Source organism: Perognathus longimembris, chromosome 19, assembly GCF_023159225.1.
Source record: "Perognathus longimembris pacificus isolate PPM17 chromosome 19, ASM2315922v1, whole genome shotgun sequence".
Classification (NCBI taxonomy): domain Eukaryota; kingdom Metazoa; phylum Chordata; class Mammalia; order Rodentia; family Heteromyidae; genus Perognathus; species Perognathus longimembris.
Genome location: NC_063179.1, coordinates 43,351,070 through 43,458,883, shown reverse-complemented (window position 1 = coordinate 43,458,883; position 107,814 = coordinate 43,351,070). Strand labels below are relative to the sequence as shown.

Sequence of the window (107,814 nt, the reverse complement as noted above, 5' to 3'; positions counted from 1 at the left end):
GTGTAGATGTAGAAGACTGGGTTTCTTGAACAAATATGGGAAAATAAATAAAGGGAAGGAACAAACAGATTTTAACCTAGTCTGCCACACAGCTGGGTGGGCCTGTAATACGCAGCCCTGGGCTGCAAAGTTTGGGCCTGGGGCTACATCTTAGCTCACCGATAGTGGTGATGGGGAAGATGGGCATGGGGGGGCTCCATCTCCCAAGCCACAGAGGCAGGGGTGGAGGCTTCCCCCTCACCAGCCATGTGCCGCACCCTGCTTGTACTCACACCTCTGACTGGCACTGGCTTCCAGAACACACACGAGTTCCTGAGTCTTTCTCACTGCAGAGCTCTTTGCGCCTTTGCCGTGGTTACTTCCCCAGAGGTCCTGATACAGCTGCAGCAGAAAGGCAAGGCAGAACGCTGGCTTGTCCTCCGTGGACACGGTCAGCGAAGCGCGCACACTGGAAAGCTTGGCTCTTTTCACTAACAGCCCAGTGGCTTTCTTCGGGGTATTTTCGAGGCCTTTGGCTGCTTATTAGATCACACATCCTCCGCACATGCGTCCTACACCAGCTAGAGGGCAAGGAACGCCAGGCAGGCCGGCGACAAGGCAGGGGCCTCGGGGGACGCGTGGACCTTTGCACCGTTGCTGGTCCCTTTTCAGTCTTTTCTCACCAAAGCGAGTGTGAAGTGTACAGGTTTAACCTGAATTGTTTTTAGTTCAATTTAAAATGTTTTTCAGTTGAAGAATTGATTGGGGAAGAGAGCTATGTCCACTCAGGGCAGCTTTAGATACTAAAGTACAACGCAGAAGCTGGTTCCCAGGGATTGGTGCTCTGTGATCTCGCAGTCCACAGAGCTCTTGCGTTGAACTCTGCTAACCCCTCCCTCTTTTGCCTGTCTCTTTGGCATCGCTGAACTGTTGACAGGCCCAGATAGGCCAGCCTCCTCTTCAGTGGACCTGAGGTTGTGTGAGGGTAGAACTTGTGTTATTCATCTGCCAACTCCACGGTGCTTTGTATGACAACTTGAGAGTTACATCAGGTGATCACGAGCGCACACAAGCAGTGCTGCTCACTCCTGCGTCCTGCAGACCCCTAGCTCGTCAGGCCAGTGGAGCCAAATGGGAGAGAGTAGGCCAGAAAGGAAGGCGCCATTGCCACAATCGCCTGATTGTGCAGCAGAGGCAAAGCTGAAAGCCCGATTCTCGAGACGTAAGGAGCCTCCATTCAGTCAGTGGACAAACCCCTCGCGGGAGTTCAGTGACTCGGGAGGAGCTTGCCCGGTGGTAGGATGAAGGAGAACATCTTGAGACACGCCGAGGACTTGGTCCCCAGGAAGCATGGAGGCGTGGCGTATGATCACTAATGAGGTCTCATTTTGGCGAGGAGGAAGAGGAGAGCGGGAACTAAGCAGGATGGTGGAAACGGCAAGGACAGCATTGTGAGGGAGAAAGGGACGCGAAGACCACGCGAGGTGGCTCACATGCTCTTGATGAAAGGTGAAGGAAATCCCACTCATTGTTCCAAGGCCAGGGTCTTAGGCTCAAGGAAAGCTGCGCAAGTAAAACAATTATGGGTAAATGGAATGACCACTGGCTTGAAGAGGAAATTATGATTTTGTAGAGGAATTTAATCAGCATGATAGGACTATTTAAACACCTAGGAGCCACAAACAAAGGAAACAAAAATGTGCCCCAAACTTGGGAGACTTAACACAACAGCTCACAACAACGAACAATCCGGTCAGCAGGGCCATCCGTGTCTTTCTGAAGAGAGCATCCCCCCTTGCCTCTCCAGGCTCCCCGTCTTGTCCTAACAGTTCAGCATCGCTAAACGTGCACGTCTGCTCTGGTCCCATGGTGTCTTTGCATTGTCTTCCTCCTATGCAGGTCTGTCTCTGCACCCACTCCCCCCTTTCAGGGACACCCACCACACTGCCTAGGACTCAGCCTAATAATCTCATTTAAATGTGACAAAAGGAACTAAGATAATATTCTAAGGTTCACCTTACTAAGTGGGCCTGGCTAAATGGAGAGGAAATGCAAGAAGCTGCGCGTATCAGTGGGATGGCTGCCACAGGCTCGCAGGGAGACAAGTGGGAGCTGAGGCCTTGAACTGAAGTTTGAATGGCTGGTAGTGGCGAAGGGTTTACACATAGGGATGAAGAGGGACAAGCAGGGCTCCTGGCACGACAGCAGACTAGAGAATGGGACTTCTGGGTGCAAGGCCCTGTGCTAGTGCTAGCAAGCAGAGCTCTGGCTGTGATTGACAGGTTGGCCAGAGGAAAGGAATTGCCATAGGCCAGGGTACTGAAGTACTTCATCCACTGCCCAGATCACAGGTAGCCAGGAGACAGGATAGTCAGACACAAATCACAGTCTTCAAGAAGGGGGTGAGGGTGGGGGCAGTATTCTACAACTCCAGAGACAGGACTGTAGGAATGGGTAACCGAGTTGGAAAGGGAAACAGGCTCATTTCCTTCTTTCTAACGTGGGGCTCAATGCCTCCTAGGGCCGTCTGAGTTGTCGGCACATACCAAGTCCTTCTTAAACCTGACTGATGGTTATTTAAAATACCACAGTGTAATGGTTGAAAACATGTCTAAAGATATAACAGGCCAGATGTGGTGGTATATATACCTAAAATCTCAGTTACTTGGGAGAGAAAGGTAGGATCTGGGCAAAACCTTGAGAGCATATCTAATAACAAATTGAAATGAAAAGGTAGTAGAGTGCCTGCCTAGCAAGTTCAAGTCCAATACCTGCGTCCCAAGCCCCCTCTCAAAAACTCCCTAAAAAACACAGTAACAATAATGATAACTATTGGGGGCTTTAGCCCCCACCCCCCACCCCGCGGGAGACGGGGAAGGTATTCCCTGACTGGACAAGCCAAGAAAGGGTCGGCAGGCCGCCCACACCCAGCCCTCCCTCACCGGAGGACAATCAGACGGCTTGGGAGTCAAGTCCGCGAAAGATCTTGTTTATTGGGGAAGTGCGTGCCACTAATATAAGGCACAGGAGCCAATCAGGTCTAAGATCGGCAGGAAGGGTGGAAGAGCCAGGGCGTCACAGCCCACAGAACCGCCTCCGGGTTATCACCAAAGACACTTGTAGCAGCTGCGGGTTGTTGTTAGGTGCCGCCATCTTAGCCACACGTGGCCCCAAGACTGAGAAACAGGCGGGGCCAGCTAGTTGACTTCCAGGTGTGCCCCACAGATCACAAGACCAACTCCCATCTCCCTAAAGATAAATGTTCTGGAATTAGTGTGGCATATTCTTTATTTCCACAGGTTCTGGATAAGAGTACAATCCTGAGTAAAACTACCTCAAGCAAAAGTTGTCTGTAATCTTTTCATGAAGGAGAAAATTCAAGAAGGAATTTTCTGCCTTCTGACACTTTCACAATGATTCGTATCAGTTCTGCACAGCAAGCACCATCCCATTCTCTCATTTCCTCCAACTTCTAGAACTGTGTTTCCGAGTTGTGTGTGTACGTACGTGTGTGCGTATGAACACAATGGTCCACCCACCTGCTTGACAAAGGAGCTGAAAGAGTGCTTGGGAGAATATAACAAGAAAAGCCAAGCCACAGAATCATTACAGCCAGGGCTACGTTTCTTCTTGGAGGTCCCTGTATTGTAGAAATGTCACGGGGAGCCCAACATCTGGAGTCCAGTCGTGCTGTGGTCTTGAGGTCACTGCTGCCCCCAGCTCTGCCCAGAGCGGAGCATGGTGGGAAGGAGGGGGAGGAATGTGGGCTGGCTCGCGGGGAGGGAGTCCTGGACACGAGGCCCGGGACCTGTACGCTTCACCTTGGTGTGGTGTGCCCGGGCCAAGGACAGGGTAACCACGGAAACGTCCGTGTAGGAGACCTGACTTCAGCTCCAGCTCCTTCCTCCCGCCACCCTCACAAAGGACCAGGGACTTCCCATGCCCTCAGCTGATCTGAGCCCAGGACTCCGCCGCGTGCCTCAAGAGCCTCTTCAAGGGGTTTAGCCGATGGCTCGACGCCATCCTACTTGGCAGCAGGGCTGGCATTCAGTGTCATGACGTGGGGCACACTGTGGCTTTTGAGAGGAGGACAGACGAGGCTGCGTGTGAGTCTGCAGCCTGTGCTGAATGCTAGCGGTCTCTCAGGCCGCCGTCTGTGCCGCCACCCAGGCCTGGTGCTTCTGCTTGGCTTTCTCCCGCTCCTCCTGCTCCCTCTGTGTCAGCTGCACCAGTTCCAGGTGCCACTGCTGCAGTTTCTGCTCGTGGGCGGCGAGGTCCTTGGCCTCACAGGCGGGGAGCTTGGCCTTCACAAGCTGGGTGGTCAGAGTCAAAAGGCTTTCAGCCTCAATTCTGCCCAGAGCCTGCAGCTGAGACCGCGAGGCCTGTTGGAAACAAAGGGGGAGGGAGAGAGAGGGGAGGGGGAGTGATTAGGCCCCTTGCACACCGCCACACACTGCTTGCAGGAGGCTCTCTGTTGGAACAATGCCGGCGGCACTGCTTCTGCCCTTTCTCTCAGCTCGGCAGTTTCGCTGAACTGCCTACACCGGGAAGCTGTGTCGCTTTCCTTTCTTGCTTCAGACCATGAAACTAGCACGGGTGGAATATGTGTTGCCACCTGGCCAAGCTGCAGGTGCCCGGACGGGAGGAGACAAGCACAGGGGCCCGGCAGCGGCGGACCAGACCAAGCGCACTCGATCCCTTCCTTCAGGCGAGTGCAGCGAGCGTCTGCCTGGTGTGCTCCCTTCCAGAGGGACATGCCTCCCGGGTCCCTCCCTAGCGGCATGCTGGACAGTTCCCTGCGAGCCCGCACCATCCCGGTGCCCCTGCTGGGCAGCCCCGCAGACGGCAGCTCCATGGTTAGTGCGGCGCTCCAGGATTAGTAAAGTATGAAAACCATTGATCTACCTCAGTGTTCTCCAGGCAGAGCACCAGGGAGCACCACGGTCCCCACTGTAGCTGATACCACGGCAATACAGAAATGGACCCTAAGTCAACTTCCTCACACTAACGCAATTCAGGCAACAGGAAGAAAAGGAAACGTAAAAGGAAAAGGATTCCTTTCTGCTGTTACTCTCCAGGTGGTTCGAGGCCAAGGAGACAGCCCAGGATAGCAGAATGGGGACTCAACTCTTCAGTCACCAAATCTGCTCAGATCCAAACCCAGTCATTCCTAGGCCAGACTCTGTGTCACGCCCGCACACGCCCCCACCGGGACCTTGAGGAAGGAGTGCGTGGGGCTGGCGTGGCTAGCAGACAACCCAGGGCTGCCTCTGGCTCTTCTTGACGCTTATAAAAGGCGTCTGTGGAAGCGTGGGAGGAGGTAATGCACGCAAGGGCTCTAGGCGTGGAGATGCCGCTCACACCACACACGAGGCAAAGTGTGCTTTAGGAGTGCTATGTCAACTCAAGCCATGGGAACGGGCTGAATGCAAATCTAGAGAGCTAAGTAGGTTTTCTTTTCTTTCTTTAATATTTCTAAACCTTGAATTAGGTGAAGAGGAAAGGTCAGGTACAAATAATCTCCATTTAGCTGTACTGCCCACTGTCTATGACCTAAGGAACATAAATTAACCTCTGTCTCAAATTATGAAAGAGAAAGGAAGCAATGACCTTTCAGAAATACTGGGAGAAATGACTGCCTAAAATACAATGGTCTGTCTCCCTTAAAACATGGGGAAGAGGTTCCCCATAACTGGTGTAGTATGATTACTACCGAGACTTAAGTATAATAACCTAGCAGAGCTTCTAGCTTTGGCATTCTGGCAGGTCAGCTGGCCAGATGGAAACATTTCCTACTCAGGCAGCGTGTTGGTCCCTCTCTGCCTTCATAGATAAGAAACAAAGAAGGAGGCCATGGGCTTAGGCACTGAACATGGCTCTGCTTCTGACACTGATTGCAGAGTATTCTGGGGTGCAGCACTGAAAGCTACCAAAGATGGCTTAGCTGCACAGGGCCGTTCTGGAAACCTGTATACACACTACCTTCAGTCTAAGACGGTACTTCTAATGGATGCAGTGAACAGAATAAGCTGCCCACAGCGACCGACAAAGCATGCCTGCATCTTACCTGTCCCTGCTGCACTGCGGCTCTGTCATGTCTGCTGGGTTTCTGATCAAGTATACTAGGGAGAAATGACAGAAACTGCACCCAGAGTGTGGGGTAGGGGATTGTTGGAGGAGGCAAGCTGTTGCCCCCAGGAGGCACCCTCCGCCATGAGTTCCTGTGACTGATGAGCTCAAGTGCACACAAGAAGCATAAAAATTCCATTGGTTCCTTTCAAGACCACTTCCTATGTGAAGGAATAAAAGGTGTTTTCTTTATGTCGCTTTTGAATGCTTTTGTGCGTGCTGGTGATGCACGAAAAGACTGCCTGTCGGTCACCACAGGAGAGGAGTCTGTTTTATGCACAGCTGACTAAGAGTCACCTTAAATCGATCCAGGTACTGGGGAAGCTTGGACTCTTCGCGCTCCTCCACGTCCAGCTGCTCCTCCACGTCCAGCTGCTCCTGCAGGCTTCCGGCGCCCTGCTGGTCCTCACCTTCTTGGGGCTGTGTCTCCGAGGCCTGGGCGGCTGGAGATGTCAGTGTTCTCAGCACTCCACCCAGCACATCCACCTGTGGGGCAGGAGGGGGTGGGGAGGACTGACACATCACGTGACATCACAGCACGTCGTGAAGAGAGGCAGAGAAAGTGAAACAAGGGGGGGGGCGCGGTGGAGGGCACCTAAAAAAACCATGGGAATTTTTTCTCTGATTGTAGGAAATAGCTGGAAGTGTAGCTCAGTAGTAGAACCAACACTTGTCAAGCATGGATGAGACCCTGGGTTCAATCCCTAATATGGCCAGGAAAAAAAATTAGCAACTATAAAGATCTTGTTTTTGCACATTAGATGGTGTGGAAAACTTAGTATAAAACAAAGGGCATATAAAAGCAAGCTGAGGATTATGTGAATGAAAGAACCAGCCCAGTGGTATATTTTGCTTAGTTACCCAGGTAGACGCTCTTCATGGAATTAAAGTGCCTTCTTCGGAGTCATCTGGAATTGGGACAAAGGGGAAGACCAGCAGAGGCCTCAGAGCAGCAAAGGGCACTGTGAAGGCATGGAAAGTCCATGGCTCCTTCAGAGACGGAGCTGGGCTCGGAGGCTCTATCACACAAGCTGAGGCCTACAGGCACTCGTGAAATTCACTGTAGCGGGCTGATTTCTGAGACTTGCCCAATAAGCAAATTAAAATACTAAGTGTTTCTTTCCCGCCTCACCTGCTGCAGGCGTTACACTCCAGAGACCCCCAGATAGGTGAAAATCTGCGAAGTAGCAGCATTAGACAATCTTCCCTTGCTATATCGAGGTTCACTTATTGCTACTTGGGCGGACTTTCCATTCTGTTCCAGAGCCCTCACTGTGATAGGTGAGAGCTCACTCCGTATTTTTTGTTTAAACCCATGATACCGTGAAGCCGCAATAAGTGAAGCACAATCTAGAGAGGGAGGACAATACATCTCCCTCAACCCATGGAGCGCCTATGGGCAGAGACAGACAGAAATACCCGCAAGGCCAGCATAAGCAGCTGCTGGGATATCAACTTTATCTTGTTCATATCACGTCAAGACAAACTTCTCAAAGCTACTCCAAGGCCTCATGCTACTTCTAGAACATTCTACCCAGATTGGATGCAGAGCACATTCTTGCTGAGATGTAAGTTAGAGTAAGGAAAATGCAAATGTGGCTCAGATTGGAAAGACTATTTCTCTGGCAAAGGGTTCATGTGTAACGTGTCTTCAATCACCAGCCTCAACACACATTTATTTAGAAATGTCTGTTTCTACCAGAAGTGTTTATTCCTTCGTTACAAGTCTGGCTAAGAATGTAAGGACTCACTAGCCATTGGTAGAAGGAGCCAGTGTACGGCTGGACCTGGGTCTCATGACAAATGAAATCAAAGGTGAGCCTCAGTTATCAGGGTCGAGACTAAACAAGTGGCTCCAGAGGGACCTTTTGCCCTGGCAATCCGTCAACCGTCATGGTTCTAGATGGTTTAGATAGAAAGGCTACTTGGACCGGTGTCCGGCCTAAACTAAGTCCTAGCTCCCTGAGGGCGCGGAGCTGTGGTGCTGGGGGGGAGGGGCGGGGACAGGCTGGGGTTAACTTGAACACCTTAGAACTGTGCAAGGAACAGACGTCTGATCTGGATGGAAGGAAGGAAGACCATGTCACCTCTAGCCCCCAGCTTCATTTTGGGGGGCTTTCATAAGGAAAGAAAATTGTTGCATAGCCTCTTCTCTTACCCTCTCTTATTCTCCTTCTTACTATTTTTTTTTGTCTTTCTTTTGAGTGGGGAGAAAATGAGAAGTCAGTATCTTCACTGAATTTACTTTCAATTTCAGGAGAGGGGAATGGTTTTCCTTCTAGACAAAGAGCTATACATCAACATTACAGTAGTCTTATTTTCTAGTGCTTTCCCCCCAGTATTATTGAAAATGTGCTATACTAGTCATCCCTTTTCAAATGGAGTAAGTACCTATCCTATGTAAATATAGAAATTAAGGACGGGAAAGACAAGGAGCAAATTCAAAGGTCAACTTATGAAGAGGAGCCCAGCTATGCGACTGTCGGAGCTCGGCTGGGGGACGCACCGCTTCTGCACTCAGCTTCGGGTGCTCCGGGGACGCGGCCGCCTTCTCCATCACTCCAAGGGCCCTGTCGAGGTAGCCTGGCTTCCACAGGAGAGGCATGTCATGGTACACACTGCGGAGCCCACGCTGCAACTCCACCTTCCCTGGGCCAGAAAGAACAAGGAAGAAGGTTCAGCCACGCCTTCCTGCTACGGCTGAGAGCAAGGACTTGCTGGTGTAAGTGGATATTAGCTCAACAGCTCCAGACCGGAGCAGGATCATTTTAGACCTGCACCAAGAGCCTCATCTCGTCCAGTGGCCCAATGACAGTGAGACGGAGGAGGAGGAATGTACAGGAAATCATCCTGTACACATCTTTAAAGTGAGACATTGTGTAAACTTTATCTTTCTCATGAGTGTATGAATAATCAGGCGGAGGGAAGTTTCCAGAGGCTGACATATCTGCCTCTAAGGAGGTACCCTTAGAACACAAATCAACGGAAATACTATTTTCAGGCCCTAAATCTTCTCCAGGAAAAGAAATCCTACAACTTTCCTATAGTAAGAACTTCATCAACTTCTGGTAAATTTCCCTTGCCAGGAAATGTTTTTTGAAAAGTGCTAAAACACCCAGTCTACTGTCTTAACGGGGAAAGAATGTGTCCTTTTCCTTTTCCTCTGTGTGTGCTTCATGGGCCTTTATTGACTTATGGCCTTCTGGGGCTCCTCTGGCTGTCAGGACAGGAGCTCTTCCCTGGGGTCCCGTGAATTATCCACCGAGCTCCAGCTCCGGGCTCCCGCAGGGATGGGAACCTGCCCTGCGGTGGAGCAGGTCACCTTCAGCTGCCAGGTCTTAAAGCTGCCTCCACCTATCTTTCCCGGGAAGGAGGATTTGAGAAAGCTATAGCAGGAGACAAACAGACAAAGCTTATCAGGCGACAGCTAATTTTAGATCTTTAAGATGCTTCAGGCTAGACAAAGTCTCATTCTGGCCACTGCTTATGGGCTGAATAAGGCTGTATAGCATAACACAGAGAGCAAAGTGCTTATCATCTGATGGGGACCGATTTCTGCCCAGAAATAACCAGAAAACACACTTCCCTAGACTTGCCAACTTCCTGAACACTCATGCAAATCTAACTGCAACACATTGAACTCAATATCAAAAGTAGGTAGCAAAAAAGTAAAAAGTGATTCTTAAGAGTCATCAGGACAGGTACGGTAGAGTACATCTAGAATCCCAGCACTAGGGAGGTAGAGGCGGGGGACCAGAAGGGGCTACATACAGGAACTCTGAAAGAGCCAGAAAAACTTCTTGTGTTAGTTTAACAGCCTATCTAATCAGCACTAAAATATCTGTTACTTTATTTCAAAAGCAGAATTCAAAAATGCCACACTATATTTATGTGTTGGCAAAGGTCAACTTTAAAAGCATTTAACATCAGGTGCTGGTCGCTCACTCCTGTATCATAGCTGCCGAAGAGGCTGAGATCTGAGGATTGCAGTTTGAAGCCGGCCTGAGTGGAAAATTACCTTCAGTTAACCACTCAAAGACTGGAAGGGGTGCTGTGGCTCAAATGGTAGAAGGCTAGATTTAAGCACAAAGAGGCTCAGGTACAGTGCCCAGGCCCTGAGTTTAAGCCCCACAACTGACAGGAAAAAAAGGAAAAGGCTTTTTAATGGTTATGCCATTGAGGATTTTTCATAGAGCAAAGTAAGGTATGCAGAAACATTGAATAGTCAAGAGGGTGATTTCCCCCAGAGGCCCAATAACTATAAGAATAACAAAATAGCATACATTTAATAAAACTCTAATTTGGGACACATTTCCTGCACATTTAGGTCAGACTCTACAAAACCCAGGTGCCAAGGCCTCTGCTCTGGACCTGTCTGGTTTTCAGGGCAATCAGACACTAAATTTAAGCCGCCATCACAACACCCTACAGTCCGTACAGTCACGCTGGATCAGTGGGTTGCTCGGACTTCTCTCAAATTGGTGCTCTCTGCCTTTCTCTTCCCTCGCCTGAGAATAAAATCAAAGACAGGTTCAGCCCAACTCTTCATTTCTTACCTCCTGGACTTTGGGTAGAAAAAGAAAGGGCTCTATTCTAGACAAGACTCTACTCCTGGGGCTGGGAATATGGCCTAGTGGCAAGAGTGCTTGCCTCCTACACATGAAGCTCTAGGTTCGATTCCCCAGTACCACATATATGGAAAACGGCCAGAAGTGGCGCTGTGGCTCAGGTGGCAGGGGGCTAGCCTTGAGTGGGAAGAAGCCAGGGACGGTGCTCAGGCCCTGAGTCCAAGGCCCAGGACTGGCAAAAAAAAAAAAAAAAAAAGACTACTCCTTCCTCTTGGTAGTTAAACCAAATCTTATCTCCAGCCACCTGTACCAGTTCTTACCTTCTTAGTGGAGAGGTAGGATGTTATGCCATAGTTTTAAGGCCACTTAAATTTTTTATGTCTAAAATCAAAAGATGTAATAGGAACTTCATAAATCGTAATTTTACCACGAACTAAGACAATAGCAAGTCTATCCATGGAGAGTCACATTTATAAGCATCGCTTAACTTACCAAGAAGTGCATAGCCATACAACTGGGAACTTAACCCCACGGGGTTCTCTTGTTTTAGGCCAGGAAGTAACAAGGAGGCACCAAAGTTCCTCTCCTCTTCCCACTGTAACAGAACACGCCGGACATGAAAGAAAAGAACCTGTTATAGCATTAAGTACCAAAGCATATTTATATATAGACAGAGATAGAAAGAAAAGGAAAGAGAGAGAGTGCTTGCTGCAATTTTGTCAATAAAAGGCATTTATGAGATGGGCACCCGTGGCTCACGCCTGTAATCCTAGCTACTTAGGAGGCTGAGATTTGAGGAACATGGTTCAAAGTCAACTGGGGCAGAAAGTCCCAGTGAGTCTTTTATCTCCAATTAACCACTCAAAATCCAGAAGCAAATTGTGGCTCAAAGTGGTAGAGTGCTAGCCCTAAGCAAAAGAGCTCCAAACAGAGCCCGGGCCCTGAGTTCAAGCCGCACAACCACCCCCACCACCAACAAAATGGCAATTATGCTTCAAGAAAAACATATAACAGAAATACTGGACATCTGTAATGGATTTCTAGAGAGTAAAACGAGTATTTTAAAATTTTCTTCTTTGTACTTTATTTTCTTAACTCCAGCAATGATTAAGTAGTTTCCTTTTCAATCCAAAAAGGAAAACAAAATCAACACCAAGATTGCCCTCTGGATCCGCACTGTCTTGGGGGACTCGAGGAGGATTCCACGTCGTCAGCTGTCTATGCACTCACACTGCAATGCAGCAAGCAAGCTTTTGAATTTTCACGACTCAGTCATGGTAGGACTTTTCCTTCACAATGTTAAAAATAAATACCACTATTAAATTGCTTTTAGATAGATTAAGAGGTATACTCTTAAAAACAAATTAGGCACCAGAAACGCTTAGTGATCATTTTTTTCAACCCAGGGTGCCAAATTACACTTCAATAAAATCAAAGCCTTTGAGCCATGAAAAAGGGTGGTGGGGGAAAGTAACAGCAAGAGAACCCGCGCCCAGGAGACAGCGCTGCCAAGCCCCCGACAATGGGAGCCGTGCTTTCCCAGTGCCGGTGAGCTCATGCTGGCCGGAGCCCAGCCCTCGGTCTGGCTTCTACACTCAACACAGAGCCCCAACAGCTCTGTCTCCATCCTCAGGCCAGGGAGGAGAAGAAAAAGGGGAATATAACTACAACTGCAGCCAGGTCTGAGTGAGGCACCCAGATGTGTACCAGCACCCCAACCTCCTGACTATCAACCAAACTGGGTAAAACAAGGGCAACCTCTTGAGGTCTTCCTAAACCTCTGAAAAAAAGCAGACACCTTGAGAACTCCTACAGCAAAGAAGTAAACGCACTACGAATTAAGGATCAAGTAATTTCACGCTCAAAAGTACACTGCTTTAGTCTAGGAGAGTTTTGATTTCCCCCACAGAAAACCTAAGTGACTCAGTGAATAACACAAGAGGAAGCCTGAGGGGGTTGTTGTTGTTTGTTTCCAATAGGGAAAATACAAGCTAAGTATTTGCATACACTAGACCTAAGCAAGCAGCAGAACACATAAGCAACAGCCATCCTTGACATGCTTGCAATCAGACTGGGGTAGTGATGGTAACTGAAACAATAGGGTCGAGTTAGCCATAATCGAAAAGTCTGTAATGCTCGGAAATCCAAAACTGTTGGAGCACATGATGCCACAGGTAGAAAATTCTACATCATGAAAACATTGGTTCTTGCACAAAATTTAAAAAAAAATAACCCTTGTATAAAATTATGGTTAGACTATGTGAATAAGGTGTATAAAAACCCTTAGCATGTGCTTAGACTTGGGCTCTATGATGACGACGAAGTATCTCATTACATATGTGCAAAAAAAATCTAACATCTAAAACATTTCTGGTCCTGCCCTGTTTCTCTATGGTGTACAACACGTTTATAACCTGCATCTGTGTCACAAAATTCAGTGAACTTTCTTACTCTACCCTCTCAGATCATTTTTTCCCGTGGACTGTGGGATCCAATGCATTCCTGCTTTTGCTTCTTCTTACTTACTGAATTTTCAGTTAACACAATATTTGTACAGATGAATGGGGTACAGTATAATAATTTAATGTGTTGTATAAATAATCTCCAAAATCATATCCCTAATTCACATCTTTCCATTAAGTCCCCACTTCCCCCTTGAAATTTTTTTCTTTTTAATCTCTTGGCTGTTTCGAAAGTATCTCAAATTACAACATGTTCAGAGGCAAATGAATGATTCTCTCCACCAAATCCAGTCTTTTCCCGGAGTTCCCTGTGGACACATGGCGCCCCCTTCAGTTCAGACGAGTCAGGAACTGGGGATTTGATGTTTGATTCCTGCCTCCCCGTCCTGCTTCTCATCCCATGACTTACCTCCCGAAATGTCCGGTGGGCCACTGCTGGCCAGACTTCAGAGGAATCTCTAAACTGGTCTGACTATCGTTGGCCTTGTGCTCTGATCTCTTATCAACATTATATCCTGGGGGTAGGAGGTCTTTTAAAAACAACTATGATCATGATACTCTGGTTTCAAATTTTCCAATGGCTCCTCATATTTTGAAGATGAGGCGAAATGGCCTAGCATGGTCTCTGTTCTGCAACCTCCATCATCAAAGGCCTCCTATGTGATTCTATCTGCTGTGGACACGATCATCACACACACACACACACACACACACACACACACACACACACACACACACGTTTGTTTGAGACAGTCTCACTAGGCTGCACAGGCTGGCCCTGAACTCCTGGATTCAAATGATTTTCCTGCCACTAATGGGGAGGCACACACCACTGTGCCTGGCTTCCTTCAGCCCCTTTGTGTGCTTCTTTCTGCTACAGGAAGTTGGAATATCTTATATGTTCTTTTTGGACTGCTCCTCCCTTCTTCAACTCATTGATTAGCACTCATCTTTCAAATATTAACCCAAGACTTACGTCTTTAGAAAACTCTTCCTAACCAATTCAAGTTTAAAATACAAATACCAACTTCCTATAGTACACCTGTCATAGACTTCTTCCCAGGACTGCTCATTATGGTCATCATTTTATAGCTTAATGTTTGTTTTCAAATCTTAAGACTGTAAGCAGGAATTGCTTGCTCAGAATGCTTTGTATAACTAGTACTTGGCAGTGTGTGGAATGGATAAGTGCTCAGTATTTATTGTAAGGCTTAAAAACCTGGAATATATCACAAGCTATGACATTTATCTAAGTAAGATATAACATTATCACTTCTTTTCAGTTCCTATCCAAACTGAGATTTTTCTGATGTTACATTTGAGGATAAGAGAAGACTGTAGAACCAGACTGCTTGCATCTCCTACCTGCTGGTGGTTATTCTGTAATCCTAGCTACTCAGGAGGCTGAGATATGAGGATCGAGTTCAAAGCCAGCCCAGGAAAGAAAGTCCATGAGACTCTTATCTCCAATTCACCACCAGAAAACCAGAAGTGGTGCTGGGGCTCAAGTGGTAGCGCACTAGACTTGAGCTGAAAAGCTCAGGGACAGCACCCAGGCCCAGAGTTCAAGCCCCAGGACTAACAAAAAAAAGTTAAAACCAAAACTTGGCAGTCTGGATCTTCCAGTAACCTGGACTAGAGCAATGTTGGGAAAATAGTGACACCCAAAAAAATTGTATTTACTACCTAGATCACAGACAAAGTTAACTGCCCACAACTTGACTCTTTGATAGACATGTCCCTGTCATGTGAGTGCTCACTTGTTAGCATCCATAGGTTTCTGAACGTCTGAGGTCACTCAGACTAGTGCCAAGTTTCAAAGTATACACACAAACTGGGAGTATAGTTTAGTGGTAGAGCATTTACCTAGCATCAATTAAATAAGCCCTAGATCCAAGTCCAGGTCCAAAAAACCAAAACAAAACCAAGCAAAAGCTGGGTGCTGGTGGCTCACATCTGGAACTTTAGCTACGCAGGAGTGAGCTGAGGATCACTGTTCAAAGCCAGTCCAGGCAAGAAAGTCAGTGAGACTCTCATCTCCAGTTAATCACCCACCAAGAGCCAAAGTGGCGCTGTCTTGTGGTAGAACACTAGCCTTGAGCAGGAACAGTGTCCAGGCCCTGAGTTCAAGACCCAGAACCGGTACAAAAAACAACACCAAACAAACCACTCTAAAGAAAACATGCACAGGACTTTCAATTGAGATTTTTTCAAACGGAGAAAGATCCAGTTCTACTTTGCTAAAAACCAAAAACTAAAATGTACAAAGTGAGCGCTCATTCCTGGTTGTTCAGGGCCGCAGAGCTCTATGTTAGTATTTTTTTCCAGATTCTGAGAGCAGAGCTATCCCCTCACCCACTGAGCAACCACTGCTTGCTCTCCGCTCAAGCTCTCAGTACTACTTATGTCAGATCACTTACACTGAGGTCTGTCTTCTTTGCCAGGCAATGGTATAAAACGTAGAGGGAGAGCAGCTGAGTGGAAGGCACTTCGAAGGCTTCTTGCCTCATGACCTCAAAAACCACAGATAAAGCATCTGGCAAGAAGATGAAAGTAAAAACAGAGGAAATTAGTTGTAGGTAACATTACCACATTTCTTTCTTTTTCTTCTTTTTTTTTTTTTTGCCAGTCCTGGGTCTTGAACTCAGGTCCTGAGCACTGTCCCTGGCTTCATTCTACTCAAGGCTAACTAACACTCTGCCACTTGAGCCACAGCGCCACTTGTGGCTTTTTCTATGTATGTGGTGCTGAGGAATCGAACCCAGGGTTTCATGTATATGAGGCAAGCACTTTACCACGAGGCTACATTCCCAGCCCTTAAACAGGTTTAAAAATGCATTTTTTTAGAGTGGTCTTGGTTCCTAGTTCTTCTACAATGTAGGCCTTTCCCAAGCCTCTATTGTCTACTGGACACACACACAGTAATGCATTCAATCAGGTGCTACTTCATTGATGCACTGCTCATGGATACTAAAAAAAAAGGAAACAAACAAAACATCATTTGTCTTGGCTCCCAGTATGTTTTTCTTAATGATAATACACTGTTTGCCTCAAGAGAATTTTAAACAATCCAACAAGATAATAGATACAAAAATGCCTCACACATCATGAAGCTCACTGAAGGCACTGTGGCCACCAACTGTGCTAAGGCATACAGAAAGGAGGCTTATCATTTCCACGGCCAGCTTGGCCATCATCTCCTCGTTCTCTGCTCCAGTGCCTTTTCACCGATGAAGCACAAGAGGAAAAAGGCCAAAGGACAGTCAAATCCCAGGTATTCTTTCAAAGACAGAAAACGAATGAGTATAACAGGGACAGCCAGCTCAGTTCAAAAGACTTGAAAGAAGGAAAAGGAAAATGTTTATTCATAAACCCTAAGCTCCGATCACAGCATACAATGTAGGATATTTGTCGCTACACGAAGGTGGGGAGAGCAGGACTTGAGCAAGTTTTATTTTCCCTTGATACTCTACGACCTAGATGAAAGTTTTTTTTGTAAAAAAGTTCAAATAATCTCCTGTTCTTAGTTGTTTGCTGTGAAAGCAGATGTTAATTATCAGTTTGAAATATAATGCCTGCACATAGGACAAACATAAGAAATGCCTTCAACTGAGTTTTCTGTTCACTTTGCATATATATATATATATAATTGCATATATATATAATTGTAAAAGAGTTATAGCATGATTTGTAGCTGTTCCTATCCAGCTGGTTCCTAACTATGTGTTCTTGGGGTTCTGAAGGAGGCCAGGCGCATCACTTTTGATGTTCTTCCTACAAATAGGGAAACTGAGATAGATAGGCCAACAGGAAGTTATCAAGGAAGTGGAGCAAAACAAAAACCTGGGAGAGATTTTCTTTTAAATAAACAAACCAATATTTTAAAAGAACACAAGACTAAAAATCAGGTTAAAAAACAACAAAGTTCTGCCAACTGTTCACTACAGAATCCAAAAATGACATGTGAAAAAATTTTAATTTACTTAATCCTTTATTTATATCTTGCATTTCAATCAGTTTAGGAAGTGAAATGAGATTAGTCTATATAATTAACTTTTCCTCTATAAAGTTCACATACTTAGATATTTTTCTATCCTAAGAAGAAAAAGGATGACATTAAAAATTTTCTGCATAGATGGTAATAATCTTCATGAAAGCATTTCTGACTAAGAGATGTAAAAGGTAAATACAAATGGGAAAAGTGGCTGTATTTATATACTCCCCTTTGGGGGCTGAAGACACTATAATAAATAGCCAAATCTGGGTTTTGTTTTCTTACCTTTGTAATTTTCTTTTTTTATGAAAGAATCTATCAGTAAATTGAATGTAAAGTTATCTGGAAAAATTCCATACTGAACCTGTAATAAAAATGAAAATAGAAGGAAAAACAGAAAAAACCACACCACTTTGATTCAGTCTGTAACCCATACCTTCTATGTATTATTCAGGATAAAACGCACCAGCAGCAGCTTTAATCTATATGACTATCATTTTACAGCATCTGTGACAGTGAAATAGAAGCTGTGACTCATGAGGGTTGGTAACTGGAACTGCTGGTCAAGGTGAGAAAGTTGTGAGTGGGTGTCTCATATACGACAACTGATATGTGAAAAATAAAGCTCAATTCTAACACCTCATCATAGTTAAAAACAAGATTAAAAAAAACCCACAATACCAAGAACACCAACAAACCAAATAATGTCCCCACTGGTTCATGATTCTTTTTATAAGATGTGACTGACGAGGTAAAAATGGGTCCTCAAGAGAAAGCCCACACTGAGCAGCATTTTCTCATCCTGGTTTGTCAGGACTCCAGAAATAGAAGGGCAGCTATGTGTTTCTAGCCACACTCCCAGGAGTCTTGCCCACAGAATCAGAATCTAAAACTGGGTCTGGACATGAGTTTCTTCTTATGTGATTTTCATGTACACACATTTCTCAAAGCAGTCATTCAAAGCAGAAAGAATCCCTTGGTGAGGGGTAAAAACAAGGCCTATTGGGATAATAAATCATTAAAGCTGGAAGGGACCTTAGAAATCAACTGGTCTTTGATTCCCATCCCTCACCAAAAACTAAAATCAAGTGGGCATTTCAATAATAATAATGAGAGGCAGAGTGTAGTAGATTTTTTTAGGGCAAAATTCATACATGTACAACATCGAGAATGAATTCTAATGTAAGGCATCGACTTTGGATTATAACGAATAAGTTAGTGCAAGTTCAGCAATTCTAAGAGACATGTCATTCCGGTGGTGGGGTGTTTGTTATGGGACAGGCTATGTGTGTGCTGGGCAGGAAATATTTGGGAAATCTCTGTACTTTCCACTCAGCTCTTTGGTAAACCTGAAATGGACCTAATGTGTTAGAATTTATTAAAAAAAAAAAAAAAAAGAAAACCCACAAAGAACAATTAAATTAGAATCTGAGGGGTAGAGACAAGCACCTGTAACTGTGAAACCTTCAAGTGACTAAAGGGCAGCCAGAGTTGAAAACCACTGATTCAAGACAAGCCTCTTAAGTTGGAGCTGGAAAAAGGAACAACTAGGAGAAAATTATTCACTGAAGTCTTGCCATTGTGTCAACTAACCCGTGCCTGAGGCCTTTGCTCAGTTTCTTACATCCTTTACACAGTTCCCCTTAACATACCATGTATTTACTCAACATACCACACACAAGGGAAACATGCTACTGTTCAGGCATGCATCTTTTGGTAACCAGCTTAAAAGGTACCTCATATATTTTCTAGTTCTTTCTTCCCAATTGGACTTCCTCATCTCAATTTTCTCTGGACAGGTATTCCTGTGTGGTACTTATACTTGCCTGATATTAGACTTCTCACTGAATCTGCTTATCAGCCCTATTTAACTTTATCAGCTTCTTGAGGGCAAGAACAGGCTATTACTCACTTTTTTGTATCTATTGCCATAGCCAATTCAATATTTCACACATAAATTGGGTAAAATGTATTCTACAGTCAAGTGGACCCAAATCATGGGAATGACAATCACTCTTCATAGAGGGGACCCAAAAGTAAAATCAATACTCTGTTTGAGCTCTAACTATCAAGGTCCAGACACATTACTGCACATTTTCATAAAAATATTGTTAAAATATGTTTGCCATAGTGTTTCATTTGCCAAGTGTTTAGTCTGAGATTGAGCCAACAATCCTTCACACTTTTATTTTTGATCCTGATTCTAGGGGTATAAGTCAGAACTTTATTAACAGAATGAATTACCTAGGGGTACTGTCTTTAAAAATTGGCCACATTTTCCCCTCCTAAACGTCATCAAAGGAAACCAGGAAAAAGATCCCAGGCTTGGGGATAAAGAATGAATAATCACCAGTTCCGAATTCTTCTGATTGAACTACCTTTTCACTTTTACTTCACCTTTCCTGGGTTATTACTCTGCTTGGAAAATAAACAGCTACAGACTCACACTCAGCTTGATCTGAGGACAAATAATTTAAAAAGTGATTTCCAGTCCTTTCTTTTTTTTAAAGCTGTACTGTAATATGTACAAACAGCACATTGTCTAAATTTGGGAAACATGCCCAGAAACCACTCACCTTATTGACAAGGGTATATAAGGCTTTGTCTTGTGCACCATACTTCAAACACTGCCTAATCCAAGTGTGGACAGTCCAGTCTTTTAGGTACCAGCAGTTGGGACTGTGTCGAAATCTGAATAAAGCACAAAAAGAGAGAAAACTGCTGTTATGATTTACATGTTAATGTCAAACACGTCTTCCCGATGGAAGGTCCTCATCTCAGAAAGTCAACAACCAATAAAACCATGAAAGTTGAAATTCATTAGCTTTAAGTTTGAAATGTGAAAGAGAAGGCAAAACATAAGGAAAAATTTTTTTACAAAACTGCTTACTCAATTCCCCTTGCTTCAATATCCTATTGTAATATGAGGTTTAAACAAATAATCTGGAGAAAATACTAACCATGGCATTACGTAAATATGTATTAGAAGGGAATATGAAGTTGAACTACCACTGCCGAAATAAAATGAAACATGAAGATAGAAAAGCAGAACAGTATAGAAACTCTAGAAGGATTCAGCTCTGAGTAACACTAACATTGTGCCACTTAAAGACTGGGACACTCTTCAGTGACTCAAAAAGGAAAAAAAAAAAGTAGAACAAATTTCACATTCACCTGCTCCAAACCCAAAATCCTGCTCAGTCCCTACAATGTTCCTCACAGCTCTACTTTAACCCTTTAGTCCATTTCTTCTTGCTCCCCACAGCACCCCATACGGCACTTAGAGGTCCCGCCTACAGGAGCCTACAGAACGAGTAGGCCCACATAAAGGAATGGCACTTGGAAAGGAATCTAAGCCCGCGTTGCTAACACCCGGGTGGAAGCTGCTGCCCTGCCCTCCATGACCAAAGAGGAAGCGGAAGTGGAGACAGGGCTGACTGGAGCGCTTACAAAGGCCTCTGAGGGCCCTCTTGTTTATTGGCACTGACTAGAAGGGATCCTGAGAGATCTCAGCTGAATCTCCTCATTTTCTTTAATTTTGGAGGAAGTAGGCCACTTTCTCAGCCCCACAAAAAAATAAAGCTGAAAAACAGGTAAAGCAAAAAATGTGGAGCTAAAGAATTCTAGGCTATATTTAAGAGTTGAAGACAGGCTAGTACTAGCATTTTTGTTTTTTTTTTGAGGCTGATTATTCAATCTGCCACCTGCTATTTCCTGCCATCTGCTATTGGGACAGTTTCTTTCAGAATAAATGCCAAAGTAAATCTGAGGAAAGGAGAGAATAGCATTTAATGTAGCTACTGGTGCTCGGATGGGGTATTTGCTGAAAATAATATCTGAAGATGTTTGAGAGACTCAGGGTGATCTCGCTCTTCACTGTACTCTTTTTCCTTTTTGAGACAGGGTCTCGCTAAGCAGCCCGGGCTGGCCTCCAGCTTTTGCTCCTCCTGACTCAACTTCCTCAGTGCTGGGACACTGGGCCCGTGCCATCCTGATGGGCTTCCTTATACTGATTGTTTTACTATCTTAGGTTTGGCTGGAACGTGTCTCTTTCACTCTAATTTCCTCCATAGAATCGATCTGTTAAATCAGAAAGATAAAAATGTGACGTTGAGTTCCGGATGAGAAGAAGGAGACGTACAGGAGGCTCTCCAGACACTTATCTGCTGATAGTCTCTGCATAAATCAAATAATATATACCGTTTAGTGTACCGTGTGTCCTTTCACATTTTAAAATAAACAACGGAATTATTTACTATTTGAGCCCTTTTCTTTGTTACTCTGCAAGTTTTGAGATTTAAAGCATGAAGGACCATTAGAAGGTCCTCTCATTAAGTCATTAATTTATTTTTGTGGTGCTGAAGATTGCACCCAGGGTCTTTCGCATGCTATGCTAACACTGTGCCCTTGTGTGACACCACTGTCTACTGTCTGTTGTTGTTTTTTAACTGCCAAATGGAACGCCAGGCATTGTCGTCAAGATGGCCTTACTTCCAAGCTGCAAACTCACTGTCAGTGTGGCAACTACAGGGTTCCGTACTGCTGACACAATTCAGGGCCCATACAGGTTTCAGCAAATCAAAATAGCGCTTCAATCAATATTAACTGCACATGTAATATCATTAACATTTATGGTAAAAATGGTACATACCATTAGAAAAACAACACACATACGTTTAACAATATGGGGTGGGCCACGATTTTCTAAGAGGACTGCTAGACACTAAAGGACTTTTGGGTTGTAGTGATGATTAGGTTTAGTCCTTTTTAATTTTTTTTTTTTTTTTTTTGGCCAGTCCTAGGCTGTGAACTCAGGGCCTGAGCACTGTCCCTGGCTTCTTTTTGCTCAAGGCTAGCACTCTGCCACTTGAGCCACAGCGCCACTTCTGGCCATTTTCTGTATATGTGGTGCTGAGGAATCGAACCCAGGGCCTCATGTATACGAGGCAAGCACTCTTGCCTCTAGGCCATATTCCCAGCCCCTTTTTAAATTTTAAAACAAAATAAAATTGCCAATTTTCACCTTTACCTAAGCCTGCTTTAAATCTAACTACATTTCTTTCTGTATTACTAATTTATTTGTGGTGCTGTGATTGGAACCACACAACCCACTCTAATCTTCATTTTAAACTGAATGTTTTGCCTTAGAATGATGTCTCCACTGACCACTGAAGTTTTACTTTCTAAAAAATAGTCTTTAAATCGGGCTGGGAATCTGGCTTAGTGGTAGAGTGCTTGTCTTGCATGCAAGAAGCCCTGGGTTCGATTCCTCAGTACCAACACAGAAAAAGCCGGAAGTGGTGCTGTGGTTTAAGCGGTAGAGTGCTAGCCTTGAGCAAGAAAAGAAGCCAAGGTCAGTGCTCAGTCCCTTCGTTCAAACTCCAGGACTGACCAAAAACAAAAACAAAAAACAGAATAACATATCTATGACAAGTTCTCTTCCTCCAGAGGAAGTGAAAAAAATACTTGGATGTGTACAGTCATAAATGTGATTTTTCTCACATTTGTTATATGAAGAATAACTAAGAATGGCAGTGACAACCTGCCTATAAACTTTTGAAACTCATTTGAAAGCATTCAATAATATTCTAAGACTAACCTAAACCCATGGAAGAACAGAAAAGTATGTTCCTCTCAACCATCTTCACTTCTCATTCTTTATTTCTTAGAAGCCTGAAAGGATATTACTCAAGACCTCTCATCTCTAACATTCAATATAACCATTTCTTTTTCTTTCTTTCTTTCTTTCCCCCCGAGTCCTGGGGCTTGAATTCAGGGCCTGGGCACTATCTCTGAGCTTCTCGGTGCTGAGCCACAGAACCATTTCTGGCTTTTTCTGTGTTTGTGGTGCTGAGGAATGGAACCCAGGGCTTCATGTGTGCTAGGCAAGCACTCTGCCACTAAGTCACCTTCCGAGCCTAACATAGCTATATCTGTCCAGCATCCCTGAGAGGTTGGTCAGGAGACTTGCAGGTCTTCCGTCAGTCCACTCCCTGACCTGGGTGGCGGGGGGGGGAGGGGGTCAGATGTGGCTACATGGTACGACCTCTGCTCTCTTTGTCCTAACTGTTAGAGGCCTGAAAAATGTCTGGGGCATTTTCAACGAACTGTCAATATGCTTAGGAATATGCAAAGCACACATACATTACAAAATATGCTGCCCAAAGAGGATTCCCTCCATTTTCCAGCCAGATAGCCAGTTACCTCCTCTTTAAGCTCCCATCAATGTTATAAAGAGAAACTAGTACCAATTTATATGCCAAACTATACGCAACATGCAACAAGTCAAAACACTGGGCCAGTAAGGGTACAATTTTGGATGGCAAGTATAATAAAAATCTCTTAGTCAATGATTAAGGGATAAAGCAGTTGGCACAGATAAACATGGGCCCTCCTCAGAACTCCACTACTAACGTGAGAGGCAGGTTCTGGAATGGGACCTTGCCTGGATCATTCTGTGGACTGTTGGCCAGCAGAGCACTCTCCCTTTGAGCAAAGAAGAAGGCGAGGAGAGAAGAACACAAGCAACACATTGATTCTCCAATCTGCTTGCAAATAGACTGGCTTTTGTTCTCGCCTGCTCTGACCACCAGCCTGGCAGATTACAGACGGCCGCTGTAGGAGTCCATTCTGTGTCCCAGGCCATCAGCTGTTTGCTTTCTTACTGCCTAGGTCAGCAGGCTACCAAGACAGGCAGGCCCTTTGAATACGGGAAAGACAAACAAATACATTCCAAACAACCCAACAATACTGTGTTCACGAAGGCAAGAGACACTGAATTCGCAACTGTGGGTAAATTCACAATTCTAAGGACCTCTGTGTTTCTTGGAGGAAACAAAGATACAAGGGAGAGAGAAAGAAGAAACTTACTTGCTCTCTAGCTCTATCACTGGTTCTAAAAGTTGATACTCCTGATAGAAGACCAAATCACACCAACAAATGGAAGACACTAAGAAGCTTCCTTTCTTCCCAAATCAAGCCACACTCAGAAATGTTTGGAGCACTGGCCCATACTGCTTCTTGCCGAACACTGATGCCAGTAAGAAAGCAGGAGAGCAGAGTTGCAGGCTACAAAACAGACTTAGGAGCAAAAACCCTAGATACTTTAAAGATGTCTTAGGAAGAGAGGGCATAAAAAAAAGGCATCAAGAGTAATGATGCGATAGAAAGGACCAACTGTATGTAAACATCACTTGTGATTGATTCCTCACTTGTGACCGACCATTTTATCACTTAATTTTCAAAAATGTAAATTATTGTTATTATTATCATTTTTTTTTTTGTCAGTCCTGGGCCTTGGACTCAGGGCCTGAGCACTGTCCCTGGCTTCTTTTTGCTCAAGGCTAGCACTCTGCCACTTGAGCCACAGCACCACTTCTGGCCGTTTTCTATATATGTGGTGCTGAGGAATCAAACCCAGGGCTTCATGTATACGAGGCAAGCTCTCTTGCCACTAGGCCACATTCCCAGCCCCTATTGTTATTATTAATGTGTTGTATGGGGGGGGTGGGGTTACAGCTTCCTAAGTCGGGTAATGAGCACAATTCTTTTTGGACAATGTCACCCCCCCTTACTTAATTAAAAAATATAGGAAGTAGCTCTCTTCTGTGGGATTAAAATTAACGTTTTGTTACTGCTTAATGGCTCAACTGGCAATGCTTATCAGTTTTTAGGATCACAAATTAAAAAAAAAAAAAAGCTCCAGGTTGAGCGGGTCTTGTGTACAAATACCAACGCCTGAAGCCTGGAGCTCCTCCATTTAGCTGCAACACTGGTTCTTGCACATGAATGAGCAAGCTTTCCACACTATTACCTGATTATGAGAGCCACCAAGCTTCCCACATGCACACGGCTTTCCCTCCTCCCTAGTGGTTCTGCAGCCTGTGGCAACAGGCTTTCCAGATGGTCCTCAGCCGCTGAGCTGGGTAGATATGGAGAAGGGAGAGGGGGAAGAAAGAAGCAAGGAAAGGCTGAGAGTGGAGAAAGAAGAGAACGGGCACCAGGAAGAAACTGCAGCGCGTATCCACGAGGCAGACTGCCACTATTAAAAAGGGCTAGGCGCCTCCCGGAGCCAAGGAGCAAGAGCGCTCAAATGACAGAATGTGATTCGACTGCTGCTATCGCTTTCTCACTCTAAACAGACAATCACAAAGAGAATTACTACCACTTTCATCCTTCTGGAATTTTCCTTTCAGAAATTATTAGTGTCAGAACTCACAATTACTAGTTACCTCCAAGTACCACAAATAAACGCATTACCATTATAAATTAAAATCTCTTTGATGTATGAGATCCTAGATTCTTCTTTCTTTTTTTTTCTTTTGCCAGTGCCGGGGCTTGAACTCAGGGCCTGAGCACTGTCCCTGGCTTCTTTTTGCTCAAGGCTAGCACTCTGCCACTTGAGCCACAGCACCACTTCCGACCTTTTCTATGTATGTGGTGCTGAGGAATCGAACCCAGGGCTTCATGTACACAAGGCAAGCATTCCACCACTAGGCCACATTCCCAGCCCTACTCTTGTTTTTAACAGTGTATAAAATTGTGAAACCAGGCTTAGTTTGGACAGAGATAAGGGCAATATTTTGGGATATGAGTAGGAAACCTATGAGCAATGAATTAACTTGTTTTAAAATGATATAAACATTTGTCAATGCCTTCTAAAACTCTGGCTAAGAACTCTAGGCAAAACTGAAAATCATGAGTAATATGTCTAAGACAAAAACGTCAAACATGTTAAGTAATCACTGCTATGTCTGAATAAGTCCAAAGAAGAGGAAAAGATACTGAAGAAGGAAACTGAAGGAATAGAATTTTCATCGCACTGAAGAAAAAAAGATGAGTATTTCTGGAGTAGTCTAGGCTTAGTGAGGTTGTCAGGATTAGGTTTGCCACAAAAGAAATGAGCAGGCAAAGAGCCTGGCCAGGAGATGAAGGACACCAGTGTAAAAGCAGAGAATTAAGCCATTGGAAAGAAGATTTACATGTGTTTGGTGTGAGATTATGGATTTCTTTAAGGGCATTTCTGAAGCAAGAGAAGCTCAGCACTAATCTGCTTTCTTAAGAATCAGGTTTTCTTTTTTTTTTTTTCATGTAAAGCAGAAAAGCATTTCAGTGTACTCAACATTTGGATTCTTTAAAGTCATGACACAGCTGAGCCCCTAGGATTCTTCTTTGAGAGCAAAAGTAAGACTGGACTTAGTTTCGGTTACACAAACCCAGGTTTATAGCTAGTTTCTATTTCTGTAACGCTTCGGACTCCCCTCATTAATCTTTTAAGCTGCTAAAAGGCAGGGAGTATGTTATCTATCATTTTGGCAAGAGTAGCGAGGCCCACCAAAATTTACAAATGCCAATAATGTATACTGAAATTAATGAGTGTTATTTGTACTTGACACTGTAAGCTACTTCGGATTTTGAAGTATTACCCTGTCTATTAATAGAGCTGAAGCCAGAGAAGAAATGCTGCCTTCTTTTGTACAAGGCAGGCAGAGATCAAAGCTGACGGTGGAGGAAGTGGACTTCCTATGTGGTCCCGGTGGAAAGCCACCTACTGTCTCCTCCCCACGGTGCACAGGAGGGTGAGTGACACATGGACTCTGCCAGGCAAGAAGTTCAAGGAGCAGACAAGCTTCCGGGGAGAGTGAAGTCAACAAAACCAGGGCTGAAGATGGAGGACATGGACTCAAAGGGTTCCCTTAAGTTCTGAGGCAAAAGTCTTTGGCGTGTCAACACTGAATGATACTGCTTGCTGATGTGCTTGTCTGAGAAAGGGTCTCGCTAGAACCCAAGCTAGCCTGGGGGCTTCCAGTGCAGCCCCGTTTGGCTTCTACTCGTCTCTACCTCCTCAATGCTGAGATTCTAAGCGGATGCCACCATGCCTGGTTGGAAGATTCTTCTGATTTTTAGCTTCTAATTTTTGACAGTACTGGGTTTTGAACCCAGGGCTTCACTTGCTAAGCAGACGCCTCTTGAACTATGCCCTAGCCTGAAAGATTCTTTGAAAGTGACCTAAGCCAAGGAAATTGGGAGCAAAAAGAAATGTATATACAATTTATGAATCTTAGTAATTTAGTTCTGGGTGGTACCTCCAATATCTACTGTTCATTGAACTGTTTATTATAGAGAATGTACTATTTACTAGAGATGTGAAATTCTTTAATTCATTTAGTTTATGCAGAGGTATCTAGATATCCAGTGAGATGAAATAATTGGCCCAGGATGAGCACAGTTAGCAACAGATTAAAAGACCTTTACTTTTTACTACAGCATCCCTACTTCTTTATTCTTCTATTTGAAGGATATCTTCAAACAGCATTGCAGCAGTTTTACAATGGCATTTAGCATGATGAGAAATCATCAAGGGCATTCTCCAGGGAAAACTACTCAGGCTGTAAAATTGCTCTGGAATCTCCCTGAACTACTATTTAACTTCAGAATTACTGATCCTTAAGTGCTTTGTTTTCTGTGTCTATAAAATGAAGAGGTAGAATTAACAGGATCGGAAACACAAACGTCCACAGGAGCTGACCAGCTAATATAAATGCAGGACTGTGAAGGCTCTAGGTGCAAAGCTGTCAATATTAAGATAGGCAAAGTAGTTTACACCTCCTGCAAATGAAAATGTATGACACAGGCTAAACAAAATGCACCTAACTCCAGCACTTAAATTTAATCCCTCTAACTAATAGTAAGTTTAGCTGGGTGCTGGTGACTCATACCTACAGTTCGAGCTATTCAAGCAGTTCTAGCTACTCAAGCAGTTCGAAGCCAGTCTGGCCAGAAGTCTGTGCAACTCTTACTTAGCCAAAAGCCAGAAGAGGAGGTATGGCTTAAGCCTTGAGTAAAAAAAGCCAAGTAACAGCTTGAGGCCCTGAGTTCAGCCCCAATATTACACACACACATGTGCGCACACACACTATTCACTCATTAGAACATCTATCATTAACACATTTTTATTAAGCCAGAAAAATGGCAACGATACAAATAAGTGATAATACCTTACTTGAAAATAAACAAGTATTCTTTTTCAGTCAACAGCTAATTCTATTCTATCCCACTCATCTCTATTCTTATGCCCTATGAAGTCAACAGATGTGTGTGTGTGTGTGTGTGTGTGTGTGTGTGTGTGTGTGTGTGTGTGTGTGTGTGTAACATGGGGTTCAGTCCAGGGCTGTGCACATTAGGCAAGTGCTTGGCTATTGAGATGCAGAGATGGCAGAGCCTAAAGCTGGAATTTAAAGTTTTAAGATGAAATGATACAATTATGAAACTTAAACTCAAGGTCTCTCAAGAGTAGCAAGTAAAAATTCCAAAATTACTGTATGCTTCTACTGAAATGAATATCTCTTTGTATATGTCTAAGGAGTCAGCCGCCCAAATGAATTCTACACAGAGCCCTATTTAGTGTTTTGTATACTGTTAGGTTTTTAAAACTCTGTAAGTAAATTACTGGTAAGCAATTACAATCACCCAAAGGAATTTCCACCAAGTTTTGATTTTTTGGTTTTGTTATCTGATAGTTCCTGGGGGAGACGGGTCAATTTTTTTAAAAAGATAGGGTGGAAGCTGGGTGCCAGTGGCTCATGCCTGCGATGCTAGCTACTCAGGAGGCTGAGACCTGAGGGTCACCGCTCAAAGCCAGCCCAGGCATGCCGAATCTCTAACTCCTAAAGCAAAAACAAAAAACAACACAAACAACAACAACAACAAAAAGAGCTGTAGCAGAGCACTAGCTTTGAGCACAAAAACTTAGGGACAGCACCCAAGTCCTAAATCCAAGCCCCATAACTAGAAAGAAAAAAAAAAGATAGGGTGAAATAGGGTATGTATATAAGGATATTAAGAAATTTCTCGGTTTCTAAAACCATAGAAGGACACAATCATTATCTGCCCTTCCAAAATGAAAAACTTGGGGGCTGGGAATGTGGCCTAGTGGTAGAATGCTTGCCTAACATGCATGAAGCCCTGGGTTCAATTCCTCAGCACCACATGTATAGAAAAGGTTGGAAGTGGTGCTGTGGCCCAGGTGGCAGAGTGCTAGCCTTGAGCAAAAAAAAGCCAGGGACAGTGCTCAGGTCCTGAGTTCAAGGTCCAGGGCTGGTAAAAAAAAAAAGAGAAAAACTTGTAAGATTTATGTTTTTATTTTTTAGTCAAGTTGGCTAGAAATTTTAATCTACTACTTAAAAAAAAATCATTACTTCTATGTGAAGGTCACTGTTGGATCTTCAGTGTCCCCCAGAGGCCCAAGTGTTGGAGTGAAGGTCCCCAGGGAGGCACCAATGGAAAGTGGCAGAACCTTTAAGAGGTAGGGCCTAGGACTGTGGGGCCCTGGCCCCCTCTCCTTGCTTTCTTCCACTTCCCAGTTATGAAGTAAGTTGATCTGTTTTGTTAAATGCTCCCTGTCACTGTCATCAGGACCCACCAAAGGCTTAAAGGCCACAGGCACACTCAAGGACTTCCAACCCTACAACGGTGTGCTACCCCGAAGCCCTTTAAAAAAAAAACAAGTTCATCATCTCAGTTATTTGTTAGCGTTATAAAAGGCCGGCTAATTCTGATTTTTCTTTCTTTCTTATGCTGCCAAATGGTAAAACTACATTTAATAGGCAGCTCTTCTATTTAACGCGAGCTAGCCTCATACCAAAAACTAACCTTTTAAGAACTGATTATTTGAAACAACACAAACAATATGCTACAAAAATTCTTAAGAATAATCAAATATAAACTTCATGTTTCAGGAGAGCTAATGGAGACAATTCTTTTTAGTACCAAAAACGAACGTAAGAAAGAACTGTTGCCCATTTTGAATATGAAACAGCTACATTTCTTTATTATTAAACCTTACACAAAGGTCTGAGCTCATCGGTTCTGGCCGGCAAATCCTCCATAAAAACAAAAGCTCTTAGGCTGGTCCAGAAAGGAGGAACGAACAATCTGAAAAACATCTTTTATTAGCTGAGAAAATTAAAATGATGTCTGAATGTACCAGGAGAGTGGCTTCAATGTGACTGCAGGGAGCTTTCCAAAGTCCCTCTGGTCTTCCAAGCATGAGTCATAGGAAAGAAGATACAAAGCTGCCTGGCAAAAACACAGCCTTTCCTCCTTGATCCCAATCGTGCATCTCTCTTTTTAAGGCTTTGATGGGTAATAGTTAAATAGATTCCAGACAGGCTTAACTGATGTGGTATGAACAGCAGGGAGGCAAATTATCTTTTCAGAAATGTCTATTGTTTGGCACTCACTGTAAGCCACAGACTCAGGGAGGCACCTTTCTGCATTCTAAAAAGGGCTGGGGGAGAGGAGTGAGAACCAAGCTATTCAAACACCTCTGCCCCAGCCCCGCACTGCACTGCGCAGGAAGGAGCAGAGCCCGGCCCCACGAGGGCTCCGGAAGTGGACTCTCCAGGGCGGCAGCCCGGGCGCTTTCTGTGCACACAGCTGCTAATGTTCACACAGCGCTCAGCAAACAGGCCGTTTTCCCTTATCAACTTCTGACCAAAAAGCAAAACAAAACAAAAGCAGTTGTGATGCTTTCTGGTTTGTCTTTTTAAAACAGGATCACACCAAAGAGACTAAACTAGAGAGAGAGAACAGCTCTACTTCGGTACCCATAAAGAACTGCTTATTATAACCAAATGGAGCCCTGATGAGGCCACGGCCCCCTCTTCTGCATCTGATCATGCGTGAACTGACTAGGAATGGAGAAATGATTGATGCTGGGCACTAAGTCATTTCCTACAATGACAGATGTGGGAATGTTAAAAGCCAAGGCTCTAGCCTGCCATCTTCTCATGAGGCTGAGATCTGAGAATCGCTGTTCAAAGCCAGCTGGTGTAAATAAATCTGATAGGTTCTTATGTCCAAATAACCACCAAACCAGAATGGAAGTGCAGTTCACGTGGTAGAGGGGCAGCCTCGAGGGAAAGCAAGAGACCCCGAATTCAAGCCCCTGTACTTTTTCAGCCCATAAGCCTAGAAGATTCTCTTCAATGGATGATTCATTTACACCGAATTCATTGTTTCAAGATACTTTGGCACAAAGCTTCTGAAAATTAGCTCTCGGTAGAGAAAGTAATCCAACCTTTCCCTTCCTAATAATCTTTGTTTTCTTTGCTATATCTAAGAAATAAGCAATGACAGCTAAGGATAATGCAGGGCCCTCCTCTAACTTTCCAGAGCTTTCAAGAAAGCTGGCTCCTTCCTTTCTCATTCAAGTCTTTAGCCTTTACTATTTAGAGTTGGGTCCTGTGCTGAATACTTGGTGGTGAATGTACCTTTACTTCTTAAGACAGAAAACGGACCACAAACCTAGCAAGGGGAAGGGCAGAAGCCACATACAAATATTGCTTGCCTATACATGTGAGAGAATAGGATCTGCCTTTACCATGGAAACCACCCATCAACACTGTCACGGGGCTACACAAATACCTGACGAGGTACTGCTCTTTATCTAATTAGAAGCCAGCCCTGACTCCCTCACTGAATTGGTTAAGTCATATATCCTGAGAATTATTTTTCTTATAAAATATAATCACAGGGTAACTATGAAATTCAAATGAGAATTAGCCAAGTGTTTTGATAGCTTTTAATACTTTTTGGAACCAAGCAGAGTACAACCATGTGCACATACAAACAATATCATTATGGTAATAATGATTAAGCACTTGATGGCAGTATGTTTGGTACTACTTATCTGCATCCTTAATAAGGCCAAGTGTAGCAATTAGCTTTCCATCACCATAGCAAAATACCTGACACAGTATGCTTAGGAAGTGAAGGGAAGTTTTATTTTGGTTCACACCTCCGTTAGTTTTAAATCTAAGACTGGGCGGCCTCATTGGGTTGAGAGTCTGGATGGAGGTGTGTGTATCATAGTGGAGCAAATCTTTCATATCTTTGAGCAGGAAGGAGAGAAAGATAAAGAATTCTAAGCCCCCTTTGCCTTTCCTTCCCCCACCCTTACAATGCTGGGTGTTGAACCCAGGGCCTTCTCCATACTAAGCATGCGTTCTAACAGTGAGCGACACTGAAAATCCCATAATTCCTTTTATCAGCATGTCTTCAATGAACTAAGAACCTCCTGCTAGGTCCCACCCCTTAAAGGTCCCCAACATCTCCAAATAGTGCCAGGGTGGGGACGAAGTTCCTGTGATGGACTTTGGGGGACACTCATCCAAACCACAGCATGAAGGCTCTTGTTGTAGCTGTCTTTGAAAGTACAGATATAGTTAAAATACAAGATTTGGCATCTGACAGAGCTTGCTCCAATTATGACCTTAGGAACCCTGGTCTATAAAACGAGGGTAACACATATCTTCACTTTGTGTGGTACAACCCTGGGTGGATATTTTGATTGAAGAGATTAAGACCTACATTGCTGTGCTCATACTTGTAAAGTGCTTTCACTTGGACAGGTCAGTCAATCGCAGTGGCACTCCCAGGGCCACCAAGCTGAATGTGAGAGCTCTCAGGATGATCTCTATCTGCAGTGCCAGGCACACGTCAGGCAGCAAACACCTGACTTCCACTAGCCAGAGTGGACGGCACAAAGGTCAGCAAGAGTGAAGAGTCCCTTGCTCCCTCATTCCTCTTGAGCCAGAATGAAAGGAGGAGCTGAAGGGGAGGCCAGAGGGGCTTTTGACAACCATAAAGACTCAAAGCCAACAGTCTAAGTATGTGCTAGTCAGGCTGTGACTAGTAGCGGGGGCTCTAATCTCGTCATGATATAGAAAGGTCTAGGAAAGACAGGGGTATGTGTGGTGGTAAGCGGGCAGTGACCTAACGGAGAGTTAAATGTGCCCACTAGTGTTCCATCCTTGGACTAGTCTCCAAAAGCTTGGCAGGGCAGTTACAATACAAGGGAGTTTCTGCCTGGGACCTGTTCCAGCTCAGTCCCCACCAGCCTCTGGCTATAGTAGACAACTAAAGCATGTGATGCCTGCAGGAGAGGAACTGAACCCCCAAAGAGAGTTTCCAAGCACTGCACGTGGCTCAGAAGTGGGCAAAACCTCAGGTGGAGGTAGGTATCTGTGTAGAACATGCCAATTACTCATGCAAGGCTGGAAATAAAGGGCCTGAGCAGCAAAGATAAATTATTTGCTCAAAATAGCCAAGAACTCCCTTTTTCATCATTTCCTACCAGCCTGAAGCTAAGAGGTATTTACAGCTGAGAGCTCTGCTTGCTGCTCACTATAAATGGAGCCATCAGTTATTCAGACAGTGTGGACAGAGCAGCTGACAGCAGTCACATGACCACAAAGGGCCACTGACTCAATGGAGTATCTTTGAAAACCAAATACACAATAGTTTTTCTCATGTTAAAAAATATGGATACAAATAACCACTAATAACTGTGCTTTAGGATGCTGTATTCAAACAGGTTCAAAAAATGAAAGAAAGGGTAAGCTGTTGCTATGGTGACCAAAGAATCTGATTATCTCGAAGGTTTTCTGCAACCCCTTGTAACCATAAGAAAGACTTAATTTATTAGCAATACTGGCACTAAGTGTATTTCTTGGAATGAATACTCATAAAAAGAAATAGCATAATAAAGACCTTGCTTTTTTAAAACTTGAGCCTTGAGACCTTTAAAAAGAAAATCCAACTGAAGCTCAACCCTCATCAGTTTGTGCAACAGTCAACAATTACTGAGAATGGTGATGGAGATCATGAGAGACAGTATTATTAATTCAAATGTATTGGGCACTTAATACTTGCCAGGCATTCTCCTAAGTACTTTAGGTACACTTATTCCCTTTTAAAGGGCAGAAAATTGAAATTAAGGCCGATAAAAACGTAGCCCAAGAGCCAGCAATGAATCCAACACAGGGTGTTTTCCTGTAGCATTTGAATCTGTTGGTCCACTGAGTACCACAAAGTAGTGACCTTGCATTTAAATAGCCTGCTTTATAAAAATGTGTCCCTCTGAATGCTCGAGTTGTACCTGGAGTGGCAGACTGTCCGTGAGAGGAATGCAGAATAAGGACGGCTAGTTCTGGTCACTTCAAGCCTTTGCTAGGCAGCCGGGCAGCCACCCGGCAGGATCTCAAACCCTTGCTGTTCTGGGCTGATCAGTTTCCCCCAGAAAGACTCTTCCAATATCCTCATGATCAGCTTTATATTTTCGAAAGAGTTCAGAATTCTTCTGGGTCAATGTCTACACAAAGAAAATCACCTGTCTTCTGTTAGGGTTGGGTAGAAATGATCTGGGAAAATCACCAGTTCTTTTTTTTTAAAATTAATTCATTTATTGTCAAAGTGATGTACAGGCGTTACAGTTACATATGTAAGGCCGTGAGTACATTTCTTATCAAACTTGCTACCTACCACCAATTCTTACCTAGACTTCTAATCCACTCTGTTTCAGCTCTATTAATATCTCTACTTTACCTCAAATATATGAGCCTTTCTGGACTCCTATGATATGGAAGCTCTCTTCTGGACTTCCTTTCCTGCCAGCAAACATTGTAGTCTTCTTGTACTGTTGTCCACTTGTTTTCTAGCTTCCAATATTTTCCTCCCTATGCTTCTTATTTCTTTAGATTTTTTTCTCCCTTTACTTCTTACTGTCATATTTATGGATGTTTCAGTACAAAGGAGAGATTAAGTATTCAATCTACTATGTTTAAGCAGAAGAATTTACAAGCTATTATGGCTATGGCTCACATAGTAGAGCATTAGCCTTGAGTGAAAAAAGCTCAGGGACAGCACTCAGGACCCTGAGTAGAAGCTAGGGAGGGGAGGGAAGAAACAAAGAAAAGCCAGCCTCTACAAGGAAGTCCCTAATTCTTATCTCTAATTAACCACCAAAAAAAACAACAACAAAAAAACCCCCCAGAAATGGAGTGGCTCAAGTGGTACAGTGGTAGCCTTGAGCAAAGTAATTTCAGGGTCAGCACCAGGCTCTCCAGAGTTCAATCTGTAGAATGGTATGTATGCGCGCGTATGCGCTCTCTCTCTCTCTCTCTCACACACACACACATCCCTAGATAACAAGTACATTTCTTTTTGAACAGTATCATTCCTTTCCTTGCCTTTTCCCAGTTTTTCTCTCCCATTTTCCCCACCTCACAAGTTGTACAGTTTATTTTCAACATGGTGTCTAGTGAGTATCACTGCTGCATTTGTTCACTCTTTGTCCCACCATTTTCGTGTTCCCCTTTGCCACCCCCCAAAAAATAAACTTACAAACAAGACAAAAGGTACAGAAAACAAAAACAGCAACAATGGGAGGGGGACTTCTTGCTTCCATTTTTTGGAGTTCATTTCAATTAAGTATCATTTTATATGATCACATGCACATAGCTATTGTGCCTCTGTGATCCTCTCCTAAGAATATCCTCCTTTGGATGTCTAGAGTACTGTATAATTTATCTTGTCCAAGTGTACTTTTTTCTTTTACCATCCAGTATGTTTGCTTGTAGAGTTAATTTAAAAGGAGTAAAAATTCAGGCATATTCGAAGGACCTTCTCTACTCTGTAGATCAAAATGTAGACGCTTTATCTATATAGGAAGGGCCAAAAAGGTATGCAAAAAGCAAAGAGAAATGCTCCAACATGTGAAAGCAAGACAATAGGAATAGCTAATCTAAGAGACTCATAGGAGGCAACTTCTGGTAGCGGGCTGCATAGAGAGCACATCAATGCCACAGTTTAGTTTCTTGGGGTATATGCGCGTGCGCGTGCGCGTGTGTGTTTTATAAAAGGGAGGGAAGGAAACAAGGACTGAAAGAGGAAAACCAGGGAAAAGAAAATACCCACACCAAGTTAACTATTCCCGCCCCCTGTGGAGATGTCTATGTGAGGCAGACACTCGAGCAGCAAGAAGGACCACTTCCTTACTCCTTAGTGACCTGACACGTGACTGCACTGTTCATTCCTCGCAAATGGCATGTGGAGTGGAGTGAGAGATTACACACAACCATGTCATTAGGGACATTTGATTTCCTACCAATTCAAAGGATAAAAATTCCACTCTCGTGCATTTAGTTCACTCAAAAATCAGGATTGCCATTTGAAATGTTTAATAGTCTTTTACTTTCTGGTTACCACTGTTATTTTCTTCAGATAACTGTCTGAGCCCAAGAAATATGTCATTTTTATTCACCAAATTAATGTACATGATTGAGCAGTTCTACATAGAAGCACTTACTGGTCACATCTAAAAGAAAATAAGATTTTTAGTTTGATTCAATATACACAAAAGCCTCTGAATAAGAACACCAAGGTCGGGGGTGCAGCTCAGTGGTAGACCACTTGTCTGGCATACATGGCCCAGCACCACAAGAAAAAACAATTACAAGAGTGGAGATCAACTAGAATACATTCTAAGCATGTGTGAAAATGTAGCAGTGGTAATTAACACAAGCTAAAAAATGTATAGCTAATTATTAGTTATAACAATGCACTTTTTTTTTTGCCAGTCCTGGGGCTTGAACTCAGGGCCCGAGCACTGTCCCTGGCTTCTTTGTGTTCAAGGCTAGCACTCTACCTCTTGAGCCACAGCTCTACTTCTGGCTTTTTCTGTGTATCTGGTGCAGAGGAATCAAATCTAGGGCTCCAGACATGGTAGGCAAGCACTCTACCACTAAGCCACATTCCCAGCCCAACAATTTATATTTTAAAAAAAGGGCGGGGGGGCTGGGGATATGGCCTAGTGGCAAGAGTGCTTGCCTCATATACATAAAGCCCTAGGTTCAATTCCCCGGCACCACATATATAGAAAACGGCCAGAAGTGGTGCTGTGGCTCAAGTGGCAGAGTGCTAGCCTTGAGCAAAAGGAAGCCAGGGACAGTGCTCAGGCCCTGAGTCCAAGCCCCAGGACTGGCCAAAAATAAATAAATAAATAAATAGGAATAGCAGAGGCAGACAAGGGGCTAATCTCTTGCCAAGGCAGTGTTGTGTCTAAACTCTATTGTAGGCTTGCAATCCTTGTTGTGTGCCTAAGTCTTTATTATATGCTGGAAAGATCTTGTTGTGTGCTATCTATAGTCACTGTTATTCAGGTGGTGGCAGGAGAGTCACTTCTGCCCAGGAGTCTAATGTAGCTTGGGCAGCACAGTGAGATCCTGTCCCTTAAAAAACAAAAGCCAGGCATGGTGGCTCACGCCTGTAATCTTACCTACTTAAGAGGCTGAACTCTAAGGACAGAGGTTTGAAGCCAGCCCAGGCAGTAAAGTCCATGACACAATTCAATTAATCACCAAAAACTGGAAGTGAAGCTGTGGCTCAAGTAGTAGGGTGCTATCCTTGAGAAAAAAAAAAAAAAAAAGCCAGGGGCAGCACCCAGGCCCTGAGTCAAGCCCCAAGACTGACAAACAAAACAAAACAAAAGGCGAAGAGTCTAATATTCAGTCAGTATGATTGGCCCCTCCTGTAAACAGTCACCAGAAAGCATGATATTGCAACTACTCAATGCCCATACTTCACACGGCTTTGTCTTCGGGTACTCAAAATGCCAATACATATTTAATATACTCAGTAATAAGAATCAGGATATCATCACTCATATGGTTCTGGTCACTGTCCTATTTTCTAAAAGTTATTTCATTGGCTTATCAGAATAAGCTTTTATAAGTTAATTACATTACCTCATTTTCCCAAATGGGGAACCTGAACATCAAAAGGGTAAATAACTGTCTCAAGGTCACAAAGTCAAGATGAAACAAGGGCAGAATTCAAGCCCTAAGAGTTTGACTCCAATGCTCTTGACCTTGTGGCTATACTACCTGGCACTGAAACTGGGAGTCTTGGAGACCAAGTTTCTATCAACCTTCTGTTGATAGAAATTGGAACTTCTTAAATGTCTCACTCAGGGTGGCAACAATAAACCAGGAGGTTCTATGCCAATTCAGACTACCCTTCAGAAGGGGATGTTTGGCTAGAAACTTGATTTGTCATTTCATAAGTTAAAGATAAAATCATTCGGCCTCAGTGACACTGAATGAAAGCCATTGTCTTCCAGCCCCAGAAGGCAATCTTACAAATAGAGGGAGCAAGCCACCTCAGCCCTGGACTTCCTACTGTCATTTATTAATGGCACCCAGACACCAGCCATTCTTGGTACATCCTCAGAAGTCACAGATAGGTTTCCTGTGAATCTGACATATTTCACTTATTACAGAATGGTGTGTTTTGGTCCCTGACAGATTTCTACATATGGTCTCAACTGCTATCAAATGGAATAATTAAGAAGAACAGCTGTAGCTTCTCTAAAAATTTAAATCCCAGCAGGTATAACAAAGAGAATGATGAAAATACAATTTAAGGAAGCAATGGGTAAGAGAAACAACTCAAGTGGCCTCAGTGGCCAGACAATCTATGACGGAATACTGTGGTTTTAGGAGTGTCTTACAATTACCGCTTCAATCTTTTGCTTTCTTCAGGTAAAAGCAAGTGTGCTTGGAATGATTACAAACTTGGCCCAGAGCTCTTTGATAATTCCATTATGTATATTAACTGGCATTTTTCCTTTTTACCCAGCTGTCCAAAGTCACTGAACATGAAGCAGGTAAGAAGGGCAGAAATAAACAGGCAAGGCGGACAGACAGTAGTTCAGGGAGGAAGAATCCCCCAGATCAGGGAATTACTCTGTGTGATCTGATTTTTAGGCAGTCGTCTAAGTGATCCTCAAAAAAACAGGCCAGCTATTTTCTCATTTCCTTGGAGCCTCTCTGCTCAGTCATGCTATTACACCTCCAGAATAAGATGAAACATTATGTGATTCACAGCCTAATGCATCTCTCCACTGATCATCAGAAATACTCTGCACACAACAACTAGATATGCCATTTTGTGTAAACTCCAAAATCTCAGCAGCCCCTAAGATGATTTCCCAAAGAAATACAAATGAAAGACGTGCATTAGATGTATAATCATGTCATTTATACATCACTGGCAGAAAGTCAAATAACAAGGTACCTGAAACTCTGATGCCCGCCCCGCCCCCTCCCCTTTCCCGTTTTCTTTTTTGCAGTGCTGGAGAGGGAACCCAAGGCGAGCACATGCTAGGAGGTACCCCTCCCCCCCAGCCTTTCCCAATGAATTTTGTTTACATCTACAAGGAGGTCTGGTGGGATTTTCATGTAACTCCACATGTCAGCCCTATACAAATGGCTGTTGTACCTTTGGGGAAATCTTCTCTTCCTTTTCTGATGTACTTTCCAGCTTTGTGAAATGAGCAAGTTGAACATCCTCTTTTCTACCTGGGCTAACTTTGGAACTTGAGGATTATATGCCCTAGCCACTGGCATCCAGCGGAACTCTACGATCCTCCTAAAATCAGCTCCCAAATCGTGAAGATTCTAAGTGCGCACCACCACGTTCGGTATTTTTAAAAAATGGTTTTTAGTTTTTGTGCTAAAAACAATACCAAGGAAAATGGAAATCCATTGAGGCAGAAGGTAAAATCACTATGTAACATGTGTTCTATAGAAAAGAATTTGGCCTAATGGTAAAATAGTCAAATAGTCAAAACATTATTACAAGGAATCTGGTAGTTCAAAATATATGTGGAATGCTGGGCTGTGTTTCCAAGGGCAACAAAATGCAAGGTTTCATTTACTTTTGGCAATTATTAGCTAAATCATTTCTATTTTAAGTGGCACCCTCACATGCCTCTGACAATTATTTCACTGATGTAATAATGCTAACTAGAAATTGATTTTTTAAAGTACAAGACAAAAGTTGGCACTGGTAATGTGCACCTGTGAGCGTAGCTACTCAGGAGGCAGAGATAAGGAGCACTGCAGTTTGAGGCAGCTCAGGAAGAAGTTGGGGACACCATCACCTCAATCCATGAAATAGTGTAGTGGCCCACACTTGTGATCTCAGCTATGCGTAGGCCATAGGTAAAAGGCTTTGAGTCCCTACTCCATATTTATTTGCCCCAGCTTCCCTGAAAAATAACTAGACTAATGTGAGACTATGTTGGCTATGAACCTTACAACTTGGGGGGCGGGGAGTAGGGAGGGATAAGCGGGAGAAAATGAGGGATGGGCTAACAGCATTTAAAAACAAATGTGCTCCTTACCTTACTTAGGCAGTTGTAACTCCCTGTTCATCACCTTTGCAATAAGATAAAAAAAAAATTTATACAAAAAACCCACACAAAATAAAATTAAAAAATAACGGACTAGAGCAAAATGGGGAAGGTGCATGGCTCAGGAGTCTCTCTCTAGTACACTCAAAGCTCTGAGTTCAAGTTTCAGTACCCTTAAAAAGGGACAACAAAACAAAAAATAATTGTTGAAAATTTTTAGGGAAAAAAAGAACCCCTCTTAGTAACTGAGATACTGTGCTGTACTTTTATACTGCACTTGGTTATAAGAGTAGATTAAGAATAGGAGTTTAAGCAGTGCTGGTAGCTCACACCTATAATCCTAGCTACTCAGGAGTGCGAGACCTGGGGTTTGAGGGTCAAAGTCAGCCCAGGCAGGAAAGTCCATGAGACTCTTATCTCCAACTAACTACCAAAAAGCCAGAAATAGAGCTGTGGCTCAAAGTGACAGAGTGCTACTCCTGAGCACCAAACTCAGAACAGCACCCAGACTCTGAGATCAAGCCCCAGGATGGACACACACACACAAAAAAATAAGAGTTCAAAAATTATTTTTAAAGAAGTAATGGCTCTGATATTCACGTATTTATGAATATTATATTACTGATTGAATATAATGTCTGTGCCATGATGGAAGGCAAGGATTAGTCATCTTTCCTGTCAATTTCCCACTACCTTACTTTCTTCCATGGCTGGAAGGCAAGTAAAATGGGATTGCATTTGTGGGACAATCCAGTCTACTGGAAATGGCTGCCATATTGACAAACAGAGCAGGGTCCTGAGTCTTGGTTATGAGCCTCTTAATGCTCCCTAGTCAGCAAATTCTAGCACATATGGCCACACATACTGCACTTCCTGATCTCTACTTGGAAAAAGTGGTATGGCATGATGGTTAAACAGGCCTTCAGCTCTCTAGCTATCTACTTCCTTGCTGGCTGTGTATTTTAGGCAAGCTACTTAATGATTTCTGATCCTTGGTTTCTTTATCTATAAAATGAGAAGCAGCAGCATATACACTACAAGGGCTGCAAGGGACTCCATCAGTAACATGAGATTTGTGGTCAGTACTTGGCAAAGCTGTTATTACCACAATTTGATGAGACTCTGAGTAAAGCCCGTTATTTTGTGGTACTCTCTCCCCAAACATACTGCATAAACAAAGTCAGAAAGATGGTTCCAAGGCTCAGTAGTAACAGCTCAGCAAACTATAAACAATCAGTATATACTAGGCATTGCTGAATGTTACTGATACAATGAAAACACCACAGGGCCACTTCTGGCCTATTGCCGGACATGATATTAGAGGATAAATGGGAGTTATATGAAACAGCCACACTATAATCAACAGCAATGAACCAACTCTAACAAGAATGGGATGATGGAAGCAAGTAGCTGGAAGAAAAAGACAAGAGGATTCCATCTTGCAGATCAAAGGGAGGATGAACACAGGAGGATGAACACTGTACTTCCAGAATTTCCCCTGGGAGAAAGTACAAGTCATTATTTCATACCTGCAAGCATGGAATAGAACCCTTATTTGGTTTGATGGTGTTCATGATTGATGTTCATACTATCAGATGAAAAACAACCCAGAAACCAGGTTTTCATGGTTCTCTGGTTGGTGATGTCTAGGGAAACAAAGTATCTCTCTTTGATTATTTTCTAAGGTTTTATCAGTAACAAAATAAACAAGAAAACACAAGAGCATAAAGTCCTCCACAGTTAGTATTTTTCATTGTCAGTGCTTAGTATCTAACAATGTGCACAGTAGTAATTTAAAGTGGGTCAGTAACTTAGTCATAAGACCTAAAGCCATACAAGTCTTAAAAGAAAACATAGGGTGAACCATCTTACATGGGATTTAGAATCAGACATGCTACTAAAAATAGAAACAAAAAAACAGACAAGCTCTAATTCATCTAAATGTAAAACTTTTGTGCACTGAAAGATGAAAAAGGGAAAAAGACAACCTATAGAATAAGTGTAACTTACAACCATTTGCGAATCATCTATCTAACATGGGTTATATTATGCAGGATATATACAGAACTTTTACAATTCAACAACAAAGACAAACAACCTAATTAAATAAGCAAAGCTTTCTTTTAATAGGTATTTCCTCCAAGGCCAAAAGAAAACCGAAAAGACACTGGGTATCATCAGTTATCAGGGAAATGCAAATCAAAACCACAATGAGATATTACTTCATACTATCTAGAACAGGTATTATCAAAAAGATAGAAAAATGCTGGTGAGGATGTATTAAACCTGGACACTTGTACACTGATGGTAGGAAAGCAACATGGTTCAGCTGCTATGGAAAATAATGCGGGAGTTCCCAAAAAGCTGAACAAAGAAATAACATGCAACTCAACAAATCTACCTATAAATACACATGCCTCCCCCACCCCGCCGCCAAACTGAAAAAAGTTAATCAAATACATACAGATGATGCTCATAGCCACACTATTCACAAAAGCTAAAAGGCAGAGATAGCCACCGTGCTCATCAGCAGATAAACTGATAAGCAAATTATAGTGTATGCACACACAACAGAGGAACGCTATTCAGCCATAATAAGAAATGATGTACTGACTCATGCCACACTGAAAAAGAACCCTGCAAACATGCTAAGGAAAAGAGGCCAGAAACAAATGATCACATGCTATAGGATGTGATTTCTATGAAATAACTAGAGTAGGTAAATCCATAAAATCAAAAAAGTAGACTATGAACGCTAAGGGGTGTGAAGAGTAACTGTTACACTCGGTCCTAGCTAAAAGGCAGAGAAGTAATTAGGGTATTAGGATTAACTGCCTAAAGATTATTGGGTTTTCTTTAAGGTGATGAAAATATTTTGCAACTAGATAGAGGTAGTTATTATACAAAATCATGACATCGTTATTGTGACTGAACTATTCATTTTAAAATGGTTAATTTTAGCCAGGCATAGTAGCTCATGCCTGTATTCCTAGCCATTCAGGTGGCTAAAATCTAGAGGCTCAAGGTTTGAAGCCAGTAAGAGCAGAAAAAGTCCACAAGACTCTATGCCCAAAATAACCAGAAAAGAGCAGGGCTGGCGGAACAGCTCAAGCAATAGCTGAAGGAGTAAGCAAGCTGAGGACCTGTCACTGGACGTTTGTTGCCTGTGAGTATTTGAAAGTCCTATGCGAATGCAAAGTTTAACACCACATATGGCCAATATAACCTGAATGATGCCATCACTAAATCAACTAAATGCCATCACTGTGCAAGTCGGATCAGTGCTGCTGGCTAGAATGATATAGCATTATGGTCTGAGCACTATTAAGATCTGGCAGAATTTGAAAAGGAAAAGAACAAATTCCCAAGGTTTAGTACTGTTTATAGTTTGGAGAGGAAATACAATATTTGTTGAGCAACATTAAATAATCCAGGAAAGATAATTCCACAAATGTGGGGTTTATGTTAGGGATTAATGATATCTGGCTGGAAAAAGTAGGTTGAAACAAATTATATAAACAGTCTGGGCTATCTTTGAAATTTGTAGTATCAAGAACAGGACTGAGCCTTGAGGACTGGGGAGACTGGGTAATCAATCATTGAATCTCTAACTTCCAGTAAATGGCAGTGGGTCTTCTAATGACTGTCATAATATATGAGTCACATAGCTTTATCACCTTAAGAAAATTTACTTGGACAGATGTCTCACAGAGGTAGAAAATACGTGAATGATGTTCAGATCTTTCTTTTTCAATTGAGAATCACAAAAATCTAAGAAATCAAGAATATATTTTGTAAAATAAAATCTTTATCTTGTGTCTTAATTCAAACAGGAGCCTGGTTCTTTATAAAACATACAAAGTAGACATACAACACTACTACAATTAACTAAAGTAGAAGTACTTCACTTTAAACTCATGTAATTTACTAAAATGAAAGCAAAATTCTGGTATTAAATTTGTTAAGGATACTTTTTCTTTGAAGAATTTTGTCCTTTTTTTAAGCCAAACCTGATAAAATATTGAAAGTACATTGCGAAGACCCATAAAAAAAGTTACAATTAGAGAGTATACATCTAGTTATGTTTGTTTCCAAGAACCAAAAAGACAACTGGATCCAAACAATCACGCATCCACTTTGTCTCTCCGTCCTCCTCCTAAGGCCTCGCCCTCCCTGCCTGACGTTCTGAATCTGGTGTGGAAGTAGGTTCCATATCAGTTTCAAGGATTGTAAGATGCAGCATAAACCTGTAAACAGCATTTCGAAGGCAAAGGCAGGCCCTCACGTTTCATGTGCTTTTTCATGCTTGGTCAGCTCTGGCTCAGTTCCTAGCTGAGGAAAAGGTCAGTGACTACAGGGTGAGCAGCAACGCAGATGGATGCAGAGATGTGTCAGTCCTAGGTTCACCAATCTCGCCATAGAAAACATACTTTCCCAAAGTGAGGCTCCCAACTCAGCCAATCAGTATCCCATAGAGACTGTAGCAAGTTGTAGCTGTTCTGTGTAGTTTCCCATCTTTATGCTAAAGATGAGGAAGCTGAGATGAACAAGGCTTAATAAGTAAATTGAGGAGAGTCTGACTGCAATCATTTGGTTGAACCACCGGGATCTTTTCGTACCCGCCCGTGCTCAATGCTAGCCTCTACCGCCACCATTGATTTTCTGCACATCGTTCGGTAATTTATTTGAAATTGTCTAAAAAACCTGCTCATTAAATGAGTTCTGATAACACAGAGATAGTCAAGACTTCAATGTTAGCTTACAGAATTCAATCATTCCTTCATCAATATTTACTGAAGCTCAGCTACGTTCCAGGCATGACTAGGGGTGGACAATTCAAAATCAAATGAGATAAAATCATCCCTCCAAAGTGCACCTTACTTAGTAGTTCTCCAGAAATACATTTTGTCCAAAGTAAGAAATGCTGACAACCAAAATCAAATTTATTGCTGCCAAATACACAGGTATCAGGACAAATGAAAAACAATCTGTACTATCTTACTGTTATAAGATCCTAAAAAATAGTGTGCTCAGATGTTCCTTCCAAATAAATATCCAAGAAACTATGTGGATCACTACAAAATACTTGGCCAAAAAAGATCTGACGGTAGAGGCCAAATGATTACTATCTGCAAAGAAAAATAATACTTAGAAATGCAAAAAAAAAAATGAGGGGGAACTTTTTAGAGACATTAAATCCTACTTTCACAGAAGTGCCAGCTTCGGCAAACGTGCACATGAAGATCAGTCTCAACAATTTTTCTCCCTGGTTTCAAACCTCTATTTTGCTGAGTTGAAAGGTAACTTTTTTGAATCAAGTCGAGTTCAATCTAAATAGCCTTTATTAACCAATCCACTCATCCTCCTTGGATGTATAAAATAATACAAGCTTCGGGGGCTGGGAATATGGCCTAGTGGCAAGAGAGCTTGCTTCGTATACATGAAGCCCTGGGTTCAATTCCCCAGTACCGCATATATGGAAAACAGCCAGAAGTGGCGCTGTGGCTCAAGTGGCAGGGTGCTAGCTTGAGCAAAAGGAAGCCAGGGACAGTGCTCAGTCCCTGAGTCCAAGGCCCAGGACTGGCAATAATTAAATAAATAAATAAATAGATAGATAGATAGATAGATAAATAGAATAGAATAGAATAGAATAATACAAGCTTCCATATATAGAAGGAGCTATTTCTGGGCTCTCTACTTTGTGTCATTGGTCTGTTTATCGCTATCTAAGCAGATGTCTCATTTTTTATTTATCATTATGTTCTATCAAGCTTTTAATTATTTTATCTCAGTCTCCTAGATCTTAGTTATTCTTAGCCCTTTATCCTTTCATTTAAATTTTAGGATTACCTTCCCAAATTCAACAAAAAATTCTGCAGGGATTTTGATTGGAATTCTATGAAATTTATAGATGAAATCTGAAATTGAGTGTTAAATGGTGCAACGCAAAGTGTAAAGCTATTAACAAAAAGATGATCAGAAAACACAATAAAGAACAGTGATTTTTCCCCTTTTATAATTAAAAAGGTAACTACTTTTTTCCTAAGAAATAATTTCTAAAATATGGAAAATATTGTACATTTAATCATAACCTGCAAGGCCACAGCAACCCAGTCTTCTGTATAACAGTGAGGTAACAAAAATGGTATTTTCTTTTTCAGTTTCTCCAGTGGAGAAAGAAAACTGGTCAAATACAAAAAAATAGTGGGGATGCTAACAACATTAAATAGCTTAAACAATTCAGAATGGCTCTGGGAATCTGAGATATTAAAGCTGGAAGCAGTCCTTGTCTTTCTACTTCAACAGTTTAAATATTCTCAGCCTTCAAAACTCACCTGTGGGCTGGGAATGTGGCCTAGTGGTAGAGTGCTTGCCGCCTATACATGAAGCCCTGGGTTTAATTCCTCAGCACCATATGTATAGAAAAGGCCAGAAGTGATGCTGTGGCTCAAGTGGCAGAGTGCTAGCCTTGAGCAAAAAGAAACCAGGGACAGTGCTCAGGCCCTGAGTTCAAGCTCCAGGACTGGCAAAAAAAAACAACCACAAACCCAAACACCCCTACCCCCCCCCAAAAACCTCACCTGCTGTCTATCTCAAATTCACTTTGATTACTGGCAGAGAAACACCTTACCAGAGCCTGGTTAGGTGCAGTTTGCCTGGTTGGCTCTTTTGGTTTCTTTCTTCAGACAGCAAGCAGATGGCTCCCTGCTGCCCCCTTCTGGATTACTGTGGCTACCACAGCTTAGCAACGTGATGGACTCTGTACACTAGTAAGTAGTCTTTTAGGGTCCTTCCTCCCTAGGTCCTATGTCCATAAGCAACTGTTTCCCCCTATTTCTGAGCCCTAGTGACTCCTCACCCAGACCCCTTCAGGGTGGGGAATAAAAGTCTTAGAAACATTAAATTCAATTTTGAAATACAATTCTCTGAAAGGTAAAGTATAGAGAAGAAATAGTTCTTGCTTTCCAAGATGTTAAAATCTAATGAAGCCAACACTAAAGCACTAACTTTCCATTTCCCAAGCCCGTTTTAAGAGCTATAAAATAGAGTTTCTCTAAGTATCCTCACTAGCCCAAGGCAGAGGCACTATCTGACTGGCCGCCAGCGTTGTGAGAAAGAATCGGTGGAAGCGGGGTAAATCATATAGCTACAGTATGGCAGTGTGGCACGTGTGACACTCACATCCTGGCATCTGTGCTGCTCTCTTCTACACTGCCTAACACACACACACACACACATGCATGCGTGCGCGCGCACACACACACACACACACACACACATTTTATGCCTAGTCAAAAGACAAAAGAAAAGAAGCGTCCCTACATAGCTAAAATGTAATGCTACCAGAGGACTGGAAAATAAGTCTTATGGATGTAGCAGAATTTGGGACAGTCCTTAGTGAGGGAGGATCACAGGCAATGATGAAAACCAACATGGCGCATGTGGGGATGAGCCTGCCGCCTGGCTGGGATCTGAGAGCACTAAGTGTGCTCTAAGTAACTCTTATCTCCTGTATGAACTCGGCAAATAAAGCTTCATCTTAACTATTCCAGTGTTGTGCCTGTAACACCTGTTAGGGCTTTTACCAAGGAAGACAATAACCTGGTGATTTCCCCTTTGGGCAGCCTCCATCCCTGAACTGCATAACCCACATGCCGGTGCATAGCATGTCTTCATACAGCTGGAGTTGGAAAATTAGACTTTAAGTGCCAGCCCTGTTCATAGCTATTGCTAGCTATGAAATGGTGGTACTATTTGTCTTTAAAACAGCATTATTACTAAAAAGCACAGAATGGACATCAAAATATAAAAATCTGCCTTTCAAAACAAACTCAATAGGAAATATATCATGAAAAGCACCTGAGATCAACTAAAGAGAATTCACATCAAATACCTGCAGCTCCTCAACTGTCCTCTTTGCAAACACACAGCATCTGGAAACACTCAGGAAGCTACTTGCCCTTGGCCTCAAGAATCACGATGGGACCAGCAGGAACTTATGATCCTAGACTTCTCACAACTTCTGTTTACCCAGTCTTCCCTTAAATATTCTCCTCTTATCTTCAAACCAAACTGCCTTACATGTGAATCTCTACTGAACCAGGGTTTATATAATAAATGGACGACTACATTTTACGTATGTTTTTCTATCAGAAATATGGCTGTAATTCCTGGCACCTTGATTATGACGCTATAATTACGGAATTAGCCAGTAGGAAAAGTGTTCAATCAAAGGATTTTACACTGTGGGAAAAGGATATTTTTATATAAAACTTATATGTGTTTTAGATTTAATCTAAAAGGGTCTGCAGCTACAAGAAGAGATTTACTTTTGCCTTTTCCATTTAAATCCTATTTATACACAATCATCAAAAACCTGTGCTTTGTGGGCCTTCAGAGACAGATGATAGGAAAATGTCAAATACATATTGCACAGTAATTGTTTCCTAGAAAGTCAGTGTGAGTACCCAACTTCCACCACCACAAAATTTACGTATTTACTCACAAGACTAGAAACAAATCCTGCCACCCAGATTTAGAAAAGATGAAGAAATCACCTCCCCTTTCTGCTACCTAATTGGATATCCATTAGTTTCTCTTTATATGCATGGTTAAAGTGGTTGAAGGGCTAAAGCGTGTGAGAAAGAACTGTGTGCTTTCAGTGGTGGAGCTGAGTGTCTCTCTCATAGAGAATGCAGAAAGAATTCTAGATGGAGAATTCGGTGGGAGGGCCCCGACATTGCCTGCCCTCCAGGGAGCTGATGTCGTCAACTGAACTACTTCCAGGTGGCAGATGGGGGGGGGGGATAACCTGATCTTAAAATCCAGGTCCACTTCTTCATACCATCATCCTACCTGAGGGTCTTTTCAGTTCCTTCATTTTTTGTGTGTGTTTTAATTGTTGAACCTCTTTATATGGTAGGTTTTCTTTACGTTTCTGTTTCTTTGTTATGAAGTATGGAAGTATGTTGAGTCTGTTCCCTGGTTTATTACTGAGACTGTCTTAGGAGAACAACTGGCACATAAAGATGCACTGGCCTTAGCTGATGAACCTAAGACCTGAAGTAAGTTAGGCTGTCATCCCAGCCGCTGGAACGTGGCTTGCGACAGGATTGTAAGGAAATTGCTTGGTCTGTCCATGCCTCAATCGCACAGGTTCTACAGGGCGGTGGGGCTTCGGAGGTCGTGTAGTCTAGCATTTCCCAGCTGGTGCCAGGACATGATGGGGACTGGACAATGATAAGGCAATCCAAGTCAAACCAATCCAATACTTCCAGCAAAGGGCTAGCCATTTTTTTTTTAGTAATCAGGGCTTAGTTTTCAGTCCATTTTTGACCCTTCTTGTTTCCAACCTTCCACTAGTCCTACTGACTGATTTTTTCCCCTCTTTATTTCCACTTCTAACTACCATAAAACAGCCCTTTTCTCATTGCATACAGAAATAACTAATTCCCTTCAACATTTGTCCCTTTCAAAGATTTATTCTGTTGTTAATTCTCCTGGAATACTTTTGCTATGGTACTCATTTCTCAGAATCTACTGGTAACTAATTATCCTGAACATCTTAAAAAAGAACTTAAAGTAATATATACCCCAAATATGAAACTTAAAAAGGTACAAGAAAGAATTCAGTGAGGTTACCCAGGACTCTCTTTGGAAAGAAACCATGACTAGTTTTTGTGTGAAAGTACATCACTCTGAGATATTCTGTACATGCATGAGAGCTTGTTTCCTCAAATAAATTGAATATAGTAATGCTATATTATAGTAATGCTTAGCTGTTCGGGAAAAATAATTAGAATAGTGGTCTCAGGCTAGCCCAGGCAAACAGCCAAATATCCTAGCCACAAAATAAAGCAAGAAAGGGCTACAGAAGTGGCTCAGGTGGTAGAGTTCACTACTTCCTAAGAGGCCCTGAATTCAAACCCTAGTCCTAAAAAACAAACAAACCAGTAGAACTGTTGGTATTATAAAATGGCATAAACATGGTCTCAGACGGTTAGGACAAGAGCGTCCAGAGGTGCCTAACGATCACAGGAGAGGAATAACAGAACAACCAGGTCAGGTCACTGTGAGCAAGTGAGAGAGAACTAAAGCTAGCTAAATATGCTGAAGGTTCTACTGTACAGACCTATGTCTCAGCTCCAGGTTGGAATAAGCGTGCACAGGTAAGGAAAGTTGAGTCTGAAGTAGCAGAGGTCAAGGGTTCTCATCATCAGGTCCCCATGGCTATACCTCTGACAATCTGCTATTGTCTGACACAGAGCCACTAATAAGAATCAGCTATCTCCCAAGCCTGTGTAAGAATGAGCAAAAACCAGCCAAAGTACTCAGCACAGGTGAAGCATAGAAAGTATTACTAAAACATGCTCTCGGAGTTGCTTACCTTCCCCAGACCCTTACTCTTTTCTTAACGTTAAAGCAAAAGGGGACTTGGCAGTGTGCTAACAGAAAAATGTGTGTGCGGTAACATGCAAATCTATGTCCTCAGAGAGAGACTGGGTAATTAATCTCAAATGATTCCCTTTCTCAGTAGGCAGAAATAGGCTCTTACAACATAGACCTGGGGTGATATTTTCACCCTCCAAGGAACCATCAGGTATTCTTTTGTTGCCAGTCCTGGAGCTTGAACTCAGGGCCTGAGCACTGTCCCTGGCTTCTTTTTTGCTCAAGGCTAGCACTCTGCCACTTGAGCCACAGTGCCACTTCTGGCTTTTTCTATATATGTGGTGCTGAGGAATCGAACCCAGGGCTTCATGCATGCAAGGCGAGCGCTCTACCACTAGGCCACATTCCCAGCAGCCCCCTACCCCCCAACCCCAGTCAGGTATTGTCCCTTGCTGAAAAATAAAGAAGCTCTTTTGGTCTTTCTTTTCAGGTTAGCTGCCGAGCAGGGGCCGGGAGACATGCAGGGCGCCATCTGCCACCCCCAGCTGTTCCTGGCCTGCCATCCGTCTCCAACCTGGGATGCCAGGGAGCTGCCAGGTCAGCTGGGCAATCTGTGAAGGGTGCTGGAGGCCCGGGAACAGCTGGATGAAGTGCTAGCAGCACCCAGCCCGCCATGCAGCTCCACTTCCCCTGCCTTGGGGGGGGGGGGGGGGGGAAGGCTGCTCTCCATGACAACATGGAGGAGAACATCACCTTCCCAGGGAGCCTGGCAACCACTTCTTATTACGGGACAATTCAGTACTCACAAAGCTTTTGCTGGAGACCAAAGGCCGACTTCAAAAACTGTCTAATTCTCTGTAGAGAATATATTGTATATATTCAGTGGAAACGTCTATCACTTATCCATCAGAAAGACTGTTACTGTTCCACTGAAGATTAAATGATCGATTCTGATGACTGATGCTGACAGTAAGAGGAACGAGTTTAATTTCATGCTTCCACAAACTACCACGGCTCCCCAAACAATTCCAAAGTCAAAGTGAGCCTTTAAAAATGCAATCTGCAAGCACTGTCACGGAAGAGAACACTAAAGGGAAAGGAGGAATCTGTAAGGCTGGAGTTTGCATTCCGCTAGCACAGTAATCAAATACTAATCCAGGAACTGATAAAGCTCTTTAAAACTATGAAGGACAATCTTCCTAAGAACATGCACTTTGACCTCCTGAAAATGGAGACAGCTCACCTCCAGCTCACTTGTCTGCATGTGGACAGGGCCTGGGGGAGCCGAGCTCAGAACCAGACTGCATGGCCCAGGAGCAATGTTCTCCACACCGTCTAAAGCAAGGAGATGCCAGCACGCGGAACTCTAGAGCTGGGGTGGCGCCACTCACAATCCCAGCGTGCGGGAAGCCAGCCTGGGCCGCATCCGGAGGCCTGGCCTAAAACAATGTCTAACAAAGAATGACCATAAAGTAATACTGACGGGGCTGGGGAGTTAGCTCAGTCGAAGAGCACTTGCCTGGCAAGTGCAAGGCCCTGCGTGTGGTCCTCAGCTCTGGGAAAATAATAATAATAATATTGACAGATTCCTCAAAGTAATCTCTTGATTTTTTGTTTGTTTTGGTGCCAGTCCTGGGCTTAGGGTCTTGAGCTCTTGTTTGGCATTTTAACTAAAGGCTGGTGCTCTACTACTCAAGCTACACCTTGATATCCCACTTCTTATTGTTTAATTAAGAGACAAGCGTCTCAGTGACTTAGTGCCCAGGCTGATTCTGAATTGCGATTTTCAGATCTCAACCTCCTGAGTAGCCAGGATGACGGACATGAGCCCCAGTGCCAGCGCCTGGAGGGATCTATTGTACAGAAAAAGCAGAGGTGACGGTCAGAGAGAAACAGCAACAACCCATAAATCACAGGCACGAGGGCATTTCCTTTGCTCTTGTACTTCACCCCTGCTCCCTGATGCTCTACACAAGAGTAATTTCTATTAGAGGTATACATGTATAAGCTCACGAGAAAGTGTGTAGTTACATACCTGCAAGTTTATTTCTAACACTGCAAATAATAAGAGAAAAATGTAAAAGGTCCTTTAATAGGTGATTGGTTCAAATAATATATTGAAAGTGTAATATGACACAGGTAAAAACTGAGAAAGCTCTTCATATATTGATAATGAACGGTCTCTAACACATACATTTAAAAAGGGGTTAAACACTAAATACAATATATGCCATCTGTTTTTGTCAAAAGACGGTGTGGGGGTAGGGCTGTGTCTCAATGACAGCAAGAGTGCTTAGGATCATGAGGCTTAGGTTCAACCCCCAGCATCCCAAAAGAAATATGGGGGGGGGGGAGGTGTATTAAACGAAGGTGTGAAATCAGAAAATAAACAGCTAAGTGCAATGGAAACTTACTTGTAAAGGTAATATTCTGCATGGTCTATTTCTTCTCGAGACGAAATGTTGTCTACAAACTAAAAGAGAAAAAGAAACCCCTGGTTGATACACATTAGGGTATGTACTTGATCAGGTTCACACACTGCTCTTAAAAAAGGCAGGACACTTATTTTATTGGAACAACACTAATGTGGTATGGCTCCATCCTGAAAATCTCTTCAGGCTGATTCAAAGAAAGAATATACAATGGCTTCTCTTTACTATGTGCAGGACAACCTTGGCCAGAAAAAGTGATTAAAAGCCAAATCTAAACTTTACTCAGAACAAGAGGAGACCCTTATATTATGTTTACAATTAGCTGTCACCCATTATCTCTAGACGCTTATCTTTTCTCTCTATCCCAAGCTCCAAACACTTGGGAACACACAGCTGAGAGGATAAAGACTCTTAAGAGCTAGAGAAGAATATTGCTCAGAACATAAAACTCTAATTTAGAGAACTTCCTTTTAGTCATGAACAACAAATTTTCCAAGGATAGATTCTACTCTAGAGACTCAAAGGAAAAAGAAATGTAGGAGATAACGTATGTTGTGAATATAATTAAAACATCATAAAGAAGAGCTGAAAAAGAGGGTGATATTCTAAAAATAGCCAGGACTTATAGAATGGATTTAGAAATGCATTAATGTAGTGCAAACACAGGCCCAGAGCTTTCAAACCAGGTCTCCTGAGAGCTTGTTGTGTGGCAGAAGCAGATGGCTCAGCACCTCTGGGACTCAGTTGCTCCATCTGCATAAACACGATAAAGGCTCTCTGTCCCAAAAAGTATGGGGCTCCAGTGACAAAATGTATACAAAAGCTCCTTAAACCCTGAAGCACTACCTAAACTAACACTAGGGATTACAACCCACAGAAGGTTTTTCCCATCGTGAAAAGGGTGAAGCAGTGGAGCCTTAGTTATGCTCCAACATGCCGATTCTGAGTGCAAAAACTGTGATGACTGACTGAATTGTTTTCCTATTAAAATGAGAACGTCAAGAAGAAAGAACTAGACCTCTTCCTATTTTGCTCTAGACTTAATAGTCCCATGAATTTTATGATGCTGTTCATTTCCACAAAAAGCTTCCATACGATCTTATTTTAACACCACAATCTCCCCATACTGCCCTCATGCTGGAAGGGAGGAAACAGAGAAAGGCCCTGCTACCCACTACTACAGAGTGAATCCATGATGAGAGAAGACCAGAGTCCTCTGAGTTAGACAACAGAAGAAAACTTGGAGGTCACAGATATGGGTTTGAATCCCAAGCTGTGCGACCTTGGGAAAGCTACTCCATGGCTTACATAGATACAACACTTACACAGCTGCTGTGAGAATTGGCAGAAACAACATACGTTTAAACACCCCCCCACACACACACACAGTGAGTGGCACAGTGGTTCATGCCAAATGCTATTCCTGATTCCTACCCTGATCTTCTTCCACTCCATGCCTGACAGTAGTCCATTCATTTTTGAAAAGACTTTCTCAGCTACCAAAATCGCTTTCAACACTTATCACCAAATATCATTCTAATGGATATACAGTATTAACTTTATATCAAATATGGCACAGTACTAACTTCAGACTAATGCTACCTTTTATTTTAGCCGAAACCAGTTTCTACTATCCCATAAAATATCTATTAGTTACAAACACATGCCACATTATGGAAAAAGATTTCATATGAAAGATACTCTTTCTTGACACAGTCTCATCTAAGTTTTTCCTGCTTTCTTTATTCTTCTTTGAAAATACATTTCTATTTAAATGTTCTTACCCGTGATATTGTTAAAGAACTAACAGGAAATTTTTTCTCATATGTTTTGTCCATTAAGGATGCAAGATCGGCTGTGAAGACAAAGGAGAAAGAATCTTGTTAAAAACACACAATCCTTAGGAAAAATCTAACAGCTATAACTTCTGCCAGATGGCTGCTAATATTATAAAGTCTGTAAAAAAAAACAAAAAAAAAGATGCTCACACTTGCTCTTTTTCAGAAATTGTTTTTATAAAAATTAAAGAGGTAGAATCTTTAACTCCCATTTCCTGCATGGGAGCCGAAAATGTCTCTTTTCTCCATTTCTCTTACCCTTTACCTCTTTTTCTCAGCCCATGATCAGAAACTGGCATTTGTACATACCCTCTGAATCCTACTGTTACAAAGGACAAATGTATTTAAAACACAAGGTAGTCACCTGCCTGGGAGCCGAAAATGTCTCTTTTCTCCATTTCTCTTACCCTTTACCTCTTTTTCTCAGCCCATGATCAGAAACTGGCATTTGTACATACCCTCTGAATCCTACTGTTACAAAGGACAAATGTATTTAAAACACAAGGTAGTCACCTGCCTGGTAGGTCATGCCTATAGTCTTAGCTACTCATGAGGCAGAGATCCGAGGATCTTGGGTAAGGATCCAGCCCAGGCAGACAAACTTGAGACGCTACTCTCCTATCAACTAGCAAGAAAGGTTAAGTGGAAGTGTGGCTCAAGTGGCAGAGCAGATTGATGAGTAAACAAGGGGAGTTCAAGTACTAGCACTGGCACAGGAGTAGGATGGAGGTGAGGGAGGGGAGAACACTGTGTATGTGTGGAAATGTCACAATGAAACCTCTGGTACAAATAATGCGTGCTAATAAAAAGAACTTAAATTGAAAGGCCCGCTGGCCCCCTGTCCTCCTGGCTTTCCCCAGAGCCGTGTCTATCTCTCAGGAACCACTGGATGGAGATGGCCGAGCTGACCCCCTCGGTGTGGCCAGCGGCGTCCACCAGAAGCCGTCACACCACGGAAGCTTCAGTCAAGTGGAAGGGGCCCGGCCTCAAAGAGGCCACAGCGGCGGCAGAGCCCACATCTCGTGAGTCACGTGCACGCTGCACGTCAGAGAGCGGTTCTCGGCTCAGCATGGCGTGACCTCACACGGGGTGATGAATGAGGCGGGAAACAGCACTGCAGCCCGCAGAGGGCAGGCGCCACAGGCTTCTGGAGCGCGGGCCTCCACCGTCCAAGCCACCCTTCACGTCGGCCCAGCAGATGCCCAAAGGGAGGTGCCAGAGAGGGTTTCCAGCAAGTCTTGAACACACACTGCAGCTTCTGCGCGTGCACAACAAAGGGAAGACGGAGCTGCGGAGAATTCTTCACGGGTCAGAGCTCCAGGGCCAACAAAGTGGAGCTAAGTGTGAAGATGAAGGCAGGCTAGAATGAAACAGCGCTGGCTCGCAGACCATAGTATCAGGGATGGTACAGGAACACAGAAGATTGTACTGAGGACCGAGCGAGCACAGTACTGGGGTGCGATGGCACTTTCACCGCCCTGAGGGACTTTAAAACTTCGGACGCACAGGCCTCACAACCAGGAGCGCCTCAATCTGTGCGTGGGAGGTACACCAGAAGCATCCACAGTTTTAAGCAATAGCCCTAGCAGACTCTGGTACAGCCAGTCAAGCACTATCTGTGATGTTTGAGAATTATCATGGAGGGAAGAAACACAAGATAGGTTTTTAGGTGTTTGCTTCTAAGCCCAACCTCAAACAGGAATTCTACTTCTGGAATAAGCCCAAGTTTCCATCCTTCCAAAAATACTTCCCACAATAAGCTTAAAACAATAAGATATTAATAAACAGTTTCCCCCAAACAAGTGACCGAGTTTTCAATTAGATATAACTATTGCTAGGAGCCAAAGACAACATGAAAACATAAATTTGGAAGGCTTTAAAAGGGGTGTGTGTATGTGTGTGTGCACACGTATGTGTGTGTGCACGTACGTGTGCGCGCACGCCAGTAGTAGCAACTGGACTGTGGTGCTCTTGCTTGGCTTTTTTACTCAAGGCTGGTGGTCTGCCATTTGAACCACACCTCCACTTACGGCTTTTTGCTGCTTATGGAAATAAAAGTCTCATGGGCTTGTCTTCCCAGACTGACTTCACACGGAGAGCCTCAGGTCCCAGCCCCCTGAGGACTGTAAGCATGAGTCATCAGTGCCTGTCTTAAGGAGTACTAATAGTGACCAGCATTCTGAGGATGTAAAACCAAGATTTGTGTAAAATAAGGTGGTCCAGAGATCCTCGCCAACTAGGACTACACCTGTAGAGAAAACAATGCACATTGCAAAGTAAACTATAGGGACTGTTTTCCCCAAAGGACTCTATTTGGGAGAGGAAGGGGGCATGCTACTGGAATCTGAACTAAGGACCCTGTGCTGACTAGCTGCCCATTTCATAAAGACATAGAATTTCCCTATTTCTGTGAAAAAGGCCATTGGAATTTCAAAAGTGATTGTGTTGACTATGTCAATCTCTTTGAGTAGTATGCACATCTCAATAGTCTTGACTGTTCTAATCCAGGAACAACAACAACACATGAGACTAATAACAAAATATAAAGAGATCCAAATATATCAGCAACTATGAATGACATCTTCTATCAAATGATGATTGTGTAATTGGGTTATAAAGCAACCATCTGGCTATATAAACCATACGCACACAGAAGAGTTGAAAATAAGAGAATATGAACAAGATAAACAGTACCCAAAGAAGAGCTATAATCCAGATCTAACAGTCTCACTGGTTTTAGGGTGGATCACTACATAATGATTTTATCAGGAAAGTCATTGTAACCTGATGAATACTGAAGCTTCAAGCTGCACAATGTTGATAACATTTTCAGAAAAGAATGGCAGCCTTCTTACTGACCACAAAATCTACAGTAGAGATGATGGACTAGACAAAGAGCCTCTTGTAAAAGCGGGCAATCTCAATGTCAGTGCCATGGTGTGGAAGGTTGCTGAAAGGGACCCACGTATGGAGGCCGGTGGCTTCCAGAAGAAATGATTCCACTTCTCCACGACTTCTATGTAACAGTACATTACTGTTACCAACACGACAACATTAAGCAATTTTGGGCTTTGGGACAAATAAATACTATATCTAATTTAGGCAATAAATCAGTATAATTCTTCCTAGGAGTGATTTTTAAACACTTGGGTTGGGGGGGCTGGGAATGTGGCTTAGTGGTAGAGTGCTTGCCTTGCATGCATGAAGCCCTGGATTCGATTCTCAGCACCACATAAACAGAAAAAGCCAGAAGTGGCGCTATGGCTCAAGAGGTAGAGTGCTAGCCTTGAGCAAAAAGAAGCCAGGGACAGTGCTCAGGCCCTGAGTTCAAGCCCCAGCACTGGCCAAAAAAAAAAAAAAAAATTGGTGTATGTGTGTGTGGGGGGTGTTGTTTCTCCCATTTTCAAAGAAAAATAAGAACAGATACCATATCATGCACAGAAGTAAAGAAAGCAGGGAAAGTTAACCTTGATGAGAGATTATGCAGATTTCCTACTATTTATTTTTCTGTCCCCAGAAGCTTTAAACAAATGGGTTCAATAAAAGACAAATATGATAGTAAGTTGTGTACACATATAACTAGGAAAGGCACTCATCTCTACAACTGTCAACTGATGGTAAATATTAAAAGCCTAATAAACAGTTGTCACAGAAATGCAGACACAGGAAAGCAGACTTCAGAAAATCCACGTAAGGGCCTCAAAGCAGGATCTGAAAAATTACTATCAGCCAAAAGCTTTCACAGAAAAAAAAACACGTAAAACTAAACCTCTGCTGAAACAGGAGAAGCATCTGTACTACACAGACCAGAATGTAAGCCACCAATGATGTAATGCTCTTTCGGTATAGGGAGGGCAGGAGGGGGGGAGGAAAGGAGGGAGGGGGGGGAGGGAAAGATGCCCTTTGCTTTGTGATCATTTACAGACGGAAAACTCAGAATATAAGGGTTCATTTCAGCTCAGGACGGGAGAACAGAAGTAAAGAAAGTGCAGACTATGAACTGATCTGTGCTGTGCTGTGCTATGCTGTGCTGTGCTATGCTGTGCTGTGTGCTGTGTGCTGTGCTGTGTGCTGTGGTGCTATGCTGTGCTGTGTGCTGTGTGCTGCGCTGTGGTGCTATGCTGTGCTGTGCTGTGTGCTGTGCTGTGCTGTGCTATGCTGTGCTGTGCTGTGTGCTGTGCTGTGCTGTGCTGTGTGCTGTGGTGCTGTGCTGTGCTGTGGTGCTGTGCTGTGCGCTGTGGTGCTATGCTATGCTGTGCTGTGGTGCTGTGCTGTGTGCTGTGGTGCTATGCTGTGCTGTGCTGTGGTGCTGTGCTGTGTGCTGTGGTGCTATGCTATGCTGTGCTGTGGTGCTGTGCTGTGTGCTGTGGTGCTATGCTGTGCTGTGTGCTGTGGTGCTATGCTATGCTGTGCTGTGGTGCTGTGCTGTGTGCTGTGGTGCTATGCTGTGCTGTGTGCTGTGTGCTGCGCTGTGGTGCTATGCTGTGCTGTGCTGTGTGCTGTGCTGTGCTGTGCTATGCTGTGCTGTGCTGTGCTGTGCTGTGGTGCTATGCTATGCTGTGCTGTGTGCTATGCTGTGCTGTGTGCTGTGCTGTGCTCTGTGCTGCCCTCCCCCCTCCCCCCCTCCTGCAGTGGAGGCCGCGGCCAGGCCCGTGGGGCGGTGAGCATGCGCGGTTCTGCACAGGTGTCCTCGCTGGGTGCCACTCCCCGGATCCACCCGGCTCATGGCGTGCGCGGGTCCGCGGGCACAGGGCACGCAGTGAGGAAGCCCCGCAGTCACAGACCCGGGCTGGCCTCCTCCCACGAGGGGGGGGGGGGCAGGGCGGGCCTCCGGCGCTACACACGCGCACGCGCACACACACACACGCGCACACACACACACACACACACACGCACGCATGCGCGCCCCGCCCCCGCCGCCCCGCCCCGCCCCCGCCGTCCAGGCTGCAGAAGGCAGGCGCGGCCCCAAAGCGCTCTTCATCGGCGTGGGGAAGGCAGGGGCGCGGAGCTCACGGAGGCCCGCCTTCGGGGGCGGCGCAGGGCGGGGCGCCCCGGTGGGCGGAGGGGGAAGGGGTGCTGACGGACCAGCACTCGGGGCACCGCTGCTACCGCTTCTCCCGGTCCCAGCCTCGTCAGAGGACACGCGCCGGCTCCGGGCTTCTCTGTTACAACTGAACATCATCTGGCGGCCGACAGCGTCCGCTTGCGCAGATTCCTGTGGCACGCCCTCCACACCTGTGTGGGGGTGACAGCACGGACCACCCCAACCCCCACAGCACACAGGGGGGCCTCAAGTCCCCACCTCTCCTTCCTACCCAGGAAGGCCAGTACTTCCATAGCACTTGCCTTATACTCCATTTGCTGCCCATTAGAACCTCGGCGACAGCACCATCTGAAGCTATCCTACTGTCATCACAACAACAGTGGCTCCCAGAAAGCAGTGGTGCCTGCTCTTGGGGGCGTTCTGGTATGTGGGGTCGTTTTTGACTGTCAAAATGACCGGCATTACTGGCACTTTGGGGATACAAACAGGCAAGGGAAACCACTGTGGAGATGAATGGAATTTAACTTCAAGGTAATGAACGCAGAATACTGTAAAGCCTGGTTATAGCCGGCTCCGGGGTTATAGTGAGAACAGACTGCAGGCTCCTTATGGAGAGGCTATGAACACTCACTTTCAGACGTTCCAGCTCTGCCGTGGCTCTGCCAGACTGCTGGCTGCCATGCACCCCTTCCGGAGCCCACAACCTTCCTTACAACCACACGATCTATCATTGGAAAAAATGACCACTCTGAAACCCTCAGCACAGTAGCCATTATGGGAAGACGTCCTCCCCACGAATGGGGAGAATCCACAACCAAGGGAGACTTTATTCTTATCTGACACAAGCCCAAAGAAACAGTGGATGAAATCTGGGGGGGAAATATTAGATCAACACTGGAACTGATTCAAAAGTGACATCAGTCTCAAAACGATCACCAGCCTATTCATTCTGGCAATGTCCTACTGATGTTATGTGGACTAAAGGACAAGTAGAACCCTAATGTTTTCAGTAGGGACATTTTAAAGAGGTGCTCATAGGATTAGTGACTTCTTTTAGGCCTTGGGATGTTATACAAAAAGTCTACTATCTGGGGCTGGGAATACGGCCTAGTGGTAAAGTGCTCACCTTGTATACATGAAGCCCTGGGTTCGATTCCTCAGCACCACATATATAGAAAAAAGCCAGAAGTGGTGCTGTGGCTCAAGTGGCACAGTGCTAGCCTTGAGCAAAAAGAAGCCAGGGACAGTGCTCAGGCCCTGAGTCCACGCCCCAGGACTGGCAAAAGAAAAAAGCAGAGGAAGCCAGGTGCTGATGGCTCACATGTATAATCCTAGCTACTTAGGAGGCTGAGAACTGACTATCAGAGTTTGAAGCCAGCCCCAGCAGAGAAATCTGAGACTCCTATTTCCAATAATCAGCAATAATGCTCAAGTGGCAGAGTGCCAACCTTGCTCAGGAAAAGCTAAGGACAGCACTCAGGCCATGAGTTCAATCTCTAGTACCAAAAAAAAAAAAAAAAGCAGAGGATAGTAAAAATTATTTTGCCATATATAAAAGTCTCATTCTTTTTGAGACTTACAATGTACCTACTGAACTGAATCATGAAAGTACTGTTTCATAATTGCAACAGGAGAATTTGATAGTAGACACATGAGCTAGATAGAATACACAATAGGCAAACACGTACCGAGGTTATAATGTTCTTTTTCTCTTGCTTCCCATTTGTGGCTGTCTGAGTAGGCTGCAGAAAGCAGGAACCGTTTACCTGAGGGAAAAAAACAGGGATCTCAACAGGTCTAATTCCACAGCAATTTTATTTTATTTATCTACTTTAGTAAACATGTTCTCAACCACTAGATTACACACTTAAATTTTTTTTCCAGTCCTAAGGCTTGAACTCAGGGCCTGGAGGCTATTCCTGAGCTTTTTTGCTCAAAGCCAGTACTCTAACCCTTGAGCCACACACAGCTTCACTTCGTGTGTGTGTGTGTGTGATTTAAGTTTAAAGAAGAGATACATCTGATTGAAAATAGAAAGACCATTCAACAAATAAATAAGACTAAAAGCTGGTTCTTTGAGGAAATAAATGAAACTGACAGACCCCTCGCAAGACTTACAAAAAAAAAAAAAGAAGAGAAGAGACTCATATACGTAAAATCAGGGACTCCACCGGAAAAATTACAAGTACACACAATATTCAAACAATCATAAGGAGCTATTTCCAGAACCTCTATTCAGTAAAAAGCAATAATATTACAGAAATGGGTCAATTCTTAGAGAAGTATAAACTGCCCAAACTGAACCAAGAAGAAATAAAGCAACTAAATAAACCAATAACTTACAGCGAGATACAGGGGGTAATCAAGAACTTCCCAACAAAGAAAAGCCCAGGCCCAAATGGATTCACCAACAAATTCTATAAAACCTTTAGTGAGGAGCTAATACCAATACTCCTCAAACTCTTCCATGATATAGAAACAGAGGGAGAAATCCCAAACTCATTCTATGAAGCTAATATACTCATCCCCAAACCAGGCAAAGATCCAACAAAAAAAGAGAACTACAGACCAATATCACTAAAGAACACAGACGCAAAGCTCCTCAATAAAATATTAGCTAACAGGATCCAGGAACTGATCAAGAAAATTATACATCATGACCAAGTAGGCTTCATCCCACAGTCACAAGGATGGTTCAACATCCGTAAATCAATCAACGTAATTCACCACATAAACAGATGTAAAATTAAGAATTACATCGTTATCTCAGTTGATGCCCAAAAAGCCTTTGACAAAATAGAACATCCATACGTATTAAAAGCTCTGGAGAGAACAGGAATAGATGGAACATTCCTCAAAACAATAAAAGCCATATAGAGCAGACCAACTGCCAACATCATATTAAATGGAGAGAAACTTAAATCATTCCCCCTAAACTCAGGAACAAGACAAGGATGCCCACTCTCCCCACTTCTTTTCATCATAGTGCTGGAATCCCTAGCCATAGCAATAAGGCAAGAGGAGGACATCAAAGGGATCCACATCGGCAAGGAAGAAATCAAGCTATCCCTATTCGCAGACGACATGATCTTATATCTGAAGGACCCCAAAAACTCAGTCCCCAAACTCCCACACCTAATAAACCATTTTGGCAAAGTAGCAGGATACAGAATCAATCCACAAAAGTCAGCAGCTTTTCTGTACACCAGCAATGTACAAACAGAAAAGGAAATTATGGAAACAATTCCATTTACAGTAGCCCAAAAAAAAAAAAAATAAAGTACCTAGGGATCAACCTAACAAAGGACATGACGGATCTATTTAATGAGAACTATAAAAATCCAATAAGGGAAATCAAAGAAGACACAAGGAGAAAGACCTCCCATGCTCATGGGTAGGCAGAATCAATATAGTGAAAATGGCCATATTGCCCAAATTGTTATACAAATTCAATGCAATCCCTATCAAACTCCCAGTCACATTCTTCACTGAAATAGAGAAAGCAATCCATAAATTCATATGGAACAGTAAAAGACCTAGAATAGCCAAAGCAATTCTAGGCAAAAAAAAAAAAGCAGTGCAGGAGGTATCACAATACCAGACTTCAAGCTCTACTATAGAGCCATCATAACAAAAACAGCCTGGTATTGGTATAAAAACAGACCTGAAGACCAATGGATTAGAATTGAAGATCCAGAAATAAAACCACACTCTAACAGTCAGCTGATATTCAACAAAGGAGCTAAAGACATACAATGGAATAAACATAGCCTCTTCAACTACTGGTGCTGGGAGAACTGGGCAGCCATATGCAGAAAACTCAAAGTAGACCCAAGCCTATCACCATGCACCAAGATCAACCCAAAATGGATCAAGGACCTCAGTATCAGACCTGAATCCTTGAAACTACTGAAGGACAGAGTAGGAAAGACGCCAGAACTCATAGGCACAGGAAGGAACTTCCTGAATATAGTCCCGGGGCACAACAAATAGGGGAGAGACTCGACAAATGGGACTACTACAAATTAAAGTTTCTGCACAGCTAAGGACATAGCCACCAAAAAAGAAAGACACCAACCATATGGGAAAGGATCTTCACCAGCACTGCAACAGACAAAGGCCTAATATCTGTCATCTACAGAGAACTCAAAAAACTAAGCCCCTCCAAGCCCAGTAAAACAATTAGGAAATGGGCAAAGGAGCTAATGAGAGACTTCACAAGAGAAGAGGTAAAAATGGCAAAGAAACATATGAGGAAATGTTCAACATCCCTGGTAGTAAAGGAAATGCAAATAAAAACAACCCTGAGATATCACCTCACTCCAGTGAGAATGGCCTATACTCTGAACTCAGGCAACAACAAATGCTGGAGGGGGTGCGGGGAAAGAGGAACCCTTCTCCATTGTTGGTGGGAGTGCAAATTAGTACAACCACTTTGGAGATCAGTATGGAGGTTTCTCAAAAATCTCAATATAGTCCTACCCTATGACCCAGCCATACCAATTCTAGGCATCTATCCTGAACAGCAGGTCCCAAGATATCAAAGTCATTTGTACTTCCATGTTTATCACGGCACAATTCACAATAGCCAAAATATGGAAACAACCCAGATGCCCCTCCACAGATGAATGGATCCAAAAAATATGGTACCTATACACAATGGAATATTACAAAGCGATTAGGAATGGTGAAATATTGTTATTCGCAGGGAGATGGTCAGAACTTGAACAAATAATGTTGAGTGAGACAAGCCTAGAACACAGAAAACAAAGGGGCATGATCTCCCTGATATATGACTGTTAAGAAAGGGAGACGGAGAGACAGTAGAGACCAGGTCTGTGAAACCAAAAACTGCTTGTCAAATGGTATTTCCCACAGGATTGGGTAAGTGACCCAACATTATGTAACTAAAACCAAACAACTACTCAACATATAAAAGTCAAAAATTGACCTCTCAGTGGAATACAATAGCTCAAAAGCTATGTACGTACGTTCATATAAGACTACTGTCGACATATTGTCTAATATGGACATTACATTTAAAGCCCTAGGCGAATTTTCTTTGGCGTAGGCCACGTGGCTACTGTATATGTTCTTGGTACATTGTGTATTGTATATATGCCTACCTGACCTAGGGAAGGGAAAGAAAAACAGGGCGTAAGATATCACAAGAAATGTACACACTGCCCTACTATGTAACTGTACCCTTTTTGCACAACACCTTGTCAAAAAAATTTTGTTTAATTAATAAATAAATTAAAAAAAAAGAAAAATGAAAAGGTGTACACAAATGTTCCTGGAAGTATTACTAATAAAAAGTAGAAACCAGGGCTGGGGATATGGCCTAGTGGCAAGAGTGCCTGCCTCATATACATGAGGCCCTGGGTTCAATTCCCCAGCACCACATATACAGAAAACGGCCAGAAGTGGCGCTGTGGCTCAAGTGGCAGAGTGCTAGCCTTGAGCAAAAAGAAGCCAGGGACAGTGCTCAGGCCCTGAGTCCAAGCCCCAGGACTGGCCAAAATAAAAAAAAGTAGATACCAAAATATCCATCAGTTGATAAATGGCATCGACAGGTGGTATATATTCTTACAGTGGAACATTATTTAGGAATTTAATAAAGAACCTTTAAACACTTGAGCAAAGTGTCAATCTCAAGAAATACATATTGCAATACCATATATATGAAATACCGGAAATTAGATTGTTGGAAGCTGGACTCTGGAGGCTCAGGCTTGTAATCCTAGCTACTCGGAAGCCTGAGATTGGAGGATGTCAGTTGGAAGCCAGCAGGACAAACCAGAGAAACTCTTATCTCCAGTTAACTAGGGAAAAGCCACAAAGGGAGGTGCGGCTGAAGTGACCCAGTGCTATTCTTGAACAGAGAGAGCTAGCAAGCACCTGAGGCCTGGAGGTCAAGCCCCCCCACTAGCACAAAAAAATAAAATAAATTAAAGTAGGTTCCCGGTTGACTCGGGCTGGGAGTCGAAACTGGGAAAGACTGGATGACAATGAAGACTGATAATGAGTTTGGTATTTCTTTACAGAATGATAAAAATGTCCTAAGATTGGTGGTGATGGTAGCTGCACAACCCTTCGTGTGTGTGTGTATATATATATATTTTTTTGTTCTGTTCAGAGGAAAGCAGTTTGATTGTGGAAATGTATACACTTTAAAGCTAAACAGTATTTTTGAGGCTTGCCTTGCTAATAATAAATGTTACGGAAAACTGGGCAAATTATACAGTATCTCACAGTGTCTTCAATAATTCAGAAAACAATGTCTATCTTAACATGACAGTTTGAGCATGTATTTGTTTTACTATCCATATGTAACGGTGCCCAGCAAGATTCCTTCCTTTGACCAGTTCACATATTTAAATCATTTTTACGGGTCCATCTCAGCTAATTTTCCTTTCCCCTTGGTTGTTTAAGCTCTGCACCTCCATTCTAACAACACAGAGAAGCCTCAAAGTGTTTTAAATACTGATCTGACATAAACTTGTACTAAGTAGAGTATTTTTTTCCTCTCTTTTTCTGTAATGGACCCAAAGTTTCAACAACTCAGTCAAGCTACTTACCAGCATTCCCAAATCCCAAGGGGTCAGGATTTGTGGTCAGTATAGTAGTGGTCAGTGTTCTATTCTACGTGCTCACTCGCCTTTCCTTGCACCCTCCTGTTCCTGACCCATGATTTCACTGCACCTATCATCTAATCGCTTGTTCAATACAACTTCCTACACTGATGACAGCCACATAGGTCTACTGAACACCCAGATAGAACTAGTTTCACTAAAGAACTGAATTTCCAGGGGGGACAACTCATAGATGGAGTTTAAACTCCTATCTTTGTGCTTGCTAGGCCGATGCTCTGCTACTTATGCTGAGCCCCTAGTCGCTTTTTACTGATCATTTTCAAGATTAGCCTCTAGCCTTGATCCTTCTCTCAGCCTTTAGAGCAGCCAAGATTATGGGCAAGAGCCACAGAGGCGTAAGCATGAAACTGAAAGCTTAAATTTGTCTTTAAAGCTTATATATAATGAGTGCTATTGAGTATGCACAGGTTTAACTTGCCAGAAGTCCACCAATTCAAACTACAAATCAAAATTTCCATTCCCTGGTTAGAATGGTTGCCCCAAATAATCTAGGCAGTCCAAGATACTCTCAGACCAGCTATCCAAGATCTTTAATCTGAGAAGCATTTACTAGCAGTCTTATTTAGAAAATGCAAACAGGAGCTACTATACATAATACTAAGGTGTCAGACATTGTGCATACTAATTAGCCAGCCACTGTTAAGGTGAGCCAGGAAGGAAACCCGGCCACATGGTTCAGGCAGAAAGGAGTTTATTAGGGAGAGAGCAAACTGCTGGCCTGCACGCACAAGATGGAGGTGTGGGGAGACAGCGGGGAAGGAAGAAGAGAAAAGACAGAAAGAGAGCAAGAGAGAAAAGGAAAGAGCGCAGGGATCGTGATTCTATAGGAAAAGGTGGGAGAGATAGCCAGGTGAATTGGATGTGACCTCAGAGAAGCAGGAGGTAACTGCCTCCAGGTGCCAGTTACCTAGGTAACTCAGGTATTTGGGCACAGACTTCAACAAGTGGGCAGCACCTGCATAGAGCCCTCCCCAGGGTGAACCTTACAACTACCAGGTAGTACAACCAGGTAATCTTCAGAAAACTTCTGGTGGCTTCAAGATGGCAAGTTAATTGTTCTTCATGAAGAGGTAACAAGAGTGCATGTTGCTTTTCTTTTTTAACAGAGGCAAAAGCAGGCACATATCTTGGGATTACGCAGTCGAAATCATTAAAAACTTGGCTTCTGTATACTTTATAACTCTCCCCCCCCCCACCATGTTCTCATCATCAGATCCACTAAGTTTTTGAGTGCAGTGAATTGAAATTCAACTCAGACACTACAAGTAGTAACTATTAGCATTTGCCTTTGACACGCGGAAAACTACTTGAACCAATCAGGAAATTAAGGGAGGGAGAGGGGGTTTAATCAAGAGTTGTGACCAAAGCCATCAGATTGAAATTGAACTGGAAAAAAAACCCTACGACATAAAGACCAGGGTCTAGAGGACCAGGTTATGAGCTGGCGGGGAAAACATTCACTTTGCTTCCCTGACAAAGGAACCTCAGAAAAGAGAAACATGTCACAGCCCCAAGGGTTTGTGTCAAAAATAAATAAAACCAGATCTTCCGTGGTCACCCAAAAGACACCCCAACTCGTAAGTGCAACAAAGTTAGGGGTGCCCCCCTCCCCGCAAGTCCCCGTGGCATAACCTCGCTGTGCTGGCACACTTCTGGGCTGGAAGGTTCTCGAATTTGGGGGAGGGAGGAAGAAGATGGGACCCCCCCCCCCACCTCAGTGAACACGCACACCCCCAACGACTTCCCGAGCCGCGGGATGCCAACACCACCACTCAGTGCACAGGGTCACCGGGGGCCCAGGGGAGCTGCCCGCGAGGGAGCAGCCGCTCACCTGCCGGGGAAAGGTGAGGAGGAGGCACGGCCACGCGCCGGGCCCGCAGGAGCCCGCGCCGCACCGCGGGGGCCGCCATCTTGGCGCGTACCACGAGCCACGCCGGGCCGGGGGAGGGCGGGGCGAAGGGCGGGGAAGGGGGCGGGACATCCCGTCCGCGGACGAATCGCGTCCGGCGCCCGGCGGGCGCCGTGCCGGCGCGTAGGTGACGTCAGCGCGCCCTCGCTTCCGCAGTGGGTGCCTAGGGCAATGGCGGCCGCGTTCCGGTGTCTGGAGCGCGTCGTGGTGCAGGCGCCGCGGGCTTCGGGCTGCTCGCGCTGCCGCTACCGCGGGCCCTGCTCCGTGGGAGGTACCCGCAGCCCCCGGGCGTGCGTGTGGGGAGGGAGGAGCTGGGAGCGTGCCCCCCCCCCGGCGGGCGTCTCACGGAGAAGCGGCCCCGTGGCCCGCCGCGCGCGTGCGCTCTCGGCCTTGGCTGGGAGTCGGGGGTGGGGGTGGAGTCGGGACACCCCTCCCTCCCGTGGGAAGGGTCGAGCCCGGCAATGCTCGTGAGCGACCCCGAGGGGATCGGTGACCCCGTGAGAGGCGTGGGTCCGGGCCTGGGCGCGCGTGCCCGGCTCCTCTCGGTCTCTCGTGTCGACAGTAAGGAAATTCCAAGGTTAAAGGCTTCGCTTGCTGTTAAGTTGTCTTGTGGTGCTTTGGCCTCCCCCTCCCACCAGGGATAAAGTCATGCAGATGGATTTTATATGTAATAGGTGAAGATAAGATCAGTTAGAGACCGAGCTTTAAGTCTTTTATTTACTAAGTATAAAACATTCAAAATTATTTTTCTTTCCCCCTTTTAATTTTTAGCTAAAAGATACTTACTTACAGATAATATTGTGAAATTAAAAGAATTTCAACAGAAGAAAGTGATTGTTGCCTATAATCTTCCTGGTTCCAAAGGTAACGAACTTTTTTTCATCATTGTTACTTGAACTTCCTCTCTCCCTATTTTGGTTCTCGCCAGTGATGATCTGTTTCATAAGCAGAATTTAGTTTCCTAGTCTACCCTTAATATTCACCTTTTATCCCATACTCTTCTACCATAAAGTCTACAGTTCTACTTTTAAACCATCCTCTATAGATCTGTGCTGATCAAAGCATGGCCTTTAGGTCATCCTCATCATCTATTGAGAGACCAGTATAGATGCAATGGAAAAGCCTCAATGATTCATCTGAATTATATAGTTTAAAAACTCCAGGAAGTAGCACTGTGGCTCAAAGTAGTAGAGCCTCTAGCCTTGAGAGAAAAAGCTCAGGAACAGCACCCAGACCCTGAGTTTAAGCCCCACTACCAACAAAAAACAAACAACAAAATCCAGATAACTTAAGCTTTGTTGTAATCATGGACAAGAAAAACCTCTGAAATGAAATAATAGGAAACCAAACTCTGATATGTGTGATGGTGCATTTTGATGATTGTAAGGTTCACCAGAAAGGAAACCTGCCACATGGTTCAGGCAGAAAGGAGTTTATTAGGGGGAGAGCAAACTGCTGGCCTTCACGAACAAAATGGAGGTGTGGGGAGACAGTGGGGAAGGAAGAAGAGAAAAGACAGAGCAAGAAAAAAGGGAAAGAGTGCAGGGACCATGATGAGCCAGATTCTGTAGGAAAAGGTGGGAGATCTGGCCAGGTGGATTGGATGTGACCTCAGAGAAGGAGGAGGTAACTGCCTCCAGGTGTGCCAGTTACCCAGGTTAACTCAGGTACAGGGTGCAGTCCTAAACAGGTGTGTGGGTGCATCTGCATGAAGCCCTCCCTGGGGTGGACCTTACAATAATTTTTGCTCTGCTGGAAAATTCCATAGGTTCAGAATTTTCTTAAACAGGAAAAATTTGTATGAACTATGGATTTTACTGTGAATATAGTTCAGTGTGTTTGGGGAATGTGGAGGAAACAAAATTAGCAAAATTAATTCTTGGTAATTGTCCAAGCTGGGTAGTCATTGTATTGTTTTTCTCTACCTATGGATATGTTTGAATTTTTATTGTAAATAAAATGAAACTACTACAGCCCAACTACCCTAGGTTCCATTTCCTCTTTTTTTTTTTTTTTTTTGGTTGGTTGTGGGGCTTGAACTCAGGGCCTGGGTGCTGTCCCTGAGTTCTACTGCTCAAGACTAGTGCTCAACCACTTTAAGCCACAGCTCCACTTCCATTTTTGAATGGTTAATTGGGGCTGGCTTTGAACCACAATCCTCAGATCTCAGCCTCCTAAATAGTTAGGATTACAGGTGTAATAGCTCTTATTTGTTTCTGTTGACTTTTGCAGGTACTAGCCAGCTCTCCTTCCTCATTGCTAAATGTTTGTCAGCACTTGCTTAATACTTCCTGCCTCCATTCCCTCTCTGTTCCTAAAGAAATCTGTCTTCCCTCATTCCACTGATCCTAATGCCATCTCTGGGACACAAATATGGGAGTGGGGTGGGTATATTTATCTGCTGTTTAATACAGTCTACAATTTACTTCAGTCTTTTAATTTTTCCCTTGGCAGTTTTGAGCTATGTGAGGCTCACAGGCCAGGCTCCGGGTTATTGTCTAGGCACTGTTTCCCCCTGTCATCTTTTGTGTCAAAAAAGAAAAACCCATCAGTCCTTTAAGGAGCAGCAAACCCTATTTAGTGATGGAGTGCTTGCTGTTTAGAAGACTGGTCTTTTTTTGGTTATGTACCATTACATAGTACTTTGGCATGCTTTCTAACAATTGAGCAGTGAAGATATCAAAAGGGTTAAAAAGAGGGAAAGTTGCCAGGCACTGGTGGCTCACCCCTGCAATCCTAGCTACTTAGGAGGCTGAGATCTGAGATCACGGTTCAGAGCCTGCCCAGGCAGGAAAGTCTGTGAGACTCTGATCGCCAATAAACCTGGGCTAACCTCTGAAATAGTAGTTCTCAAACTAGTGTATCAAAGGATCACACAAGAAATAAAAATGTCTTTTCTTATCATCCTATCCCCAGAGGCTGTGTTTTAGAGAAAATCTTGGGTCATGTAGCCTGTCACGTAGAGGAGTCAGCCAGTGAGCCCAGAGCCCCTTTCTGCGTGCTTGTGGCCTATGTCAGACTTCTTACAGACTTTGCCTGGATGATAACCACCATTCTTTCTATATTTTCTAGCAGCCTACTTTAGAAAACTGGAAGACAAATTGATCCAGAACAAACTCATCTTGAAGGAAGAGTTGCAAACTTTGCTTCATTTGTGTCAGTCCCAGGATGATGTGGAGCTAGCAAAAAATGTCATTTACAGGTAAAGCATTTCCTTACCAGTCTGCCAGCTCTTGTCTCACTCTGTTCCTCTCCCAGAGCAGTCCCAGCCATGCTTTTAACTATGACCCATACACTGATGACCCCCCCCCCATGTCATGTCCCCCTCCCACCTTTAACTCTGGACATTTGTACTTAGACGCTGAGCTAGTACCTACTGGGTTCCTACTGCGTACAGTACATGGCAGGGGTTGCGCTACTCAAAACATAGAGTCACCACTTGCACAGGACAGACATTTTGGAGTCTTTCTGATAACAGAATAAACTTTATTGCTTTTCCTCTCCCCAGTACCTCTCCTCTCCCCTGTTCAGTCAAGCTTCAGTGTCTTCCCTGTGGACTCCTGTAGTTGATTTCTAATTCTTCTCCTTCCTCCATCCTTAAGCCCATTATACCTTTCAGAGCCATTAGTAGAGTTTCTATGTGAGAGAGAAGTTGCTGGAGGTCCCAAGCCTTCACCTGAAGTTTTGGAGCCTTAGCATTCCATTTCATCCCAGCCTCCCTCCTCCTGTTGTCCTCGCCACTCATTAACCTAACCCTGGCTGCGCTAACCAAAACGTGACTTAGAAACGGTCAGGCCTTGCAGATACTGCTGACCACAAATGGCTCAGTCTTCTGGCCAGGCTATGTTACCTGGTTGATCAAAAGCAAGTCTGGGTAAAAGTGGATCTCACTGTGGATGGATAGTACCATATACACACAGAAAGAGAAGGAACTAACCACAGCTATCTTTGAAACCCATCTAATGTTTTCATATTTTTCCCGTACAAAGGATTTGTGCTTTTGATAGGTTTTATTTCACATCTCTAATTATTACTATATATATGTATGTATATATACATACATACTGGTGTTTTGTTTTCTGAATTACTATAGTATAATAGTTTTCTTGCATATTTAGGAATAAAATACTGACAACACAAGATTCCATTAACATTAGGTATTTTAATTAATTATCCCCTGTTGTTGGACATCTGAATTATTATTTACAGTTTTTCCTGATACAAACAATGTCACAATGATACCATTATACATAAAACTTATTCTTTGTTTCTGTTTTGTGGTCAGAGGGTATATTAGCTAACTTTTAAAAATACTTGGGGCAGGCTACTTATGAAGAAAAGATAGATATTTAGCTCATAGTTTTGGAGGTTCTAGTGCATGGGACTGACACTGGCTCAGTTCTGGGAAGGATTGTCTTGACTATGTTACATCATGGTAGGTAGTGATGGTGATAATGACCACTCACCTCTTGATACTGGAAGACAGAGCTGGTAGGAGCAGGTCATCACTTTCTCCCAAGAACTGAGGTTGGGCACATCGAAACCACTCTAATCCCTTTCCATAGTAGGATTCTCAGTTAATCTAAGGCTTTCCTGATTTATTCCACTTCTTAAAGAATCCATATCACCTCTCAATATAGCCATATTGAGGCCCAAACTTGCAATACACAGACTCTTGGTAAACAAACCAAATCCAAACTGTAATAGGACATGAACTTTTGAAGGCTCGTAAATGTAAACTTTCAGGTTATTTTTACAAAAGGATAATACCATTTTATAGTCAAACTGTATCAGAAAGCAAAATTCTTATTTCAATTGTCAGCAGCAAATTATTTGAGATCCTCTAGCTTATCTTTCCTTACTTTTCTTTAAGTTGCCCAAAGCCAACAGCTGGACTGGCGGTATGGCTCAAGTGTAGTGTCATCCTTGAGTAGAAAAGGCCGAATGAAACTGCAAGGCCTTTAGTTCGAGCACTGTTACCAGTATTAAAAAAATGTATATTTTCCAAAAGTGTGTTTAGTTTGATTAGCTAGGTGACCATAGGTCACACATGCCTTTTAAGCTTAGGAAAGCAAAGCTTGCTATATACTATTAATATGGCTCTCTGTTGTCCTGTGGGGCGTGAGCCCAGCCTGTAGGTACACAGAGCATCATTTTCTCCTCCTGTGAGGCTGCTCCAAGGAGACCCCGACTCCCTCGCTTCTCTCTCTATTCAGTCCCAGCCACTTGTTGCTTATGTAGAAGATGATTATAATGGACACTCGTATTTTATTTCATAGGCTATGTTGGCCTCTAAGAAAATAGGTGCATTTGTTTAAGTGTCTGCTGTATTGACTTCCGCTTCTTCCTTACAAGTTAGAGTCATTCTTTATTCTGTCTCCATCACCTAGCAGAGTGCACAGCATGATTTGTTTCCCTTTGAGCTCATTAAATCATGTTGATCGCCAGGTACCATGCGGAGAACAGAAATATCACCGTGGGGCAATATAAGTTTGGACCACTTTTTATGAGGCTGTGTTACGAGTTGAATCTTGAAGAGTCGGCAGTGGAGCTCATCAAAGACCAGGTTATTGTTCCTTTATTCCATCTCCTGCCTGTGTGATTTCCTCAAGGGGTGCTTTTGGTATATCACAAAAGACATCCTTTCAGTGCATATTATACTTGGGTTGGGTAGTCAGAGAAAGTTCCCTGAGATAATCACTGTATTTTTAGAGTGTTGCTTCAAGCTGGTTTATATGATGAACTTGTAGGTCTCAGATCAAAGAAATAGGTACCTGCAGGTATAGGTATTGATGTCATTGTGTCTGCCTACTATGGATTTATTGACTTGGGGCAAACATCCTCTCAGGAGTTTTCAGAAGAAGCTGCTTTAACACAGGCTGCCATTTTATGGCTGCTGTCCTGTCCCGCATCTGTGCTTGAAGACTACATTTGTAAAATACTTGTCCATTTCCCAAAATGTTTTCTCATTTGAGTTTTAAAAAATTAATTTCTTTTGTAATAACTTATTGGATATCTACTGTGTAGTCAGCATTGTGCTTAAGTCCTTGGCATGCTTCATTGTTTGCTGCTATGGCTCCGAGGAGGTAGGTAACAGTTGCTATTTCCCTTTTACAAAAGAGGCTACTGTGACCTTGAAGGTATTATACATTCATTCACTTAACACTTGTTACATTTTAAGACAGATGCTAGACACCTCCTACATGTTAGTGTATTTAGAATTCCCCCATAACAATTTAATTTATTCTTACTCTTTATGACAGTATTCTCTTCATGACAGAAGTATTCATCTTTAGCTTGGCTGTTTGTTTGAGTGTGTAAAAGCAGGGCCTTGATATGTGGCCCATTGTGTTTAGATTATAGGCATGTCCTTCCTTAAGACACTTGTGTATTAGAAAGATGACCAAGGTATAGTAAGTAAAAGTAGTTTTGGAATAGTACTAATAATTGATCTTCTTTTTTTCTTAAACAAGAAATAATGCCCTCTATTATAAATGAAAAGTCTGGAAACTGACTGTATGTCTTTGGGTTTAGAATTTCTAAAAACTCGCTTTTTACTTTGTGTTGTTTGTTTTTGTGCTGGTACTGGGGCTTGAACTCAGGGCCAAGCTCTGGCTTTGCTTTTTCACTCAAGGCTGGTACTCTACCACTTGAGTGATACCTCCACTTCTGGCTTTTGCTAGTTAATTTGGAGATAAGAGTTTTTAGATTTGTCTTCCCAGGCTGACTTTGAACATCAATTCTCAGGTCTCAGCCTTCTGAGTAGCTAGGATTGCAGGTGTGAGCCATTAGTGTTTGACTATTTTTAATAAACTTGCTTTAATGTTGTAATTAAAGGGAAAGAAAAGTTTCATTTTAATAAGCAGAAGTCATATGAGTTTGACAACAAAAACAAAAATAAATAAATGTAAGTAAAGTCTTTTTAACCTATTTAGATATGAGAAGTTCTTGGAGCATCTAGAGTAGGATCTGCAGAATAGACTGTAATAAAAGAAACTTGAGCCTTTCAAGCTTGAGTCTTTTGAATAGCATATTTGAGTATTATTACATTATTATGGCATTCAAAACGCTAGAAGGATGGTTGGAAGCTATTGGTCCAAAAATATACAACTTGATCTAGAAGAAATTGACAGCTAATAAGTATGAATTATACCTTTTAAAACATGGCTGAGATCTGATGATGGTTGCATTTGAAGCCACCCGTGGCAGGAAATGCTATATAAAGACTCTTTATCTCCAATTAACCGACTGAAAGCCAAAAATGGAGTTGTGATTTAAATGATAGAGAACCTTGAGGGAAAAAGTGATGGGATTGCTCCCAGGTACTGGTTGTAAACCTTGGTACTAGCCCAATAAACAAATATGTTAATTAATTTTTAAAAACTGATAAGAGAGTAGATTTTAAATATTTTGCCGCAAGGAAATACAAGAATATGAAGTAGTATATGTTCATTTGACTTAACTATTCCATAACATCTATGTGTGTCCCAAACCACATATGTAATAAATACATGCACTCTTTATTGTCTGAAAATAAATGACATTTGAAACAGTGTGGAGTAACAGGTGTTGACTACAGTGGTTCATGCTTATAACCCTAGCCACTTGTAAGGTAGAAATCAAGATCCATAGGATCACAGTCAAGACAAGCCAGGGTAAAAGTTTTGCAAGGCTCCCCCTCAACCAATAGCTAGAGACATAGTGGCTTGCACTGTCACCTCCACTAGGAAGTATGGACAGGACAGGCCAGGGATAAAAATGAGGTTGTGCTTCAAACATAAATCAGGAAGGGCTGGGGGCATGGCACAAGTGGTAAAGTGTCTGCCGAGCAACTTGCAAGGAACTCTATTCCCAGCAGGCACTCGGTTTAAAACCCAGATGCTGGTAGCTCACACCTGTAATCCTGGCTATTCGGGAGGCTGAGATCTGAGGATCACTGTACAAAATCGGATCACTTACCATCCCAAAGCCAGAAGTAGAGCTTTTGCTCACATGGTAGAGCACTAGCTTTTTTTTGGGGGGGTGGGGGCAGTCCTGGGACTTGGACTCAGGGCCTGAGCACTGTCCCTGGCTTCTTTTTGCTCAAGGCTAGCACTCTGCCACTTGAGCCACAGCGCCACTTCTGGCCATTTTCTGTATATGTGGTGCTGGGGAATTGAACCCAGGGCCTCATGTATAGGAGGCAAGCACTCTTGCCACTAGGCCATATCCCCAGCCCTGAGCACTAGCCTTAACAAAGGGACAGCACCCGGTCTCTTGAGTCCAAGACCCTGGACTACCACCAAAAATAACAACAAAAAAACCCAACCCAGAAATAGTTTAAAAAAAAAAAAAAGAGAGAGAGAGAGAAAGAAAAACCACAAACAAAACCAAAAAAAAACAGCTAAAAACATTGAGAACTGCTATTATTTTCAAAAGTGCATTCTTTTCAAAAGTGTGTAATCAGTTTTGTATTATCTGCATGGTAAAGGAGGATTCCCTTCCCTCAGCCTAGTTCTCAAATATATTTATAGTTTCCATTTCATAGTATTAGTTGGTACCCAGGCTCCAGGGCCACTTTCCAGGGTTACTTGACTTACTAATTGGCTTAGATGCTTCTTCTGAGCATAATAAAGCCACATTTAGTTCAGGTGTTCCTCTCTGTGTTTATCAAACGAAGAAGTCTCTTGCCTCTTTCTCTGTGTCCTTCCCAAAGCATGACAACCAAGACAGTAGGCAATAGCTTAACTTTTTTCAGAAATAAATCCTTGATAGATCAGATTATTAGAGAATTCAGGAGCTAAATTAAAAAGTATGCAACAAAATAAGACCTGTATAGAAAAGGTACAAAATACCTATATGTATCCCTTAACAGTTTTAACTTTTAATCAACCTGTATTTTTTTCACTAGCGTTTACAAGGTTTCTTCTCCGATCCCACATCTTTCAATATTTTGATGGATATGTTATTTATCAAAGGCAAATATGAAAGTAAGTACTATACTCTTTGGTGGCTGGAAAATTCTGCTGTCTTTGTTGGTATAGGAATTGGGAAAAAAAATGGTAGGATTTAAAACATTAGGTCTGCCAGGTGCAGGTGGCTCATGCCTATAATCCTAGCTACTCAGGAGACTGAGATCTGAGGATTATGGTTTGAAGCCAGCCCAGGCAGGAAAAGTCCGTGACACTCTTATCTACAATTAACCACCAGAAAAACCCGAAGTGGCACTGTGGCTCAAAGTGGTAGAACTTTTCTTAAGCAAAAAAGCTCAGGGACAGCGCCCAGGCCCTGAGTTCAAGCCCCACAACCTACAAAACAATAAAAATAAATAAAAAGTTAGGTCTTTCTGCATGGCCTGATAATTTTACTTGACATTTAGTTAATTGTTAAATGACTTGGCGAAATAGCTTTTAGCATGCTGAAATGTACTTTGAGTGCTGATACTGGAAAGAGTAGAACTGCGGGAGCTAGCCAAGCCTGTGTTTGACCCCAGTGGTCTCTCTTCTCTCTGGCAGGTGCGCTGGAAGTATTGCTAGAGATGAAAAACCAAGATGTGAATTTCATCAAAGATACCTATGTGCTTGCATTTGCAATTTGCTACAAACTGGTAAGGTTGTTTCTCCTTAACCTTCAGGGTCTCCTTATATGTAATGTTTAACAGAAGATTTCTTTTTATCTCTCTGCCCAGTTTTGCCCAAGTTTCCTCTCTGTATGTTACAAATTCTTCAATTTTAAATGTATTTGGTTTTAGAAAGCTCAAGTCTCCTCTAACAGTTTTATCATGGAGAAAGTGGTGATCATCTCGGGCCGTCTCTGATAATCGTGTAAATAGTAGCAAGAGACAGTTGTCATGTTTCAGCCGTGTTTCAGAGTAGTCTTGTATGCTAGACTACTAGATTTCTTTTCCTGTCTCTCCTTTGGAGATCTTACCAAGTTTCTGGAGCCAAGTTTAGATTCCTTTGGCTTCCTCCGTGAAGTTTTTCATGATCACTGTAGCCAAGAGCAGCATGGTCTCCCCACTCTCCTTGCCTCTTGTTCGTGTCACTTATTGGCCTTGTGGCTTTGCCTGATACTTTGCTTAGAGGTGGAGATTCCATCTACCCCTTCAGAGCAGGGGGCTGCTGGCACCCAACAGGCCTTTGATAATTGTGCATGACATTAGAATGAACTCCTTGAGGATAAAATCCAGGATTACATCTATCACATAGAAACTATTTCTTTAGTACTAATGAAATGAATGAATGAACGATAACTGAAAAAATAAAATGAACTAAGTTTAGTATTTACACATGCCACCGTTTAGACTTTGTGTACCTGGATAATTAAACTTTATTTTTCTTTACTGAAAATAAAGAGCCCCAAGCAAGACAGTAGAACAGGGGTCATTGAAGAACTCCCCTAAAAGGATTTGTAAACCCCAGAGTGAGGTTCTGCCTGCTGAGGTCACCGTTGTGTGGAGACCCCTAGGTTAAGCCACTGCCACCATGTCTGACCAGAAGGCAATCCTTCAACTGAGGATTTGGAGGATAAGAAGGAAGAATACATTAAACTTAAAGTCAGTGGACAGGAGGATAGCAGTGAGATTCACTTCAAATTGATGGTGACAACACATCTTAAGAAACTCAATCATACTGTCAAAGACGGAGTTCCAAGGAATTCACTCAGGTTTCTCTTTGAAGGCCAGAGAATTTCTGATAATTATATTCCAAAAGAACCGGAGAATGGAGAAAGAAGATGTGATGGAAGTTTATCAGGAGCAAACAGGGTCATTCAGTCAGTGGTTTAGTCTCTTTATTTTCCATTAATCCTTTTATGTTTAAAGACAATTCTTTTGTAATGTGGTGTTCAAAATGGAACTGAATATTGGCACTCATCTCTTTAAAACATGCTAATTTAAATTCTAGTGTTTATTATTCATTGTTGCTTGTTTCCATTGTGCTGATTTGGGCCATCAAATGGTTTATGTGCAAAGGGCCCACATTCTTCAGGGCTGCATTCTTAGATAATACCAACCAATGCAAGTGTTCACAGAGACTTTCCAGGTGCTCCTGAAGTTCTAGCATGTAGTTGGCTTCACTCCTGGACTCTGACTTTCAGTGGTAGATGGAAGTTTTTCATAGAACTGAACTGTGGGGGGGAAAAAAAAACCTTTCCCTAACTTGAAGCTACTTTTAATGTCTATGTGTTTGTCCCAAAAGAAGACTATATCAGGATTGGAATCAAGCTGGCAGATTTACTAAGAGGGATACTTAACCCCAAAGATAGTTTCACTGAAGAAAAAGTAAATAAAGTTGCTCATGTAGAAATACATACAAAAACAAAAACAAAAAAACCTCCGCTAAAGAGTATAGCGATATGCTGTAAGCAGGAAGCTGTTGTATAGTGGAACAGAAGACTGGAAACTAGGAAAGTTGAGGTTTAGTCTTCACCTTTGTAGTAATTGGCTTTGAACGGCCAAACTTACCTCACATGTATGGACATCAGTTCCTCTAACTTTCTCCTTTTCTTTTCTTTTTCTTGATTTATTTGTATATTTTTGAGATAGAGTTTTGCATTATAATCCAGGCTAGCCTTGATCTTGAGATCCTTCTGTCTTGGTCTCCCATGTACTTGAATTGCAAGCATATGCTACCATGCCTGTTCTGCACTTGCCTTATGTGTAAACTGATTTGGGGATAGTAAGCTTCTCCCCCCCCCCAATATAAAAGGACATAAACAGTTAATATTTTCAGCTTTGGGACACAATTTTGCCTATACATGGTCTCTGTCACATATTCTGTGTTTTTGTCTTACCAGCCTTTAAAAATTAAAAAACAAAAACTGTGTGCTAGTGGCTATACCTACTATCCTAGCTACTTGGGAGACTAAGATTGGGAGAATTGCTTTTTAAAAAAAAGAAGAAAAAGTTTTCTTACTGTCATTATAAAGGTGATATACCAGAGGGGTTACAGTGACATAAGTCAGGTGAAGAGTGCATTTCTTTTTGGACAGTGTCACCTCTTCCCTCACTCTCTCCTAGAGAGAGTTGCTTTTCAAGGCCAGCTCTGGCAATAAAGTTCTGAAGACCCCTTCTTAATGAAGAGCTGGACCTGGTGGCATGCACCTTTTATCCTCACTATAAAAGAAAGTCTAAAATAGGCAGCTCGTGTCCAGGTGTGCACGTAGGCAAGGAAAGAGACCTCCCCTCCAGAGTAACTAGGGAAAAGTGTGGCTCAGCATTAAGACTGCCTGCCTTACAAGCACAAGGCCCTGAGTTCACAAGACCCCACTAATGCCCTAAAAATAAAGAATTCAAAACCCATTCTTGGCTGATGGCTGGATTTGGCTACAGGGCTTTGATTTGCTCATTCTGGATTAAAATCCTTTGCAATCACACATCACTCTGATTTTGTAAAGTAGAATGCCAAGAAAATGCACAACAGCAGAATGTCAGAATTCAGCACTGTGGATCCTGGTTTTCTGGCCTACTTAGGGATGCCTCCGCAACTGTGAGTTGAAGTGACAAGAATTTAATTCTGCTACTTAGGAGAGGACTTTTCCTTTTGTGTCGTGTCCAAGAATAAGTTGTTTCACTCAGTGTAGACCAGTCAGAAAATGGAGCTGGGTCAGCCAGCACAGACTCCCAAGTTGTCTCCACAAACAGACCTCTCTTCTCTGATTCAGGCCTTGTTTGGAGGACTGCGGGTGTCGCTTGTCATAAACCTCTTTCAGCTATCATTGATGTCTTGCTGCTCTGTGTGTGTTGCTCAGATTCTAGAGAGGTGTTTTTTTTTTAAGGTTTTTGTTTTCAAATTTTCAAATAATATATGCTCAAATTTGCACTCAAGTTTCTAAATATTAGATTTATCTAGATATTTTCAGAATGGAAATTCTTTGTAAAAAAGTAATTCCTGGTGTCGTTAAGCATTACTATATTATTTAGTATACTATCAGGCCAACTAGCTAGAAACTAGCCTGCCAGACATACAGACCTCGATGTTTGCTTAGTGAAATGGTTTCATGACAGAAAATTGATGACTTAAAAAAATAAAGATTTAGGGGCTGGAAGTGTGACTTGGTTGGTAGAGGACTAGTCATTGAGCAGAATTTTCAGGTACTAGGTTCAAGTCTTGGTCTCAGGGTTCTCTCTAAAAAAAAAAAATACATAGATAACTTGTTATATTTGCTAATAGCCTCTGTGTGGAACTTAATTTTTTTTAATGGTTTGAGGAAATTCTTACCAAGGGAAACCTGAAATACTAAACACTATTAATAATGTCATTAAACTTGAGGGCCAATGACATTTTCTTTTTCCTCACAGAATAGCCCAGAATCTTTTAAAATCTGTAATACATTAAGAGAAGAAGCCTCAATGAAAGGAGATATTCTCTCCAGGAGAGCAATGTGCTTCACTGTGGCATTAGCGCTGAAACAGGTAAGGCTTTGGGGAACATGAAAGTGAATTGGGAGTAGACACACTTCACTTTCATTCATTCTTGCTTTTTAATTCACTTTTTTTCCTTCTCATTATATTGTAAAGAAAAAGTCTCTATAAAGAGAGCCAGAAGTTGCTATGGCAACCTATTTCTACCTATGACCCCAAAGAATTTTATTTATATTTGAGGACCCAACATACATTTCTATTTAAAATGAGTTGACTTAGAAGTTTCCCTTAATGTTCTCCAAAGCTGGGATAACTATAAACTACAGACAGCCCATTGCGACAAGGGTTTTCAGAGTCAGACCCACCTGTTGAGGTCTGAGTGTGATTTGATTGAGGCTTTGGCCTTCATTCAGTCTTCCTCACTCACCTACTCAGTTGGAGGTAGCTGAGGTCCAGAGAGGAGAGACCTCTATGCAGTTAGACCTCAGTGAAAGGAGGGCAAAGCTAGAACCCTTGAGCACCTCCTCTGTTAGATTCTCTTGAAGCCTACTTCTAAGATGTCCCATTAAAAGGCCTAAAACTTAAGAAACACAAGGTTGCTGTGTAGTGAAAGGAAATTTCATGGCAGAAGCATTTTGACCAAGCCAGATTATTTATCCAGCTGCCAAACAGGGCTGGAGAGCTCTTACTTGCGGCTATTTAGCAATCTTACTCTTATCAGGGTACATCCATGATCATTTCTCTAACTTCCTGAAGTTAATTTCTGCCCAGGAGAATTATCCTGTCCTCATTAATCTGACAGGAGCCAAGCAAGATGAATTAATTAAAGTCTCTTCTAAGTCATATGTAGCCAACTTCCTTTTGTGGCTCAAGTAGTTTCTCCTTTATGAAGTGTCAGAACACAGTTTGGAGCACAGACATATTATTGTTCCATGTTTGTGAACAATATTATGCCATAGTATCAGTATAGCATTATAAAGTGCATTCTTGGTTGGGTTTACTGCTTTTGCCCTGAATTCACCCATGCTAAATACTGATATTACCACCCTTGCTTTTGTTTCTGTTTGATTTGATCAGATTTGAATTTACTTTATATATACCTTTTCTAACCTTTTGTTTGTAGTCTTTCTGAATTGTTTTGCTTTAGGTGTACCTTGTACATTGTCTAAATTTTAAGTTTGCTTTGTAATATAGTGCTGGTTTTTCTTGTCTATATTAATATGACCTAAGTATTATTTTATTGGATGTTTTCTTTTCTTTTTTTTTTTTTTGGCCAGTCCTGGGCCTTGGACTCAGGGCCTGAGCACTGTCCCTGGCTTCTTCCCGCTCAAGGCTCGCACTCTGCCACTTGAGCCACAGCGCCACTTCTGGCCGTTTTCTGTGTATGTGGTGCTGGGGAATCGAACCTAGGGCCTCCTGTGTCCGAGGCAGGCACTCTTGCCACTCGGCCATATCCCCAGCCAGATGTTTTCTTTTTTTATCACCTAAAATTTCTTGTGTCATTTTTCCCTCTCTGTGGCTTTTATTTTTCTCTAGTGGCTACTTAAGGACACAGCCTGGATTATGAGCCCCACCCCTACTTGTGTTTCCCTTTATTGCTAGCAATGACAGACATGTGTCTCTGCACACATGTCTCTGCACAGACATGTGTCTCTGCACAAGCCATTGTGCTTTTCCTATGGCTCTGATACTGGCATGTGTACTACCATGCCAGCCATTAGTTGAGGTGGAGTCTTACCAAATCATTTCTGCCCAGGCTGGCCTCAAACTATAATACCCCTGTTTCCATCTATTCCTCCCAAGTAGCGAGGCTTACAAGTTTGAGCCACCCTGCCTGGCTTCCATACTTTACTTTATAATCTTCTTTTTCTTCTTTTGCTCTTGATAGTACTGTCATTTCTTCATTTTTTTTTTGTTCTTATGACAACCTCATACACATTGCAGTTTGGCCCCCAGTTATGCACAGGTTTTTTCCTCTCTAGTCAATGGTAACAGGCATTGAGGGAGTTTTCATTGAACAGGCTCTTCTCTTACAGCTCAAGTAGTCTAATCTATGAAAACCATTGACCAGCTTTTCTCTGCTACCACCAGAAACTTCCCCTTCCTGATCCTGAAGTCTCCCAGCCCTGTAAGCAGAACCTGGGCTGTGCACTTCAGGTTGTACCCTCTAAGAACCGTAACAACGCACGTCGTGGGGCATTTTGACCCATGCAGCACTGTCCCCTCAAAACCTTTTCCAGCACAGCACTGTCTTCTTCATCACGTGGTCCCCTCTGTCTACCTTTTGTTCAGTGCGGTCCCTGAGCAGCACGGTGCCTCCGGTCCACCTTCTACTCAGCAGCGCTGTCTCCTCTCACCATCTTCTCCTGAACCTTCCTAGGCTCCATCCCCAGAGTCTGGCGGCATTCCTGCCTCTTCTGTGGTCTGAAGCTTCTCTGTTGTAATTATGTCAAAGATGGGATTACAGTCCCATTTTCCTTAAAAGCAAATTCTAGTAGGAGAAGGGGAAATGCTAACTCAATGCTTTCTTTTTAGAAACTATACTTATTAAAGCAATAATATGCCTCTGGATGAAACATTTTATGGCATTTATTTTTGATTACCAGAACTTTGTCAGCTTTAAAACTTTTGAACTGCAGAGTAGGATGGGACTTTTTTGCCTACTTAAAAGTGGTTTTATGATAAGAGAAATGGTCATATGACTTGGAATTTGACTTTTTTTTCTTCCTAGAATGAAGTGGAAAAAGCTATGTCCATTTTCTCCAAAATTGTAAATCCAGAGAGTATAACCTGCAGTAATTTAAATGTAAGTGACTTCTTTATGGTTTCAGGTGACAAAGTGTGGTACATGTCTTCTTTCTTTTCTGTGTGTATGTTGGATCTCAGTTCAGCAGAACAGTCATCAGTGGAGCTCCACTGAATGCAGATTCGCCGTGAGGAGAGTCAGTGCAGGGCTGCTCCCTCAGCTTAGGATCGTGTGGGAGACATAGGTGTGCAAGGCATCAGATGGAATTAAGCGCTGTAGGTGTGAGGCATGACTAGGAAGGTTGTGGGGGTAGAAAAGGAGACTAATGGAGGCTGACCCCAGCCTCTTTATCCTACATCCTACTTGGATCCTATCTCTGGTAGCTAGCTCTAATATTGTGATTAATGACCTAATGCACCTATGGTGCATTAGTGCTGACACCAGCTAAGTAAGTACTCAGTAAATACTTGCTGTTGTCCGTATTATATTGTCAGTCTGCCAAGGCTCATCTTCCCCAGGGTAGCCTGTGCTATATACCCTGTCTCAAAAACCAAACTCTAAACAAACAAAAGAAATTTCTTTTCCAGGAAACTCTTCCAAATGTCTAATCTCAGTTCTTTACATTGCATTGTAAGTCTCTTTAATTGTTCTCATGGATGATGAAAAAGAAATGATGGCCAGTCATTTAGTAGCTTTCAGGAGCTAGCTCTCTTATTAGACTTTTGTTGTTGTTTATTACCAGAGCTTGGGCTCTCAGCTTTTTTGCTCACAGATGGCATTCTACCATTTGAACCATACCTCCAGTCTGGCATTTAACTGGCTAATTGGAAAGTAGAGTCTTACAGGCTTTTCTGCCCAGGCTGCCTTTGATTCATGATCTTCCAAGTCATCGCTTCTGGAGTAGTTAGGATTACAATATGAACCAGCGGCACCCTTTTTTTTTTTTTTTTTTTTTTGGCTGTTGTTTTGTTTGTTGGCTTTTCATGATTTAGTGAACCTTGGCTTTGCCAAGACAGTCTTCGCTTGGAGCCCTTAAATGTGATTAGTAACTGTGGAGGAACAGGAAACTAACAAATATAGTGACAGGAAAAGTAGACAGTCTGTTAAGTAAATATTAACAAGAATAAATGAAGTTTTCGTTTTCCTTATCTACTTTAAAAATCAATGCCTTGCACTAAAATCTTTCTCCCACTGCCAGTTGGAATTGCAATTAACCTAATTCTCTCCTACCTTAATTTTCTTTTATCTACATTGTTCTTGCTGCTTATTTGACCCAAAGGGTCTGGTTTCCTATTTTCCAAGCCAATATTTGCTATGTACTGAATTGATCTAGCAGACGATCTCATCAAGACCCACACTGACAGTCTGAATTTAAACCCATTAATCTCAAAAGAACCATAACCTCTCTTTAGCAGGGCTGCTCAACATCAAAAGATTAATTTCTACTTCTGATTATGTCTGAACATAGATGACTACCTTCTGATTCTGTTTGAAATTTAACCATTTCTCTAGAAATCTGGTATTTTGTCAAATGCAGGTCTGCTTTGGAATTGAATTTCTTTTGCTAGGAAATTAAGAAGTATGGTTTTGGTTTCGTTTGTTTTTTTTCCAATCTGTGCTGCTTTTATCATTTATTTGCTTGCACTGGTGAGTGTCATAGCACCCCTTCTCCTATTCAGTGAGGTCACTCTAAAGTTGTAGCTGGTACTTAGGCTGGGAACTGTAAGCCTCCAAAGTGGGGAAGAGACAGATTCATTTATCATACAGTCTCTTTGGATACTCCTCAGCCATATATATATATTAAGTGGGAAATTGCATTTGGTTGGGAGTAGCATAAACTAAAACAAAGAAATTTCGGACAACAAAAAGCAGAGTCTGTAGAAATTAGAGGTTTTAGTTTTCTTGTATGTGGAGAAACCAGATGTGGTTGGTCCTTAGCATGACATTCCATGATGCCATCAGGAAGGGCCTCTCACTGTTCTACTCTGCCCTTGCAAACAGGTGGCTTCCATCCATTACACCCCTTCCAGCAGGGAGAAGGAGTAGTAGGAGAGAACAGAAACATTGGTCCCTTTAAAGATGCCTTTCCACATCTCTCCCAGCAACTTGTACTTACGTGTTGCTAATCCCATGATCACCCCTAAATGCAGAGCAACCCGAGAAATGAACAGCTTTTGGAGTTTGTTCTGTTACCAGAGAAGAAGTGGGAGAGTGGATATTGGCTGGAACATAGTGATCTCTACCATATATGGTATTCTGCTTCAAGGAAGCAAACTTCAAAAGGAAATATAAGAAACCAGAAATCAAATTTCAGTACTCTCAGGGCTTGTGTTCCCTTTGCAGGCCAAAGGTATCCAGTGACTCTCATCACTTCCTGAGACCTCACAAAATCAGCGGGACAGGAAGATTGCATTCCTTAAATAGTTTTTTTCTACCAAATTCCCTTGTTCCTTGCTAATTCAGTTTCCCCAGTCTTTGATTTGGAATGTATGTTAAAGTGGTATGCTGTACCTTGTTTTAGTTTTTCTTAACTGCACCCTGAAGTTTGAGACAAGACCCTCATTTAAACTCGCCCTTGGCTGCTAGTCAGTAACGAACAGTCTCAAGGGGATTGTGCCTCTTCCGTGTGGTTGGAAGTTAGAAAAACCTTCTTGAAGCTGCTGCTGAATCAGATAGTTGCTGTAGCAGGAAGGGAAGCTGGCATAACAGGTAAGGTACAGTAACACTGACATCTTTTAGAGGACAGGTCATTTCGTTCCGGCACAGGGCCCCACTGGTCTGTCTTTGTGCATGGCTAGGGGGCCCATCCTTCTGTTTCCATTCATTGTTAGCAAGGCTTGGCCAGATGCCAGGAACTAGAGACCCAGCTCTCAGCCGGGAAGGTTTGCCCTAGTCCTGAAGAGGAAGGCCACTAACTAAATTGGAACTCATTTCTATTAATAAAAGCACTAAGAATGAAGGGTTAGGGATTTCACCCCACTTGCAAGCTAATGAGTTAGGTGCCTGTCTCACGGGTCTTGGGGAAGTACTGTAGACACAGCTGAAGTACAGTTTGTTGTAGCAATAGCAGTAGCCAAAGTATTGGTGTTTTTACATCAGCTCCCTGAGCTCCAGTTCCTGTGGAGTGACATGAAGACAAACAGGTCTGTTTGCCTTTTGTACACAAACAAAGTGTGTTTTAGGAGAGGAACAGTGAGCTTAGGGAGTTTAAAAAAAAAATCTCTAATAGACAATAAGCATGCCTGCCCTTTGCTTTGGACGAAACCCTGTATCTGTTGGTTATACAGACATTCCTCAAAAGATGGTCTAGAATAAAGACAGTCCCACGATTCTGCCGGGAGGACTTGGAGGAATTCAGACCAGGCATGGCGGACCTGTGATCTCTGCTACTCTAAAAGCAGAGATCAGGTGGACTGCAGCTCCGAGTCATCCTGGGCAAAAAAGTTCTGAAGCCCCTCTCCTCCCCCCCAGTCTCAACCAACAAGCCGGGCATGGTGGTGTGTGCTTATGATCTCAGCTACACAAGTAGCTTAGGTGAGGAGATCACTAGCTATTTATCCTGGGCATAAACAGAAGGCCCTATCCAAAAAGAGCAAAACAACAACAAAAAAGCTGGATATGTGGTAGAGCATCTTCCTAGTAAGCACAAGGCTCTGAGATTAAACCTTAGTACAGCTTAAAACGAAAAGGATATGTAGAAATTTCAGAGACCTCTGGGATATTGTCTCCCAACAAAGAGTGCTTGTGCTTTAGATCAGGGCCCTCAGAATGAGATTTTTTTTGTATTGAGGCTACTCAAGGTCATTTCATTCTATTCTTCAGGCCTGAAGGTAAACCCTTTGTCCTGGTAGACTGCAGGCAGTTGTCTTACTAGGCCTCAGCTCATCCAGTGCTCTCATCTACTTGGAAATCTTGAACAGGATTGGTTCGCTACTGAGAAACACGTACCAGTCTTGCTGTGCTCTATGTCTTCCTGTTTGTGGTGTGATCTTTCCATTGCTATCTGCTGTGCTGTGACCCAAGAAAGAGAACCTGCCTTAATCTTTGCTGACTGATGCCAACCTCCAGGACTGTGAACTAAACCAGCCTTTTCTCTTTATAAGAAGTCTGCTCAACAGACTGTTAGAACATAGGCAGCCAGAGAATAGCTAGTTCATGATTAAAAAGGAAAACCTCTTTCAGAGGAAATTTACCTTTCATAAGATCAAAAGCCTTGAAAATGTTCAGCCCTTGGACTTAGTAATTTTATTTCTAAGAATCAAATCTTAAGAAATTACCAGGTTTTTAAAAAATATATACGTATAGAACAAAAAAATAGCATTTTTTTCCATGATTAGTTCCTATGTGTTTGTTAAAAATGAGGTTTTCTTTTTGTAACATTTTTTATGGGTATGTATGTGTGTGTGCACTGGTACTGAGGTTTGAATTCAAGGCCTCAAACTCTCACTTGGCTTTTTTGCTCATGGTTGATGTTCTGCTACTTGAACCACAGCTCTACTTCTGGCTTCTCAATGGCAAATGTACATAAGAGTCTTACAGACTTTTCTTCCCTGGGTGGCTTAAAACTGAGATCCTCAGGTCTCAGCCTCATGAATAAGATAACAAAGGAATACGATTCCAAACGTGAGCCACCAGCACCCAGCTTTTTTGTAATGTTTCTAATATCTTGGGAAAGATTATTCATTGAATAGCAATTGGTACAAATAACAATCAAATTTGAAGAAGCCAATATATTTGAAAGAGCAAATCAAATTATAAACTGGTTGACATTGATTGGCAAATTCTCATTTCCTCTTTTCTGTGGTTCAGATCGTACAGTGAGTATTGATAACTAGGGGAGACGATATACCTGATTTTTCTTGCACTGAATGTGTCAATATGATGGAAAGTAGTAGCATTCTTTTTAAAGCACAGTTCGGTGCCCACATTAGAAGTGGGAGGGCCTGTGTAAGTCCTGTGCCAGCCTCCACTCTGCCTGCATCCGCCTGCTAACAAACTAAAAGGTACCATTTACAGTACCTGATTTTAGGAGACTGTCTGTCATGGTCCTGACTGCAGAGGAAGAAAGGAACTTTGATCTTGTCTGCTGAATCCCTCTTGTGGGCTGGATTTTAATGTTCACAGTAATTCAAATGTGAGGTCTCACAATACTTTTCCCATTTTACCAATGAGGAAGTAAAACAAATTAAGTGCTTGGCGCTGAGTCATATAGTCGGTAATTGCCAGTGTTGAAATCTCAACCTATGTTCCCAAGCCCATGCTCTCTCCATTGTTTGCTGTCTGCAAGTTTTGCAGCTGTGGTGTTGGAGTCGCTGTGGGAGAGCGTTGGCTGGTGGGTGGGTACGCCGTTCCCCACATTTGTTTGGACTTGTGCAAGCCATTGAATTAGGAAATCGCACCAAGGTAGGGTGAATGACTCTTGTTGCAGACTTACCTAACGAGGTATGACGTTCTTATCATTGAAGTGCTGGCTCAGTCTTGGTTTTGCTGATTTCTCCTTCTTATTCAGATTGTAATCTACATCCAGTCAAATATGTTAGAAGCCCTGATAGAGATGCTACAGGGTGCTGCAGAAGGAAATTTATCAAAGTTTGTGAAAAGATACAAGTTCTCAGAGGAAGTGGTAAGTAGGCATGTGCTGCACACACCTCTTAAACAGTGTTCACCGGTGACTTCTTTTGGGCCCCAGGGTTTGAATTCAGGGCCTTGTGCATGCTGAGCAGGCTCTCTGCCACTTGAGCCAGACGCCCAGCTCTTTTCTTACTTGATGATTTGTTTTCAGTTAGGGTCTGGCGTTCTGCCTGGGTGGCCTCAGACCTCTACCCTCCCACCTGCGGCCTCCCAGGCGGGTGGGCTCACAGGCGCTGGCCGGCACACCCAGCTTAGGATTAGACTACCTGGAATCAGTCTTTGGCTGACTTGGCCTGGATCACAGCCGCTCCTAGTGTCTATCTCCCGAGGAGTGACCGCTGTACCCACCCCTCCCTGGTGTCTTCATCCCATAACCCACCTCCCTAGAGACATGGTTGATTACTGTATCTTCTTTTTTGCTCCTGTTTTAAGACTTCCACGTGTCAGTACAAAGATTTTTTTTTCCTTCTAACACAATATCCTCCAAAATGTTTCCTTTTACATCATTTGTTTCCCTGCATTGTTATTATGGGCCTAATCTTTCTTTTCTTGTAGATGACAATTTATACCTTTTACTGTTTCCCCTGAAGCCTTCAAAACCTTCTCCCTACTTCTTACTCACAGTTAATGACCTTGTTTCCTGTTTCATGGAGAAAATAGACACAGTGAGAAGCAAATGACTTCCATATTCAAGCCACTGGCTCATTTCCCTACATGCACATAGTATCTGGCACTTACCTCTAGAGTCAGCCTTTCTTAATTACACACTAGATCCTATCTCCTCCCACAGAGCACTTCTATCATCAAATAATATGGTATTGTATCTCATCTTAAAAAAGAAAGAATTAGCCATATGCTGATAATGCCTGTAATCCTAGCTATTCAGGAGGCTGGGATCTGACAGTCATATTTCTAGTCAGTCTCAGCAGACAAAGCTGACAATTTTCAGTTAACCTGTAAGAAGCCAGAAGTGAAGGTGTGGCTCAAGTGGCAAAGTGAGTGAAAAAGCTAATTGAAAGCAAGAGGTTCTGAGTTTTAGCTTGGGTGGTGTCACCACCAAAACAAAACAAAACAAAAACCACTAAAACCTTCTATCATGCCAGTGAAAGCAAAGCATGTGTTTAGCTAGGAAGGTTCAACCTTATAAAATTTCAATTCTTCCCAAGCTAAGGTAATAGAATAAGAATACATTACCAATAAAAATACCACTGTTTTCTTATGTGTCTTCAATTTAGTTGAAAGAGCAACCAAAAGAGAATAGCTAGGGAAGAGCCTATGAAAAAAGAAATAAGAGGAATGAATGAGGTCAAAAGCTATAGCGTGGCTTAACTCAAGAATTAACTTGTGGCTTAACTCTTAACTTACTATAAGTTAACTGGAGTTAACTTTAGTTAACTGAAGCTCTAGTGTGGCTTAACTCGTAATGTGACCAACCTGTAGGACATAAGAAAAGGTCCAGAGATAGACCTGATTGCATATGCAAATTCAAATGGAGACAGTCACCGCATTTCCAATCAGAAGAGATAGACTGGAACCGAGATAAGTACATAGACAGTGGGACAGGAGGCATTCTTTTACCACACACCAAGATGGATAAGATACTAAAGTTTAAAATGAAGCTGTGCAAATACTAGATACAAATATTGGTGAATTATTTTGTAACCCTTAATGGAAAAGCTTTTCTTCTCTAGTCATAAGCCAGGTCAGTGATAGATTGATAAACCTGACTGCAAAGAACTTGAGCAACTGCCTAGCAAGCACAGGCCCTGAGTTCAAACCTCAGTACTGCCAAAATAATAAGTATTATTATTTAATTGATAGGTATTGTAACTTAAGCTTTTCTCCTATGATAATTCAAAGATACAATAACAAAGACAGAAGGTAAAAGACAAGCTAAAAGATGAAACTTTTAAACAAAGGCTAATTAACACACATATGAAGGTTATTTTTAACATAAAAAGAACATAAAACCTTAAAAATGAGTAAGAAATATGAACAGAGCTGGCCAAAAAGAACTATGAATGGCCTTAAATAGTTGAAGAGATGTTGAACCTTGAGAATCCAGAATTAAACTACCTGGAAGTATTACTCATACTTTAAATGAACAGAGAACTATAAATAGTCGAAAGTGCTATTATACCACTAGAGGGCTGTTGAAATCATTGCTGGCTTCCCGTAATCCTGTTAACTAAAGCCACTCAAATGTTAGCTCCTCTCTTGTTTGGAACTACAGTACAACTATAGTAGCTACAGTTAACTACAGTAACAAGGCAGTAAATATCTTTTCTGCATAGATCCTATCTGGTTCTCAAGCTGCCACTCTGTTTCTCTCATGATAGAACTGATGTGTATATGTGGTTTGAGGAAGGTTACCTCTCCCTTTCTCCTTTGGGATGAGAAGGGGGCCTCTGGGACAGCCTCTGCATCCTCATTCCCTCCCGTCATTCTCCATGCAGCTTTTCTAAATCTAAGTCAGCCCGTCGCCCACTTTAGACCTTCTGGAGACTTAGAAGTTCCATAAAGCTCGCCCTGGCGCTATAGAAAGACTATGTAATTTGACCTTGCCTCCTGCTCTAAAACGTTACGTTGAGCAGCGTTGATTTACTTCCGTGCTGTACGCATGTGTGTTAGTACTGTCTGAACTCCCTTCTAGAGTTCATACTGATTCTGAACATGGTGTGCAGCGAGGGGAATCCCCCAATCTGGCCTGCCTCTCTCCTGCTTTAATCACTTGAGATGTGCCCTGTACATTTTGCAGGTTTGTCCCTACTTCTTAAAGAATATGAAGAGCAAAGGACTCTTATAGAGACATATGATTTGTTTTTATTTTTTACCAGCTGGCCAAAGTAAAGGAGAAAGTGAAAGATGTGCCCTCCCTCGTGGCCAGATTTGATGAGATCTATGGGAAACTGCACATCAATGGCCAGGTCACCACGCACACGTTGGATGCTCTGCTCTGCCACACCCCAAAGGACAAGACATCCCACACATTGCTACTAAACCAGAAGACTATCAGCCATCGGACTTTCCAGCCCCTCAGCCGGTCCCTGCTGGCTGAGTAACTCTTTGTAAGCTTCCTATAGGTCTGAGGGGCCTGAGAGGCGAGGCATCTCACATCACGAGACACTTGGCTAGCGCCTGGCCTCCTGCCTAAGCTCCACGTCCATCGAGTGGCGTCGCGCTGATGAGTGGGGCCAGGACGCTGCGCCGCTGAGCTGCCGTGCCAAGGGAGTTGCGGAGCTCCCTCCGAAAGGCGGCCCTTCCGTACCAACTGCCGAGGGAAGAGCAGGGCCCCGTTTCCAGTGCAGACCCCAACTAGGTGTCATTGGGAAGGCTTTTCACCGGACGCCTAGTCAGCCCCGACCAAATTTGCAAGGGAGGGATTACTTGGAACATTATACCTCGCTGAATATAGACCTGAAAGCCTATCCCGCCGTGATGGGAAATCACCAAGGAGTGTTTCACCCTTCGCCATCATTCACCCGTGATCCCAAGCAGGGTGCTTCGGCCCTCACGTCCCATCTGCAAAACAGTGGTGCCTGTGTGTACTGGCATACTGGTTTGAAACTGCCACTTGAGGTTCAGTAGGGCTAAACTCTGCTCAGTGAAGGAAATAAAAAAATACCTGAGCAAACTTCTCGTGGTTGTGTTTATTTTCTCAGCAGCATAAACAAAACCAGAATTTAGCTTTCAGGAATTAGTTAAGACCACATATGGTGCTACATCTGTTATCCCAGCACTTAGAACACAGGGGCAAGAGGATCACAAGTTCCAGCCTGGAAGCTAAATTTTTGAGGCCCTAGTCCTACCCACCACCTCAAAAAAAAAAAAAAAGTGGGGGGGGGGGAAGTAATCCACGTGTTTTTCAAAGAAATGCCACTATAAAACACCATTGCTGGGGCTGGGAATATGGCCTAGTGGTAAAGTCCTCACCTCATATACATGAAGCCCTGGGTTCGATTGATTCCTCAGCACCACATATATGGGAAAATGCTGGAAATGGCGCTGTGGCTCAAGTGGCAGAGTGCTAGCCTTGAGCAAAAAGAAGCCAGGGACAGTGCTCAGGCCCTGAAGCCCCAGGACTGGCAAAAAACAAAAACACCATTGCTTATTAGTCTTGTATGTGGATTATAAATATTTGGTCCTATGGTTCATCTTAGTAATGCTTTTCTCTTTGGATGCAATGTTGTTATTTCTGCAATAATTTGAAATATAGTATCTGGTCCATTTTGTATTTTGGGTCACTAGTATGTGGGAACAGATCCACAGCAGCTCCCCATCCCCAACTTGGCCTTTTATTTCTGTAATCCCAGACAAGCTCCTTTGTTCATGGCTTTTGTGTTAGTGCTCATTACAGAGTAATCAAAGTCCCACTGAACAATAGGCTTAATTGTGAAAATAGGCTAAGCCTTGGCAATTTTTCTCCATAGCTTTGTTGAGGATGACCCCAAAAATCCACAAACTTAATTTAACCAGTTTGTAGTAAATATTACTAAGAAATTATAGTGCAACTTAAAGATTTACTTGCTACAAACTAAGTGCCCAGTGGCTCCAGTGGCTTGTAATGTAAGCCTAGCTACTTGGGAGACTGCTGATTCCAGACCAGCACCATTGCAATGTGAGAACTTGGACAGAAAGTGAGATCCTGTCTCAGAAATAACCTGTACAAGTAAGAGGCTGGAGGCACAGTTGAGGGGGAGAGTACCTGGTCGTGCAAGCATGAGGCCCTGAGTTCAAACCTTAGCCCTGCCCTTCTCCTAATTTAGATAGGTAAAACTTCAGATTTCTCTGTCTTCAAGTGAAGTAAAATTGCTTATGAATTCTAGTTACATTAAAAATCTAAGACCAGGGACCCTGAGAGACTTGATCTTGGAGTCTTTAAGTCTTGTTTTTTAAGTAAATGTTTTTGATCCTTCGGGTGTTTGTTGTTGTTTTCCAGAGGCAGGGTCTTACTATGTAGCCCGAATGGATCTCGGACTCACGATCCCCCAGCCTCAGCCTCAGCCTCCTAAATGTGTACGCAACTGTGCTCAGCCCCTGTTGCATCTTCTCAGTTTTCCGGTTTTTGTGGTACTAGGGCATCTAACTTAGTGCCTTGCACATGCTAAGCAAGTGTTCTACCTCGGAGCTCTATCCCCAGCCCTGCTTAATTTTTTTTTCTGTCTTCACATCTTAAGGTTGTAACCCTGTATGTTCTCACAGAATATTTTAAAATACAGGCTGCTGGGTTCTAGCTCCATTTCTGCTACTGTACATCAGAACCGAGGCTCAAGAATGTATACATTGAACTAAGACCAGTGAGTAGAATTGCTAGTGAGTCATTAGGCCTCCACCTAGCAGTGGACTTCAAGAACAGCTGATAGAACGCTGTGTATCTACTAAGAATAGGTGGCTCAACTCTCACACCCATTCTTGGCCTCGCTGGTCTCTGGTGAGGAGACGGAGGAGGAGGAGGGAATCTGACGTCTGTGGCATCTGCTGGGTGGCAGGGCTGGTTCCGGCAGGCTGTTTAGAGACTAGTGCTGGCACTGATCTCCGAGGTTGGCTCTGCCATCTGCCCCTATGCTTAAGTGTCTTACTGTACCATTGCCATGACCAACATAGCTATCCACAGGGTTCTTTGCTAAGGACTCCCTAGGCATTATCACTGAAGGCTAATAAAGGCATCCGTAGTGCTTTCAAATACGTAATAAATCCATGGAAACTAAAAGGAAAGCATTTGTTCAAGCCATACGTCAAAAGATTTTTGAAGTGTGGGAAAGAAAGTGTCCAAAGAAAAGAGTAAAAAATAATGTACTCTTTACCTGACTCATATAACTCCTCTGTGTATCACCTTTATAATAATAAAAAATTAAAGATTTCTATCCATAAGTATGACTTACAGAAATTAAACTTGGTAGATAATCACTAGAAATGTTACAGTGGCCAAAGTGATTGGTCAGTAATATTTGATTTCTGTAAAAACCTTGTCACAAGCCAAGTCATTGTACAATAGATCCCCATGCAAATAACTTCAGAAAAGTAAAAATATTTCTTTAAAAAGGAAATGGCTCAACTGTATTGCATAGAAAATGAGTCAAGGAATTAAGTTGACTTCAATGGCATTTGCTCAGAAAGTATTTTCTCAGCAAAGAATTGTTACTGCAATTCTGATGCATGTGGTTTTATTCATTTAACACGGAGTCGAAACAAGGGGTCTTTTAAAAAACACCCCCATGTCTCATGGGGCTTGCATTGTGCGAGTGCTAGAGATACTAAACGGGGAGGTGCTGGCAGTGGCCTCCATGACTGCAATTGGGCTAAGTGCTGAGCACAGGGTACCTTCCATCCGCCACCTTATGTAATACGTCGCCGGCATTTACACCCAACACACTCCCATCCCTGACACCACAGGTCGCCTGTGATTGCTTTGACACAAGTCCATTATTGCCTCATGTCGCTGTAGAACTCTTTCTACCTGTGTATGTCTAGTCTCTCCTGAAGCGGATGTCCTTTGCATTTCTAGTACATGATCCTCGAATGCCTATGAAGCGTAATACATAGGGCCTTAATATTTTTAAACGAGTGAGGTAATTAATTCATGGCAGACTTTTATTCATCAGAATAGCCTGCCGTGATATGCTTCCCAGGGTCTCATAAACCAGCTGTTGTTCCCCTGTTCACAGAAGACAGAGCCAAGACAGGAAGAAGAAGAAGAAGGGGTTGGTTAACCCAGGAGACCTGTGCCGGCCACCCGATTCCTGTACTGGCCAGAGCCCCTGTCTGGCTCTGCTGGACCAGGAGGGCTTCCTCAGTCGTTCCAAGTACTCAGCTAATCCGAGAAGGGGCCTGGGGAGAGCTGGGGAGCGGGGAGTGGCCACAAAGGTTCCAGGTGACTTAACAAGCCTCCCACCAGAGGCCTGAGAGGCGGGCAGCATTCCGCAGCCCTCTAGATGAAAGTGTGGGGGGGGGAGGGGAGAAGACCCAGAGTGAAGGCAAGTCACTACTTGCCTGGTCATCACTGCCCTGTTGCTGAAATGCCCTCAAGCTAGCTGCTTTAGGAAAAAACACCCTCATGAATCAGGCTTGAAGAGGGGCCTGGAAGGCAGCTCCCAGAGCTGCCTGACATCTGCAGACCAAGTCACATTCTTGGCAGCCAAGGGCAGAACCTGCTTGTGTAACCCACTCTGCTGCGGGGGGACACGTTCCGTAGGCATGCAAGAGGATGACGGCAATCATCAGCTTCATGGCTGGAAATACCGTTCTGGTAGCACAATGAGCGTGCTCTGGTTACAGCTGGCAAGATGGCCTCATGCACGCCCAGGACGATTCTATCCCACTGAGAGGCCAAGAGAAAACAAAGCAACGAACCTAAGGCGTTAGGGCCAAAGGGTTCGTCTCTGTATGACACTAGAGAGTGAACAAAGTGTCATTTTCAATTTGGATAGCAGAGTTGCCTCTGATGCATCGGCCACAGGAAATTCAACAATAGTAGGGCTATTTAAGACACAGTTGATAAAAAGAAGAAAAAAAAACATCTAATATACAAGACTTGCCATTCCTCTGGCTCTATGCAAGGCCCTTTGCATGGGTTTGAATTTTCAGGAAAACACCAGGAGGGACTGTGACCCCATTTTACAAATGAGGGGTCTAAACCTTAGTGATGTTAAGACATTTGCCCATGGCTCTAATAGCAGGATGAAGGGGAGAGAACGGTGTTTGAAAACAGACAACTGAATATCAGCACTTGTGTACTTTAACTCTGCATCTGTTGTCTGTCCAAATGGTGCCTCCGTGTGTGTGTGTGTGTGTGTGTGTGTGTGTGTGTGTGTGTGTGTGTTTGCAATCTACCCTGGCTATTCTTCAGTTGACAATTTTAGAAATGACAGCAGAGGGCGCCCAAAGTCACTATTTTGGAAAAGGTGCCATTTTTTTTTCTAAAATGTCTTCCTGTTTTGGCATTTAGAGAACAGAGGCCTGCCCGGCTTACACAGAGAAGCTGCCCGCAGATAGACTGTAGGGGTAATGCATAAGGTTGCCTTTAGCCAGCTTAACAACTACCCATTGTTGAGAAGATGTTCTTAAGAGAGAGTGAGCGAGGAGGTTGATCCTCTTCAGAAAGAACAGGAACATATGTGCGTGCACGCAAGCCCGGACGTGCACATGACACACAACAGGTGTTTCATGAGACGACACTGTAAAAGAAAAAGAAAGAGGATGGTGACTCAGCTCAGCTTGGAAGGACTTTTCTCCTAATTTAACAGGACAAAAGAGTCATAATTGACTGTTAACTTTTATTTACTAAAATGCCATTGTATGTGAGAGGAATTGAATAGGAATTAGGCTCGTAATACTTTGATTGTCTCTCTGTCATTCCAAATGTATCAAATGAGAGGCATGCCAAATATTTCATTTTACAAGTTTCTTTCAAATTCTATTTTTAAGTTTTGAGGAGGTGGCACTATGTAGCCCATGTGGGTCTCGAACTTGCCATCTTCTTGCCTATGCCTTCCGCATGTTAGAAATTACAGGTGTGCACCGCCATGTCCCGCTTCACTTCCCTGCTTCTCGATGGTTCCGAGACTGGAAGGTGGCAGAGTGGGCCATGTCGGATTCAGTGTTGCCTTTTGTCCCCATTTCAATAAAACAATGTCTTAGGATTTGTTTTTTGCTCCTTAAATTCGACTTCCTCTTTCTCCTTTCTCTGTTCTTCTATTTTGTGTCTTCCCCGTCATTTTGCTAATGCTTCTCCCTTTGAAAACGAAGGTCTTTGACGTCCCGTTTTTTTGGCTGTGTCGTGACAGAGGTTAGCTTCCTGTGCTGTCTTCCATGCACTGACTCAGAGGAGAAGCTGACTTACTGGAACTAAGGAGAACCCCAAAGTTTGCTTCAGTCCTGGGGTTGTTTTGTTCCCTAGCTCCAACCCCCTTATTCCAAAGACCTGAACAGGTCACGTTGAGAGAAGTAAGCATCGTGCCTAAACCCCGTTTCCCTCCCTCGTTCCCCTAGGACTGTTTCCTGTAAAGGAAGCCTGACCCCTTGGAGCTGCCCCGTGCCCCCAGTCTCCCTCCCAGGCCCCCCAGCCCCAGCCCCTTGGACGGGGTCACACTGCTTACAGTGCACATGGGCCGGAATAGCCAACTCAGACTTTTCACTGGGCTCCAAGGTACTTTACCTTTCCATTTGTTTAATAAAGAGCGTTTAACAACTATCTATTTACTTATTCATTTGCTTGCTGATTTACTTGCCAGATGGCCTGGATATTGTCAAAGCTTTAGATTTTTCATTCAAGGCTGGCACTCTACCATGTGAGCCACAACTCCACTTCCAGCTTTTGGGGGGATTAACTGGAGATAAAGAGTTTCTCGGATTTGTTTGCCCAGACTAGCTAAAAACTATGATCCTCGGGTCTCAGCCTCCTGAGTAGCTAGGATTACAGGCACGAGCCACTGGCTCCTCAAGGTCTTTAATTTTTATTTATTTCTTCGCCCATTTGTTCGTTTGCTTGTTTATCGTGCTACTCCTTTGACTTGAACTAAGAGCCTATGTTTTATCCCTTAGTTTTTAGTTTGCTCAAGACTGGCACGCTGCCACTCTTGCCACAGCCCCACTTCCGGCTTTTTGGTGGTTAGTAAGAGATGAGGGGCTTTCCTGCCTGGGCTGGCTTCAAACCTCAGTCCTGAGCAGCGAGGATTACAGGTGTGAGCCGCTGGCACTTAGCTTCAAACTTCCCCAGCCAAAACAATGAGCGCAGAGGAAAGGAGATCAAGTAACCCAGGGAGCTCCAGGCCGGCTTTGTTCCTGTCAGTTCCAACAGAGCCACATGGAGATGCTAAGGACATTGACCCACCGGCAGTAACCACAGCACAGCAGCGGAGCAGGGGCTCAGGTTTTGAGAAATGTAACCTGCATGCAAACGCCATGACACTTTTCCTGGCAGCATGCAGCTTAACAGAATAGGAAATGAAAACCATGATTATCACCATAAGCTTCCTTTTCATGAGTTCCCATCTCTTCCAGAGATACCTCTGCTACTGACTGTCTTCCCTTCCTCCTTTTTCTTTGTTTGGCCTAACCTCCAAATGAAAAACAGTGCATTCCCTGTGATTAAAATTCTTAGGAACTGGCTGGCCTCCTCTCAGGGGAGAGGAAGGGGTACCCCTAAATCAGCTGCCCTCTCATCTCTGGAACAAAGAGACAAGAAAGAAAATGAGCTGGAAGCCCAGAACTGTTTTCATGACCATAATTTGCAGATCAAATCTATCCAAGCCCTAGAAAGCCTCAAGAATCCCATCTGATGGGCGTGCCAGTCACCTGACCACCATGCTCAGTGTCTCCCAAGCAAGAGGAAAGCCAAGAGCAAGACTGCTCCCCACTAGAGGATCACCCTGCCCCTGCCCTCAGCTTGAGAAGGAAAATGTGGGCTACGCTAATCCCTCTCTTAATCTTCTTGACCAGCAGATCAAGAATAAACTCCAGGGCTGGGAATATGGCCTAGTGGCAAGAGAGCTCGCCTCCCATACATGAAGCCCTGGGTTCGATTCCCCAGCACCACATAGACAGAAAACGGCCAGAAGTGGCGCTGTGGCTCAAGTGGCAGAGTGCTAGCCTTGAGCAAAAAGAAGCCAGGGACAGTGCTCAGGACCTGAGTCCAAGCCCCAGGACTGGCAAAAAAGAAAAAAAAAAAAAAAAGAATGTACTCCAAAGTCCACCTGGTCCACGATCTTCTACACTGACCTCTCTATTTCCCTTGCTTGTCTTATTGCTACTACCCAGCACTTTGGGGGGTCTTTATCATTAGATAAAGTAAGTTTGTGTTGCTATTCATTCTGGTTCTCCCTCAGAGTAGCCTTCCTGAACCACCTACTCCAAACAGCCTTACCTCTGTTCCTTATCCATTATCCTGCCCATGAAAACTACAGCATTTATGGGCTAGATGTGATGGTACACACTCATCATCCCAGCTACTTGAGAGGTAGAGGCAGGAAGACGGCAGCACAAGGCGGATTATGGAGAAGTCGGTAGAGGCTATCTGAACAACAAGCTAAAAGCTAAAGACCTGCGTGGCTCAGGAGAGAGAGTCACTTGCCTAACTGAAGGGTGAGGTCCTGACCGGAGTCCAATACCCACTGTCATACTTACAAAAAAGCACTTGGGACTCTAAATGGATATTGATTTGACAATTATTTGTCTTCTCTAGAAAAGGGATTGGCAACCTGCAATGTAAGGGCCAAGTCACACCTGCCTTTGTTTCTTTTTTTCACCACAATTGTAGGTTTGAGTCTCTACTGCCAATGTAGAGGCTACATCATCTACAAAGCTGGATGTGTTTATTATCAGGTCCTCTATAGAACAAGCTGGCTAACCTATGGTGTAGAATGGAAGCCCTCTGGGGACAGGACTTTGTCTCTGGTTCACTCCTCTACCTTTCATTCACAGAATACTACCTAGGTATTTAGTAGGTGTTCAAAAATATTTACTAAAAGATTGAACAAATGGATGAATGAATAAATCATTCAAAGTGTTTGGAAAATGCTTTTCTTAATGCAAAGGCTACTTAATGAGCCCCTACTTGCATCCCCTGTTGGACTCTGAGCAGAAGACACCATGATGATGATAGACACACAAATTCAAGGCACCGTGAAGAATCCCACAGCACAGGCGAGTGCCAGGGACCGTGGGAGCCGTAAGGACAGAGACCTGCCCCGGGCATGCGCAGATGGTCAACTGAAGGGTGAGTTCTCCAAAAGAAGCGTGAAGGTTGCCTCAGGCAGAGTGGAAGGGACTCTGTGCCCAGGGCGCCCCCCATTGTGCTCTGGGGAACAACAAGCCATTTGGGATATGAGTGACTGGAAGGAGTCTTGAACAATTTTTTTGTACGGTTTCCGTATCCACCATGGCCACTCTCCATACCCTGCCGACTCTTCCTCCTTTGTTGTCATTTAAAATATGGAAGAAAGTAATGATTCTTCACAGAATGGCTACCCCTTTTCCTCGGAGGCCTTCAGACCCAACACGATGCACACTAGACACAGCTTCTGAAGGGACATAGGGGACTCAAAAGATCCAGTTTTCTCCATCTTGGCACTATTGATATGTAGGGCCAGACGTTCTTTTGTGGTGGGAAACTGTCAGGCAATATGGGTGTCTCTCGGCATCTCTGGGCTCTGCCTCCTGGATGCCAGTTGTACCCCGCAGTCATGACAACCAATAGCATCTCCAGGCTTGGTCATTTGTCACAAGGGGGGGGGCAATATCATTACCTCAGAGAGTGTCAGGAAAATACATAGATAACTCAACGTTCAAGCTCTTCCTAACTTGGAAGTGCTGCCTAGCAGTGGCTTGTGTTTGAATTTTGAGATTGGATCTTGCTAGCTTTGCCTGGACTCGTCTACAGCGTGAATCATCCTGTCTCTACCTCCTGGGAAGCTGGACCGCTGTGCTTTGGTTGGAGGGAGATTATGAAGACCTGAGGTGCATTCTGTGCACTTCTTTTGCTCTTGAATAAAACCTGCCCGTTCCTCTTCATCTCCCCTGAGCACTTAACCATAACAAGTACGACCAGCAGCCCAAGAAACTGAAGAACAGACGTCCGCTTTCTCCTCACCCCGTTGGGTTACCTCACTGTGGCCCAGTGCTTTCTAACATTCATGGGATCTGTATCATACTGAATTGTGCTCATTTAGATATGCACTGAACAGTAAAATACTACTCAGCGATCAAAAAGAACCAGCTGAGAGACAATCGGCACACGTTCACTTTTATATGCAGAAGTTAGATCTAAAACATACTGGAATAAGATAAATTATACAAGATTCTAGACACACACACACACACACACACACACACACACACACACACACACAGTGAGGCCAGAAAAGGATACTCTTAGGGAAGAAACACAAAGGCTCCATGCCTGTGTGTGTGTGTGTGTGTGTGTGTGCACGCGTGTGTGCATCTCAAAACGAACTCCAAGACATGGAAACAATAGATCTCTTTTTGTTTTTGCTGTTGTTGGTTCTGTTTCCTTCTCTTTCCGTATGGCTTATTTGTGTGTCTATCTTGGGTGGGGAGGGGGAAGGCACAGAACTGAAGGGAAAAAAGAGTGAAAAAGTACAGCCGTGGAGCTCACGGACACTGAATGGAAACCGGAGGAAGGGGCTGGGAGAGAGTGAGAGAAGGGAAAACACGGTACGAAAGGAAAGGCACTCACTGCCTGACTCGTGTGATTGGAATCCCTCCCTCTGCGCTTCACCTTTAGAGTAACAATCAGGTAAATTAAAAAAAAAAACAACTAGTTGTTGATCAACACAACAGGATGAGTGGCTCAAAGGGCCATGCGGAGGGAAAGATCTCATGTTGTCTGGTTCCATGTATTTGATTTTCCAGAAAAGGTGTGATCATAGAATAAATAGAGAAGGGGCTGGGAGAGAGGGGGAGAATAAAGAGTGAGCAAGGAGCGCATCTGGGGTATTTGTATACACATATGCACATGTATGTACATGAAGCTATACATAGGTTATAACTCAAAAATGTACATAAAAAGTATACACAAAAAAGCATAGTCTCCGAAGATTATGATGCACTTTCACTATTCACACGTTTTCCTCTAACCACAAAGTATTTTTTAAAAAAATACACCAGGTAACCAACGCTTTTACCACTGGCGGTACTTGCAGAGCTCTGGAGAGGGAAGAAGAGCGACATTCTAGAACTAAATGAAGGGTTGACACTTCCTGGCTTCTATTCCTCTTTCACTTTCCACAGAATGAGGTTATCTTCACTTCTCAATCCCAGGTTACCAAATTTCACTCTGGAATTCTCCCAGCCTCCTTGCCCAGCAGGGGAAAGGCTTCCAGAACTTTGATGGATATGAGAACAGATTGGCCAGTGCCAAGAGGTGACCCCAAGATCCCAACCTTGTGTGTGATACTCCCGTGCAGGTGGAAAGGGCTCATGGAAGCATGAGGCAGCGTGAGGAGCCTTGGGATTGTCTATCCGAGGTTCTTGGCAAGAGAAGGAAAAGAGAATCATAAAATAATAGTGGCTTGGGAGGAGGGGGAATGAGGGAGGAGGTAACAAACAGTACAAGAAATGTACCCAAGGCCTAACATATGAAACTGTAGCCTCTCTGTACATCACTTTGACAATAAATAAGAAAAAAAATAATGGCTTGATTCTAAAGGCAGGTAATATCCTTCATGTAAATGGAAACCTATTCTTCTGTCAGAAAGAATGACATTGCCTCATTCATAAGAAAACAGATTTGGGAACATTTATAGTAAGCCGAGTAAGCCAGACCTAAGGAAACATAGGCTGCATGGTGTCCCTCATTTGTAATAATTAAAATGTACCTATAAATCTACAAGTAAACCAAATAGTAAATGACGAAAAGTTACACTTGGGCATGACTAATTAATCAGGACTCTAAACATCCACCCAGTGAGACCAAAGGAAGATATTCTTAAGAAAGGCTCACAAGGGCTCATAAGCCACGTGCATGTGATCATATAAAATGATGTTTATCGAAATGAACTCCAAGAAATGGAAACAAGAGGGGTTTTTTGGGTACTGTTTGTGGTTCTTTTTTCTTTTCTTTGGTTATACTTCTGTTTTTCCCTTTTGTCACTGTTTTTGATTTCTGTATCCTGGCTTATATGTGAGTTTATCTGATTTGGGGAAGGGAAAGGGGAAGCACAGAAATGGTGGGATAAAGGGTGAACTAACGCAGCCGTGATACTCACCAGACACTAGGTGGGAAATACAAGTTGGGGCCGTGGGAGGTGGAATTGTGAGGGGGAAACTGGGAGAAAATGAAGGAGGGCGGGGTGACACTGTTCAAAAAGAAATGTGCTCATTACCTGACGTATGTCACGGTAACCCCTCTGTAGTGTATATAGAAAAAGTCCTTGGAGCATCTGTATGTGAATAAGGTCACAAGATGCGTGTATACGGCTGCCAGGGGCCCTGTCGCTCCCCTCGTCTTTTCTCTGCGCTGGGGATGGTACGGCAGCTCCAGCAGGGTCAGATCAGAAAGGAACGCGTAGCCCCTCTCAGAGTGAAATGCATGGCACTGACAAGAGGAGTGTTACCTCCTGAAAGAGCCCGCTTGTGGTTGCCCAAAGCGCAAGCCATGGCTTACTTATTAATATTACACCTCATCTGGAATCTGGAAGAGACAGCTGCGCATCTCTGAGTCTGCGCCTAGGTAGCCCAGTGCATGGACCGCCCTTGAGGAGCTGTTGGCTCTTTTCCCTCTCCGCTGAATGTGCTGGGAGACGATGAGCTGGGTGGTGCAGCCCTGGGCGTCTACACTGTGCGGGAAGAAGGGCTGGCAGAGACAAGCCGTGGGGGGCAGGTCGCCTGAAGCTCACGGCTCTCGCGGCCTGGGAGGGAGAGCTTTGAACTGCCGAGGAGCATGCTACAGCACCCATCCTATTTAATCCTTACACCTCCCCTTGTCTCTGCGCCTCCCATGGCTGGAAAGATGGCTTACTAGACGCCGAAGACGCGCGTATGTACGAGATGGCCTCCACCCACACAAGAGGCAACCAGGAAAACAGTGTCTGTAAAACTTGAGTCTCTGGATCTCAACCAATCATATGGTAGGCAACATAGACCACAACCTAGGAAGTGAAGACGAAAGATTCCCTCCGAGGCCCTTCCCAGGGGGAGACAGGTTTGGGGGGGGGCAGGGGGCGGAGGGGGATTTCCGCACTTGAGAGTATGTCTGACCCTCTTGAAGACGTATCTCAAACCTCAGCTCTCTAGGGACTGTTCTTGCCCACCCAGAATGCTAGCTTTAAATGCATATGAAAGCTTTCACATGCATTTTCCTGGCCTGTATTCAGGGCCTACAGCTACAGTAATGCCTGGCTCATGCTTATGTATCGAATGAAATCAGAGCCTGAACTTTGTTCCTCAGAAGTTAAAATCAAGGGCTGTTTGGACTTGGCTAAATCTTGGGGAAAGCCATTTACACTGTTTGCTGTAGAAATGAAGAGCATAGGCTAACATAACCCTTGTATGTGCAGTGATTGTCAAGGTACTTGTCTTCGAATTCCCTGTGATCGATGGTGGCTCTTTGTGGTCGCCAGTCTCCAGGGTGGTCCCCGATGTCTCTCATCTCTTGTCACGCCTACCCTTGGGAGTCCCCTCTATGGAAGAGATGGTATCATAGGACGACTTCTCAGATGAGGTCATAACAATAATGACGCTTCTGCCTTTGCTCTTCTTGGATCATTTGACCGAGGGGGGAAAAAGAGACTTGGGCGTGAAGCCATACGGAGCAGTCTATGTGGAGCGGAAACAGGCCTGCTACCCGCAGCCAGCCACGACCCACCAGGCATTGAATGAGCCGTCTTAAGAGACTCGCAGAACCGTTCAGTCCGTCGAGCTTCCAGATGAACGCAGCCCTGGTTGACACTTCGACTGCTACAAGTGAGACTCAGGACTGACTAAGCTGCTCTTCATCTTCCGACCTATGAAAACTCTTTACAAAAATATCACTACCATTTGAAGGGAACTTGACCTAGAGCAATAAATACTGAACAAGTTATCCCTGCAATGACTGAATGGGGATCACCAGATGCCTTGTACATGGTCAGTTCTGTGTTTGGAATGATCTCAGTTCACAAGAGTTAGAGGGCCAGAGAGTTGGTGTCTCACAAAGTAGGGGAGAAATGAAAAGGCGAGAAGGTCCTCTTAGTTTTTGTGTGCAATAGCAGACAAACTTTCAGCGACTATCAGACAACCCTGAAGTGGATATTCCAATGTTATTTAAGTGTGTTAGGAAAGTGGGTCATCTTTCCACCTAGTGAGACAATTCTGATCTTAACAGCTAATCTTGGAGTGCCCTCTGTCCCCATACCTTTAGCAAAGTGCCAGGACAATCTCTTATTTACATTCATCTTCTTGAGTCTGTAGCATTCCAGAACTTGGATGCAAATGGTGGCATTCTCTACGTAGCTACTACTGGACAAAGTACTGACAAAAAACCCTTGTTTCTTCCAGCCGTCGGCTGATGGGCACAGAGGTATTTGGCTCTGAGTTCCCACGTGGTTGTGTTTCTGTAACTCCAGACTGAAGCCCCTTCCCTTCTCCAGTATCTCCCTGGAGTCTGGGGACTGCTGCTGGGGTGTTCCATTTCTCAACAATCGCCTTCATTCTTCACTGCTGCCCCTCAGTCTCCTACAGCCCCTGCCCTGCTTCTATCAAAACTTAGATGCTCTGACCCCAGCCCCTCCACAGGCAATTACAATTTTTTCAGATAACCTTGAATTGTCTGATCCTTAAGTGACCCTAGCCTTCGAGGGCCCCCAGAGACAAATTGCCTGGGCAGAAAGACATGGCTCTTTGTTATACTCCAAAGTATCCATTGATGGTGAGAAATGAGTGCCCCTCCTTCACTCCAGGGAGCAAAGTCTCTCCTTCCGAATGGTTGGCGTAGACTGAGCCCTCTCTGTTTGGCTCAAGAATCCCCAAATTCCTGTCGTTTTTTTAACATTGTTGTTTAACTGGGAAGTTAAAATACCAGTAGTTATTAGTTCTCTTGTGTCCAGTCTGGGCTGAATTCCTAAATTCCCAGGGCTTTCAATGTAGAGATGAGACCCTACCATAATCTTCCTGGATGTGAACTTGACACCAAACAGGATGATGCACAAAGCTTGCCGCGACGA

At 43.4% G+C, this 107,814-nt stretch overlaps 2 protein-coding genes across 2 annotated transcripts; one reads left to right on the top strand and one right to left on the bottom strand.

Annotated features, from left to right (window-relative positions):
• Positions 1-3,253: 3,253 nt before the first annotated feature.
• Mrps27 (mitochondrial ribosomal protein S27) lies at positions 3,254-68,472 on the bottom strand. The gene is made up of 11 exons (XM_048368058.1): positions 68,361-68,472; positions 61,562-61,639; positions 54,776-54,846; positions 52,974-53,032; positions 19,709-19,823; positions 17,418-17,496; positions 15,559-15,674; positions 11,169-11,271; positions 8,615-8,757; positions 6,406-6,594; positions 3,254-4,361 (listed from the first exon to the last, which is right to left on the bottom strand). Exons 1-11 carry the CDS (start codon positions 68,437-68,439, stop codon positions 4,122-4,124), a joined length of 1,272 nt encoding a protein of 423 aa, XP_048224015.1. The 5' UTR covers positions 68,440-68,472; the 3' UTR covers positions 3,254-4,121.
• A 134-nt stretch (positions 68,473-68,606) lies between these two features.
• On the top strand, positions 68,607-93,789 carry Ptcd2 (pentatricopeptide repeat domain 2). The gene is made up of 10 exons (XM_048368059.1): positions 68,607-68,709; positions 69,210-69,302; positions 71,511-71,640; positions 73,887-74,004; positions 77,329-77,407; positions 77,933-78,024; positions 81,718-81,831; positions 84,512-84,586; positions 90,036-90,149; positions 92,995-93,789. The coding sequence occupies exons 1-10, from the start codon at positions 68,610-68,612 to the stop codon at positions 93,217-93,219; spliced, it is 1,140 nt and encodes a 379-aa protein (XP_048224016.1). The 5' UTR covers positions 68,607-68,609; the 3' UTR covers positions 93,220-93,789.
• Positions 93,790-107,814: the final 14,025 nt, after the last annotated feature.

What these genes read in the sequence shown, in the direction of transcription:
- Mrps27 (XM_048368058.1), bottom strand. Translation starts at nt 68,439, where the DNA reads ATGGCGGCCCCCGCGGTGCGGCGCGGGCTCCTGCGGGCCCGGCGCGTG. An exon ending in AAAAGAACATTATAACCTCG is followed by an intron (nt 54,847 to 61,561) that starts GTACGTGTTTGC and finishes TTGTCTTCACAG; the next exon opens with CCGATCTTGCATCCTTAATG. An exon ending in TATATACCCTTGTCAATAAG is followed by an intron (nt 17,497 to 19,708) that starts GTGAGTGGTTTC and finishes TTTTTATTACAG; the next exon opens with GTTCAGTATGGAATTTTTCC.
- Ptcd2 (XM_048368059.1), top strand. Translation starts at nt 68,610, where the DNA reads ATGGCGGCCGCGTTCCGGTGTCTGGAGCGCGTCGTGGTGCAGGCGCCG. An exon ending in GCAAAAAATGTCATTTACAG is followed by an intron (nt 71,641 to 73,886) that starts GTAAAGCATTTC and finishes GTTGATCGCCAG; the next exon opens with GTACCATGCGGAGAACAGAA. An exon ending in TGGCATTAGCGCTGAAACAG is followed by an intron (nt 81,832 to 84,511) that starts GTAAGGCTTTGG and finishes TTTTCTTCCTAG; the next exon opens with AATGAAGTGGAAAAAGCTAT.